Source organism: Anoplopoma fimbria, chromosome 9, assembly GCF_027596085.1.
Source record: "Anoplopoma fimbria isolate UVic2021 breed Golden Eagle Sablefish chromosome 9, Afim_UVic_2022, whole genome shotgun sequence".
In the NCBI taxonomy this organism is placed as follows: Eukaryota; Metazoa; Chordata; class Actinopteri; order Perciformes; family Anoplopomatidae; genus Anoplopoma; species Anoplopoma fimbria.
In genome coordinates, this window is record NC_072457.1 from 11,965,932 (window position 1) to 12,110,110 (window position 144,179).

Consider the following 144,179-nt stretch of genomic DNA (forward strand, 5'->3'; position numbering starts at 1 on the left):
CAGAGGCTGGGGCGAACGCTGTGAGGGACTGTTTTCTGACTGTCAGAGAGACCCTCTCCTCCTCCCTCCCCCCTTCCCTTCATCTCTCCTCCTCCAACATCGGCAGAATGTTTTAACCTCTCAGAAGACCCTGGCGTATCTGCTGTTGTGGTGGCAGGAGTGGGATTCTTCACCTCAGCAGGACCTGTGTGGGAAAAAGCCCTGCTTGGTATTTAAAAACGGAAGGGCTTTTTGCTGTAAGACAAATTGAAACGCAGGAGGCTAGAGAGGAATGTGGCTGTCAGAGTCAACAGCTGCTAGTTTTTCGCTGTGAATAATCATTGAGGTTGACCCATGGAAGCTGAGGATTGTGTAACACATTTTTCACAAAATTAAAGGTCAATGCAAACATATGGCAAAGCTTTTGCCCCATAACTTTTGACTTACTTCAAAGCTGCTTTTGTGACCTCAATTAAATTATGGAAATAGAAACTTGAGGCAGACAGAATCACTGTTGTGTTTCAGTGTTGGGTTTTTATAATACAGGTTCAATCGAAATAATGAATTAATAGATGCATTTTTCATAAACCTTCAGCAAATATGTGCGCCCCAATGCTGAAGAGTCCAAATTTGAATACGGTCTCACATGTGCACTATGTAGTCACACTGCACTTGAAATAGCTTGTGGCTCAAAACATTAGAATTTCATATTTTCTTCTTGGATGCTTCTGTGTGCATGCGGAAGAGAGAGAGAGAGAGAGAGAGTATGAGCAAGAGAGCAACAGAGTGTCCATGTCCCTGGCATCACACCAAATCTATAATTTACACTTTTACATAATTGGACTTTGCCTTTGCTGCTTATTGATTGTTCATCCTCGTCTTCTCATTTTCTCCAAGTGACAGAGCAGCATGGGTAAATATTTTCATAAAACATTTGGGGGGAAAAATTGCAAGATACTTCACAAAGAAAAGTCCCATGTCTGAGAATGAGAAACGCATTTAGAAACCGCCAGGTAATGACATACACACTGCAGAGCCCAGCCACGTGTGTCAGTGCTTTTGATTTCACACTCATTTAATTGTATTTCTTTCGAGCCAGGCCAGGACACTAAACAGAGACACAGTTTTCACCGCTGCGTCCCTGAACAGGACATTTTTTCGAACCCTCAGAAATGTAATTTTCCACAAGTTGAAAATAATCAAAAGAAGGTTTGCCTTGTTTATTATGCCTCATTATGTTGTGCTGTAAGTGGATATGATAAATTGTTCTATATACCAGGCATGCTTGCCAGGAAAATGTGATAAGAGAAATATTTACCCTGAGAGTTCTGCCAGTAAACCTCCGATGATGAATGAGCAAAGGGCAGGGCACAACATTAATTTTCCAGACGTGACATTTGTGGCCCAGGATTCAGTCAAAATTATAAATGGGTCATATATGTAATTTTTTGCTATCTCTCCACAATACTGTGTTATTCAGTTGTTTTTTCAATGAATATTATTTTAATACAATATTATTTGCATACCTCTAAAATTTTACATTTTGAATACATACAGCTACTTCAAAAATAAAATGAATATGAATTATGACCATCAGGTTTAAACACAGTGACCATCGCAGCAAAAGCAGTTTTCTTTGTTAGTGAAAACATTTGACATGCTGTCAAAAAAAAGTAGCAAGAGCCAGATTTTAAATAGTGTTGAAGTCCCTCATTTTGTTGTCTCAGCACTAAGTCATCTAAAACTCAGACAACTATGATACATCTTAGGGCCAAAGTTCCAAGATGAAATATTAATCAGAGAGCGGTAGCTTGCCAGGCCGCTGTCACTCTCCTATCATACACAGGACTTTGGACTTGTTAGCCAGGTAGCTACAGGCGAGGCCCCGTGGTTGAAAATGTACAAGGAGTTGCTGAGTGGGCAGGTGTCTTTGTGTGAAACCTCTCTGTTGTTTTCCTGGACTAACTGTTTGTATTGCTCTGCCTCTGATCATGAAGGGTAACCTTAATCGTGGTGGGTGAAGCCAATCTTTGTGAGCTGTCATTAAAACGGCCCCCAAGGGCATGGTGGTGCGCTAGTAATTTTCCACTCGGGGCTATTGAAGTCGCCATCTAAAGATTTACTCCTTTATTTTTTGCGCTTTTCAACAAGCGGGCTTCAAATCTCTCCCATCTTAATCCTCGTTTTGATTGAACATGACAGCACTGTAACTAAACTTGAAAGAGGGCTCAGAATACATGCTGCTGTTGTGACTTTTCTTTGGAAGTAGCATCAGCTACTTTTTAGGACGCTTGAGGAACCAAAATTTGCTGAAATTCTGGATGTTGAAAATACCTTCTTCTTTCTTGCACTTAATGGACACATAGAGACCAAACATGAATAAGTGTATCAAGCACAACAGAACAGCAAAGTCCACCATTTTATTTTGATTTTAGTTTTTTATTTTGTAGCTACTATTTTCATTTGGTCCGTTGTGTTTAAGGTGGTGGAGAAAACAAAAGTAGAAGCTTCAGACCAAACTGTGATGGACTTGGGGCAATTATACTTAATTGGGTCCGATTGGTTCCCTTTCAGCTTGTCCACTCACTTCCCAGTTGAGAGTGATTTGGCTGGGAGTCGGGACTGGAGTGATGCCATTGCTCCTGGCATCTGGTGAACTTTCACTGAGCACTGGCTCGCATGGTTTCTCCTTAACCAACCCCTAGACTCGCTGTGACTACCGCCTTAATGCAGCCTAGCTCGCAGTCACAGCTGCTCACCTTTGGAAAGGACCGGCTAGACTTAGAAATATGGATTGCAGCGATGTGCTGAAATCAAAACAGTTAAATTTAGAATCTATGAAGTGTCTTCCAACTTTAAGCTTCGTGTTATGATCTTACTAAAATACTGTAAATTATTTATTACATTTTCTTAACAGGATACATTTCAAATCACTCAACATGGTGAGTATAAAAGTGTGTATTAGATCAGAATAGAAACAATCCCAGCGTGCTGCTGCCTTCTAGTAATCGCCCACTACATTGTGTGTTCTCATTTAGGGTCTTCCTCCTGCTCCTCGATGCTGCTGCAGACTAATAAGCTTGTCCTGTAATCACGTTAGCCGCCCTGTCGGCCCCAGCCAGGGGACCTAATTGGGACAGAGCCTTGGACAAAGTGAAAATTAATAACTTTTGTCAAGCTCCTGGCGCATTGTCTTACGAAGCAGCGCAGGTCAATTATAAAGCGTGATACGATAAGGTCCAAGCAGCAGAGGAGAGCTGACTCAATTAGGACAGGGACTGGACTGGTGAGCCCGCAGTCAGTCAGAGAGAGAGAGAGAGAGAGAGAGAGAGAGAGAGAGAGAGAGATTTCATCCCTAAGCTGCAGGTTAATGTGCTGTAGAAATGGACTGTTAGTGGCATTTAAATGTCTTTCGTAAGCTAAAAGGACATGGCATCGTACAGATCCACTGAAGACATTTACTATCTGGGGAGATTTTTCTATCTCCACTTCAAACGAGATTTAATGTTTTTAAGCAGCTGCCCAACTCGGCTCGTATGTTTGTGTGTGCAGGCTCGTGTGTGCCTGTGATTGTAGAGAGCTTGTGTAGCTGTCACTTAGATATTGTTGTTCCCATGTAAGCAGTACAAGCCCCCGAAGCACGTATCAGTGATGCACATCAAAGGAATTGTGCGAAAGCCGTTATAGTTGTAATGGATGGGCAGACGGAGTACTGGAAAACTCTTGATCTTTTCCCTTTCCCTTTTTTATTTCTCCCCCCCTGAAAGTGATGTGTGGGACCGAGTCTAGGAAGGATGTCGGCGTATCAGTGGGCAGGCTTACTGGAATCACCAGCTTCCTTTCTGTTTAACACCACCGTCATTAACACTTTGTTTGTCGTTGGGCTTTATTACATAGAGATTTGATAGAAACATGGAAGCTTGCAAACTTGATCTGAGCATGCACGCTGCCTCTCCCGACTGCCTCCTTCCTCCCTCCTTACATGTGCTAATGATTCAGAGTATCTCAGGACTGCCACAACACATGTAATTTAATTATCAGCTTTACTTTGTGTCAATAGTGTCTGCAAAACACAAGCGGCTCAGCAGCAGCAGCCAAGAAGTGCAGGTCTGCAGATAATTTCCTCTGGAGAGGAAGACCATACTTATCTTTGATTCAACATATTGTCCCCATGTTTCCTCTCAGCTCACTACCTGCCTCCCTCGTCGCTTCCCTTTGTTCAGATACAAACCTGACCTGTTCCAATTTTCCTCTAAATGTGACACAATCCACAGCTCACATTTTATTGTGGTGTTGAAGTAATTATTATGGAAAAGAGATTCAATGTGCCTGAGGATATCTGGATCTTCAACAAATCTTAATATATCTGTGTATATCTTAAATATGTTTTGACAAAGTGGCAAGACAGAACTTAATTTTGTATGGCATTTTGTCGAATCGCTGACATTTGCACTTCTGTTTGAGATTAGTGGGGTATCATAAGAAAGACCGGAGCAGATGCGTTGTTGGAGTATTTCACAATCCAATTCCAAAACCCAGAAACTGACAGGAAGGCACTTTCTATGCCGAACCCTCCAAGCAAATGTGCAAATAGAGGAAGAGTGGGTAGGGCAAGGCCAAGTGGCCAGATTAGGACTGAGCCCACAACTCCTAGAAATGTTTTTCATTTTACTGTTTGCTTGGGAGATGAAGCTGAATTAACAAATGAATTGAACTAAATTGTGCCAAATTGAAGTGAATCCAATACAGTGACTTGACTTGAATGGTATCTTATCCTTAGCAGTGAATTAGATAATATGTTACTTAAAATGCCTGACAAAACCACTAGCTTGTTGTTGAGTAGTCCCAATGCTTGAGGCACTGCTACCGCTCCGTCTCCAGCTCCATGAAACCGATCTAATAGCCAGTACATGGTCACATAATGTGATACTGTACGCATCACGCTGTAACATGAGGCAGATGTCTCAATCTGTACTTTCCAAGTGTCCCAATTCAATCTCGGGCTTCATCTGTGTGTAACCTAGTAAGCAGTCCCTCCTGCAACCGCATTATTGTTCTCTCCCATCACTGTTCCTTCTCGTGGAAGTCTCAACTCCCTTCCATACAGGTAATGCAGACAAATGGGGCTTTAATGCTATTCACAGTCCCATCCTACATTCCCCAGCTTTGTCATCAGTTTGCCTTCTCGTTTAAACGCATTTCTCGACCTTAAGCAGCACTTTATTGTGGCGTGTTATTTTGTCCAATTGGATTAAACGGACTGTAACTAGGAATCCGTTTGAACCTGATCCTTGCTCAAGCTTTCTCAGCCAACTCCATTAACTGTCATACTTGTCCAGAAGGCCTCCTGTGCAATGGCAAATGTGTAAGTTGATTCATCATCAATAACCGTGGCGAGAGAATTGCACAGTCTTTAAAAAGTAAAACCTTATATTTTACGTCTTTCCTCTGAGGCAGCAGATCAAATCAGCAGCAGCGCAGGCCTCGCACTAATATGTTTAAACACTGATGAGACGCAACTCTAGACTCCCCTGAATGGGACCACGGCACTCTCACTCTCGGTGTCTCAGCGTAAAGTGGTCTCATCCATGAAGTTATGAGTGTAGACACAGGCACCGGTGCTAGTTTACCCACATTAGAGGCTCCTTATCGGGGCTTTCGAGACCCATCCCCTTCTCACATCTCCATCACGAAATACTTTTCTTTTTCCTATGGAGTGGTCTCCCTCGTGGAGCTTTGAGAGGGGAGAGGCAGTATTTCGGGGCGTATGAATCCCTGTGGTGAGAACTCTTTGCGCTTATTCCATGGATCTCCCCCTGCTCTCTGCTGGGACTCTTTCTTGATGCTAGAGTAAGAGGACACCAATGCCCTGAGCAGCCCCTCAGATTTATTGAAACTTCATGTCCTGTCCCGGTAGCTCATTTGTCAGGAGACCTAATTTACACTGGCCCTTAAGACTAATTGCAAATTTGCGAAAAAATGCTGATGTCGTTGGAACTGAAGAGGCTTTTTTTGCCGCTCCCCTCAGTGTCCCTTGCCATGCATTCGCTAATGCGTTTCATCTGTAGAGCATAAAATAGACAGCGTTTCTTTCCTGTGTGTGCGTGTGTGTGTGTGTGTGTATAAGGGAGAGCGCTAAGAGAGACGGAGCGGTAGAGGTGTGTGAGAGAGAAAACGCTCCAAGATAAACCCCAAATGGGACTACTAACAAACAGGAAATCGTGACAAAAACACAAACATTATTTACTGTTTAATTCAATTCTGGGAGACCAATGCCCTCCCATCTTCCCTATCAAGTTATCAAGGCCAGAAACAAACCCCAAGACACAGGGCCACATGGCACTGTCTATTCTTGGCAACCAGCAGACACCACATGACAATTAGCAGTACAATTATCCCAGCCACTGGGTAGCTCTATGTGCAGATGGCAATTGCTTCTAATGAGCGGACTTCAATAAAGCAGAATATATGCATATGGAATACAGAGGGATCTGTATTACATTGCTATTATATAGATTTTTGCATTACTGCATTTTATTTCTGCATATACATTGCAGCTGCATCCATAAATACATGGCACGATTGCATGTAGTTTTATTGAAATGTCTTAATCATGCGAGGGCAGATTCCTGAGGTTTCTACAAATGTTTCCCATAAATGCATAATGTTTCAGACAGTTAAAACAATCAGAGAAGGAGGAAAGGCTGATGTTAAAGACAGATCATGGTTTCACCCTGACCGTTAGATCACATTTCATTTATAGGTCTTCCAACAATAACGTTTATATCCTTAAGAGGGTGTGAAGTATTTTGGGCTGTATGGCAGAGCTGTGGTGGGCAGTAGATTTGAGTGCTCCGTGCAGATGTGAGTGCAGAGCACATGCTGGTTGATTTGGAGGGATAATATGCAACCACATGACTCAATCAGGAGATCTCCTCCCTTCATCACGGTTTTGACACATTCAGCATACTTTGTGGCTGTTTCACATGCAAGTATTTAGAAACTGGCAGATTCTTGTCATGGAGAACATGTTTCAGGAAACCTCCTCCCCATGTGTGCTCACTTTTCAAAGTGGAACCACGTAGAATCGTGAGCTGAGGGTTTCCAGTAATTGTTATTTTTTCTGTCTCACATCAATTCACTTGTAGTCCTTGCAAGGTTTTGAACACTGTCCTGAAAGACATTTTGCTTGAATGCAGCACACCTAAACACACATGTTAAAAAAACAAAAAACCCTCCTTCTTCTTGACATTGTTTTTTGAAGAAGCAGTTATGGAACAGTATTGCAGCAGCAGCACACATGCAGAGAGAGAGAGAGAGTGAGAGAGTGAGAGAGAGAGAGAGAGAGAGAGAAACTGTAAAGGGGGAGTTTGACTGGTAGAGCAATTATCTGATTACGAAAAACATTATATGTCAAAAAGAACAACAACATGTAATTGGCTTGGTGTGTTCGAGCTGCAGAGGGCCAGATGTAGAAACGTGTGCATGCCTGTCAATGTAATGGCTTACAGCTTGACCACATAGTCCATAAGGCCTGCACCAGGAGGGCTCAAACAGCAATAAAATCCAATGCTAGCATTTGTTAGTACTAGACACTCCAATTTGATTGGTAAAATTCACACTCTAATGGGCTTATAAAGGATTTCTTGGGCCCAGAACAATGAGCTGGAGGGCTAGAGCAGTGCCAGGTCATGGACACCCAGCGATTCACAACATCCCCCCCTTCTGGGCATGCTTAGTTTCCTCCATATCCACCAGTTACCCTCTGAAGCTCTCTTTAAAAGCCAGTCGGGATGTTCCAAAGGTATTTAATAGTAGTTGTGGTGGAGGTGGTGGTGAGGGGGGGTTGGTTCTGGACCTCCCACACACAGGTTCAACCAAAGAGCCATGGCTTTTCTCTATCACCCCACCCTATCTCTGCCTCTTTCTCTCTTTCTCTCTCTCTCTCTCTCTCTCTCTCTCTCTCTGACCATATGTGAAAGTGGAGAAAAAAGAGCTTTAACCAGAGGCACCTTTCTGATGCACCTTGCCCAGTTGCACCCCTTTTCTGGTGAAGACAACACAGAGGGATAGAAAGCCCGCACATAGGGAACACATTTAGCCAGGCAAAGGGCCAGAGCGTTACATTCCCATGGACCTGCGAGAGGAAAGAACTGCAGAGCACATTTTACACGTAAATATTCACAATTGGATGTGGCACATCCCTTTTTTTTTTTTTTTTTTTGTCCTTTTTTTCCCCCTCCTCGCTATTTCTCACATCTCATCCCCGTCCCTCAAATCAGAATTTCGATGTTTTGACTGGCCACATTTGTCACGGTGGCCAAGACAGGAGTACAAAAAAAAAGCAGAGAAGGGGTTTGGATTCATTTGATTTTGATTTGTATTGCATCAGGAATTCAAACTTACATTGTATGTCTGTTGTTCCCAAAAAACAGCCAGTGTTACCTCATGGCTTAGATATTTGGGGTTATGCAGGAGGAGAACATGTTCAACGCTCCCTCTGTGTAACCATGTGTTCTGTATGTATTTGTTCTTGTATATTTGTGTCTATCACTATCAAACTGTCATATGTGACTCAAGGCCTACAGGCTTGTTCAATTCTGACTACTGAATGTGAATGTGTACAAGCCTTGTTGCCTCCTGAGTTGTCTCCAGTTACCTTTTGCGATACTGATTTTTCACACATGTGACTGGCCCTCTCCATCAGCACTGGCATTGGCGTGTCTGTTTGTTGTCTATCAGTCTTTAGTATTTGATATATTGCTGTTTTTAATACATGCTGCAAAACCAATTGGCCACAAGGACCATTAAAGTTTAAACTTGAACTAAAGCTTTGCTGTATTTGGATGAATATGTATCTGTTTTTGTTGTAGCAATTTAGTGTTTATGTGATTTCAATTTTAGTGTGCGTTTCATTCCCAGTGGTGGTGATGGTGGCAGTGGTGGGATTATGGAGTGGGTGTTTGCTCCCTTTCAACAGTTTCTCCACATGGCCTCCTGCCTCCTTTGTCTTTTTATAGCCTCCTTCTGGGAGACGCTGCACTCTCCCCGAATGCAACACAAGCCAAAACACCTCTCAGTTCCTTCGCCAGAGCCCGTTACCCAGGGAATACTGCGATTCCTCCCCTACTTTTCTACACACACCTTCTCTCATCTCTCATCCCCCCTCCCCCCCCACCTCCAATCCCTCTCACTTCAGCCTCGGCTGGACACAGATTTTTGTTTTTAGAGCATGAGGGTGATATGTGAGTCATAGCGTTAGATTTGAAACTCAAGCCTTGGGTTTCAAGTATGACAAGTTTAACCTCCTGTGTTCCTGAATTATTATAGCCACCTTTCAGTCACATTCATTTCATCACTGTCCTTTTGCAGTGGAAAGCATATGGATCATTCTTTGAACTATGAAATCATTCGGACAACTTTGCTGATTTATTGTAAAAGTATGCTGACCAGTGTGTGCTGTATAACTAATTTAATTTAGTGTTGTCAGCTCCACGTAGTTGTCTGAGAGAAAGCTCCTCTCCAAAATCACATTGTGATTGTGTCATGATAAAACAGTTTGGTCTCAAAGTCATTTTAATGTTGAAGAAACCAGCCTTATTGCCATTGTTTTACATCAATAGTACAGTACCACTCTTACTGTCCAGGAAGACTAGTTGTTTTGAAAATCAACTTGCAGAGATTGGGATAGGTAAAAAGTGAACAGTTTGGGGTCTTCATTTTCTATTTGGCAAATCTAATTTATCTTTGTATTTAGCGTACCTGTGGAAAGATCTCTGTGTTCATTGATGCATCAACATGCAGGTATTTGAGAGAAATGTATATATATTATATATATATATATATATATATATATATATATATATATATATATATATATGTATGTATAATATAGTCGTTCCTAGAGCTAGACCAACTAATATTAGCTTAATGCAGATATGTCAGTATTGGCGTGTCGGCCAATAACAAGCTAAGAAAATTCCAGCTAGGTTTGAGGTAATTTGTAACCAGCATCCCCATTATCTAGTTTGTCCAATGGAGAGAATTGACAAAGTTTTGTTTTTGTTTTGTTTAACTCATATAAATATTGGGCCCCAGAAACCCAGTATCAGTTAAGATATATTACAAAGTTGTGAATATTAGGCTAATTCTAATACCTAGTGTTATAATGTACCTACATTAAAACACAAAACTACCTTGTAGTACTTATTTCACTTAAGTCTGTCTAAGTTTATTTGATCAACATAGCAAAATGAATTGAAACCACTAGCTTCCCAGTTTTTAATGGCTTAGGTTCCAACCGACAGGACCCTGCACAGAATAAGAGTATATAAAAATGGATGGATAGATGGCAAGTTGAAACTGACCAGAAGGTAGACAATTAATCAAAAGAAATGATGATGTGCTTTTGGAAGTGGTTACCACGCAATGATATAACACACTTTCTGTGTTAAGTTAATGGGCCATTACAAGCAAAACCAGCTCCATGGCCCGCAGACTGCACGTATTAAAGTTGTTTTTCTTTGTTTTCCACACAGGCCTCATGGATCAGATGAACCATTTCTTAGTTGTGGTATTCCATGTGTCTACAGTTTAGATAACTTATTGCCCCTTTCCCTGTCTGCTGGCTGCTTTGCACACCCCATCCATTCCTAACTGGGCCTGGCCTTCTTTCCCATCTCTGTCCCTCACCACACCCACCCTGCACCCCTGTGTGGCATCAGACATACAGGCGTGCCACTGCACTGACATGGTCGTTTGTCTTCTGACCGCCGTGGCATATGGAGAGGGCTGGCACTGCACAGATGTCCACTAAGTGCTGATGAAGGGGAGTGAGGAATGGATGGGCTGGGGCTAAGAGGATCTTTGCCGGTGCTGCTGGAGCCTGGTACTGCTCTGCCCTGCTGGTGTTATTAACTTTACTGTGCTGAGGAGGGGGAGGATGAGGCTATTCAATAAAGTATGTGTTTCCAGATATCTAGGAAAGCGAGTGAGCATGTGTTTGCCTTCTCTCTCTCTCTGTCCGTATCTCTCCACCACCATCTAAAATACTTGTATGTGTGTGCAGGCTAGTGGGTGCAGTCTGTTGGAGCTGTAGTGTAGTGAGGAGAAGGAAGGGTGTGGATTAAAGCCGTAGGTAGAGCAGAGAGAGCCTGAAAAGAATAATTTGCAGCTTAAGGGCAATAGCTTCAAAGTCATGAATCCTCATGGGTGAGCCAGCCAGGCTCTGAACCTGTCAGTGGTAACTTACTCCTCGGATAGCTCGCCAAAGACTTCAATAATGACATCACCCAGGCGTGGGGGTAGCGACTAGGAGCCGGGGTGGGGTAAGGGAGAGCCGAGAGACGGGGCCAGCTTTCAGGGGTGCGAGAGGGGCCCTTCAGCGTACTTTGGAGTCCCGCTTGACGAGGGCTTTGCAGCTGCCTGATACCGGCCTTGTTGTTCTCTGTGCGGATTGGCCACAGAAGCCACCAGGGCGGCTTATCAGATTTATTGAGGCTTAGCGGTTGACGTTCAGAGTGAGTGAGTGTGTGTGTGTGTGTGTGTGTGTGTGTGTGTGTGTGTGTGTGTGTGTGTGTGTGTGTGTGTGTGTGTGTGTGTGTGTGTGTGTGTGTGTGTGTGTGTGTGTGTGTGTGTGTGTGTGTGTGTGTGTGTGTGTGTGTGTGTGTGGAGGAGGAACTGGATGAATAGGGAAAGGGTCATCCCTCTAACAATCCACTCGTCCCAGTTAATTTAGACAGCACCCTAGGGTCTGACAGTGAAGAGGCAAGACTCTGCACCACCCCTCACTGGAGTCCTTCCTACTTGAGCCCAGCAAAGCAAAACCACAAAGCAGCTTCTCACCCGAAATCCACCTTTTTTTTTTTTTTTTTTTTTTTTTTTTGATAATGCTGTAGAGGTAATAGTCATGAGCTGAAATTAAATTTGACAGAGCTGTAGTTATCTCTCCATGTACACCTACTGTATTTCATACTATGGGCGACATGATCAAATTCTGTACTGCCTAATACCACAGTCTGTCTGCATCCAATTGGTAAGTTTACCACAAACTAATAGGATGTGGATATGTTACCTTGAGTCGTGGTGTTCTTGGAGAAGAAAAGTGTGCACCGCAATCTTGTCTCTGTCAGATTTCCCAAGCTTAGGTTTCAGACACACACTTCAAAGTCCCTCTAATGAGTGGAAAAACATTGCAGGCTCCTGCACGACATTAAAGAGTGCCATTTTTTTTCCCCTCTGTGTGTGTTGTTACTGCGTTATATTTCACAAGATTTCCCTTCCAAATGTTAGCAACTCATTTTCACCTCCAGCACAAACAAACAGTGAAGTTTCGCCCATTGTAGCCAGTATCAAAGGCAACATTTGTTTGCAATAAAACGCTGGTTTGAAATAGCTCCAACACAGATTTTTGTGCTCAAACACCGGGCCAACATTTTTTTATGCCATAGAAATCAAAAAGGGGAGCGACGGCTGGGAGAAAGAAGGCAATATATAAAGCATGTTAGGGAACTGCCAGACAAACTACACATAACATTCTTCAGTTTTATTTAATTGCTCGATTGCAAAGGCTTTGTTCTTGCTGCTGTCATCTTTTCAGATAGCATTTTTTTTTTTCATTTTGATCGGCACTGTGTTGTTTGGAGAACTTGGCCCCTATTAAAAGCATATCGAATTTGGGACGTGCTTTCCAGCCTCCGTAACAGATATGGAGAATCGATAAGAGCATTACAAGGCTGTGACAGAATGACCCCCACCAGCGCTCCTCTCATGTCTAAAAGGACGGCCGTGTGACAAAAGGGTCTCGCTCATACTCCTGAGATCCTATTCGGGACAGATCACATTATCTGTCGGGTGGCATAAGTGGCCATTAACCCTTTGGTGACACTGTGGGCAGAGCATGGCGACTGAACAGACCGCTTGATTAAAGCCTTAAACAGATCCAGCCAAAGCCTGTTTAAATACACAGAGATCTGGATGCACCGTTAGTGTTGTGTTTCCTCTACAAGCTATTTTGACAGCCAGTTTCTGGCCTCATCAGTATCTGTTTCTCCACGGTCCCAGTCGCCTGAGCCACATTTAGCTCCCTCAGCATCAGTACCAATTCCATTTAGGGGTAAAAATGTAAAAATTCTCCCTCGACTCATTCCCAGGTGGTGTTTGTGAGAGAGAGAGAGAGAGAGAGAGAGAGAGAGAGAAAGAGAGGAATAGTTCAGGGAGACATACAGAGAGACGGAGAGGATAAAAAATGAGCGGTGGGGTTTGTTCAGGTTCAAGATGCGTTGTGTCTGTTGGCAGCTTGTTGGGCCAACATTGTTTGACGTTCTACCCCTAGTGCGTTTGTGAGCCTTTGAGGGCTTTATGGCTCGGTGTGACTCTGCCGCCAATAGGTTCCAGATGCTGCCGGTGTGGGAACCGGGGAGCGGAGCGAGAGGGGGAGACAGGGAAGAAGCATAACCAGGTGTGACCCATTGCAATCTGGGATGTTCTCCATGGATATTCAGACTAACATGCATGTGTGTGTGTGCACAGAAACAGTGGGATGCAATATGTTCTCATATCTGACACCGGACGGACAAATAGACAGGTAGACAGACCTGTTGGACACACAAAAACACTTTCATACGTAATCTTTTTTGTGAACTGTGTTTCTTAGTAGCCCATGCACCCACCCTCTGCCAAGGCACGGAGTTCATGGTTTGAGTCTCGTTGTTCAGCACATTTGCTGCTGGCACCAGTGAGGTCCGACATATGGCAGCACTCTGAGCCTTCAAACCCAGCGTTGGGGGCTCTGAACAGAACCTGCCAGCTCCACAGTGGCCTACTGTAAGAGAAAATTGTCAGCAGGACCATTTAAGGTCCCAAACCACAAGCACTGATAAATGTCTGCATTCTCTACGCAATTACCTTCAATCCAGTGTCCCTTTTCCAAGGGGCCAGGAAGGAAACAACGGAGCTTAGGCCTCCGTAACTGGTAAAAAAAAAAAGAAATAATAATAATAAATTCTCTGAACGCTTGCTAAATGAAGTCTGGTTCTGCTGTGTGTGATTTTAAAAAAGAAGAAGAAAAAAAGAGATGGGGGTGGGAAGAGGTGGAGTCGAGTTCAGCCAATGTGTTTTTCATTTAATGAAAGGTAAAATATACTGTAGGGGAAATTTGCATCGGTTAAAAGTCTGCGGTCACTGAGGACAGAATAAGTTGTATGTAAATTGTCAAAGTTCATTGCAGGCTTTTTCTTTTCAATGTTTATATCAGTGTGGTCACAACGTGAAGTATAGCCCTCTAATCTAAAGACAAGATCAGTGATTTCTGTGGAATAATGAGAAGTGGACACACTTGATTTTGTTTTGCTAGTTATTTTAATTCAAAACACACCCGTGTAGATGAAATTGAGAGCAAAAAATTAAATGTGTGTGTTGTTTGACATATTGACATAATTACTGTACAGCTGTTGTAGCACATGGGTGAAATATTGTTATTAAAAGTCATGCTGCAGTACTTAAAGCATGTCCCAGGAAAATGAAACACCACCATAATGGTGTTAAATATTTATTTTTCATCACATGAAATAAAGAACAGGTTCTCAGCTTTGACCAATTTGTGTAAGTTAATTTAAAAAGGTAAACATTTAGTAGGGATTTTTGTGTGGGACAAGAAGTGTTCTTGGTCTTATTTTAGTTTTTAATTCAAATATATATATTTTTTTTCTTCTGAGGCAAAATGCTAAACAATGGTTAATGTATGATGATAGAATTAGACTAACAAATGAATATCATGAGCCTTAAACCACATGCATTTTGAAATAGCTGCAGTATGCTATCTAAAGAAAAACTTTTCCTTTTAGGCTTTTTATGGCAAAATAGTACCTGCTAGTGTTCTCACGGGGCTGTTACAGTTGTCGATAATCCCTTCCTCTTCAATCCATCATCTGCAAAATAAACACAGGCCACCCCCACCTGTTTCTGACTTGGAGAGGTGAGGGCCCGTTAACCTGCTCGCACATACCACCGGCTCGGGCTGCCAATTCCCCGCCTCTCTGTTTAGATTATTTCCACGGAGGCGGGTGACTCTCTTGTGTCACTGATAAGAGCGCAGTAGGGTGGTGGCAAGAGGGTCAAACCACAAGGGGAATAAAAAAAACTCAGGAAAACACTGGCAAAAAAAACATCTTTATCCCCTAGAAAAAGTACTTCTCCCCCCAAACTTCTCCACCATGGCGCAAGGCTATTACACTGATAGAAATTCTTCTCCCTCCTCGACAGTCTGGCCCTGAGTACGCGAGGGGCCAGAGTCTTAGCCACATCTCAAGCTAATTTACAAAGATCCCGAATTATTCTCTTATCTTGGGCTTTAAAGGTTGTAAGGTTGATTAACAAGGCTCTGTCCTGTTTATCAGTTTGGGGCTGGGTGTGGAAAATAGCCTGCGATAAGTGCACAGACCATTAAACATTCTATTTCCCCTAATATTTGTCGGCAACCATCTGCTTAACTGATCTCCCTTCACTTTAATTAAAAGGGATTCCCGTCTTGTTGGGGTCATTATGTGCTGGCGGACGCCAGGAGAGGGGTTTGTGATGAGTTCAGCGTTCCCTCTGTCCCTGGGTTGCCAGAGGGCTTTTTTCATCCTCTCTTCCACCCTCTTCGGAGTTAACCCCTTCCTATCCTGCTGCACTTCCACCTTGTTATTTAGCGGGTGAAGAAAACTAAAGAGTTAGTACGTCCAACAAATCTAAAAGAGATCCAGTGTGTGCTGGTGCAAACTTTTCTCTTCACCAGGGCAGTGTATAGATATTCACACTATCTCCCAGAACTCCAGGGCATGAGACTCCAGCTGTAATGGTTTGATTTTCCCAACACTAGTTGGATCGATGCAGCTGTTTACAGTTTCTCCCTCTCTCATCCCTTTTGTCTTTTTTCTAATTTAGTGTTCCCAAACCATGGACAGGGGTCGGAGTCTGTCTGCTGTGCTTGCATCTTCGCCCTCCTCCCCACTCTCCATCACTGTCCATTGATGTTTTTCCCCTCTCTTTCTTTTCTCCTCTTCCTCTCTCCTTCCTTGGTTGGTCTTGGAAAAAGAGCTGCATGCCTCCACACTTCTGGACAAGACTGATGGCTCGTCAATAGCATTAGCCAGCATTGCAGGCCTCACTGGTGTAGAACCAAATCAATAAGGCCCAGTAAAAAAGTCTTATATGTGTATGTGGTCCATCCTAGCCAAGGCTCATGTTACCACAGATGAGTTTTTATAAGAATTCAGGAGTGACCATGTATTTTTTTCCCTTTAACCCCACATTTCCTGAGCAATGCACTAGCATTTAATAAACGCTTCTGCTCCCAGTCATCCAGTCTCTTTTAGTATAATTATGAATTGCACCTTTCAAAAAGTTGGAAGAAATATCTTAGTTCATTGTTACATTAAATATGAATATTAAAATTTAGCAGCTCTGAGATAAAGCAGTGGAATACAAAAACCTGTACTGCTCTTCCACCTAAATTCTGATAATTTACCTTTAATTATAGTGGGTAATTACAATCAATTATTCCTAAATGAAAATTGATTTTTGCTTTCAGTGCAGTGACGATGGTGAATGGTTTGTGGGTATATGTGAGTGATTTTTCTGACGATAGATTTCACTCGTAGAAGAAACAAAATACAGAAATCTCATTTATGAATCTGAGTAAAGTGTATACAGTTAACTTACAGAATTATTTGTCTGTATTTTTATGACCTGCACAAACTCACTTTTCTGTTTTTTTAACACATACTGACCTTTTTGAGCCTTGAGAGATTTACACAGTGAAGGATTGCAGAGTGCTGCAATACTGTCTGGTTGATGTGGTCACTACTTTATACATCCCTCACTGACCGTCTACTATTGATACGGCTTATAGATTAAAACAAGTTTTTCATAAGGTGAAAAGGGTCAGAGTTTTTTTCTTTCGTTGGTTTGACAAAATATCTCACTCTCTCTCTCTCTTTTCTCCTATCTATCTATCTATCTATCTATCTATCTATCTATCTATCTATCTATCTATCTATCTATCTATCTATCTATCTATCTATCTATCTATCTATCTATCTATCTATCTATCTATCTATCTATCTATCTATCTACACACATACATATATTTACATACATACATACATAGACAATGACAGCAGCTAATTTATGAGGATTCTCATAGAATGATAAACTAATAACAAAATGATACCAATTTGCCACATTGTTACTGTACAGTGTGTCTAATTATACAGGCTTTAAGGGTGCCCTGCTTTCTCTCTTGCATGTTCTGTCTATAGTGGAGTTGGTTCTTTCTGACAGCACTGACTTCTTTTCACAGTGAAAAGACATGCAATTCTGTTGAACTGCATACGGGACAGTACATGATACGTGTAGACATTTACAGCTGAAATGCTTCGCAGGCACTATTGACTTTCATTTGAATTTTTAAGATAACCTCTGTAACATGTAGCCATGTCTCAGTTGCTTGAGTTTCACTGCTGCTTGTGGCTGGAAACGAGAGCTGTGTCCTATTTCCTGTTCTATATACTCTACTTACCCCTAAATGTGTAGGTAAATGTGAGCCAGTGATTTGTTTTTTTCTTTGGTTGGCAGAGTTTTACAATACTGGAATAACAAATGTGATATCTTATTGTAAGTCAACCATACTTAACTCGGATGTGTTATTCCAATTTCAATTTCATCATTGACTGATGCAGACTCTTTAAGGGACTGACTCTAAGGTCAGACAGACAGATGGACTGATGGACATCTTTGCCCTGTCAACCTCTCTACCCTGACCCCCCCTCCTCTGGCAGCACCCTTTCCAGTTCAGACACAACAAAGCTCGCCCTGTCTGTCTGTTGGTCTGTACGAACACACACAGCAAAGAACTCCGCTTCTCAAAGGTCAGCCGAGGGCTAGCGTGTTTGTCAGGCCAATCGATGGCCTGCCGCCGCAAGAAACATGCACAGTAGCGGGGAAGTCATCTCAGCCGCGGACAGCGCCCACCGCCTCCCTGGTGGTAGGTCGTCATCCAAGAAAGGGAGTGTGTGCGTGTGTGTTTGTGTGTGTGTTGAAGATGGGTGGCTGAGGATATCTGTGAAAAGTGGGGGGAGTATCTTTTACCAACCCTGCATATAATCAATACCATCTAGCGCTATTATTCTGAAATCTAGTGTGTGTGTTTGCGTGTGTGTTTGTGTGTGTGTGTGTGTGTGTGTGTGTGTGTTGTGTAGCTATCAACAATGACAGGATCAAGGAACTGGTGTGTGACAAAGAGCAATGGTGTCTAATTCAAGGTCAATAAGGCCTGTGTCACTCCTTCGCATTCACAGAGGGGAGGGGGGGCATTATGTTCCTGTTGGTTACCAGAGCAAACATGACATCCCTGCTGGAGCTCATATCAATTTGTAATTTGACCCCCAGTCACAGCAAATGATGTCAGCACAGGTCGCTTTTGCAAAAACTGACCCTTCATTTGTCCGTTGTCGTTGTCAATCTCTGTCTGCGGTGTCACTTTGTTCTCCCATTGTTACGCTTTTTTTTCTTTCTTTGACTGACGTTAATATTCATAGATGTTAATATTCTTCATTTCTTGTGGGGTCATAAATGAAATTATTGATGGTTTGCTAGATCTGTTTAATAAAGGGAGGAGGTTGTTCATTTCAAAAGGCATTTGTTGTTTTTAACATAATCTGGGCTTTATTTTGTTTATACCGTAAAAATGAAGCCGGTTTTAAGTACTTTTATTAAATCCCCCATAACATAGTTCCTTCACAAGGGTATTTAATTTAATTTCAGCATATGATGCCGTATGTCCTTTGTCTCCTCTGTCAGTGACCATCTTACTAATTTGCAAAGACCAGCAGCACCTTCTCCTCGTGCCAGTACATCTTTTAATAACTCTATTAATCTAATCGTCCACTAATTGGTCAAGATAGCCTTTTCCCTTGTGATTATTATCATAGAGCAATTAAGAGCCCAGTAAAACCTGCTGAAATCAGTGTCTTGTTAAAATGGCTTGATTGACACATTGTTTCGGGGCTCTGCATTTTTTTTTTCTACATTATGGAGAAGGGTGTCTTTTCAAGCTACTTTAATAAAATGAAATATAACAGAATTTGAATAAAATTGCTATGACAAAATGCCAGTGACTGATAAATCTTTAATATAAAAATTGTACAAGAATTCTGATACAAATTACAAGAGGTATTTGGACAAAATATGAATAAAATTCCATTTACATCCCAAAACCCTTATGCATTTTATGCAAAAACCATAGACAGTTATAATACAGAAACAAATACAAGAAAGGCAAAAAAGAAATAAAAGAAATAAAACAAGAGTCTTTTAAAAAGAGGACCATTTTTTCCATCCTGTCTGCAAATGGGAAACACCTGTTTAGGTACATACAGTATTCATGAGGCTTCCAAAATCACCATTTTGACCAAAGCTCCTCTGCTCTGTTCGTTCTTTGCAGTGCGATGATGTAGCCATGCAACGCTGTCGGGTGCCGGTGCCATAACACAGGCTTTTTAAGACGCAAATGCCTTGTATACACAAAAACACAAGTGAAAACATGAATCTAAATCCACTAGGTCTTTAAGCTTATTTATACTTTAAGACTGTAAAATATAATTGGCACAATGGAAAACATTAAATGAATTCATTCTCGACATTTCACAGGTTCCAGTTCAAATTAATGAGGGTATATTTTTTAGAACATTTCACATGTGACTGCAGCATCTATACAAATATGTGTATTTTTTCTTCTATCTGCATATTTCTTATGATGTCCCATCAAACATTTGAATCCCGCTTTGTTCCATGAGCTACATTAACTGGACAGTTTGCATGCGGTGTCACCTCTCGTCCGCTCCGCTTACACCTATTGTACCCACTCCATCCGTGATGTGAACAAAAACAGACAGTCATTAACAGGTCAGCCGCTTCAGCCGTTTGCCATCCACTTCTCCCACTGTGAGCGATGTAGAATTACAGAATAATTGATGCCTGACGCTCTAATCAAATATTAAAGATTCACTCCAGTGGTCTGGGCCAATGAGGTGCTCTGAGTGACGTGCTCTTGCGGATCCACAGCCCGGTCACTAGGTAGCACAATACACCTGGGCCCATGTGCTTGGAGAAGTGAAAAAGACAACGATTGGATTGGGGTTTTTTCTCAGAGGAGTGGTGGGGGGGGAAATTGGTGGTCATTTCTCAGAGGAGAGGAGAGTGTATGGGGGGGGGGTGGGGGGGGGGTGGCTCCATCGCTCTCCGTCAGGCAATCTAGAAGAAGCTGCCGATGACTCCTGGGGAGTCCTGGCCCTGCTGCTCTCTCGCTCTCTCCTCTCCCTGTGTACCTCTCTTTCTCCCCTGCCTTGTTAAGTGACTGCCGCAAGGCTCCACCCAGACCACTTTCTAAGCCCAATCCCTTTCCACAGTCTCTCCCTTCTCTCTCTCTCTCTCTCTCTCTAGCTGTCAGTCTCCCCTTTTCTCCCAGAGGTTTTGAATGTGTTTCCAGCCTTAGCAGCTCTTGAGCTCTGCTGGCATCACCAACATTATGCAGGATTCATAAGGAGCCCGAAAGAGGTGGGAGAAGGGTGCTGTAAGGTAATCTCTTCTAAGATATTTAGTTTTTTCAGCCTGGCACACACAAGTACACAGAGGTCATGCACTGCAGCTGCTGCTTGAGATTCTGAAAAACTATTCTCAAATCAAGAAGCTGAGGTTAATAGGGCAGAGCACACTTATATTAAGATGACGTTTGATACGTCAGGTACGTACAGCTCTTCTATTTCTATAGAGTCCAAATCCAATAAAGCTTGCTGGCTTTTTTATTAGGTTTTCTTAATTAAACAGTGTCCTCTTTAGGTAAAACATCTCCATAATTAACTGTTGGATGTTTAAATTAAAGTAAGAAAAATAGAAGCTTTGGACTTTCCATTCCTGACTCAGTGCTAGCTCACACCATTCACCATAATATAATATTAGCTCTCTGTGTAGTGGCAGCGGCAGCTATAATGTTAATGTAGTTTAATTTCCTGTGGAGAGAATATTTCTCTGGCCCCATCTCCTCCACCAGTCGAGGTTAACAAGTCATCTTGTTCTTGTCATCTTTCTGGCCTGTAAGTAGGAAGCATGTGTGAGTGTGTGTGCCACTCTCCTCTGTGTGTGCATGTGTGTGTATGTGTGTGTGTTTGTATGGTTGTGTGTTAGAGAGACAGCTGTCAGCAGGGTTCCTGGAGTAGCACTTTTTTTTTCTGCCAGAGCGAGGGCCGGGGGGATTGAATGAATGAATGAGGCAGCAAGCGCCTCAGTGAAACCCACTCCTGGGAGAAGGCAGGGGTTCCTGTACTCAATTTTCCCTTCACTTGGGATAAACAGGCAATTACCCATCCCTTTTTCCTATGCCATGGCCGTCCGGTGAACTTAAGCATACACTATTAGTGTGTGTCCCTGTAGGACCTGCGCTGTGGGGTGTGGAGGTGGTAAGTGAGTGGCGGGTTGAAGAAATGGGTAAGGCGGTTGTTAAATGACTGCGCTCTGACAGACAAAGAGAAAAACAGAACGAGAGAAAGGAATTGAATTGAATTATCAGTGACCCTGAATAAGAATAAGCACACATAACAAAAAAAAAGGAATAGATGAATTGGATTCAACTAAAATTAATAGGTCAAATTGAATTGTTGGGAGCACACAATATCTTTCCTTCTTTTCTCTCTTTCTGTCAGTGTCACAGTCTTGTCAGCAACCTTGGAGCCTGGCAGTGTATCGAAGTGACAAGTGAGTTATTAGACGGAAGAAGCTAGAATGGCAGGGACGCCTCCAGGTAACGGAGAAGCAGCACATTTTTAATGATCGTTGCTGTCATCCTTTCCTCCCTAGTCAGCCTTCCACCTCCGCAACCTTTCCATCAGCCTCAGCTCTCTGTCTTGCTCCCTTTATCTCTGAAGAAGAGAGGACTGAAAACTGCATGTGTCATAAAGGTAGAGTCTTAAAAAAAAATAAAGACATGAAATATTTCTCTAGAATAGGTCGTGTCTATATTGCAAAATGGATTAAGTATGAAATAAATGGAACTCAACACTGTTATGGATGTAAGGTGTTGTAAATACTGTACAGCACACCACATAACACTGCATATTTTCCCTCTCTGTGTAGCACCAGTCAAGTAAGAGAAAATCTCCTTGTATAGTAACACATGGCATTGCTAATACATTGATAAACAAGTCAAACTGAGGAACAATCTATATTTTTTGTCTTTTTTACAAAAAATATTCTTATACTGGACAAAAACATCTCCATGAAGATACATCACCCATCAATAAATACCCCTTCCCTTGGCTACTTTGCCCAGTTAATGGAAATATTTGTACCGTAAGACAGTCATGAACATGTTCAAAATGTCTGCAAACAACAGCCAGGAAAATGGAAACATTTTTCAAAGAGTACATTTGTAGCCGACACTCAGCAATGGCAACCGATACCGAAAATATTACAGCAAAAGATTTAAGACTCAAGTGCATCATATTAATCCAATGGGGCATGATTTAAGTACACGGTGTCACACTGAAAGAGCAAACACTTTTGTTTTGGTCACAGTTGAATGACTATTTTCATCTTTTTTTCTCTTTTATCGCTCTTTTTTTTCAAATCTATGGGACAGTCAAATTTCATTAAGATGCCTTTTGTGAGAACAAACAGGAGTTCTTGCATTGATAACTTTGTTTGACAATGTCACAATAATGTCATGCTTTACACAGATTTCCCCACTAAACCTCCTGAAGTAGTTATCGGGATCATAACTGGCAACCATACACAGGTTAAACAAAAAGAGGAGGAGAGACTTTATCAATACTTAACTCCTTTTGTGTTTGGGAAACAGCAGTTTATGTTCAGTCACACTTGGATTTGTTTTGAGGCAGGAGACTTTGGAGACACTTTCTGAATACGTTGTTTAGTGACGTTGGCAGATCTCAGGTTTTGTTCAGGGAGGCAAGACGTTTTCTGTTGTGAAACTGTGTTTGAAACTGAGCATGTGCAAAAAGAAACTGGCACAAGTATGTTGAAGGTATTATCATTTACCTTGGCACTGTAGCCATCAATGACCCCGAACAACACCTAAACTCACCATTGCAAAAGTCCTCATTATAATAATATTACACATCCCCTTGTATAGATGCAAAGTGCAAAAACTGAATTTGTATACTAAAGCTCATAAACATAACAGACCAAAAAAAAAAAAAAAAAATAGAAATACAGAGAATGATATCAGTGTAGGAGCCTAAAAAAGCATGCCGGCAACCTCTGAATATCTAACAAGTAGATAAAACAAGTCACATGATATTCTTTTTTTTCCTAGGACTCTAAAAACGTGTCTTTGAAGCTAACATAAATGAGTCAAGCTAGTAAGATGCTACCTCTTTCTTGCCTATAGCTGGAAGTATTGTACTGGACTGTAACATAAACCATAACGAGAGAGAAAAAAGAAGCAAACAACCATCAACACAACTCTTTTACACCAAAAGCCTCTTGGGACATTATTTACAAATGAAGCTGTCATGCTTTTGTAACGGGTTCATTTAAAAGCTATCATTACACAAATACAACAAGAAGATTTTTCTTTTTTTTTTTTCAATACTATCATTTCTGCAGGCAAAGTCACAAATAAGAGTTGAATAGATTCTTTGGAGACCGACATAAAAACATAGTGGGGAGAAGTCTGAAAGGAAAGATGGAGGAGCTTATGAAAAAAAAACAAAAAAACGACTGGAGTTTTGTTATAATGCAAACTCCATGCGCAAGAGCGTCTTCCTGTTCTTCCAAAGACGGAAAAGTCAAAGGTCACAATAATAAACTGTATTTAGAGTCGATGGATTTTATAGAGGGACATAGAAATGTCTTGCGATGACTAACAGAGGACGGGCAGGAGGCATACAGGCATTTAGCTTGTACTTGATGGCCCTGGGCAGGGATTAAAAGCTAATTTGAGGAGGAATAAGGATGAGGAATGAAGGGAGGAGTGGGCCGACTGACAGCAGGGTCGAGTAGCAAGTCATTATTTAGTCTATCATTGTAGAGAAGGGCATGTTTTTATGGAGGTTGGGGTTCTGAGAGTGTCGGTTACGGCTGCGCACAGAGCTGAACACCATGTTGCAACCGGGGATTTTGCACTTGTGCATCTCGCGCAGGTGCACAGTCTTGTAGTGCACACGCAGGGTTCCTTTGTTGCTGTACATTTTATGGCAGATGTTGCAGAGGATCCCACTGCTGCCACTGTTACTGCCCCCGGTGGACGAAAAGAGGAACGGCGAAGAGGAAGGTTCCAACCCCTCACCATGTCCATCACCCCTTAGTTCTCCAGTCTCATCCCGATGCCTTCCTTCAGCCTGCCCCTCGGCATGCTGGGAGCAGTCCTCCCCCTCACTGTTGCCCTCCTCCTCATCCTCTTCTCCCTCCTCCTCCTCCAAGTCATCCAATAGGATGCCCTCGTCGCTGCCCTCGTCTGACTCATGTGAGGAGTGGACACTGCTGCCGGACTGAACACTGGATGTGGTGCTCAGGTCCAACACCATGTAGTCGTCTGGCTGGCCCCGGGAGAAGCCGTTGGTGTGGTGGTGTTTAAGGTTATGGTTGAGAGGGTGGTGGGGATACTCACTGCTCATCAGGGAACGGGCATTGTGGTTCAGGCCGGTGGGCCGGAGGCTGGCACCTCCGATGCCCATCCCGGCATACGGGTCCAAGCCCATGTGGTGCCCGGCGTAGATCTTGGCCAGTAACTCGGCTCGCAGGTCCTTGGGCAGTGGAGGGAGTTGGGGGTCCAGGACAATGTCGTCCAGCTCTTTGGTCAGCAGTTTGCGGTGCAGGTTGATGTTGGAGCTGTGCCTGTGGGGAGACAAGGTTGTAAATCAGACTGCTCAAGTGTCTGAGGAATATATATTACCTCTCAATTACAAAAGAGCTACAGCGTTGAATTACATTTATTTGTACTTTCATATTGTCAGGTTATCTGTATTCTGTGAAATGGTACCGGGCTACTAAGATTTAATATTTAAGAACCACTACCCATTATTGTTACTTATACGTACACACAGACAGTCACACAGAAACAGAAATTCATCCTGCAGCTCTCCTCAGAAAGAGATTGCACAGAGAGAGAGAGCATCCTGCTAGTGTTTACCGCTGTCAGCATGTCTGCACTGCACAGCCCTCAAATCCAATAGACTCTGACTCAATTAAATACTCCACCATATTGAATGGGAGTTTATCAATTGATTCGAGCTGTGGTAATGTGATAATCGAGGGGAACTGGATAGCATATTAGCACTAGGCCCTGACAGCATTATCGCATTCATTCCCTATTGGAGGTGGCTTAATCGAGCACCTCAATGAACATGTCTTTATGTAGCCCTGGATTTAATTAAGATGGGGATTTTTTCCCAAACACAAGGCTAACTGTATCACACAATGTGCTACAGCTGATGAAAGAAACTAAGTAACAAGTGCCATGCTTAAGCCAAGATACAATTAGTGACGATTTCAGTTAGCAAACAAAGCCATGCTTCAAGATGCAAGGTGAAATGTGCTTGAGAGATCTGACTCGATGCCTTTTTCCCTCCAATTTCCCAGTTACCAAGTCAAAAGGGGACCCACTGCACACATGTCACAAAAAAAAAAACTGCATAACACAAAAACAAAATTTAAGCAGCTAGCTACCTGCGTCAGGTATGACATACACAAGGCCCATTCCTCTCATATCAGGTAAGCACTTACATCAAATAAGAAAATAATATGCAAACACTCAGTTCCTTTAATGTGAGGGGTTTCCATGCAGGGAGGGCACGAGTGTGTAAAAACAATAAAAAAAAATCAAAAGAAAAGAAAACGGTCATCCTTAGCAGGATGGGCAAAAATGGAGTCACAATGGATAGTAGAGCTTACCAGCAGTGGCAGGGTTGATGCAGTCAAAAAGGGTCCCTTTCCTTTAATTATTTACTTCCCTATCCGACATTGTCCTGCAAGAGGTAGAAATACATTCATTTGAGGGACCCTTTTCTGTGAACCAGGCAACCAGGAACCCGTCCACTCAAGCATCGTCAGCATTGAGGAGAGAGAGAGCGTGGCAAATCGATTGGCCGTGGCTGTCACTGCATGTGTGTGTGTGTGTTTTTGCACATGCTTTTGTCTGCGTGTGTATGTGTGAAAAAAGGGAAAATATACTACTTCCATATAACGGGACTTCGATCAAAAAGACTTTATAAATCCTTTGTTCTTTTTTTTTGTCCTTTGATAGTACAGATGGTGTAAGCTTATGGCTAAAATATGGGAGTCATGATTCAATGTCTGTGGCGCTGTATCGCTGCCTTGTCAACCACATGTGTGGACGCTTGGCTGTGAGAGGTCAGAGTGTGTATGCTGCAGTCAGTGATCAGTGTATAAGGAAATGGGAACAATTTCTGCAGGGATACCAAACAGGCTTTGACATAAAGAGGGGCCACAGATTTTGCTCAGTTAAGCCTGAAGCTCAGGATGCTGTTGATGATGCTCAGGTAGGCAGGTCCTTTGCAACATGTCTCCATCTCTATAACAACACCTTCTCACTGCTAATAAGCTCTAAGTTAACCATGTCTATCTCAGTTTTAGATATTAAAGTTAAACATGCTTAATATCATGCAGTAAGTAGTCTGCGCTTTAGCCATCTTAAATACTCTGAAATGCACACCATATTGTTATAATATTACAACAAAATCTATATTAATAATATTCACATTTTTATTCTAATGTACATAGGTATATATGAAAATAAAATAGATGGAGAATTGAAGAAAAAAAAAAGGCATTTTATGATATGTCATTTGTAACCATGTGGAAATGATTTAATCTCAGGAGATGAAGATGAGAAGAAGAGCCCAGTTTATGATCATTTGCATAAATATTATTATTTAGATCCTGTGTTGGATAATGCCCTAAAAATCTAAATAAGTCAGCTGAATCCACACACAGTGGGCATAATACACTTATCCCTTCATTTATCAGATTAAGACTTTATGCCCCATTTCCCATTCCCCTCCACCTCCATCACTCCACTTCTGCTACGCTCGATCTTTCCTCCCCCAAACCCAACTCCTGCCCCCCCGCCCTTCCATCTCTACCTCCCTGTTGGCCAATAATGTGGCTGGCAAACCAATTTGACAGTCTCATCTTTGCCCAAAAGATGGGGGAGGCCTCCAGAGAGCCCATTTTTGACTGTGCAGAGGAGGAAGAGCGAGAGTGTGTCTGTCCCAACCGGCGTTAATCATCTTTAGGTTCGTCTGATGGCCCTTGCCCTTGTTTTTGTGTCTGTGTGTGTGTGTGTGTGTGTTGTCTAAATGACTCATAATGTGTAAATGAGATGGAAAGCTGAGTGGTGTTAAACTGACACGAGAGGTTCTTTGTCTTTCCTGTCATTCGGGTGTGTTATGAGGTTTAAGGTATAAGTGGGAGGACAAGAGTTTTAGTAACATTCATCACTCTCTGTCACAGTTTTAACTGCTTTGCACTGATTCAGTGTTTCATTGTGTTCAACAGCATGGGCTGCAAAAATGATTTGAGGATCCTCAATAAATGACTGCATAGACATTAAATATGCTTTAAATATTACATGAAAACATTCTAGTACATTTCCATGTACTTGAATTTGATTAATAAAGTAATAATTCCTCTTATTCTGTAAAAAAAAAAAAAAAGACATAACAAAGAATAAGTCTTAAATTAAAGGGATGTTAAAGTATTTCCTGTATTCTAATCATCTCATATTTTGATCTGGGGTGCGTGGCTTTATTTACATATTCTCTCTATGAGCATCGTGCCCTTTGTTTATAAGAGACAAACAGAGAGCTAATTGTGAAGCAGTGGAGCCGGGCCCACATGCCGTGAGGGGGCCGAGGGAAAGGGAGGGAGACAGAGAGAGGAAGGAGAGGGGAGGAAAGAGACTCTCCAACATAATTAACCTTCACTCTCTCTGCAGCGGCCCATGCAGGGACCACGGGCCGCGCGCTGCTGCACCATGGGAATGTGGAAGAAGCTACTTGCTGTAGCGACATAGGAGCGAGTTTAAGTGTTGGAGTGAAGGTTGAAAAAAAGAAAAGCGGGACAAGCAGATAAAAGTGAGATAAGTAAGACAAGTTTTGTCAAAAAATATGATTAACGAGGCCAATAATGGTGATGATGGCTGGTACGCGCGTCTATCTAGCCGTTAATCATGCATCTTCCTCAACACTTCTGCCGACGCTGCTCGCTCCCCACAATAAATATGCAATCATTTACCGACGGGCAGCTTGGAGGCTGGGAGAAAACACCCCACCGTAAAACCACACATACCCACGTTCTCTTATTTTGGTCTCTGTTATACAATCAAAACACAACCATTACACGCTTGCTCAAGGGCACATTAAATCCTTTATCTTTCCCTGCGTTCCTCAGTGTGTGTATGCACAGTATGCATGGGACCTAATGTTTGTGTATTTGTGTGAAATCATACTAAATAGGGCAGGTATCCAAAGTGAACAAGCACTAGTGATACTTTGTTTCCGTGGCAGCACATTCACATTGTGTCCTACTCTGACAATGTCATTGGCTCATGGTTGTTTTTCTCAGTATAGATCAAATGACCTCTTTTTTGTTCTTTTTTACTTTGATACGAGAGCTTTTGAAGCTGCAGGTCTGATGGTATGTTTACGTGCCTTTGGCTTCTCACTCGGTCAGTGGACTTATCAGATATGCAGAGGTACTTGGACTTTCCTTTTGCTGGATGTCAACAGCTGTGTTTGGGAGGTACTGAGAAGAGGAAGCCAGGCAGGGTTGCATATTAAAATACTGCTTTAGCATGTATTATTCAGCTGAAAAAACAAATTCAATGTGATCATATTTTGGTCCTTTTTTGTTTTTTTAAAGAGGATTACTTTGTGTTAAGTATTAAGTGTTACATTCATCTATGACTGAGATGAACAACCGGACAGATATGCTTTTTTTTAATAATTTCTTGAGAAAAAAACAGTTGGCCAAAAAATGAAAGTCGGAAAAACAATGGAGTTTGACCTATCTAATTAAATACAAATTCTCAACATTATTTTGAGAAAATATCCTTGTTCATGCAGTGTGATCTTATGTGCGCCTATGAAAACCACTAAATTATATTCCCGTTTTATTGCCACCATTACACTCAAATATACATTATGTCATTAGAGGATTATCTAGGGATGGATTTGATGTGAGCCCCGTTTATGTATTGCTTCATCTCAAAGCTTAAGGATTCCTCTAGCTTTTTTAATGCTCTTCTTTCTGCTTTTTTGCTCCCTGTTTGAACCAGCGGCAAAGTAATATGTCCCATATGCTATCAGGAATTTATCCCCCACAGAAAAAGTATGGAAACAATAGTGTGCTTAGGTCTTACCCATCAAGAACTATATTATACACCCCCCGCCTTTAAAGATGCTTCATGTTCATGGCAGCTATTGTCCCTACAAAGTGATCTCTATCTCCCATATGTTCTGCCACTTCATATATTTCAATTGCATTTACATGCTGGTGTTTCATCATGGAGTCAAACTGTCACACACACACACACACACACACACACACACACACACACACACACACACACACACACACACACACACACACACACACACACACACACACACACACACACACACACACACACAATTCTTTATGTTATGTGGTCTAATCTCTAAACTCTCTGTGCCCGTCTAAATCACCCCACTCACCCCTGGCTTTGATACAAAAGGCCTGGCTGTATTTTAGTGAAAATGTACCTCCAGCCACCATCCTTTCCACCTATTCTTTTCTAATGATTATTTAAAATTGTTGCTGTTGTCAACTCATCACAAAAAAGCAGGGCAGCTGTGGGAATGTTACTGTCTGAATCACTGTATCCACCTTAGCACCAATACAATTTGATCAATATCTGCCGTGTAATAATGAGGCTAGATTAAGAAGATGTTTTTTCCAGTTTACAAAACTCTGAGGTGTAACTCCTATCTCCCATGGAAATATTTTCTCATGTTAAATTCCCCTATAATGTACCGTGGAGCTCTCATCTTGCTTTTTAAAATTCAGATAAGGCAATTAATAATCCAACAACTGTTTGACAGCATTAAGAGAATAATTACAAAGAGATGAGGTGTATGGAAGAGCAAATAGTTTTTCTGTTATTCGTTTGTACATGTGTCTACGTGTGCATACACATGTTGAACAGCAGGTCGATCAGGCCTCAGGCATCCTTTATTCCTAAAGCCTTGTCAAAAGAAGGGAGCTAACAAACCGGTGGCAGTACACCACACTGAGGCGGTGCACTCTATAATAACCCTTCCTGTCATCTTGCTGCTGTCGGCACAGTTGCGTCAGGTGAGCAGCAGGGCTTCACCTTCACTAACGCTACCTTGTCTCCTGCTCTGCTCCCCCTGTTCCCCTCCCACATCAATACTAATAGAGTCCCAGAATCACCTGCTTCCCTTTACATGCTGTTAATGAACAAACAGTGGTAGGAACAGATGCCAACGTTATCAAAGGCTTGGGGTAGAAAAGGAGCAGTTTGGGTGGATGATGGAGGGGGAGGGGGGGGGGGGGGGGGCAGAGATAGTGTGTGTGTGTGAGAAAAAAAACACACTAAGGAAAAATATAAATATCCCTCTGGGAAGATTTGTTTCTCAATTGGAAGCAAGCAGTATGTTGTAACTTTTCCTTTACTTAAATAAAAGTATCGCCTGTCACAGGTGTTTCAAGATAAATCTTTTTTATTTATTTATTTGTTTTCTATTGCCCTAAAGAAAGCAGATTGAGTAAGGTTCTAATATAAAACAGCTATGTTTTATTAAAAAGATGGAATTTGAGCATTAGAGGTGTTTAAAATGATAAAGGATATTATTACTGTCTATGTAAAGGATTGAGAAATTCTCCTTAATAACCATGTCTGGATGTTCGGCCAATATAACTCTTAAAAGTGCTCCCATGATGCAAAAGAAAAAACCCTAGTTGTTTGTAATCCCCTATGGAGCCTGTGCTTGCCCAGGGCAATAGTGATGTTATGTACCTCCAGCATGTGTTATGGCATCCACCTGCTGCCACTTCTGCTACAGCATATATATTCTGCAGAGTGAGTGTGTGGGACTGATATGTGCTAACAAGCCCAGGTGAATATGGCTAGCCTCACCTCCTAATGCGCTAATAAATGCAGTGGTTTGAAAAACCGCTGCCTATGTTAATATATGCACCTTCACCTCTCTATCACAAGGTGAGGTAGTGAGGGCAGGTAAACAACACACTGCAGCTGCAGGGTTGATGTGTACAGCCTAGTGCTTGTTTGAATGTGTGTTTATGTGTTTTTAATCCTGACACCCTACTCTTCTGAACTCTGACTTGACAAGGAGCAGATGTCCCTGAAACTGTTTTTTAGAGCTGAATTAGCTAACAGATGTGAAGTGATAGCCTATCCAGGTAAATGTCATACAGTACTGAAATACTGCAGCTTAATCTTGTTTTTAACATGAAATGAAAAGTAACATCGCTCACAAAAATGCTGATATCTGTTGATGACTTTTATGAAACCACTATAACCCTATAAAATAAACGTAGTCTATTTTGTAAATTTGTAAAGTGCATTAAATCATAATAGATGATACATATTGAATTAAACATTTCCATTGAACCTACCTGCGATTGCATTAAAATAAAATGGTTGCATTAGCACTAACCTGTCTCGGCTCCGCCGGGAAGGGAAGGCAGCGTTGCAGCCAGCCACAGTGCACACGTGCATCTCTTTGAGGTGCACATTCTTGTAGTGGAGTTTCATGCTATAGGAACTCTTGAAGCTCTTCTTACACACGTAGCAGATCTTGGGGTCAGGACTCGAGCATGGATCTCCCTCTGGTGATTGAGAAGAAGGGAATTTGGGTGGGCTGGCACCGTAGCCCATTGAAGAGATGAAGCTCTCATGTAGAGCAGCCATGCTTGCAGCAGCAGCAGCCGCCGCCATGCCTCCATTATAGAGGCCATACTGGCCCATGCAGAACATGTCGTAAGTAGGATCGTTGAGTTCTTCCTTGATCCTGATAGGGGGCTGATGAGGGGAGGGTGAGGGATGGCCCTTGCCTTCCATTTCCTTTCTCAATTGGGCTTCCTCACAACCCTCATCGTCTTGATCCTTGTCCAGACACCTTCCACCCCTACTGTGTTTTTGCTGTTCATCCACATCTATCAGCTCATCACGGTAGAACATCTTGGAATCAGAGGTTTCAGATTCATTCTCAAAGTCTCTTTCATGATCCTGGTCCTCAGAGGTGAAGCTGCCCATACAACGAAGCTCACCAGAGCCTTGATGATCATTTCCACCCCTGCTTTCACTACCTGTCCCTTCCCTGCATTCATCTTCACTCTGTCTCATCATCCCTCTCAGAGCTAGGCCGGGGCTCATCTCATCCATGGAAGGAGATTGCTGCCCACTACCACCACTGTGGTTTCCAGTACCACTGCCGCTGTTGTTGTTGCTGTTACAGTTACCATTCATTTTGACATTGTTGTGTAGAAGGGTTGAGTGATGGTGGTGGTTATGGTGGATGTCGTCATCATCATCATCTTTGTCATCGTATTCATCTGCCACATCAATCACTTCTTTCTCAATCTTCACTGGCATGCTCGATTTACGAGGCTTCTTTTTGGGCGTGGGATCACAGCTGCCATGGTTGAGGTCATGATTGGCACTAGGTGTATGCAAGCGGTGGGACATGGGTCCTACCTCCGACATATGAATATTATTGTGGGAAGCCCCTGCTGCAGCCAGGAGATGTTGTTGTTGGTCCATCAGGGTGGTACTGTTGGTGGTTGTGGGCAGGATGGGGCTGGTGGGCAGTGACACCGGAGGACTGCAGAGGTCCGCAGGTGACAGAAGTGTGCGGTAGAATGGGGGCACTGGCTGGACAGGCTGCACCGACTTCAGGGAGGGGAATACCAGTGGGCTATTAAGGGGTGACTGAAGCATCGGGTCCACTGGTGGGGTTGTGAAGCCCAGTGGTGGTCTTCCAGGGCTGGTGAGTGTAAAGCCACCATTCTTGCTGCTTGAGATGACAGGTGTACCAGTGGTTGAACGGATGAGGTCCTTGTCGCGGTTATTTCGCAGCATGGGCATGTGCAACCGTGGATTGGGATTGGCACTGTGGCGGTTGCGGCTGCGTAGTGAACTGAAGACCATATTGCAACCCTCAATGGTGCAACGGTGTTTGATCTTCAAGTGCACAGCGTTATAATGTATCTTAAGGGTGCCTTTATCATAAAAGGTTTTGCCACAAGAATTGCAGCACACACGACCCTTGCGTGAGGTGGATCCCATGCGACGCATGCGATGCATCTTTGAGGAAAAGGAAGCATGGCTGATGGATTTTGACTGCTCGTCCTTCACAAAATGGTGGTGGACTTGGTGGTGGACGTGGTGGTCACTCAAACTGTTGGATTGCTGAGGTTGATTTTGGGACTGCTGTTGGCCCTGCTGCTGCTGTTGGAGCTGTGTCTGCTGTTGCTGCTGTTGTTGAGACTGCTGGGTGGAAGGGGTTGGTGAGATCGGTGATGCCCTGTGGTTGGGCTCTGTCTTGGGTTCAATGTTGTTCATGGCTCCCAGGGCCCCACGACTTGGGCTCTGGCCTGTGCGGAAAGGTGACAGGGACACTTCCGACTCACTGGTGTCCACCGGTTCACCTTGGTTTGGCAGGCTGGGCTCCCGGAGCCGGAGAGCAGACTGCTCCATAGGCAGGCCATTAGGGGGCAAGCCGAGCATGGGGGCAGAGACTGGGTTGATGTATTGGAAAGGCAGGAGGAAGGCTAAGCTGTTGGGGATATTCTCAAAATGGTGAATGCTGGATGGGCTACTGCTTTCCAGATGTGTCAGGGGTCCCGGGCTGCGGGACCTGTTGTTGCTTTCAATAAATGTCCTAATCCCGGAGTCTGTTTTTGAGGAGGGAACTGTAACTGCCTGACCTTCCTTCTCTTGAATGGCCATCAGTTCTACAATGGACTTGGTCTCTCCAAAGCGCAGAAACTGCTGCAGGGTGATGATCTCCTCTTCTCGGGACATGATGGTCCAACGGTCCAGCACTTTGCCTGCAGCATCCTAGATGCCCCAAAAGAGACAGGAGAGAAGACAAAAATGCAAACCATTATTGATTGTGCATAATCAGTTTGTTCAAAGGAGAAGTTAGAGCAAGGGTTATTATGTAAGGGCAAGCTCCTCTGCACATGAAATTCAGATGCTACTGGAGCGACAAGTAACAGAGCTTTGTCGAAAATCTATTTTTTCTAGAAATCGTCCCTGAGAATGTGATCATTAATGACAAGGTGATGACAGTAGGCAAGAGTTTCAAGCAAATAAATCGAAAGCACTGAGGTTGGGTGATAACAGCTCTCTGTGACTTGTAACATTGTGGGGATATTAATCTGTGAGACTGACAAAACAGCTTTGTAAAAGATGTGAACTCTTCCTAGGACTCCCTCTGTACACAAACTGCACCTAGGGAAACACAAATTGTGTGAGCAAGAGAAGAAATGGTAGAAATAATAGCATAATTAATGCAAGCCACTAATCGCACCTTGGCTGGCAAGCATTTTTCTCAGTGTGTTCTCCATCTCTAAGGCAGTGAAATGCTTAAGGGAGGATGGGACTGCTACACTTTGTATCAGGGAATGGCTTTGGACATTCAGAGAGAAAAAACTCATGTTTATTTAAGCTTGGTTTGTTGTATGCCTTGACAGTGGCATTGAGCCTGTGTTCCTTTCATTTGGCAGGCTGCATATTTACAGTATTATGCTTGTATATTAGTGAGGTCTAAAGGATAAATATGTTTAGAAGGTTTGACAGATGCACAACCTTAAATAATGTCTTTCATTTTTTCATTTAATTTGGGACACTGTCAACTTATTATTCATTTTCAGTTGACAGTGGCTTCCTGTGAAAACGGCAAACTAGCAAACATTAACAATAGAAAGAACTTTTGGATTTTCCAGTTCCTGTATTTTGGAGGCCTAGGAATGGTGAGAAGCAAATTTCAATCGTGATAGACCAGAACTATTACAATGGGACTCTATGTTTATCTGAATAAAGCACTTGTATTAATCGCTGAAAAATAAAAAAAAACATAGACTCCTTGCAAGTGTGCACATTGTCAAACATCAAGAGATGGCAAGGGTTTCTGGGAAAAGAATATTGGCACAACCTGATAATTTAGTTTGTGGTTGAACTACAATGTAGTGTCCTCTTGTAAGAACCCACATTACTTCATGTTTTATAGGACCGATGACAGAACACTTAACAAAATTGTCCTCTTACAGTAACTGCTGCTGTTGGTATATAATATTCTATGATATCAGTGTTTGCCTGAACAAGATAGAAATCTTGAGAAAGCGAGACAGAGAGTAAATACTTAGTGTAAATACTTCACACACAGGTTCCCAGGGAACCAGGCGCAGTGGCATCAAGGGAATAAACGCATGCGATGACAATTAGTCACAGTGAAATGGTAACAATTCATATGTGCTCCTAGCTACTGGCATCTATAAAAGATAAATGGCAACTCTGGTGCGGAGTAAAAAGCTGTAAAAACCAACACCACAAAGCACAAAGGGTCTGAAAGGAGAAAACAGAAGATAAATGTTTAAAGAGAGGCAGTGAAAGAGAGATAGTACAGGAGAGACACAGAGGAAGAAGAGCAGAAAAACAGAGAAAATAAAAGTGTGAGTGTTTTCACATCATGCCCTCAGATATACTGGAGAAATAGATTCTTCTGAGACGAAGCATCAATAGTCACTGGGGTATTTGTTCTTAAATATACATTAAAAAACATTTTACACTTTCATTCTGTGTGCGCTCTGGAGTTTATGCCTGGAGGTATGACTTTAAATTCTAGCCCAGGCACTATTATTTCATACTGCATGGCCATCTGGGCATTAGTACTTCCATTTGATTTAATTGAAACAAAAAAAGTGAAAGCAGATAAGAAAGTGAATCTTTAAAAAGATCCACAACCAGACATTTCTTAAGAAAGAATCCTAATAAAAGTATTTTAATGTTTTCTAGTGACAAAAAGATTAATTTGTGAGTGAGTCAGTGTAATAGATAAAAATACTCTCTGGTAACTTACAATTACAATTCTGATTAGAGGCATGAAACATTCTAAATGCAATTTAATTGTATTATCCTAAAGAATAGTGTCTCTGTTTAGTAGTGTATAGGAATAGAGAGTACATGTGTTTTTGAGATCAATGGTAGGCCACATTTGATTAAATTAAAGCCAGTTTAAGACATCTTAATAACAAATTACTAACTGCCCCACTTTTTTGTTTGCTTTCTAATTGAGATTTTTTAAAGACCACAATCTAACAAAATGGAGGTAATTTGAATGGTGGTTCCATGAATAAATGCGAGGGATTAGTTGCAAGCTATAAGTCGGGTTCTAATTATAGTCATAAAAAAAACTTCAAAGCTTTGCAAGCTTATACACATCAACAAGATCACTTGACCAAAATCCCTCTGCAAACCCACATGCCGTTCAGTGACTGAATCAAACAGGGCTTAGACATTTACTTCATCCTCTACTAGTCCTAACCTGTGCCTCCTCTTCCCCACTCATGAAGTCAAACAAAAGCCAAAACACAGTGACACGGGCCAAACTGCAACCTATTAGTGTTAGGAAGGGCCAGCCAGCTGTCAGAACAGGTCAGCAGTTCTGCTATGCACTGGACCCTGTCTGAGAGGAGGCTATGCAAGCACTCCTCGCTCACTGGTCAATTGAGTTTTGGAGACGTTTGGCCCGGGGGTTGAGCTTTGAGCACAGAGTCGACACAAACTAAAAAAAATGGTCAAGGAAAGTATGTGAGGGGACAAACAAAAGGTTCAGTCCATTTGGAAACAATTACTGTTTTTTAAATGCCAAGAAGCCTTTCAATACATGGCTGTTTCTTAAAAAGCATGCAGTACCTCATTTATAACAGGTACTTTTTGAATGTTGAATGTTAAATTCCAGGCAAAGATGTTTAATGAAGATAACCCCAATAAAGGGTAATAAATAATCAAATATGAGAAAGCAATATGGCTGTTTTGTATTAGAACGAGTATCTAAAGTATGTGTTGACACACATTTGCAGACAAACACCCTGTAGTCCTTACTACAGTGTGTCTCACAACTTTACTTCCCTGCATTAGTGTTGTGATGCTGTGAGAGAAACAAATATGCCATTAGAAGCACTTTTACAAGTAGGCACTCATCTTCCAATTAGCTTAATGTGGCCCTCTTTCCCCTATATTTTCCAAGCGTGCCCCACCTCTTCTTGTACACTCCCTCCAGTAAAATCTCATTAATCCACCCCTCCCCCATCTCCCCCAGTGCTATGACATATTAGTCTGTCATTATGCATCCCAGAGTCCTTTAAACAATACAGCTAAACCTCTGTTTGCCAGGTTAATGACTATTAGCCAATAATTACAGCAGAGAGACGATGGAGTACCCACTTTATCTGGTGGACAGCCCGCTGCTGTTAGTTTATTTTATCTTCCTGCATCCATGTCTCTCAGAATTAATCTAGCACCGGCTGTATTTATTCATCTCTCTGCCGCTGCGATGAATTCTTAATTCATGGCAGTCTCTAATACTGTGGTGCTGGATGTTGTGTAGTGGGTGTGTGTAGTGGGGTATCGGCCTTGCAAATTGCTGACAATGAGGATGAGCAAATGATGGCCTTGTCATGGGCCAGGGCACCACTGTCAGTTAAAACAAATCAGGCAATTATGCAATTAGTACTGTGGGTTATGCGCTGGGCTGTATTAAGAGCCGGGGTGTGCAGAGTTGTTAGGTTGCATGGTGTGCATTAGGGATTAACAGCTTAACATGTATATGCTTTTCACTAATCATCACCTATCATACTCAATGATATGTATGTATGTATGTATTTAGAAATTAGTGGAGAGAAATGCCATGCTAGGCACACACTTAAAAACAAGGAAAATAATAGCTATAAATACATATACAGCAGATCAAGTGGGAGATCTCTGACCCTGGTAGAGATCTCTGACCCTGGTAGAGCTTGTGTCATATAACGCCTCTGATGTTTACATTTTCATGTTAACATATGTACAGTCTGTGTAGGGTGATGCCTCACTGGTCGCACATTAACATAAGGGCAACTCGAACGATCATAAGACAGTATCACTTGCAATAGGATGGATCGGTTCTCACAATGGCAAAGTGAACCATGGGAACCACATTGATTCACCAATCACCTTTCGGTGAATGCGATCTCCACCGAGCCTCCAGGGAATCCCCATTGATCCCCGGTCCTGCTTTCAGATCCAGTTCCTTAAAAAAACTGCTCTATCCCTGTGTTCGCCACTTCAAGGAAGGTTAAGCAGAAGTTCCTTGTGATCTGAGAAGGTCTTGAACCTTGGTGCTTCCTTTTCCATATTCTGTTTCTCTCCCCACCCCATCTCGGGCTGTATGAATAATGCAGAGGATCTAGTGGCGAGGGGTGCCATGGGGGATGGGTTCACGCAAAGCCCACTGCCTGGAGCCATCACATCAGAGGGCAACAGCTCCCAAGACACAGGCTGCTCCCCCATTGGCTCCTCAGTGGTGGGTCAGAGGTCATGTGTGAACAACCGGCTCTACTTCTTCCCCTGTGATGGACCACAGGGAAATCAGTAGCTACGTCCAGATGCGGGCGGAGGACATTTGTAAGAATCAGAGAGATTGAAATTTGCACTCTGTGATCTTGTTAAATTCCTCCTTTATGTTCTGCACATCAAAAGAATTTGTTACTTTTGGATGTGACCTTGTGTATACACCTTAGAGGTTTGATGTTTTCTGAACTGCAGAAACATTGACTTATGGCAAGATGAAAAATGTACTGTACATGGGCTGTCTGCGGTGGTACAAGATGACACTAATATATAACTAACAAGGCAACTGTACAAACATGTCATCATAGATGGACAGAGCAGTATCCCTTTGGACCGATCAGTCACAATCATGTCACCCTGTTGTTGGTTATTACAGTGAGAGGCATTTTTACAAATCTGTTCTAATGTCCCCAAAAAAGAAAAAACAGAAATCTATAGTAACTTACAATGTTGTGTGGTTCACAGCTGTTGTCCATACATCATATTGCAAAAAATAACCATATAGCAGCCAAATTTCTACATCTGCAGATGGCATTGATGCCTTCCTGATTGTGGTCTGGTTTTAATAAGTGACAATTTGCAGTTACACTTTGATGGGAAATGAGATACGGCATTCAAACAGCTCAAAATCATGTTAAAGTGTATTGTATTTTACGACCACTTATGTTCATCCTTTGTGTGCAAGCTTCAGTAAATATGTCAAATACAATTGTTTCAATCTTTAATTGTTGGGGGATAACAGTCACTAATCTCATCATTGATGGAGTAAAGTGCATCCTTTTAAAAGTAAAGCCGACATGGGGATTCAAGTCCAGAAAGGCCCCTCTGAACCAGCTCATGTTCCTGATTGAAACTTGGAACTCTTCTATTCTAGTTATATTCCTATTTTACCATTTTATTAAGAACCACACAAAGGGCATTGTCTTGGTCAATATTATGCTCATAAATGCCAGAGAGGAGAGCTTCCTTGGATCTGGTGTGAGTAAATGTAAAGAAGCCAGAGGGCTTATTTCACCGGGCCAGACACACTGATCAACCAACAGGCAGGTACCCGTCCTTCCCCTCTCAACCTGATTTAACTCATGGCTTTGGTTAAAATTTCATGACTGTGTGTTAGTTGTTGCTAAGGGCACACTAATCGACTGGAGTGAGATTTATAGTGCAGTTGCAGACTGTGAGGATAGGAAGGGGGGTCGGGGGGCTTATTATAGAGGACCACAGACGGGTGAGTCACAATCTGGCACATCCCTGGTTCCAGGTGGCCTTTAGTAAACAGTTTCCGTTTCTTTTCCCACTGACTTGTCTTTTTTCATTATCTGTTTCTGAAAACAAACCCCCGTCATATTAAAGAAAGGTCTTCTAACCTCTGATTCATCCATCCTTTTGACCCCCACAACCACCACCATCACCACCCTTTTTTAGTTTTAAAGCTGTCCCTCGGCATCTTTAAAAAGTGAAAAGGACAGTCCTTTGGCCACGGCCCAGCAGAGGTGCAGCTGGGGCGACACATGGAAGCCATTTTCAGGCCCCGGTTCGCTTCAGAGCAAAGCCGGCTGTTCTCTGAGTCCAGAACCTCTAAAGGGCCGCCTCGCAGCACTTATATCTGAGTCTGGGTCTGGACTGATGTATTGATTCCCTGTCTCTTTTCACAAAGCATACACAATAACGTTGGCTGGCCTCACCCTACTGTGCTAAGGAACCGTAGCCGTGGTCGATGTGTAAAACTCATCGGACCTAGCACTGAGCTAGAGGGGATGCCTCAGAGAAGAGGGGTGGAGTGATAGAAGCAGCGAGGGAACGCCTGATGGTTCACATTAATTGAGGATGATTCGTGTGATCTGCTGGATCTGGATGCGGCAGCCAGGTCTGTCGTGGGCCTGGGAGACAGATGTGGGGGCCGCTGTGCCCCTCCAGGGCCAATGGAGAGCAGTGAGGCGGCTGAGAAATGGTCTGGCTGTCCAGTGTGTGTGTGTGTGTGTGTGTGTGTGTGTGTGTGTGTGTGTGTGTGTGTGTGTTGGTGGATATGTGGAGGTGGCTGACAACCTGCTTTTCTTTCCCTCTTAAATCACATCTCCTTTGTCTTGATTACTATTTTGGCAGGAGACAGAGCATTAACATATGCCCACAATTTGCTTCTCCGCCTTATAGTTACTCTACATTTTTGTTGTGTCTTCACTTATAAATATTTTCTGTTCCTCTTTTGTGTTATGCCTGGACATTATCACATTATATTCCTAGGTTAGTAGTGGGTAGCAAATCACAGTATTTGTTAAGTAACTGAGCTTAAAACAAATGAAACTAGAAACCTGATAAAAGCAAAACCATGTATTTATTGCTAATGAAAACCAGAGTCCAAGCTCATAAAAAAACATGTAACACATTGCTTTAGACTATACTGTGTTTAAAGTCTTAAATAGTTGCACACCCAATTGCATTTTTTTCTCCTGCATTTTTGCATATTTTCCTCTATACTGGAACGAAGCAACAATCTCCACACAGTCAAAGTAATTCACACATTGCTCTCTTGTCTCTGTGTTAAAGGAAATAGATGTGAATGGATAATGGATTGTACCTCCCAAGTCATTTTGTTTTGGTCTGGCTGGGAACAGATAGAGGTGTCTGTAACACGCAGACACACTGCATTAGGGGAGCTTTTCGGTTTTCTCCTGTGCCTTCGCTGTGGAGCATGCAGTAGGAAAGAGAATAAGCTAATGGACTCTTTACTTAATGTGATCAGAGCCATTATTGACATGCTGCCAGGAAGATGCAAGACCATTAACTGGAGCCTCTCTCTCTCTGGTACCTGCCCTCCACCCCGCTCCTTTCCCCGACAGTATTTCACTGCCAGCCTGACTCACATACAGACGAAGGGGCCACAAGGGGTTCTGGGTGCCCCAAAGGAGTCTCTGTCTGTCATGTTAACTAGGAATCGAGGATACAGACTGTTTGGAGAATTGGCCATAATTTGTTGCTCAGGACTGTAACTGTAAATCTGTTGATATGTGTAGTGGTAGCTGTTGTATCAGAAGTTACAGGAGGAATCGGTGCTGTTATCATGCAAATTTAACATCCTGGGTTTTACATCTTATCTTTAAGTCTTGTTCTTTTACATGCTGTCAGTTCAGTTTTTTCTGTTTCTTGTTACTTTATACTGTCTTTTAAAACAGGGGTGCCTACAAACAACCAAGCTACCAAATCAGTTAATTTGTTTAAGCAAGTCACTTTTAATTTCTAGTTTCCAAAATGGTATCATAATAAATGTCAGCCACTGCAATTTAATATATAAAGGAACTTTTGTGAAAATTTGCAAAAGTATTTTTGCATGAGATTAAATGCTGCAATTCAGGTGGAAAGTAGTTACAAAAGGTATCATTATAAACTGTAGTTATAATAAAATAATGAGGCAAGTTAATTAGACATTTTAAAATGTCATTTTATGAGATTTCAATGTTTGTTGTGTTTAAAAGTGCTATGTACAGTAATAACTATATTGGAAGTGACACCTAAGGCTTGGCCAATTGGAAGTGGGCAAGAATATTGCAGTTATATCCCAGTGAAATAGTACACTGAGTGGATAAAATTGTCCCAAATTACAAACAGTGCAGTATCCCTGTTTTTAAACTGCCTCAATGGAATTGTTGCCTGGCAAGTTGGCTCATTCGTCTTGGAGGCAGAGGGTGCCAGTGTGGCTGCAGTGTAATTTACACTACCCCAACCTTTGTGCCAGAACACATCTATCCCTGTGGCCCTGGGGGCCAACATCGCCAGCAACCCGGAGGATGTTCGTGTTTATGTGTGCATGCATGAGTGTGTATGTGTGTGTCCATGATCATGCGGGTACAACAGGAAGTGGTGCTCAGGTCTCTCGGGGCATGGTTCCAGGTCCCTGGGCCTGTCTACTGTCATAAGTTCCAGAATGGTGATTACTTACTGCAAAAACAAACACCATTACCATCTGGTGCTGCCTCTTTGTACTGTAACTTATACACCAAGAAATGCTCTAGACCATCAAAACCCACAGTATTGAGAACAATAACAGAAAAGGAAAGAAATCTGCACTGTAAAATTTGATTTGTATCCCTTTTCATGTTTGTGAGCATACAACACCTTTCTTTCTGAAAGCTTAGACTGAAAGCAAAGTCATTTTTTAGAACACAGTTAGTTCAAAATAAAAACCTGTTCTATATGAGGGGGCAGATAGTGAAGAACAAAAGGTTTACTGGGACGCATGGGGAGAAATGTTGGATGATGGAGGTCATTCAAGACCGTTAAGGCCTTGCAGAGCCAGCAGATGTCTGATCCATCCACGGCACATCTGGTCCTCAACACACTCAATCCATTTCACTCGACTTCTCCTTTTTAGATTTTCATTGTTCCTCACGGTCCACTAAACTCCACATTCCCTTGCGGCCCACAAATATTCATTCACAATCGTTCATGCTGCCCACTTAGTCATTTTAACATATAGGCTTTTGTTATTTGCATGTTATAACTTGTTTTGTTTTTTATTTTAATATTTGTCCCTCATCAAACATCTGTATTTTGTTTCCTTCTTCAAATGGATTCTAAATTGCAATTTGCAAGGAACTCCAAACTCAGTGGCATGAAAGCTGTCATCCTCATTGTAGTGGGCCCTGGGAGGGTCATACAGTGCTTAACAACTTCATTGTTTCTTTTATTGTTGGAAACACAGAGGGGTGTAGACTGCACAGGTCTCTGAATTCTGGAGTGTGACGTGACGAGAGGACTGTCAACTCCCTGTAACTCTCCATGCAACTTCCTTTAATAAATGTCAACTCTGTGACCCAGCAGCAAATCCCTGGCAGGCTGGGTGGCCGTGTCAGCAGGCCGGTGGGCCGCACAATGTCTGGGCTTGGCCTCGGTGACATGGGGGAAGTGGAGCGAACCGCTGCTCTGTTTGTTCAGAGAAGGGATGTAGGGCCACCTGGAGGCTCCGGTCCAGGATCACCAGACAAAAACATAACTTTGGTGCGTGTCTTTCAGATGTTGGGGCAGATCGCACAACACAATAGAAGTGTGTTTGTATGGATTTGGTCTAAAAACAGTTTGTGTTAATGAAATGCTTGTCCTGCATTTCAGTGCATACTGAATGTGTTTGTGCTGTGTTAATAACACCCTAGTCTTGTCCTGATTTAAGCCCATGTGTAATGCAATCTCCCTGTGTTTGGGTCTGGCCTAGTCTGGCTGTGCAGTGCAATGCTATTGATCCCTATAGCCTTGTGGTCTACAGGGTTCCTGTCAGTAAACGCGATGAGCCGGAGCACCTTCCATTCCCCCTCTTTGCCCCGTGTAGCACTACAAGCTAAACAGCCATCACAGAAACTCAATACAGGCAGACCGGGCCCCGAGTCGTCAGCCGGCAGGAGTGCCCTGCAACGTCCCGCGAGGCTCCGGCTAAGTCAATTTAGTGTCAGTGTAGCATCTCACCTCGTAGAGCTGTTGCCAGCCTAATATGTCGCGCTAATATGTCTCTCCATATGAATTACAAGGCTGTGAGAGGAACCCAGATGCAATAAGTATGGATTAGCTAATGTCCAGGTTCTGTCTGAGTCGTGTTGGGATGGAAGGGGGAAGCTAACGATAGTAATAGCTTCTAACAGGGTGTCTGGCTGTGGCTTGGAGGTGAGATGGGGGCGTACAGGCTTCAGGGATTTCTAAGGAGCTCTGGGAAATAAACTTCCCTCTCTGCCGCAGAAGAAAAGAGAAAGGGGTGAAAGGGGTAACATTGAAAGAATGATTAGTGAAGAAGGAATCTAATGGAAAAGAGTGTGATGGGTTGTTAATGCTATTTTTCTGACTATTGATCTACCTGGAGGGCTAGAGGTGTTTGGGTTAAAGGTCTTGAAACCCTTACCTTGTCTGCTGTTTGTCTGTGTGTTAATGTGTTAACCCATTGATTTGTATTGTGCTTGCATAGTTGCCCTGTGTGTAGGCCAAAGCGCCTGACAGAGGAAGAGTGGGATGTTAGCAGAGCTCGAAAAGAGAAGAAAACAAAAAGGTGGGAGAAGAGGTGAGCGCGTGGTCAAACGGGGGCGTAATTAGGAACCTTGTTACCACTAAACTCTATATATCGATCAGAGATAATTCACATGCACCATATCTTCCACCTCTACCAATGTGCCTAGGTGCTTTAATAATTCATGTTGCGTTATAACTCTTGTACATTGCTGCCCAACACCCATTTACATGTACCTGTTTGTCTGATATAAAACCACTTTCAAGGATTCAGTGTTTTCCTCCTACGTCTGGTTAAACTAGTATAGAAAACATGTTTTATAAATAGGTAATAACTAGGAATAATGGGGCATGTCTCGTGCAATTCACTATCCAGCCTGCATTGTTGTCTGAAAGGAACTTCATTTTACTGTTTACGAAGAAAATTAAAAAATTAAGTAGACACGAGTATCTATGTTCTGTGTAATTCTATTTTTCGTTTAATAAATTTATTGGAATCTTGCTGACATACTGTCATATACTTAAAAATTATGTTTTTTAAGTGCTAGACTTTAGGCAAACTAAAAAGAAGTGGAAATGTTGGGGTAATTGCAGTAGACTCGCATGTTGGAAATTATAAAAAATATAAACTGTAGCCTTTTTTCTTTTACCAGTGGGACCACAACATGTCAGTGATACACTCAATGAAGAAGATATGGTATTTTTTTCTTCAAAACAAACACACACACACACACACACACACACACACACACACACACACACACACACACACACAGGGCCCGTGCTTGCCATTGGCAATCCCTGCAGGCAGATGTGAAGTGTGTGCCAACGGCCTGCTGAGTGAGAGGGCCAGTGTGCCCCTAGCTCAGTGCTGGGCACTACGCTGAGCTGCTTTGATGTATGTGTGTGTGTGTGTGTGTGTGTGTGTGTGTGTGTGTGTGTGTGTGTGTGTGTGTGTGTGTGTGTGTGTGTGTGTGTGTGTGTGTGTGTGTGTGTGTGTGTGTGTTGCAGGGGGAGGTCAGTGAAACAGCAGAGGGACTGTGTAATCCTCTGACATGCCTGTGGAAAAATACAAGGATCCCTCTGACAGTGGCTGAACTAAAGGCTCAGAGGACCAGTTAGTGTGTCCACAGGTTCATGTGTTCTGGCTGGACTGCAGGCTATGTGGCGATGCAGACACACAAACACACACCACACGTACAAGTCATGCGCTGACATGCGTCTAGACACAATTAGGAAGAATTGCATTGTTCATAGTCAGTCTCCTTAGTGAGGTTTCTGGCTTGGTGACACCAATTCTTAAAAGGCTATGTCACTGGCAAGACCGTAATGTAGCCATGTAAGGTGCAGTCCTCAACTAAAATGGCAAGCGGCATTGCTTTCGGCCTTACTCATACAGAAACAAACACACACAGACACACATACACACACAGGCTAGTCCATTAACACAAACAGTTTGGTTTTGCTGTTGGAATGCATGAGGACAGGAGAAGAGTTTTGGCTCGGCCCTCTCTATACTTTGCATAATTGTATCTTACATTTCCTTTAGTCTGAAGGGATGTTGAATTTTAAACAGTGATGGGAACCAGGTCTGATGATCATTAGGTTTTTTTGGCAGAGTAACCTGCTGCCACATGTGAGCGAGAGGTAGCAATACAAATAATGTGTGTGTATGCCTGTGCATGTGTGTGTAAATGTCTTCATCTCTACAGTATGTGGCCTCTTGAGAAAAAGAAAACAGCTTATAAAAGGACATTAAGCATATGAATTTGCCACAGGTCTAATGTGAGCTCTGTGAAACAATAAGCAAGAAAACAATAGTAGACATTTCATCTTCTTATTGTCTAATCGCCCATCTGACTGCCTGCGTATTTCCCCTCTTAACCCTTGAGATACTCGCTAATGGCCCTCACAATGGAATTATTTACTACCCATGGCAGGGGGGCAAATGGGTCAAATTGTGTGTGTGTGTGCGTGTGTGTGTGTTTGTGAGTGTGTGCACTTGTGCCCCTTGTAGTCAGAGTGAATGAAAGAGAATGATGGAATCACTGAAGCACGCAGTGACTGAGAGAAGAGGAGAAAGGAAAGGGGGACTGAAGGAGGAGTACTGAGTGGTGCCTGCTAAAGTGAAAAATCATGCCATGGTGCAAAGGGGCCTGGTTTTGTCCACTGGGAGAAGGGACTACATCTATGCTGGCACTCAAGTGCTCTTAAATACTCTCTCTTTGGCTCTCCTTCTCCCCCCCCCTTTGCCTCCCTCTATCTATACCCCCTCCTCTCCTCATCCCTCTCTTCCTTTCTTCACCAGTTCTCCCCAGGTCCAGTCCAGGTACAAATGGCTATTTGCTGTACAACTCCCACAACATGTTTGTGCTTGTCCCCAACAGCATGTAAAACAAAAAAAAAAGAAAACGGGCCCTTTTTTTTTTTTTTTTTTTTTTTAAACACAAACTGCTCGCCAGAACACAAAAGCCTCCTGAATGGAAATGTCAAAGTGCTATTAGAAATGTCTGCGCAGGAAGCAGTCCCACAGCTTTGCCGTCAATAGTCCTTTAATGCGCCATGGATCTTGGAACAGTCATTGTGTGAGTCTTTGCATGTGAAGCGATTCTACTTGGCAGTCCGTTAATCTGCATTCTAAGCGTGTCACCACAAGAGGTCAATCCTCATTAAAAGATGAAAAAATGACATTAATTATCTTGTTGTTTTTTTGTCTGATCCTATTTGAATTTCTCATTATTAATTGTTATGAAATTGTCTGTAATATAATAGCGATAGCTTTTATCATAGGTGACTGACAAGGCGAAGAAAAACCGAAATGATCAATTCACAGTTTCATATCCTGTTAAGCCCTAATTGTGTTATGTTGTTGAGACAAAATGCTCACTTCTTGATATAGCTGCGCTAAATCAAGAAGTGAGCACTGCTGACATGAGGCCTGTCTGAGAGAAAGGAATCAACGGCGCTGCTAACTGTCACCTGCTGGGGTTAACCCTGAGGTTGCCAACACATTCACAATGTAGATGAAACACAATAGCAGACAAGCCTTTCTCACACCTCCAGTTACAGAAGCCTCTCTGTCAGCTGCGCTAAAATGTGTGTGTGTGTGTGTGTGTGTTTGCACAATAGTGCATGCATCGTAGACATATTTCCCCCCTCTAATTAGCACAAGGGAGTCCTGGGGGCAATCAGAGCCGAGGTTAATGAGAGGAGGAGAGAGCGGAAGAGAAGAGGTAGGGGTGAGGCAAGTAACGTGCACCATGCTGCACTGGTGCTACAATATAATACTCCCTTCTTATCACGCTGTCACCCTGAAGGGGCACCATCCTTACGGCACCCACATTGATGTTCTGGCGTGTGACATATCACATGTAAGTGTGTGTGTGTGTGTGCAGGAGAGTGGCGGTGTGAGACTTTCCTCTCTGTGAGCCCTGATGATCCTTTCACCCATCCTTGTCTCGTATTATCTCTCCCTTTCACGTCTCTTTCTCTCTGGAAGGCCCAAATGTGACAGCATGTTTCCCATATCAGAGAGAATTGGTACACTGAGACACGGAGCTGCCACAGTGGTCTTGGCATCTGTCTGTTCTCAATTGGCGTGTGGCGGTGCTGGAAGGAGAAAAAGCGAAGTCTACCAGATGTCACTGCTGAACATTTCCCAGGCATTGTTAGCGCTGACTCGTACAGTCGGGTGTATCACCAAGACTAATCATCCTCTTGGAGGAATCACTTACGCGTGGGATGATTTTGATTTTTGCAATGAAAAACTAAAATGTTTTTTTTTTTCAGTATATCCACTGGATGTTTAATTTTTTGTATCTGTGAAAAGTTTTTATCCGGAGTATGTTTTACCTCAAATTGACAGTTAACATTCCTGCGTATATACGCCATTTTTTTAAAGGATTATTTTTGGCTTTTTTGGCTTTTTAGTTACAAGAAGAGACAAAGACAGGAGACATCATGGGGAGAGGAAGAGGGGTGCGAGATGCAACAAAGATCCCTGGTTAAACTAGGGCCGTTGCTCTGCGTACTTAAAAGTAATGTTTTCTGACACACTTTTTTTATTATTATTATTATATAATGAAAACATCGAAGATTAAAGGCCTGCTTTTTTAGAGGTCTTTAGAAATAAACTAGAAATGTGCTTTTATAAATTAAGCCTGATTGATAAGAGTGGTGTCATCCTCCGCTAAAGAAATTGCAAATCAAATCGTGGATTTGATGAATCATTACAAAATAATTGATCTTTGTCTTCAGCCTCTCCCGCCACTCCAAAAATATCTTTAATTGCTAAATTACTTCAAGTACTTCTTGGTTCGGGCTCCTCTCTCTCTCTCTCTCTCTCTCTCTCTCTCTCTCTTTCTGTGTGTCGAGGTGAACTACTGTAGACTGGGTTTAATGGGAATGGTGGCTCATGTGGCTGTCACTCCAAACATGATGTGATGGCGAGGAGGGACGGAGAAAAGAGCTTCCTGCATTATTAAAAAGAGTGCTGCCATTAGCGACATTTATACAGTAGAATGACCCGATCAAACTATAGCACAGATATACACATGGGCTGCTGTGCACACAGATGCACACACAGATGCACACACACACTCAGCCTCAACACTGTGGCCTAATAGCCTTGGCCGTTTTACATTTTTTTCCAGGAAGAAATGCCAGGGATTATAGTTGATGTTGGTAATTCTTTCTAAAAAAGCACTGTTTTCAGACATGTTCACATTTTGCTGGTCTTACTGTATTTAGGTTTAGACTTGTGTCACATTAACATTCATTTTATAGTCTCTCATCACTGCAAAACAGAACTTAAGGGCCACATTGATCCAAGCAGAACATTGCTTAAAGATTAAAGATATTAGCTTCAGATGTACTACATATGTTCAATCTGTCACTTTTTTTTATTTTACAAAGGAAACACAAGTCATTTTCCTCCATGTCTCTACGCTCAGCTACCTCTTCCCCTTTTAGTTTTCTGGCTTGTTTTTTGTATCTCTCACCCGTTAACAATAATGCTCGGGGCGGGCACAGATGTATGCAGTAACAGCTACGCTAAGAGAAGAAAAAGATGAGCGGAAAAAAAAGATAGAAGATGAGAGAAAGGGAAACAGACGGGTTACGCTGCTCACAAGCATCACTTGTCAATTTACAGCCGCTGCTCCCTGAACCGCACCGTATAAATTTCCAGTGTGACATCCGTTTCTACTGCTTCCAAGCCGACTGAGGCTCTGTCCCACCAGATCTCCTCCCTAGACACATACTTGGAAACCTTAAGTACAGACATTGTGCCAGATGTAGTCTGCCTTTACTTTTATTTATTATTTTCTTCAGGTTTTGAAATGTTGACTTTTTTTCTGTATTGGAATCACTATGTGGGGATGAGAATGGATGGCCTAATGTCTCAGGGGAGCGCTGCTTTACTGTATTTGATGTGGCCGCCGCCATGCACACAGAGCGCAAGTGATCACACGATAACTCACACGCATACATACACGCACACACAGGAGTGTAGGACAGTAAATCATGCTTGTGATGAGTGTGTGAGTGGGTTTAGGATGAAGAGATGGGCCAAAGAGCACCAGGGGATGTTGCGTATCTAACGGATAGAGAGACAGAGAAAGAAAGAGCAGTGAGAAAAGAGGGAGAGAGGAGCTTGGCACTGCTCATCTGTGAGTGATGGCAGTTCTTCAGGGTTGAGACATGGCCTCCCTTTAATCTCTCTATCCTTAGACATGAAAATGGAAGGAAAGGCAGAGAGCAGGGTGGCTGAGTGGACCAAAGCAGGAACCACTGCTGGGTCTTGTGCCAGATCGATTTTTACTTTATATCGCTTTTATTTTAAGTCAGACAATAAAACTCACCTACCTGCTAACACGCACATTGGATGGCAAAAACAGAAATGATGAGTTGTGACTCACTACGGATATGACTTTTTGTCTTTACTGGTTTGGTGCCAGCACATGAATTCCTCATCACTTTTTAAAGCATCGACTTGTAACAAGTATACCTGACCCCTAGCAAGTCCATCTTAAAATTACACCCCATATCAAAATAGCTTTAATGACTCGTACTAGGAGTCTCTAACTCATATGAAACAAGGTGTAGGTCTCCTAGCCAAGAAAGGAATCTGCAAAGAAAAACATGGCCTCGGAGGAGTATGAGCTAGAGGTGCTTGCACTAATACAAGATTGCGTTATGAGTGCAACACCTGTTTTGACTTAAAAAGTGGAGGCCAGTAGCGAGATTAGCGAAACATGCCCATAAAGGGAGAAGGTGGCTGGGCCTACGCTCTGATAACAACCGACTCCTGCATTTCTTTCAAAGAGCTGAAGGAACTGATGCGGTCATAATGCTGTGGAATTCATTCCACTGCTACACGAAGGCGAACTTCTGTCACTCAGCCAGAGAAAAGGGCCTGACGAGGTCTATTCTTAGCTCTCAAATCACACTGTGTTGAAAACAGATTGATTTTGTGTAGAATATGAACCTGTAAAAACCTCTTAAAACATTAATAAATGGCAAGTTGAATCATAGATGTCGCTACTGGCGAACTTTTAATACTCTCGCCTCAAGGTTTTTAAAGCTAATAAATAAGTAATGAGATTTCTCCTCACTCAACAGGCAAAACATATATTTTCTACCCTATAATCACTACATCTCCAAAGGTAACACTATGGGAATTTCAGTGAGTAATTACAAAGCTTCGAGACATGTTCTGCGCTCAGACCTGGGAATCTGGGAAATCAATGGAATCCGGAGAAATTCCTTTCCTGAGGGACATTGGGTGTGCAGCTCGCAGTGCTAAGGAGACTTGATCTAGGACTGATCCCAGGAATTTTAACACGGTAATTAGGTTTGTCAGCTTGGCAAAGTGGGAAAACGCTTTGTACTGTGTCACCTCAATGGGCTGGATATTTGTCAGGGATCAAGATGGAGACAGCACACCCCATACCTAAGTAGGCCCGCACTGCTTGACAAAGGTGTTATGCCATGCTTAATGTGAGACACTGCAGCTGGCAAAGCCATTGTCGAATTGTCAGGGCCCTTTGGCACATTGTTCAGTGGCTTGCTGTGATTATACTGTCAGATCACTTTTGAGCTGTGGCGGCTGGTGGCAAAGACTTTGACAGCAAGTCAGAGAGGAGTTTAACACCTCACGCTACCGGTGGCTGTTTCCCGTTAAGCATTTTGCAGTCGTTCGTTCTGCAATGTGACGCACGAAACTCTGAGCTGCTACACCAAGAGCTCTGCTCTGCAACTGGCACTACATAAACACACACACACACAGACACACACACAGAGGTACACACAGCCACGCGACTGTGGTCTCTCAGTAATAGCTTTGTACCTCCTGGGGCCTTGCGCTCACCGTTCCTGCTCTTATCTTTGTTTATGTGGAGGGTAGATCATCATGTACAACTGTGTGTGAGTGCCTGTGCACAAACTCACGCAACAAAGTTGTTTAGAGTGCACATGTGAGTAGGAATGCAAGTATGTTTGTGTGCATGTGCGTGTGTGAGTGTGTACTGGGGAGGTGATAAGGCAGTGCCTGGCACCAAAGCCAGTTGGCAATGAGCCTTAGATCCTGAAGATGAGAGCGCAAGACTTGGTTGTGTGTAAGCATACACACACACACACACACACACACACACACACACACACACACACACACACACACACACACACACACACACCGATCCAGTTAGGTGGAGACACAGAGGAGAGCATGCCACAAGTATTTACTGGTGCATGAGCCTACGCCTGAATGTGTGTGTTTGTGTGTGGTTAGCCTGCATGCATGTCTCTGAGCTCACTGAGGTCAGTCACCTGTGGCAGTCTATTGATCTTCCTTCTTCAGAAGGCCCTGTTGTCTTTGTTGATTACTGCCTTTGCCTTCCAACACAGACAGATAAAGTTAGAAAAAAAAAAACTTAAACTAGAAAAGGGCTAGAAAAGTCTGAGAAATGCCACTGGCAGGCCGAGGGCTGAGTGCTGGGAACTGATGTATCATCGAGTGTTAAGCATCATTTCTGGTGACCCTATATCATATCCTGTCTACGCCTGCGGCACCCAGCCCACAGAGAGCAGTGTGCCAGTGACAGCACGGCTCACTTGGTGGTCCCAGCACTCAGCCACTTACCCATTTTATAAGACAGTCTTAAAGAGGACGGAGCCAAACATATGCACGGTGCTGGGAGAGATTTTTCTTTTTTTCCCCCACACTTTTACAAGGGCCCTTTTTGTAAAGGCCCAGGGGCTGGCATTCACCAAGGCTGCATGTGTGTGTATGTCTTAGGTATCCATTTATTATCCATTTATTACTACTATTAGTCCCCCTTTCTCTCTCTCTCCCTCTTTCTTTCTCTCCCTCTCCCGCTCCCCTTAACCTTAGTGAAATTCTAATAAACAATCAGGGTAGCACCATGCTGAGATGCCCTATAATGGGCTCCTAATTAGCCACTCCAAACACAGAGAGCGGCTGCTTCACGCCTCGTTTTCTGCACTCATCTGAGCAAAACTGGATGAATTGATTCCATTTGCTCGCCACTTAATGCACTGATTGTTTATTGGCATGGCTGGGGATAAAAACAAACAAAAAAAACAAAAAAATGTCTTTAAGCTTGCACGCATGCTAATACTAATCAGCATTAAAAACAGGCTGACCTACGGCGGGATCCGACCGACTTTGGAGTTTCTTGGGTTGTATTCCTTCCCGCTGAGGCTTTCCTCCCCTCATCACCTACTCCTCCTCCTTAAACCCCCTTTGTCCACTGCTCCTGTCTGAGATGAAGGAAGTCAGACCAATTGGTAGACGAGAGGTGGTGTCCTACTTTAGACCCGAGGAAGGGAGAGGATGAGGATGTGCAGAGGGCGGGGCTAGTCATCACCTTCTCCTCACACCTGCATGACTTCACTTCAGTCCAAAATGAGACGCTCCATTATGTCTCAGCAAACCATCCCACATTATTTTTTACTCTGCGGTGAACTTCCACAGGTGTCTAAGCACCAGTGTTGGTTCACGGTGAGGTCAGTCAACCTTTTAACCACCGCCACATAACTTGGAGGTACAGTACCGGCTGTGTGCTTTTTGCCAACGACGCCACAGCATCGCGTAGAAACACAGGAAGTCAAACACAGCTGCGAGCCATTGGTGAAAAGCGAGACGGTGACAGACGCGGCACAACCGCAGCAGTCGCCAGTGTGTGGTTCACTAGCATGTGTGTGTCTGTGCATGTGTGTGAGGTCCTTCGGTGTGTGTCACGCTATTCTCCCCCTCCACCAGTCTGCCTAGCTCATTTCCTCCACAGGCTGCCTCCCCGCTACTTTATGAGTGAGAGCTTCTACAGCTCTCACCTCAGGACACACTTCAGTGTCTAAATGTTTCCATTTGTGGGGGAAGTGACACACATTCACTCACTCCACAGGGCACCTACCCATAACTAACTATTTTGCGCACAAGCAGCAGTGAATCATGAAAGAGGTTGGTTAAAATCTGTGCTGTGTGTGTGTGTGTGTGTGTGTGTGTATGGGTTGGTATATTTTTGAGCCTGTGAAGGTACAGTAGTGCACAACTTTGGCTTCGCAGGGGGTATTTAGAGCGTACATATACTTTCAACTGCTGTATTAAGCATCAATCATAATGTGGGCGAGCAGTGCTGGACACTCTACTGTACCTGCTTTTACTGTTTATTATCATACACCAGGTTTTTACTTGTTTTGGGAGACTTATTTTCCTTTACCAACCCCTGGGATTGACCACAGTCCCAAATCACCGCTTATACTACACTAGTGATTTCCACCACACTCCCGAACAATTTCGTGTGACAATCAATACAGGACTATAGGATCCCCCGTGCGGATCGATACAGCGGGGTTCTGCTAGACAAACCAGCGCTACACGAGATCAACACCTTCCCACACTATCATTAGTGTCGCTGACCTTGAAGTAAAATTCAATTTCCCTCTGCGGCAACAAACCCCCGTAGCCCCCTGAAAAGCCACTTCAGAATTCAGAAGCCATTTCCGTCCTTCCAGCGCAGGCGAGACAGGATATTATAACTTATGAAAAGGGATATATGGAGCGAGGGGAATGCCGACAGAAAGAGAGGGATTCTGTTTGAGGAGGTAATTATAACATGACCCCCTTTGAAAAAGGAAAGAGTGCAGTGCCTGGCAGAGGTAAATAAAAATTCCTGATAAGCAGGCTGGCAGATTTCCAGTTTCAATTAGGGTGCGTGGCTGACTATGAGAGTCTCCCATGGGGAGCTTCTGCAGCACATGGGGTGGCAGTGAGGACCTGTTGAGGGAATTCTCCCGGGGAATGGACACTGGGTAAAAAGAGAAAGGCAAATGTGCAGTGAGAGAACCAGAGATCCCATTACACTGATCAGTGTAGTGCATATAACACGGAGCAGGCGAGGAGGAGGGAGAAACAGGGTGCTCAGAGGGGATGAGGAGAAAGAGAGCACCCCATTAATACAGGGAGAATATTCCCTTTTATTCTAATTATGACATGCCAGTGGAATTTAGAGGGGAGAGGAAAAGCACTGGTGGCCGCTGTTCTGCGCTTACATTTGGAGACACCACGAGGCTGACAGAGATAGCTGCTTTACTCAGATATAGATTGAAAGTGAATAAGGTTGTGTGTCTGTATGGGGTGGAGTGGGGGCCATGGGAAGAGATGCAGCCAGAGAATCAAACCAGCATCTCGGATAAAGCTGAAGGATTGGCTGTGAGGCTTTGAAGTCAGCTTTATCGTAGGGATTTGGGAGGGAAGTGGGTAAGAAGGTGGCGTTCATATACTGTGTGTGTGTGTGTGTGTGTGTGTGTGTGTGTGTGTGTGTGTGTGTGTGTGTGTGTGTGTGTGTGTGTGTGTGTGTGTGTGTGTGTGTGTGTGTGTGTGTGTAGCCTAGCGGAGTGTAGCTTGATCAAACCCTATAGGATCCCATGGGAGCCCGAGACCTGACCATGTATGTCAAACATATCATTTTCACTTCCCATGTTTGCCCTGCTAAGCATGTTAACTCCCCAATCCGATTTTCAGAGAGTATCCCCTGCACACACACACACGCCTCTCACTCCTATACTTTTTGGCATAGAATATTCATGATCTTTAAATTTTTACCAGATATGGGGTCACCCATCATAGGTTTGAAATATACATGTGGCCACCAAGCATGTAATGGATGCATTAAAGGGATTTTTAAATGTGGTTTAATTACTTAAGTGTCTCTTGAGGAGAAATTGAAGTGTGTATTGGTTCTTCATTGGGTTTTCTGATGCAGCATCCATGATCCTAGACTGTAGCATATGAACTGCTGCTACTGGCCTGCTTACTGCATGTAATAATATTAAAGTCAAAATTTGTGTTTTTAATCAGTGAATAACATACTAGCAGGGGAAGATAATACGTGTCTTACACTGTATACCGAGTGTATATGTGTGCATGTGTGTGTGTGCAGTTAGTAAAAAGCCAGATGATACTAAACATTTATGAGGCTGACGGTAAAGTGTTGAACCACAGCGAGTTTTTTTGATTCGAGAAGAACACATCACAGTGTTGATTGTTCTAATGTAGCAATGGTGTCACTTTGTAATAGCAATTTAACATACTTCAATTCTCTGCTGAAGACAGAAAACTGACAGGTGAAAGTGGAGGCTGCAGTATAAACTGTGAGAGGATAAAAATGACAACAGATAGACAGGACACAAAATATAAAGAAGAGACTGTTGACATTAAAAACTAAAATGGTGTAAAAAATTACAAAGGCTTGTATGATTAAAATAGCGATAACGAATGACATAAGGGTATGGCACACACTTGTGTTTTGCAGATGCAAAACCTATTACCTAAATACCTTGACAGCTATCTGATAAAATAGAATCAGTCAGCAAATCTTTACCTTAGGTCACTGTATAGCCAAAGAAACAAAAATACAAAGAAAAGCAAATGCACTTCTGCTGATCAAAAGGATTAACACATGGAGATTTGGAGGAATGAAAAAATGGACCCTAAAATAATAATTTCACTTTTCTTTTTCTCAACCTCCGCTTGATAGCATGTGCAAATGTGTTATAAGCATGTCAAACCAAACTGGTTTCATTCCAATATTTTTTTCTAAATTCTAAGCTTGCAGTAGCTTGTGAGGCCTTGTACAATCTATGGTTAAATTCAGACCGCCTTCCAAATCCAATATATAAGAGGGATTATTCCCCAAATTCCGGCATACAATGTAACCTGCTCATAACCTTGCTTCTCCAGCTTGCATTCATTTGAGGCTCTGGTTCAGGATTCACAAGCGAGGGACTGAGGATTTGGCATGGGCAGGACTTTGTGTAAGGAGCTGGCTGTGAGCTTTGCAAGCTGTGAGAAAAGAAAAAGTGACCGTGCTTTGTTAGATGTTTTTTATGATATGTTACATAATATTTGTTTCTGATAAAGCAATTTAATAAAAAAAATCTATACACTCTATACAACCTATACACATAATCTGTAGATTTTATTTTTTTACATTGAACTGGTTATGTTATCAAATGGTTTTAATGCCATAACGATAATGCTCCTCTACCTCTCCTCTCTCTGACTGATCCTCTAATCTGAAATCACATTCTTTTATCTCTGGCTTACTTAGAAGTGAGCGATTGAGAATAAGAAGGGAGAAGACACCCTTAAGAGTGTTGGGAAGGGCAAGTGTGTGTATGTGTGTGTTTGTATATATATGTATGTGTGTGTGCAGGGGGGATGAGAATCACCTTGATTCAGTACACCGGCCCTCTTTGAAGTGCTTGGAGCCCAGCACGGCCAGCACAGAGCCAACCGTAAGCCTTCCAGCAAAGATGGAGCCTGACCTCCCCACCAAATCATAACCATATGAACGTAAGAATTTCCACCTTAGGAGAATGCTTTCTCCCCCGTCCATCTCCCAGGGTGAGGCATTAAGTAGTGATAACAGAAAACAGGTTCTGAGAGAAGGGGAGGCACTGGGAGGTGATGGAGGGTGGAGAGGAGGACAGGAGGAAAATAGAGGTTACAAGTGTGCCGTATGGAGGAGATTGGAGAAGGGGATTGTGTCCAAAAAATGCTGTTGCACAGAGCCTGACTACCTAAAATGGAAGTTTCTCAGGCGAGGATCAAGAGATATGGTGCCCCTTCGCAGTTGACATAGTGAGAGACAGAAAATGGAGAGGGGGAGTGCAACGAGGGGGAAGAAAAAGACAGAAATGTTGAAATGTGACTCTAGCTCAATAAATACCTTTCTAAACCACTGTAGAGAAGCCCAGTGGTACCTTTCCTAAGGCCTCAGGACCCACCTGCAACTGGAAATGGTTTCCTGTCTTACACGAATGCTGTTGCACCCTAATCCAAGTAATTACATCTCATATTCCACATGTGTAAGTACACATGTACAACATTATAGTCACACGTTTTGGTTTTTTTCAAACAAGAGTACAGCCCCCCTCCCGTGGTTCTCCAAAACTGCCACCAGTGTTCATGCTCTTTAGAGAAAACAATATATTTACCCAATAAGTAGATAACAGGAATGTAAGTAGATTATTTTACCGCGTTAATGACTTTAAACACACCCTCATGCACAGGCATCTGCCACCGAAACAAAGGCCATGTTAGACGAGCGTGATTTTGTGGCTGTGTGTGTATGCGCCTGAGTGTGTGTGCAATTAGGGTTAAGACTGTTTGTGTGTGTACAGTATGTCTGTGTGTGTGTGTGTGTGTGGTTGCGTAGCGGCGGTGGGGGTTGTTAGCGGTTCCATCTGGGTCTCCTGGAAGCCGTGTGGAGTCAGGAAAACCACATCTCATAAAAGTGGAGGCAGCCCAATGTTCTACAAGGACAGAACATTACTGAGAATGTCGCTCAGGAAAACCCAGGGCTTCGGTCCATATGTTGGCTGCAAAAGGCTGCGTCTCTCTTCCCCTTTTTCTTTCCACTCATTCTCTCTCTCTCCCTCTACTTATTTTTCACTTGGTAAGGGATAAGAAAAGAGGAAGGCAAAATAGACAGTGTGGAGTGTGGGAGACAGGCCGAGACAGAGAAGAGAGAGGAGCCAGTACTGATAGCAATTCCATCTGTCTGTATCGAACAGAGGAGTGAGCAGTGACAGGCTGTGGGATAGGGTGGAGGTGGGAGGGCATCTGGTGCACATTGGCTGTGGGTCTGTCTGGAAACAACCATGGGAGAGGAGCGAGGGAGTAGAGGGAGGGAGAGAGAGAAGGATGAAGGGCTGAGGAGTGGAGAAGGTAAAAGTCCAAAAAAGTGAAGGGCAAGGAATTCTGGCAACAAATAAATGTGTGTGTTGTTCACAATAATGCCTTGGATTGAAGTCAGGGGGACAGGGGTGAAATAGCAGACAAATAATGGAGTGAAAACAGTAGAATAAAATATGACACATTACTTTCTGTCATCACTATGAGGTGGTAACAGCTTTAATTTGGGGGAATTATTCATCTTTTTTCCCCCAGTTTTCTTTAGTTGAGATATTTCTCTGACCTCTCAGAATCACACAACCCTTTTAAAATCTTAAGATAGTGTGAAATATAAATGGTCTTAACACTTAAAGCAAGCCTGTTTTACTCCTTTTTGTTTAGTTTAGTTTTTTGTCAGATTATATAGAGCAAGATACTGAACCCCCAATTGCTCTTGAAAGCAGTGCCATCGGTGTGTGTAAATAAGAACCTGATGGAGAGCTGGCTCCTTGTATCATCAGTGTCTGCATGTGTGTGTGATTGTTGCCATGTAGTGTAAAGTGCTTTGAGTGGCCTGAAGACTAGAAAGGCACTATACAAATGCAAGTCATTTACCATATGCACAGATTAAATATAATTTAAGTATATTTTAATAAAAATGTGTATGCAGAAACTATCAAATTTGCAGTCAGATTTTGATAAAAGTTTAACACTTATATAAATTAACTTGAATAAGTTATGGAGAACTGAGATCAATTAATAAAGCTAAAGGAGCATCGGATCCCACTTTGCTAACAAAAGGGATCCAACCAACAAAACCATTTATTTTTACAAAGTAAAGTTGGCTGTGTGAGTTTTCAAAATATTTCACAGAACACAATCCAGCTACTGCCACGGTAACGGACACTGCAAAGGTCATTAAAATAACTTTTAAACTCTTGGAAATGTGATTACAGGAGGGAGTTATACTCTTCTGGCAGCAATAACTTGTTTATTAGGAACTTAGATACAGCTAGACACATTATATATTATTGTGCAGATGCGTGGTCGGGTTGAACACACAAACTTGCATGAATACATTTGTTTATGGTAATACTTCGGCAACTGACTGTATGGATATGCTGCTGTACGAGTGTGTTAATGCTATGAGAGAGCAGTTTGTGGAATGAAGGTCAGGCTTTAAACGGTTTATAGAAGGACAAAACAAGAGAGGGAGAGAAAGACAATCATTCATTTTAATGGTTATTGATGTCATGTATAATTCCTCTCCTTTACAAATCAAAATTCCAACCGCTTGATAAGCCATTGCGCTTTTGATAATATTGATTAATTTCTTCAGTTAAAGGAGCCTATTACAAAGATAAATTGCACAGTGTACGCATATTTAGTCACACCTCTACAATGTGAATGGCAGCGAGGATGGACGAGGGCAAAGTGTATCTTGGATGTTGACATAAATGAATTCCTTCTGTAAATCAAAACTAAAACCCTATGGTGACATATTTGTAGTATTTCTTTACTGTGGAGAGTTTATTCTGCAGGAAATCTAAACTGAATAATGATGATCGTTCACCAAATGCATTGGTACGCAGGGTGGTGATGAGACAGCACAGATGCTTTTGATATGAATGAATAATGTTGTACATAAACGTATACGTAAAGTACATAAGTGTTTGTTCACTCGTGCTGTCATATCCTAAATATACTTGTCTGGAAAGAATAGTTTTGGTGATCTGATTCTGCTCAACACTGTCCAGGTGGAGGAAGCGCATAACGTGGGATCCGTAGACAGAAGCACCAAAATCACTGTGTACACTAAAGAAAAAGTTGGTTTATCCGTAGCTTTGTTATTAACACTTGAGGAATATAAATGAAGATAAGAAGAAGTAGGCTGACCATTGGGAGGCGAATCAGTGGGCATTCACTTCACTAAATAATAGCACTAACAATAGAACGCTGTCATGAAGGGGGTGTAACACGCGATTTATAGCAATGAGGCCTACTCTTTCTAATATGACTACTCCGAAGGCCTGCTAGCTATTTAAATCATGCGCTGGTCTGAAGGCAGAATACTGATGCCAAGCTGCGTCTGTGTTTTCTGGGGATTTTTCTCTGTGTGATTGGTCGAATATATAAGTGTGTGTTGTTCCTTCTTCCTGCACTGCATACATTCAGGTGGTCAGGCATCAGAGGAGCTGCAGGTAAACTCTGTCAGCTCGACGTCCTGAGTTCTCTGGCGCATCACTGACACCCATACACACCGACACCCAGCAAACACAATACATCAACACACACACACACACAAACACAACACACACACACACACACACACACACACACACACACATTTCTTTCTCAATCTAAACTTATTGTGACACATTGTGACAAAGTAGCAGAGAAAATGTAGACAAATAAAGGGGGGAACAAAGAGAAAAAATGAAATGTGTGATAATTGAGGCTTGATTTGAATATAATTCAGAAATAGGGGCTATATTTGATGTATAATTATAGTGATTTACAGCATTTCGCATTACATTATAAATGCTTTTATTCAATTTGTAAATCGGTACAAGTGAGTGTTTTTTAACTGCTAAGATCACGGTAAAGTAATTCATCATCAAATGATGTCCCCTGACATCAAAATCAAAAAGACACCTTATTATCTCTCATCTGAAATTCTGTTCTACTCGTTTTATCTCTCTTTAATGCGGCATGGTCGTGGGCGACAAACCCCTGACACAAAGCGTTGCCCGGAGGCTCGAGGAAGATGATTGAATTTCATAGCTACTTACAGGCTAATAGGGCCGTACAATGACTACTCACTGTCCTTAAGTGACTGGCTGCTTCTCGCCGGCGTGCGGCCCCCTTTGAAGCCCTTCTGAGGAGATCTAGAGGATTTAGCCAGTAGCGTGACATGAGGTTGAGCAGTTGAGCAATGGTGCTCCCACCAGCTGACTATTAGAACCAGCTGATATAAACGCAGAGGCTACGACTATGAGAACCACAGCGCTCCGATGGTTGCTCAATACAAGGCCGTCTCACTCTGCAGATTTGGAGCGTTTAGTTGTGTTGAGTCTAGTTTAGTTAAGTTAAAGGGAAATTATTGAAATTCATTTTTTTGTAAGAGCAGAAACAGATAGTCGATTAAATTAAAAAGTGATCAAACAGCAACATTTTTGATTATCATTTCAGTTGTGTAATCAAGCACAAAAGGAAAATATTCTATGCAGATTTGCTGCTTGTCTGTGTTTCATATTATTCATAATTTTATATTTGGGGGTTTTAGATTCACAAGACATTTGAGGATGTCATCTTGGGTTCTCAGAAAAACATACATTTGATGGACAAAATAATTAGTCAATTAAGCAAAAAGATTCTGAACAGGTTTATTGATCATGAAAAAAACGTTTTCTTTCAATTAAGCAAAATAAGCAAATGCAATTTGAATTTAAAAATACAGCAAACTAGTTAATATTACTCAAAAATACAAAATAACTAGGGATATAATATTAAATGACATTATATTATAATTCTTTAATTTCCCAGATTTTCTGATATTCTTTATTTCTAAGGTGTATTTTTACACACTCATTTTTGTATTAATTGTAAATTGTAATCTCAAATAGAAAACCATATTATATAAATGTAGTTCCATATTAATATTGGGTTGCTATTGTTTATTTTTGTGTGTGTGTGTGTGTGTGTGTGTGTGTGTGTGTGTGTGTGTGTGTGTGTGTGTGTGTGTGTGTGTGTGTGTGTGTGTGTGTGTGTGTGTGTGTGTGTGTGTGTGTGTTCTTAAAGACTATAAGAAAAGGGACTGGGTCTGCGAGCGCTTTACTCACAGAAGCTGTTTCCACATACAAACCACCCTCTCCTCACCATGCTGTTCCACTTAGACCCTTGGAACACTAAACCATATACGCATACAGATAAGCACATGTGCACACAACAGACACACACGTATATACACGCACATACACACTAACCACATGCACATGTTCACTTGCTCTTAACTAATTCATTCAGGAACACTTTGGTTTGGGTTTCAACACCAAAAACCTCCGTACCTTTGATTGAGAAATGTGTCTGACTGCAATTATATGGGAGGGAGTGGTGGAGGGAAGGATAGATGGAGAGAGGAAACGCACTACAGTGGTTTTATAGTTTGCTGGCATGACATTTTTCTTCTCTTTCTTTTTTTTTTTTTTTTTTTTTTTTTTTTATATTCCTTTCCCTTTTCCAGCAGAGGGGCATAGTGTTTACAGGGCAGGGCAGACTGAAGTAGAAGTAACAGCAGGGGAAAATGTGAGGAAAATGGATGGGCAATGGGACTGAAGTGGCTTAGATTGTCACTATTGTGCTTGTGATCAATACCTCTCAAAATAACTGCAGTGCCGGAGAAATTTGTAGACGCACTTGGTGAGAAGTAATGGTAGTGATCACTGTGTACATTATTCCCACTTTCAAAAAACATTGCAAAATTGCCAGAAAATGAAAGCATGGGCAGGGATGTATTTGTGCCTAAGTATAGAGTGAGTACCGCTACTATTTGGTCCTGATATTTACACTAAACCTATACGATGTTTCACATGTGTTCGTGGCTGTAGCATTGCTTGTTGGTCACTGACCTGCAGTATGTAGCCCCTGACGTAGTCTCGGAGGGTCCAGCCCAGGCCGTGCAGGATGTGCAGCACCTCTTCCTGCTTCAGCACGGAGAAGAGACGGTCGAGGAGGATCTTGAGCCTGACAGGTACGGCCTGGGTGCCGTACAGCATCAGGCTGCTGATGTCGAACACCACGTTGGACTGAACGATCTCCACCTGGGTCGGGTGGTACAGGTGCTGGGTGCTGAGCTTGTCCAGAGCTGCGTGAATCACCGGGCGACAAGATGAGAAACAAAAGAAAATACACACACACTCTCAAACACTATCACACTCACACAGGCAGACAGGCACGGTCAATGACTATCAAGTTTCCTTCTCATCTCAAATCCTCCTTCCGAAGCTGCTGCGCGGTCAGCACTAGCTGATAAGAACATATCAATCAGATAAAAGCAATGACATTAATGTAATTATCTGCCATTCTTTTTATCTAATCTAATCTCTTTCACATTCATGCTGCGCTCACATCTCCCGTTTTATTCTCTTCCTCTGTCTCCATCTCCACCCCAACCTCCATTACAACCAAACTGTTTTAAATATTAGTCCTCTCTGTTTGTGGCTGGACTTGCATTTCTTGTTGCATCACTTATTTTATCCTATTTCTTTATTCCTTATCAGGTTTGTGCTGAAAAATGGTTTATGTCTTATGTCTTAAGGATGTAGGTTTGGTTTCAGAAGTGGTCGGTCGGGGCACATTGAAGTCAAAGGTTAAAAAAGCTAAATCGTGAGTTCATGTCCGTTTTAGTCATTGCCCCCTCTATCGCAACCTCAGTCACCTCTTTCTCCTCTCTGGCTGTCTGCGCGACACCTGGTCCACTCTCTCTTTCTTCCTCTCTGTCTCAATCCCTCTCTCCCCCCTACCCTCATACCGCTCGCCCTCCCTTCTCCCCCTCTCCCTGCCTGTCTGGGTGACACCTGGTTGGGTCTCTCTCTGATCCTGGGACGGCTTTTTCCTGCTGACGAGCGCTTTGCCTGACAACACAGCGCAGCCAGACACGAACATAATAAAAAATGAAGAACTACTTGTCAGAGTCCCTGCCAATGCCGACATGAAATGAAAAGTGGGGGAGAGGAGAGATGGGCGCCTGACAGTTCAGAGGGAGTGATTAAAAAGTAGTCAATGGGGTCCTGTGCTATCCGCTGAAGGGCCCATGGCTCGCTCTTGTGCAGACGCAAGCCAAACAGGTGTTTTCTTTTTTCCCCTCCTCCCTCTCTTTGTACTTTCTTGCCTCCTCTCCCTTTTTCTTACACCAGCGTGCAAAAAACATAAGGTGTGGTCTCTCGCTTCTCCATCTGTCTTGTGTTGGGATTCTTTTCTTTCTTTGTTGATTTTTTTCTTTTTTTTGCAAAAAGAGACAATGAAAGCAAAGTTTCGTCTACTATGGAAAATGAGTTAAAACATTTGTATTTGAGTAAATTCTAAAAACAGAGATAAGCTACTGTCTGCAGTAAATACAAAATGACACAAAACACATCAGAATTGTGAGATCTGTGAGATGCATGTGTCGTAACTTTCTAAAGATATGTAGTCATCATTTCTCCACAGCAAGCGGTGGTTTATTTTTAAAGACCAGTAAAAAAGGTCGTTTTTATTGAAACCATTCTCAGATAAACTTGCCACCATGAGAAAGAATTTACTCACCATGAGCTACCCAGCCGTGTTTGCACTGGTCACATGTTCGGAGGTGAATCTTCCCTGGCTGGAAACACTCACATGTGCAGTTCACCAGCGTGCAGCGAATGGCCTGCAGAGACAGAAACAAAGACAAATCCACATCAGTCACAGCTTGAGTACAGAGGAAAGATGATAAAGCGAGGACTGAGAACGAGCATTGATCAGCTTACAGTCATAAATACAAAAAAGAAGCACAGGGACGAATAATAACTTTGTCCAAACTCTTTAAAAATGGGACAATTGTCATAAAGAAACACATCAGCAGTTGCAGCCAACAAACCACCCAACAAATTTCCCAACAACCATTTCATTACCATGCGTGAATCTGCTCCTCAATACTGTAATTTCCCAGAGTTCATGAGAACCGACAAAGGAAACACAGAAATGTAACTTGTTTTGACTGAGGCTCCATTACTCAACACTGGAGCTGCACTTAGTCTGACCCCGGGAAGCTTTTAGTAGTGAGAGGTTAAGTGTCCAGATTTGACGAGGGCAACTCAGTACAGCACAATGCATCGTCTGCCTAAGCCTTCATCAAGGACTGTTAAAAACTCTAACAGAAATCCAGGTGCATTTTGCAGGTCATTTGATCCTGTAAGATGTTTCACATTCTTCAAACAATAAAGAGATTGTACAACAGGGAGAAAATGTATGACATACAAAGAAATCCACACAAATGAATACAACTCTATCATCACAAGTGCAGCAGCTGCAAGCCGTAAATTTTCTCACTGACATGGAGAAACAAGAAGACAGATTAAAAGGAGTCAATAGAGAAAAAAGGTTTTAGAAACATGAATCTTAATAAGCACTAGCAGCCCTTTGTTTATCAAACATTTTTTACATTATCAAGATGAATTGATGGATAAAGATAGTCACACTCCTGCAGCCTAAACTGCCTCAAAGGGAATCTGAAGGAGGATCTGTGCAGCAAATCTTACTTATGGAGAAAAAATAGTGGACCCGTTTCACTCTTAAACAGGTATCTGTTTTTTAAATCAAATACTGTATTTCCTTAACATAAACATGTAATGCAAGTGTGTTGGCTGCTGATGTTAGAATCATCTAACAATTAATATCTGTATAATAATCAGCAATTTCACACAATAAGGATAATGTATTTTACATTTGGCACATATGGTGTTGAGTCAGTGCCGAATGATTTATGGCTGTTAATTATTTAAACTGTAAAGGAAAAAAGAAAAACCTGTAATCATTAAAATTACAGAGCAAAAGTTTCAGGAATGCTTGAGGCAGGAAATTGGTTGTAGTGTACAAAGTGACTGCTGTGAGTGGTTGCCTATTTATTTTGACAGGAAACCCCTTACTAATCCAGTACTGAGGAAACTTGTCACATCAAAATATGTAATCTGTAAAGTTCCATGTCAAAGACACTACCTCTCAACACACGAAAGCTACTTATCAGAGCATGAAACTTTATGAATTTACAATCCCCACACTAAATATGCTATCACATATTGTCCCCGTTAGTCTTTTAAGGCAATGGTGTGACAATAATGTGACACAGACGTGCACACAAAGGGTCGTAGGTTGGAGTCCATGTCTGTGGCAGCAACCTTTATTTCACAATGTCTGAAACAGTCAATCAGCACTTCCAGATAGGAGAAGGATCCGCAGCACAGACCAGCCTTTACGTCACACAGCTGAGGTCAATGCTCGATTAGAGTTGACTGAATATTTTCTGCTCCTTCCTTATGTGCAGTAGTTTTGACCCAAGAGCACATTGGCGTTTAGCAGCAGGAAATGGCAACACCTAGTCTGTGGATTAGTACAATATCCTGTAATTCAGGATATAAAGCTCAGCTCACTAATAATCTACTAAGGGACCATAAAATCTATCAGAATCCCCCCTTTGCTCGCCCTAAAGTGTCGTAAACCAGATTAGTAACTGCAGGTGTCAAAGTCAACATGGGCTAATCCCAGATTAAACACAAAATTACACCACTTCTAACCATGTCACCTCACTGTTTGACACCGAATTAGACAGGAAACTGCGATTATTTGACTTTACACCATTTTTAAGCTCTCCAGGTGCAGGCACGGCAATCCTCACCGTGTGTGAGGATTACAGGCCATGTGTCAGTTTGAGTGTTCATACTTTACGTCCTGAGCCGACAACGTGCAATAACTGAGTTCAGCGTTAAACTCAAGGACATTTATGTAGCAGACATCTATTGACCAGGGACGGGTCCAACCTGTGACCTTTCAGATACATGATTGACTCAGAAAGCAGTTTTGTAATATTGTTCTTCACTTTCAAATGCAGTTTCCTACTTCATATGGTCACGATGTAAATTAACCCGCAAAAAAGCCTACAATCTTGTCACCAGAGCTAAATTCATGGTTATGGATGCATCTATAATGGATTTAACTTAAATGTACCTTGAATTGTCAGGAAACTGCTGTTGCACTGCTCTCTTAAAATCCCAATGTTCAATAATGTTAAGAACTAAAATAATTAGTCGATTAATTTTTCGTCATTTTGATGGAATAATGGAATCATTTTCTATGCAAAATGCAAATAGTTACTATTGGACAGTTGGTCCGACAACATGTGCAATATAAAAAGACTCTACTTTAGCTATGGAAAATGCAGTGGACTGTGTCATCATTTACTTACATTTCATAGAGGAGAAAAAGAAACATAAATTGCTGTCCTAATAATGTCTCAAACTAGCCACTTCTTTGTCCGTCACCCCTGCTTAAATTTTGTGTGCGATTCCATATCAGAAACTTTTGCAACAGAAGGTTATCCCCCTTTGTATAACTCTTCTTGAAAAAGATTTTGCAAACTCTAATTTGGAGTACCCAAATTTAGTACGGTGATGTCACACAACACAACCCCACTCTAATTACCTCTCTGTGCGTCAGCGCTAACAGCAGCAGATGGAAATAAACAATTGGAAATATCAAATGCACCTCTGCTGTTTATGAGCCGGGGTCTGACAGCTGACAAGATAGTTAAGGGGCGTCTAATATGGCAATTAGAGCGTGCCACTGTCTGCGGGGCTGCTGCTGTGACAAGGCGCCCTCTAATCACTGACTTATTACGCCGGCTAGCAGCACCTCTCATATCTGGCCCATTAAGCAGACAGCAGCATTAAGGAGCATTAAAGCAGCAAGCCCCCCTCAACTGAGGAGGCACTGACGGGAGAAAAAGGGAAGGGAGAGGACGTTCTGTGCCTGTTATTTTCTTGGGATTCATTTGCGCGTTGTTCCACGTTCAGTTAGGAACTTGTAAGAGAAGCGTAACACGGGAGATGTTTTTGATATGACGGCATCAGAATTGATCATACGCAATAAGATGAAAGATTACAGACTGATTACAGACGTTTTAAAAAAAAAAAGAGGCAGCAGACGGATGTGTCAAAAATGGCCATCAAAAGCAACATCATCGAGGCTGTGAGTTTGCCTGCATGTGTGGCTTGTCAGAGGAAACAAGCCAGACAGAAACATAAAGACTTCTTCTCATGAGTACTCATGTACTCGAAACTCTGCTTCTGTTGCCAGCTCGGATCTGGGCTGCATTTGGCCGTGGTTTAACCTGTGTCTGGCTTGGGCTGGGTCAAGGACAGACTTGGGCCCGGATCCCACCGCTACGCTCGCACATATTTGTCACAGCAGGCAGGGGGGAAGGAGGCTACGTTATCTGAGGCCTGGCCAGATACACAGCATTAGTCACTGTGCTAGCGTCTCGCCAGGGTTTCCTCTTTGGCTCACAACGAAAGAGGACGACGGTGAGGAAAAGGACAGAGGGGTGTGTGTGAACGAGTGTGTGTGACTTTCTAAATCACTCGATAAAAATGAGCAGCCAGAAAGGGAAAAGCTGTTAGCGAGGAGAAGAAAATCCCACATTGCTGTAGCAATTAGACCCAGACACCAGTCAACACTCTCTCACAGCTGCCGTGTTGCAGCTATGGTCAACAGCTTAACCTAGCTGCATTCGGGAAGCATCATTTTCGACCCCCTTATCAGGCTCAAGTGTGTGTGTGTCTCACTGCTGGATTTTGTTTAGCTGGAGGCTTGATGTTTCATGGATGTTTTGCTTGGCTCGCAGTCCCTGTCCCAGCCCAATTGTATAAACACTGACGGTCAGCGATGGCCAGCATCAGACTGGGGAGGACTCTCAATTAAAAAACTGTTAGTGGGACAGATGGACTGAAGAACTGCAGGGAAGAGGAGCTGCAGAACAAGATGGCTTCAGCCTGGACTCCTGTAGTCGGGTCCAATAAGGATTTTTAAACAGACTGGGAAAGACAGGCAAATGGCCTAGAATCAATGCCGATACATGCAAATGAGTCCCAAGCAGCATATGTAGAGGTCAACAAAGACAGAGATTATGAAACCATAGAACTGATTGTGATCCTAAACTACTATCCTGTATAACTGTTCTACTACCCTGTCATATTTTAAAGTTTGACGTTGTAACATTCAGCCACCGAAAACACCACTAAATCACCATTAGTCCCTTTCAGCCTCTCTGTATCCTCCCTTGACAGCGTGCAGAGGAAAAGCCAACAGACAGCTGCTAGATGCTGGTCGTGTATTGTTCCTCCTACTTTAATTGAAACCTTTACCATGTTCGACACACAGCCACAGACCACATCTCTTGTTTGGTGAGTTAAGCAAAGCCGAGATTTAAATGAAAACCCTGTGTGTACATGCGCATATGTGTGCGTCTTTGCAGCAGCAGCTTCAGATTTAAATTTGTTTCTGCTTAGGGTCACTGTAAAACACTGGGAGCATCTTGTCCTCTCTTCCACCCACAAGATATTATCTCATCCATGAGTTAGCTGCTGAAATGCCGTCAATTTCCTGCCAGAAATGTGCAGCCAACGTGTGTAGGAAAAGAGACACAGCAGCTTTGCGTGTCATAAAACAAGGCCCTGGCTCCGTTAGATAGATCAGGACTTCACGATGTCCATATTGGAAACAGGTGACAAATAAAACACGCCGAATAAAGAAAGTCTTTGTAGTCAGACACAGCACGCCACAAAATACAGGGGAGCAAAATACCTCATGCCATGGCTAATTTTTGCTTGTTTGATATCATACATTGGGATTTGACTTGGAACAGAGCTCTATTGCCTTACAAAGTGCTACAAAATAAACAACGATTAATCTTCAATGTAAAACTGTTGTACTGTCGACAGAAAAAAAAGCTAGCGTCTTCCCTCTGAAATCCCCACAGTGTAAGCCCGTCCTCCATGTCAGTTCTGGTTTTTCAGCCCAGCGGCTGGCAGTCACAGAGCCAGAGGTCCCTGTCCTTTGTGCAGCTGTGCGTCTGGGCTTTGACACGGGGCAGAGCGACCAGAGCTATGCTAATGGGAACCAAATGGGGCGTGAGTCCCCGGTGGATTACAGAAGGAGAAGAGAAGCATGTGTTTCCATGTATTCATGTGGAGACCTGGGACCCCTCTCTTCTCTTTTCTTCCTTTCTTTCCTCCTGTCTTTAAGCCAAACAAATGGAAGCAGCCATGTCTGTTGTTTGCACGCAGCTCTTAATTAATGCTCTTGGTGACTTGAATGTGCCTCAAATCTAATTCAATGTAGAGTTATTACAATGTTTAGATTTAGCCCTATTTAAAGGCATGTTAGTAACTCGCAGTGAATTACGTAGACTAACGTTGAAAAGGGCCAAATTTGAAAATAAAGTTTGGATATGAAGTGAGCATGGTAAAATAAACATTTAACAAAGACTGCTGAAAATTAATCTGTGGACATATTGTGTCTAAGAAAAACAAGTTTCAGATGTTTGGCAGCTCCTCTCAGATTTTGTTGTACTTCACCTGCTATTACTGCAACAGAATATTGTCTTGATGTAGCCATGTCCCACTGACCCAAAGAATAAAGGGGTCATAACTTCAAGCCTGCTCAATTGGGCAGAAGTAATAGTTTAAATGTAATAGATTACAAGATTTCTGTTAAGAGATAAAGTAACAGGTTGGCAGCACTCACTGTTTTAGTAGTTCCCAGTCCTTTTTGTGATCCCATCAGAAAAATCAAACCCCTTTCTTCTACCTTTTGGTGAACACATGCAACATGTGGGATTGTGACTGCTAGTAATGAAACTGCAATGCAGCCGTCATTGATAAGAATCACTAATCAGGAACATAAATCTGAAGTTCATAACTGGACAATCTAAACAACTGAACTGTGAGTGGTGATGATATCTGTCATTCCAGATGACGTCCAGTTTCAACTTTGACCGCAGTTCCCGTCCTGTCTTTCCTATGTTTGTCAGCCGTCAGATGTGAGTCACACTCTGCACTCCTTCACATACACAGGCACAACACCCATCTTAATACTCCACAATCTAACGAACAACATTTCTGCATTCAACATTCCTTCCTTTTTCACAGTCACAGAAAGTAAATCTCCCCACCGTGCGCACCACCCTGAAACATTTCAAATCAGATCAATGACGAAACTCTCGGCCTGACTCACTCGCATGATAAATAGCCGTGCGTGCACTTCAGGACAGTCATGCTTGTTTATGAAGTGGACGGAAAAAGGACCCAGCTGGCTTTGATATTGTGAAACCGAGAAAGGAGAAGGGGAATAATATCACAATACTGGACAGAAACACAACCCTGTGATCTCGCTATCATATGCCATGCTCTCAGTCAGTGCAGCCTGTATAGATGGAGAGCTTTACCACACTGTTAACACTGGACTACACTGTCAGTTCAAATACCCAAGGCATCAAGGGAGCAGCAGTTTCTCCCATCTTTTGTGTAGACAGCAGGTCCAGGCAGAGGCCCCCAGTCCAGGCCCCTGGCCCCTCTCGGCTCTCCTCAAAGCATTTCCCCAGCCAGAGATCAAACCATCTGCCCAGTGACAGACCTCTGGGTCCACAGACACAAGGCCAGGTTCAAAGAAGGGTGCTAGGGGAAGCAGGGAGGGGATGGAGGGAGAGAAAGAGAGAGAGAAGAAGGGAAAGTTGGCGAAAAAAAGGAAGAGAAGTGAGATGGCTAGGGAAGCAGCAGGGGGAGGGGAGGGGAGTCAGGCAAGCTGGCGTATCGGAAAGGTTGGGGGAAGAGGTGTTGCAGCAAAGGTGGAGGAGGCAGAGGTAAGCTGATGAGGGGAGGAATGGAAGCTTTAAAAAATAAATAATAATGCTGCGCAAAAGATACAACTTTTGGTACAAATACATTTTATATGATAAACTGAACTCTACGTTGGTGTTACAGTTCAAGTGAATAGCTAAATAAATTATACTGAGTGACCAATATCATTGACTTGTTTTCGCATTTTATATCAATGTCAACATATATATGTTGACCAGTAAATAACAGATTGCAGTACAGAAATTCCTAAGATAAGTTTGAGGTTTATAGTTTGTTTACCACAGAGGGCTTTAAAGTTTATTTTTCAACTATGGATTTCCTGCTCGGTACATATGTCATCATTCTTTAATCACCACATTTAAAAGTTCTTGTTCTTAGTTTGTTTCTTTGTCTACCCAAACATCTGCAAGTTCTTAGGCTTTGCATTTATCGAAGACACGCTTCCTTACCACTGTCCATTGTGTGGACAGGACAGGAAAGGAAAGGAAAGGAAAGAAAGTTAAAGAGGCCGTTGTCGTCAATACACCCTAGATCTGCTCTGACCTTCAGCCTATCTGAAGGAGCAACCTGTGACAGATAAGGACGACTCCCTCTTAGACTTGACACCTGCACTCGCTGGCCCTCTGATCGTCCCCACGCCCAATGCAAATATCTCACTGAGGACCAGCACGCTAGCTTTCTGCATGGAGACACTTGAGGGAGTGACATGACCACACAGTGTGACCAGACACATGTTTGAGAGAGGAGAGAGGGAGTAAATAAAAGGGAAGGGGACAGAAGATGGAAGGAGTGGTGGAGGGGGTCATGTTGGTGGAAATAGAGAGAGGGGAGAGAAGTTGACCAACACCGTCTGCTCTTTACTTCACTCCCCATCTACACCCTAACACAAACAGAAAGTATTAGTCAGAGCCCAGACATATTGCCGACCCCTCTCTGCGAGGGGACATCTCCATGGCGATCATTGGTTGGCGTGGGCGACGGTACACACACACACACACACACACACACAAACAGTGCAAGCTTGAAAGCAGCGTGACGACAGGAGGCCAGCACTACTGAGACTCCCCCAAATTGACATTTAGTCATCACACTAGTCTACAGGGTGGGACTCTACCTCCTGAACTACACACATACAAACGCCCACACACTCTCCCACATTCCCTCTCATGCAAACACACACACACACACACGCGCGCGCGCGTACGCTCAGTGAATTCCCCTACTCAAACTAGCTTGCAGCCAGAGAATTCTTGGAAGCGTTCCTAGATGTAATCTTGCCAATAGCTCTTTATTTTCTTTGACCATTTTTAATGTAAAAACGGCCGCACTAATTGTGTGTAAGCAATCTCCAAATTATGTATATGTGTTTTTTCAACTAAACCGAACACTACTGTAGACAGATTGGCTGGTTTTCAAGACACACGACCGGGCAATAATATTTGTTTCTTTCCTCAGAGTTTTGTTCAAACAGTGTGTCAGCATGGTGGTTTACTTGTAAACACCTGGGCCTGCAAACCCAGCAGCTGCAGAAATACAAAACTATGTATAAGCTATGCTAAACAAGGGATAATTGCTCTATTCAGATTATTTGCAACCAAGTGCTACATCCTCGACATTATAGAATATCACACAAAGTGTCAGAGCAACAACAAGAAAGAAAAATCAATGGCCAGATTGTTGTTATTTACAGAGTTGTGCAGTCATTTACCTCAGCCAGCATAGTGGGAAGACTCTTGATTCAGTTTTCGTAGTTTACTCCAATAACACTCCAGGAAAAAGCTGCAACTTTTATTAGTATTTACAGTGTCAGTCGGCAAATGACACAGAAAGAATAGGACACAAGACGGAGATACAGACAGAGAGGGGAGAGAGAGTGTTTAACCAATGGCTACATTACTGCAATGACAAGCGTGTCACTCCCAAAGCCACACAATGAGGGAGAGTAGTGAGGAGTGTCTTTGGACAACTCTGCGTGTGTGTGTGTGGGACAACGAGAGAGGGAGGGAGACGGCAAACCATCTGAGTGTCTTTATCAGTCTTACAAAGTTCACAGATAGAGGAGCCGGAGTGGAGGCTAGACGCTGTTCCAGAGTCACAGGTCACCAAGAAGACACAGAGCAGCTCAAGTCGGTGGGAGGAGGTGGGGGAAGGAAAGAAAGAAAGAAAGAAAGAAAGGAAACTTACAGTTGCGTGAGGGAAAGCAGTGCTAAGCCTTGGTGATTGCCATTCTGCAATCGACCTGACCAAATTGCAAATTCCCTCTCAGGGCCCTCTGAGTCCGCTTCATTTGGCTAAAGCCGGAATCCTCATTTCTTCAATTATAAAGCTATTGACTAATTCGACATATGTTAGCATGTCTTCCAGCGCGTGAGTGCTGGTGTGCCATCGACTCATTAACTTTGACAAATTGTGACAGACTTTTTTTTATCGCCACCCAATCATGAGAAACAAGACTGTGGCAGAGGATTTAATGAGTGGCGTGTTTCTCCTCTTCCCCCCAACCCCACCTTACACCACCACCTCGCTCTCTCGCTCCTCTCCAGCCCTTCCACTGATATTCCTGCAAACCCCTAAATCCCCCTCACCCCTCCATATTTATAATTTTACCACATCCTAACAATAACACGGCCGGTACTCAGCACATAACACGCGGGCCCCGGCCCTAATGAATCTCATGCCTTTTACCGCGGCAAAATGGCCAGTAAGTATTACCAGCTGCGACACTCTCCCCTCTTTCTCTCCCTCCTTGGCAGTGGCATTGAGCTTGGGAGCGCAGGGGTGGGTGGGTGGTAGGGGATTTGGGAGGGGGGGGGGGCCAGGCAGACACATCTGAGTGCAGCTGGACCAGGGAGAGAGAGGTGGGGGATGAGGGGGAGAAAGACCGCAAGTCTCCGTGTTTCCAGCTGCCTTTCTCAGGGGCTCGGTTTTCTCTCTCCCTCCTCTTGGTTTTTTCGCAAGGCCCTTCTGGTCCCGGCTTACTTGAAAAATCACAAACACACACACACACACACATGGACACACGCACGCACACCCTGATCCACCTCCCCTCCATCCCTCACATTCGGCCATCTTTGTTTGGACAGGGCTCAGGAGTTCCAGAAAAGCTCTCTCAGATGTGCTGAAGTAAGGGAAAAACAAAACAAACTGGCACACACACACACACACACACACACACACACACACACACACACACACACACACACACACACACACACTCACAGAGACACACACACTCCAAATTTATGTGAACGCGCAGACACCAACAAGTACTTTTTGCTCACACATAACACTGTACAGGAACAGAAGTTCACACACACTCCCACACACCATGCACACACACACACACACACACACACACACACACACACACACACACACACACACACACACACACACACACACACAAATGCACATGTGTGAAAGCCAAAATACCAGCTTCATCCAGAGAACAAATTTGCAAAGGGTTGAAAAAAGTGGCATACATTTTTTCTTCATGGAGGAAGGCAGCCTACTTTTGAAGGCATGCATTCTTTTACACAGTCTATGTGTGTGTGTTTGAGTGTGTGTGTGTGTCCCAATCCAGGATCACAGCACCAGGGCAGGCCTGAAGCATACCTCGACATGTGTTACCTCTTTGTAATATTGACTTTGTTATAGCTATACGAGTGGGAGAGTGGAGCCAAGAGCCTGGGCCTTGCAGTAGTGGGGCCCCTGGGTTCACTAGAAAACAAATACCCGAACGAGCCGTGAAAATAGAAAACACAGTACCACAATAGCAGTCTTTAAAAACAGATTCACGTAAACTATAAAACGTCCCTCACTCCTGCCTCTGACCTTTTACATTTTCACTCTCTAAATTAAGAATATTATTTGTCTGATTCCATTTCTGCAGCGTGTTGCTTACAAAGCCGTGGGATTTGGCAACTGAGTGAGTGTTGGCCTGGTCTTCTTGTCTGAGCATGTGTACTGGACCTACTGTAAAAGTAAAAAATCCTTTTTCCTTAAAGCCTCGACTTACTGTATAATTTCATTACCAATACCAAACTGCTTCTAGGCTCATGCAAACAGGCTGTCAAGATATCCAAATCTGTTATTTTTTAAATTGAATAATTAACAATTATCACTGAAACATGGCACTTAGTCAATAGATAAAAAAAAAAGCCTCTGAGTTCTTGGTGAAAAATAATGAGAATAATTATAAGAAACCTTCAGATTTCAGATGACACAAATGAATCCTAGATAAAGGGAAATCACATATGCTGTTTATTTGATTGCTTTGCAGAAATAAAAGATTGATTATCATTTTCTTGCTCCTGCGAGTGGGAATCCCATCTTGTCTCTTTCCCCAGTGATGACTTTGCTTATACATTTGAATAATGAAGGCAAGTCATTTGAATATTCCCTCTGTATTTAAAAAAAAAAGAGGTTGTTTTTACACGATGCAGCAATATTAGCCATGTTAATTGGGCTCTTTGGACTTTCCCAATAGAAAGGCTAAATTAATTACTTATGTCGACAAAATGTCAGACACGCTGATCTAATAACTACAACTGTTTCCAACTGTGTTTTTGTCTATGTGTGTGTGTGCGTGTGTGTGTGTGTGATTGTGAATGCACACTCTGAGCGTCCACTAGCCTGAGTTAGAACTAATGAACGAGAAGGGAACAAAACGCTTTGACATCCTCTCCATGTTTCATGGGTGGCTCTGGAGAGCCCTTCTCCAATATTCATCCCCTCTTCTCATACTAATCAGCCACTACAGTATTGACTGTTTGTGCTTGCAAAGTGACTCATGTTGGTGTGCAAACACACTCACACACACATTTTCTTATGCGTAAGCGTTCCAATCCACGCTCATTTTACAATAAAACATGGAAGAGAAAGTGAATTATTTCCAGGACGTTACTTGGTTGTCTGTGTGTGTAGTGTGTGATGCGTTTATTAATGTGTACCCACCACCCCTATTGGGGGCTTTGAAGTTCCTTTTTTTTTTTTTTTTTTAGCTTTTGGCTGTTTTTCCGTCTTGAAGAAAAACTGTATCAGCGCATTTTCCTCAAGTACGAATAAACATTAGACTTTAGGAGAGGAGGCGATGGGGAGACATTATGAGTATCTTTGAATGTGAGACGATCAGATGATGTGTGTGTGTGTGTGTGTGTGTGTGTGTGTGTGTGTGTGTGTGTGTGTGTGTGTGTGTGTGTGTGTGTGTGTGTGTGTGTGTGTGTTGGTGCACATGCACGCACATGCATTCGTATACACATACACGTGCAAATGCGCAGCGAGCAAGAGCTAACAGAGAGGCCTGCTGATGCCATGTTTCAGACGACCCCTTGAAGTGGAAATGAGCTTCCTCGGTCTTATAAGTAGTCCGTTCTCACAAAGTCAGCAAACTCTGCCACCCCTCCAAAGATGTGCAGACACCTCCCCACATCCCCCACCTCCCCACCCAGCCCTCCGGTCAGCATGCAGGATGAATTCCCCATCATTGAGACCTAAGAAACGGATACAGGTCCACCTTGTTTCATCCGCTTTTGTTCTTGTTCTATCAGGATGTAAGAGGTGCCGCTTTAGTGTCTTCAGGTGGCTTTTGTCCTGACTTTCAAAGCCAATCAGCTCTTAATGTCATCTGCTGTAGGTTAAACCAAATTCATGGTGTATAAGCGCAGTGAGCTCAACATGGCAAACAGAAGAACTAAAACCCGGGGCATCTTAGCAATATCTTTGTCTCCTTTTAGATGCATATTCACAATTTCTTTAAATAGAGGTTTGATTTTGAGTTGTCACAAAAATATTCTAATTTGCAGTATTATATATATATATATATATATATATATATATATATATATATATATATATAAGCATTCTTTTTTCAAATGATCTATTGATTGTTTAATTTATAAAAAAACAAAACAATATTCCAGCCACCAATCAAATTTGGATGAACTGAAAGTAATAAAATGATTATTATATCTGATCCACGGTCAAAAATCCAAAAGATTCAACAAATATTAAAGGAAAAAAAAGAGTTGGCTTTCAGAAACTGTAACCAGTATATGTTTGGTATTTTCAGTTGAATGATTACTCAAATTGTCATGGATTAATTTTCTGTTGATTGATCAATATTCAGCTAATCTTTCCATCACTGTCTCCAGCCAAACTCCCTTGACAGATTCCTCTAGACTCACTGAGTCATTACAGGAGCTGTGTCTATTTGATCCAGGCTTAAAACATGGTGTACTGTTTTGTTTATGATCATATTTATTTAAAGAACGATGGGCCTCATCTGGAAATATGTTTATGATATTGTGATCATTAGTGTGTCTGTGTATATATATTTTGTATACCTCTTCCATTATTCTTATTACCATCATTACTACGCTGTGTGAATGCATTCATCTGATGTAGTGTGCATGCACGCACGCTGCTGTTTGAACCTGTGCGAGCACCTGAGGGTCCATCCCCAGCCGTCCTCGGAGCGGAGAGCGACAGCTGTACAGTGATGCTGTAGCGATAGGCATCATCGGCTTGCTAGAGACTAATTGGTCCACAGCGCTCCTCTGAGTGGCCTCGCTAATTAATTAGAAAGGCAGTGGAGCTGAAATTTTTAATCAGGACACCAGGCTCTCCAGCTAGCAGGAAAAAAAGACACATCACCCCATCATTTCATGTAATCCACCTGACACCAATCTCCCATGTTGTCATGTGAAATGTGTTGTGTGTTTAGGTATTCATATGATCTGGCCAGGGAATAAGAAATATATTTATTACAGGGCTTGTTGGATCATTTTAATTCTGAGAATTTCAGAAAATCTGGGTGTCCTACTACAGTATGCATGTGTTGTTTTTGGTATGGAACCCAAGAGAAGGATGTAAACATGGTCTTTTCCTCTGTGTGTTTGTGTATCACATGGTCATATCATGATGTAACCGATGTAAATTATTTACTGACTAGTCCTCTAGTGTAGTGGCAAGATGTAGATAATATGCAATAGCATGTGGTGACAAAAGCGGTTACTGCTGCTCATAAAAACTGCTAAAAGGAGTGTTTTTACAAATGCACATTGGTGATGTTTTTTTCCTTTTCCCCCTTTTTTTTGTTGCTCTTTTCCTGAAAACCAGATATTATTTTCCCTTCTTGTCCCTGTCTTTACTTAACAAATCAAAGCAGTCCCTCAATCCAACATCCACTGTAAAAAAAAATCACAAGCTTGTTTAAAAAAAAAAAAGAAAAGATCCTCTGGATGTATTTCTTGCTGCAAAAAGGGAAAGATGACTCTTAGGGACGGTTCTTTCGTGCCATTTTAGAGGCACATATGTGTCCGGAAGCTGCACACAACACACCACAGTGATTTGTGGTGAAGGGCCAGAGTCTGGGAGGAATCAGCCGGAGACCCAAAGACAAGAGGCGTGCTAAAACGAAAGCTAAGCTGGTCAGCCACTTCACAGACGACAAGGGAAACAACATGTGGTCGTCATCGTACTACTGGGATGACAAACTAACTACAGTTACAGTAACAACATAGTGTATGGACATGAAACAGGAAATTCTCTTCCAACCCACAGATTACAAGTCTACTGTGGTAGAGTGAATTGGAAAATGAAAATTGGCCGACAAACTTTCCGTTGAGAGGAGAGTTCCTGAAATGCACACGCACGCACCTTCACCTCACGGTGTGACATTAGCTTTGTGTGGAGCGCTAATCAGCCAGACGCTCTTATCAGCCTGTTGCTTTGGCCAAAATAAACACACGCCGCCTTTTATTGCTTTGTTTTCACAGGTCATTAGGGGAAGGAGAGAAGACGCATTGATTAGTTTTCCAGACCACTGGATTATTGTTGTGTTATGACTATCATCATTAAGTTTCATTAAGGCTGTGGTTGTTCTTGTTTCCAGAAAATGAAGACGTTGCAGGAAGAGGCGAGTTGGTTTGAGAGCAGACGGCACGCCACACTAATCCGGAAGGTGAGGAAAGTCAGAAAGCACGGCAGTTCATTTATATGAGATGCCTGCACCAGTTTTAGGATAAAACTGAACTCTGACCCTTGTATTTGCCCCATCAAATACATTTGTTCAGGCCACTATAAAACACTAAGCTTCTGTACTACATTCCTAGTTTATTTGAGGTGCATTAAAGAAAAAATTAATGAAGCAGCATTAGTCCTCCGCCAGCTTTTGCTCTGGAGCTACACATATGCTCCCAAAGCAAGAAGGGAACCGGCTCTGTCGCCAGACTAATTAGCATGTGTTAGCTAGTTAGTGAGAGGGCGGCCCTCTGTGATGTGTACTGATGTGGAGTAAAACGCCGGGGCAAGGACTGTACTAATGGTCCACTTCCTCCCCACGGGGACCCTCCCTTGCAGCTCCGCACGTGCTGGCATCAGTGCAGCCCCGGGCGACCACGGGACCGCCACGGCGCCGGGGCCAGAGGTGGGCACACAGGAAGACGCCGGGCCTCGGTTGGGCATCATTTTCATGCAGCGCTGAACTCTCCCCGGGTGTGATGTTCGGCGACGTAACAGCAGGTGACAACGACACTCGATAATACATACATGCACAAACTGAGAGTGACGCGCAGGCTAACAGATTCATCAGCCTATGAAACAGTTCAGACAGCTGGGGCCGCGGCACTAGCTAGCTGACTGGCATTGGCGGATGCATTATTTACAGGAGGAGGCTGGAGCGTTTGCGAGCTCTTTGGCACTTGGTTAGCAGGCGTAGATGGTGAGAACCGACGGGCAAGCGAGTGTATCTCTGTCAGTGTGAGTAAACAAACAGTGGGGACATGGTGTGACAGAGCAAACGGCGTGTCACACAGACACATAGACACACATGCAAACTCATCAGGGAGCCCGGAGAGAGCGGGAGAAAAGAGGAGGGGTGTGTGGCATCCATATTTATAGGGCCTTTCTAGCATTTGTCCCCAGGCCAAATGCTGTGACTACACTCAGCTAATGTCAGAACAGCACTTAACCAGGCATTTCCAGAATGTCATGGGCAGTGGGGAATACGTGGGATAGATATAAGACCTGGGCGAAAATAAAAAAACAGAGACAAGCAAGGATGGAGATGAAAAGCAATGCAGTTTTGTTGTGTGCCGAGGCAATTATTTTTTCCAACACCAATATCTTGGTCTCTTCATTCCTTTTTCTTCCTTACTCTCTATTTTAAAGAGTCTGCTGCCTCTGAATAGGTCTTTAATGCCAGCAATACACCCAATATCATTGAATAAACATTTTTCTTTACTATTTAACAGTGCCAATTCTGGTCCCATTTAATCTTCCTCATCCTGGATTATTATCTGAAACTTCAACCCAACCCGGGATTCTTTTTTGGGGATTTTGCAGGCAGCATGTGTTCCCGTGTGGTTTACAAACTGTGATTTGCACTCAACACTACATTTGATAGCCCTTGAGAACACTCCAAATTTGATGTTGAAACGAGCACAATTAAGCTCTCTCTGAGCTAAGCAAGCAGAGAAGAACAGTAGCTGTTATATAGTCAGTATGTCCAACCTTGGTGCTCCCTCTTTTCATTGTACCTGTTGACACCAGTGAGAGTGTTGACCTGTTTTTGTTTCTTCCTGCTGGATTTATGAGAGGTGAAAGTGACATGTTGGCATGTCATTACTCGCAAACTCGTCTGGAACGCGAGGAATGGCGTGCTTCGCTTTGGTCACCTGTCCCCAAGTTTATCATGTGTCAGGCAGGGCATTCCCTTGGCTTTGAGCCCTCTGGCACCGAGGGAGGCTGAAGGGCCCACAGGCCTCACTGGCACGTCCCTTTTCACCACAGACACAAACGGCGTGATACCCCCAAAGAGGGCTGGCTAAGTGGGCAAAGTAACTCCTTTTAGCCCAATCTGTCATTATCTCAAGTGGCACGTAATCGTTTTGTGTAGCGAGATCCATTATGCATCCACTGAGAGCCGGGGCTAATTGTGGAGGATTACATTTATTCATTTGCTTTGCTGCCAGTTGTCCCGCTATATTTTTGGGGGGGTGCAATGAATGCCAATGTTTGTGTTTCTGTGTTTTTAAATAGTCAGAGCACTCGTGGTGAAGTGGTAAAAGCCACAATGTTCTTTTTGTGCTCCCAAAGGAAGCTGACAATCAACAAATGATTAAGGGGTTAACCACTACCCCAGTAATTTTTAACACTTTACTCACCAGGACAAGACATCAATAACAGACAACGTTTGACTGAAAGTTGATTAATAAGGATCCAATGTGATTTTGTATTATTATTATTTAAAGGACGTCTCCGAAAGCATGAAGTTGTACTTTTTAGAAATTGTGTTCTCAGGGCTGGAGAGGGTGAATATCGATAACGCACATGTTGAGTGAAAGAGAGAGAGAGAGAGAGAAAAAGTCCAAAAGACAGATGAAACAGATTCATTAAGTTTGTGCAGTATGTGTGTGTGTGTGTATGTGTGTCTTTGCACGGACCAAAAGAGAGTATACGCTGTTAATCTCGATCAAAGGTTCTTTCTGTCTTTCGGTGAGTTAAGATAATACTGGTAAAGCCAAAGCCCTTGGATTTAACACACTGAGATCATGAAAGCCAGTGTAATTAGCAATTATATCTGACCAAATTAAAGCAGACTAACAGAAGCACCAAATCAGCATCAAGGCTACCAAACAGTATTACAGCCAAAGGTGCGCTTAGTGTGTTTTCACCCTTGAAGACATAAAAAAATAAGAGGATTGTGAGCAGCCAAAGATGGGCGGACGATGAGGAAGGTTGCTTGTTCTTATCTATGAAACAATAATTCAGTATCTCTATTTTTTTTAATCTAATGACACCCTTTCTACTGCTTGTGAATATTTTTTAATCACACCTATTTCCCTTTTTGTGCTTCATAAATAAACAATGCGTCCGTACCGTTGACAAGGCTTTAGCCACCAGGTTAACAAACGACTGTCTGTCCCAGGCTTGGCAATTTAGGCGAGAGAGCAACTTAAACCCCCTTGCACACATATTATTAGCATTACCATATCTGGGCCTAACTGCAGCTGAGGGGAATAATGTGTGTCAGGAGAGTGTAAAATTAGAACCAAAACCAACACTGCTCTTTAAATCCACTTCCCAAGTCCCCACTTCCTCACTTATAGCCAAGCTTTTGATGTCAAACACTAATAAGCCAGCTAATTCAATAAGGACTCCACTTCTTTGAGATTTCCCGCAAAAAAAAAAAAAAAAAAAAAGAGACTTGCTGAATAGCTCACAACTCTACACAGAAGTCTTCATGATGAAAAAGTGGCCTTTATTCAGAAGCTTCAGTTTACAACAGAGGGGAACTTGCCGCGGAGCTTGTTAGCAAAACACCCTGATCTGAGGCGAGAGCCGTGTGACTAAAGCTGGGTTTCTTAAGTGTCTGTCACCCTTGTCTAACCCTGAGGAGAGCTCTTTGTAGGCTGTGTTCTGTGCGTCTGTCTCGCTGCGCTGTGCTCCGGAGTGACTGGGGATCAGCCCCGACGTGTTGCTGCAGGTGACAGGGAGCCCTTTTTTGTTGTCAAATCCTGATGGAGCTTCCACATGAAAAACATTTCACTTGAGCTGCTGCCGCTGCTGCCTTCTCTCTCTCTCTTCCTTCCTCTCTGTCTCTCTCTGTAGACGTCAAAGGGCTACAACTGCACCAGTGATACAGAGGCAGAAGGAGTCAATCTCTTACCCCCCCCCCCCCCCCCCCCCCTCACTTTTCTTTTTGTCAGCCCTTTTTTCTCAGACTGTTTCATACCTCCTGTCGCTCTTCTATCGTCTCCTTTCCTGACCAGCCTTTTTTCTTTTCTCCGCTCCTCTAACCCCCCCCTCCCTCTGGCTTATAGATCTGAGTTGGGTCTCGGGAGAAAAATACAAGTCAAGCCATTGTCATTTCAAACGGCGTGATAACCAGACACTGGGCTGCCCACTGACAACTCAGGGGAACTGGCCCTGGCTTTGACTGTTATCTCCTCTCTCTCTCTCTTTCTTGCTTCCTGCTTTTATTCTGAAAGCTCTCTCTTTTTTCTTCCTCTCTTCCTCACCTTCTCTCTCTTTTTCTCACCCCCCCTTGACAGGAGGCTCGGTAGCTCGTTGTTGTTTGTTGCGTGGCGCTGCTGTGTGTTGCGTCCGCTCCTCTCTTCCCTCCTCTCCGTGCCGTGGGGGGCCGGGGGGAATAGTTGTCTTAGTGTGTGCACCAAGGTCAGTGCTCTCCACATGACAGTTCTCTGCCTCTCGACAAGGCGGGAAATCAATACTTTCGGACTTGTGGCGCTGCCCTCGGTGTAACAACAACCCTGGCCAGTGCAGAGCGCCGCTCAGGCACCTGACACATCCCCAGCCGTCCCCGCAGGCCCTCGCCAGGGAGCCCCTTCCACTCTTATTCTGACCCTTTCATATTTCCACCGAGGCCCTCTGTTTAACTTTACTACACCTTTTCTTTCACTATACTGTTTTCTCTCCGGGGCCTCCAACCTGCTGTATATCAGATTCCCTGTGTTTTTTTATATTATGCAATGCATGTTTCTATCATGCCTCCGGATGGACCATGGCTCTGTTGCTACTGTGCATGTGTCTTGGAGAGAGTTTTTTATCTGCTTTGAGAGTTTGAGCTATGCAAAGACCAGACAGTTGATCAGAGAGGACGACAGAGGAGCTGCTGAATGAGAGACGTGCTAATTACAGAGCAGCAGAGGATACATACTGTGACGTACACAGACTGGACCTACAAAGATCAGATGGTGGGGCAAAGCAGTTTTCGGGTATTTGTCTGGACCCAATAGAGGAGCAGGTATGTGGGCTTACCAGGGTGGTGAAGATGAAGAAGAACGCTGGGCTTCCATCTGCTGTCGCTGTTTCCATGGCGAGCCCAAACATGGAAACTGCATTGCCAAAACTGTTCAGCGTTCAAGTTTATAAGCAAAGTTCAGGAAAGATCAGAAACTTTGCATAAGTCCATCAATTGACACTCAAGCCATCTTTATATTCCTACAGATCCACAGGTGTTTTCACTTCCCCCTGTCTCACACACAAACCCCCTCATCCAGTCCATCCAATGAATGAAAAGCAACCTAAGTAAGTGTGAGCAGGGGCCTATAAACTGTAAGATCTCTACCCCTTACTGGTGCTAAGGGAGAATGTCTTGCTCGGTCACAACACACACAAAGCGGAGCCATGGGCGACATTTTTAATACAGCTCTAAAGCCTAACATGCCTCCTTATGCCTTTTCACTGCCAGATAGACGCTCAGAGAGAAAGAGAAAGCACTGGCAGTGCGCCCCACACCGATTGTTAAGCCTCTCTCTTGGCCTGCCTCTAATGACGAGAGAGAGAGAGTGTGTGCAAGGCCAATTACAGCTCCCGTCCTTCAGCAGTCAAACAGAGTAAAACTCCCTCTCTCAGTCGCCGTGGAGAGGAGCCACAATCGACCGGAGCCCCCGAGTCCCTCCGAGGGACACGAGCAGGCACACACACTCTCTGATCACTTTGTGTGTGCAACTGGACGTCCATCAAAAGGGTCCATCTCCCCCTCATCCCTTGGCTTTCTCCCTTGATTCAGCTGGAGTAAGGAAAATGCTTCAAATAAAACAGCCACTTTAATGAATTAGATATTGAGCTGTTCATTTAAAAAAAAAAAAAAATCAAATTCCCTGAAGTCAGCCCCCTGCTGACAGTGCCGGAGTGTAACCTGGGGATGAATGCGACTTGTTCAGAGGAGCCATAAAACACAGGGATCTGATGACTTTACTAAATGTTCGCCAGAAACGACTAATGCTCGGGAATTAGGTAAATAACAAACAATGCTTTTTTTTTTCAATCACGGCAGGGTAGATTTTCCTTCTCCTCACATCCCTCTCCTCTATCACCTCTCATATAAACAGCTTGTTGTACTCCTACTTTCTGGTGGCAAGAGGTTAAACAAATGAAGTATCTTGTAGCATAAACACAAAGATCTGTGGTTGGAAACTCTGCGGATAAAAGCAAAAGGGCTGGGTGACTTCTCAGCTTTATGTGAAGAAAGTCCCTTGCAAGAGTGAACGCATATATCTGTACATACATTTTTTTATTGGCTGATAGAACAGGTAGTACTTACAAAACCCTTTCAGCAGCTTTTCTCAACACTTCTGACTTCTGTTTCTACATGGACTTCAAAGTCGAGGAACATACTCCTGCCCTCCAAATTTCCGGATAAAGAAAAATGAAATCTCTATCACATTCAAATATTTAGGGGTTAGTCAATGGAAGACCAATCACACAAATAGCTGCATAGACCGCTGATAACGGTGGAAACAAAGGATCTATTTTTTCTCCAGTGTTTTAATTTCATTTTATCTCTGGCAAGCCACCATCAGCCTTTCCCACACTTGATGGAGAGATTTAAAGGAAGCTGTCCTCACTCTCTCCTCCTCCATCTCTGCTTCTCCCTGGATGAATGTGATCTAAACAGCCAATTCTCCCCGCTGTTTTTTCACAGTGACAGCCTTTCTCATGAATTAAAAGAGGAACCTATTGATTTTCCCATTGCTTAAATTTGCAACTTAATCCCCCAGATATGTCGAGAATGTACTGGTCTGTCAATAGACGGCACCGCCACTGACGAAAGGCAGCACTGATGCTCACTGGAGAGAAGGGGAAGAAACGGATGACAAGACAAAGGAGAGGCAGAGAGGCTAGCTTAGTGGTGAGCACGGTGGTTTCTGGCTGTTGGTTCAAATTCTACATTATGCCATAAAATAAAATATATGTTTGCTATTAACACTGATTCAGATGAATAACCGCACACATAACACATCATCTAACTGAGCCACCAGGAGAATAAGAAAAAGGCACAACCCGGCCATCTTGCAGTTACTTTAGTAACACACCACATCATTATTTCTTTTTATGGATAATAAACCAATCACCATTGTACATCTGTATAGTGTAACCAGCCATGCAGCATGGCCTCGCAACGATTAAATACCATTATATAAGGAAAAGCCAACACACTGGATGTATAAGTTGTCTGGGACTGAGATGGAAAAAGCACACTTGTACCCTCTGAGTGAGGGGTTCGAGGAAGTAACGGGATATCACAACCCCTCCCCAGGAGCAAACAAGGCAGAGAGCCCATGCCCTAATTCACAATAAGCACCGTAATGTTCTCGTCTAACTCCTAATGTATGCTATAAATCTCTGGTACACTGCTCTACCTCAATGTAATACCGAGTATTAATATCTTGGTTTGTACATGGAGTGAGGAGCAGCCTAAAGACCGAGCGTTGCCTTTTATCTCCACATGTTCAACATCATTATTAAGAAATGTGAGAAATAAGGAATTCTAGGAAGGCATCTGACAGTTTTCTGAGGAATAACTGGACACTATATTCAGTAAAACAAAAGGTGACCCGTACAGATTTCACCCTCCTTCATTTCGTCTCTGGTTGTAAACCCTATCCCATAAGCCTCTGGGGTGGTATGGCTCCTTGCCAGTAGCTGTGCTGTTGTTGGCAATGGATTTCCTTTGTGGCCTCAGTACTTGTGTAGGCCATAACATGATACACACAAAGGCCGACAAGAGTACACCAGTGTGTGCGTACACACTCACACACACCCACGATCAGCACATGCTGCGCAGTGCGCACGCACATCAACACACGTAATTATGCACAAAATCGCTATTCTCACCACTCATCCAGAGAAGACCCGCAGCCTCGTAGGAAACAAGGAAGGGAAAAAAAGCGCAATGTATCCTTGACAGGGTTCATCTGTTTCCAGTTTGGTGCAGATGCTCAGGTTTTATTGCTGCAGTCTAGTATTTCATGGCAGATTTAGCCAGTGGTTTGGTTCTCCTCTCGCTACAGCTCTAATGATGGCACATCCCTTGTAAATAGTGGCACACCAGTAATACAGTTTGTTGCTTGATTGTATCATACAGAGACATACAGCACACAGCTTATGCTCCTCTCACCGTGGAAACAAAAAGAAGTACTCTCTGATATTATGCGCAAACAGTGGAGGGCATGGAGTTAATGTACAGGTAGTGCTTGGATGAGATAATTGTCCAAACTGTTTCAGCAGAGGCTGGAACTTGATATAAAAAGGACCACATCTAATGTTCTACTCATTTAGTGGTGAGCTCATAATGTTTTTCAGCCCTCCCGGTCCTCATGTCAACATAATGGGTCTCCATTTAACCAACATACACAGTTTTTAGCAAAAGAAAACACCACAAGGTTTAAGAGCTGTGGCGTAGACCAAATAAACGTAAACAATGTGTTCTGAATGTGAACTTTAGGGATGGTTGAGTTTGAACTGTGTAAGTCATTATTGGTATTATCATCTATGTTTCTCTTCATCTTCTTCTGCTTTTACAATTATCTTTCTATTGCCTAATGTTTTCAGCCATTCATGGTGACCAGATGTTGCCACAACAGTTGAACTTAAAGTCATGGCTTGTGCAGTACTTACATCTTTTATGACAATAAATTTGATACCTAGAATCTGTATTCAAAATACAGACACATTACTCTACTTAGTTTCTCTAACTCAATAATTCAAATTCAAGACATTACAGAAATTTAAAATTATTTCGATAGTGGCACAATTTTAATCCGATAAAAAGCAGCGGGAACAACCCTCATATAGAATCCGGTTGCGTTCATAAAAAAAAAGCTTAGAAAAAAAAAGCTTAGAAAAAAACATAGATAATGTATTTCTAGACCCTGTCAGCTTCCACACACACACACACACACATCTGTTTTCCTTCTCTGTGTGTCGATGCCAGCAGCGCGCACGGGCGATGCCTCTCCGTCTCAAGACAGAAGTGTAGCGTTGAGTGTCTCTTAACTGGCTCGTTTAGTCCTGATGGCTTAAATGATTTCATCACTATTAATGACAGGGACCGTGGCTACCCGTGACGTGTTGCCAGATGCTCGGGGACCGCTGAGCTTCCCGCTCTCATCCCCTCACACCTAGCAGCCTCTCCGCATCCCTCCTCCTGTGCAGTCTAATGATTGTCCTCTACATGCCCCCTACCATCCTATTCTTCCCACTTTCCTTGGCCGCTGTGGCCTCCTTTGGATTCTAAAACATGGTGTAGAGACACAGAGCTGGCACTCACATTGCAGGAGTGCTGGGTTAGAGGGCTGCAGGGCTGCAACACTGTTAAAAAGTAATCTTACCAGCAAGTAATTGTCATGAATATCTATACAAAGTACTGAGAAGTTCAGTAAAAACAAAATGTCCAAGTGCACACACAAACAAACGCTTTCCCTCTCTCTTTTTCTGGGCTATCGGGCGAGCCAACAAATCAGCTATCAGCCCAGTTCCCGAGCCGCTACGGGGGTGAGAGGTCAGATAAAGAAGGTCAGCTGGCACCAGACCAGACTGCCCTCAGAGGTCTCTCCTCCAAATGGAATCAAAAGCCTTTTGACGGCTGCGAACTATCGCCACACTGAACCCCCGCCTTCATTAGCTTCCGCACATAATTGGTGAACTAATTTTGAGACAGATGCACGGCCTTGTCTTGATGCATGGATGTGATTTTCATTCATTTGGATAATGAAAGAATTAAGTACCATTTTGGTCTCTCTTTTTTCTCCCATTCCCCGTCTCCTCTGTCTTGTTGAGCTCCTCCGATCCAGCTAAGTAATGGCATTTTAATTCTAAATGTGAGAGTGTGTGCACAGGAAACTGCAGCTCTTTGGTGAATGCAAAAAAGAGCATTCGTCTTTTCCTGGCATTGTAACCAATAAGCTTGGTAAGGGTTACATGCGCACAAATTGCACAACCCAAAATAAATGATCCCTCAGAACTAAAAGAAAAAAAAGGTCTGCTACATAATCTGAGAGTGAATTCTCAAAGTGTACAGTTTGTGCACTGGAGCATATTACAGTAAAATTAGAAATCACTCCTTCAACATGTGTTTTCACTATGTAGAGTGCAGGTACAGTTTCCCCTCGTATTTGGCCCTTGGATTTAATACAGTGACTGATTGCTACTTTTAAGAACTGCCAAATGTCATGCACAGATTTTTGTTGCACACAGAAGTATAATGAATCAGTTGCTTTCCCCTTAAATAGAAGAATAATAAAACCAATTTAATACCATTTATTGTCACAGATTGTCACTTTGTGCGATCAAATAAAAGCCCAATCTCTTTTGCAGCAGGGGCTGGCATACCGGATAGAATAAAACAGTGTTCATGTATGTATGTGTGTGTGTTGTCTTAGATATAACCACGTGTTTTTGCGTGTGTGTGAGTCCATACATGTGCGTGTGTGTATGCCATATTAATTTCCCAGAGCCTAAACCTTCATTGATTCCGTTGCTCTTGTCTTCTCAAGAAACAGGGAGAGGATTATGCCTTTAAAACGAGCTTTCTCATTGCAGATATTAGGTCATTAATTTCACAGGCTTACATATGAAAATATTGACTCTTCCCAGACACCCCACTATATCCTCCGTTCCAGCCGCGGCCTTGCATAAATAAATCTTTTCAAGTATGCAACATTGATACGCCATTGATTTATTCGTTTGAGGGGCTAATAAATAAGCAAATGTATTGGATTATAGTTTAATTATTAAAGTTCTTGATTGATTTGTATGGGAAAATGTGAGGGTTGTATGTGCCATATAGCAGAAAATCCCACTATAAACTACAAAATCTTAGATGGCAAAACAAAAAATCTGATTTTGAAACGTTTCCAAACTTTTGGTGTTAAAAAAAACACAAGCCATTGAATTTGAACGTGACTCCACTTCTCCACATTTTCTTTCATTCTCGATGTCATTTCTTGTAACAGTTCCCCTTCCTAGTTCCACTGAAATGAATAATGTGTCTCAGTGAAACATAGAAGCAACTGTATGACACAGTTATTCTTGGTTTCCATGCTGACTTATCATTCCAGTAAATGGAATAAATCTCTGATTCACTGCGTAAAAATGGGGGACCCTGAGGAGCAAGCTCCGTCTCCACATGTACCCTAAAATAGTCCAAGTCACACAGACCGACACAAAAGAGGAGTCATCCAGTGGGAAGGGGTGGGAAAAGGGTGCAGCTTTATGTCCCCACATAGCGGACAAGGGATAGGCGGGCTTCTGGGAAACAAAGAGCGGGAGAGAGAGAGAGAGTGCAAAGGTTGTCACAGACTAGTCACAGCACAGGAGGATGGGAAGGGGAGAGGTGGAGCGGAGGGTACGTTCCAAACCCTCACATCTGTTATTCGTTTGTCCCGAGCTGGGAAGAAAATAGCAGGAAGCGTTCTAGTGGTGGCGGAAGATGAAAAGACAAGAAGATTGAATAAAAAAACATGTGTCGCACATGCACTGCGGCTGATTGGATGTGTCCCATGGATTATTCCCGGGAGGAGCTGCCAGCTTGGAAAACACACGGCAGCCTTGTACACACACACACACACACACACACACACACACACACACACACACACACACACACACACACACACACGTAAGCAAGAAGAAGAATCCCCTCACTCATAAAGCAGCTTGGCATACACACCCTTTACGCAGCACAGTGCCGAAGTCAGATCTACGCCTGTGGCCTCAACACACTGCTGTCTAACCAAACCTCCCAGTTTTGTTTTGGCCATCATTACACTTACCGCTGCTTCGGCTCCCATTACACAGCCGACATCAACCCACATCTGGGTTTCTGTGCTAAAACACGCTTTACTCAAAAAGCAAAAGCTTGTTTCATTTGTCAGACTAAGTGGCAGCCTTTTGCTCTGTTCATTACGGACACACCAGGTGTGTACAACAGACGCAAAAATAGAAACAGATGCAACAGTCATCGAAAACGCGACATGACAATGCCGAGTGGCGGCCATTAAAAGCTCGTCACTAGCCCACACGGTGGGACCACCCGCCGCTAACGAGCTGAAATGTGGCGGGACACAGACAGGTAGGAGTGATGCCTCCACAATTATGCAAAGGGCGCAAGTCTGCATATGTACGCACATGCATGCGTTTGTGTGTGTGTGTGTCCGCACCGTGCCACTTAGGGCCCATCCCACAGCTCATTAACAGTAATAAGTGACTGCCGCCACTTCTTTGTTTGTCAGTGGGGATGCAAGCCAATCAATAGGGTCATTTCACATCATAACGGCTTACCAGAGCACATTATGGCACTTGTTCATGGCTGGGAATGGCTGCCATTAGTGGCATAGCCAGATTAGATAAGGGCTGGGTGGGTGATGGGCGGGAGGGATGGGGGCAGATGGAGAGAGAATTAAAGAGGGAAGTGGATCAATATATGGATAGTTATGGAGATAACATCACAATAGGGTGTCTGGGAGAGATAGCATATTACAGACTCTTGATTTTTTTTTTTCTTGTGGAAATGAAGTAAAGAGTGTGTGTGTGTGTGTGTGTGTGTGTGTGTGTGTGTGTGTGTGTGTGTGTGTGTGTGTGTGTGTGTGTGTGTGTGTGTGTGTGTGCGTGTGTGAGTGTGTGGGAGTAGAGAATGTGTGTTTACCTAAGATTTGATGTGTATGGGGACTTGTCTATGAATGAGTCCATTGAATGTGTGTGTACAAATTTGAGCATGTGTTATGAGAGAGTATGAATTACAGCGATCTACTCACAAATCTGCACCTCCCTCTCTGTGTGTGTGTGTGTGTGTGTGTGTGTGTGTGTGTGTGTGTGTGTGTGTCTGGGGGCATGGAGGTGTGTTTGAGCGTGCTTTACTTTGGCATATGCGTGTGCAATCCTGTTTAATTACAGATCAGGCTTTGAGGCAGAGGCAAACAGTGCTATAATTACAGGAAACACCTTCTTTAATATTTTATGGAAATCTACTCTGTGTGAGAGAAAGTTGTAAGTTGCACGTATTTATTTAGCGTGAGAGAGGAACAGAAGAAGAAAACAGAGAGAGAGAGAGAGAGAGAGAGAGAGATGTATACGGAGGGTTTGTTCTGAAGGATTTCTGCTTCTTGCACCCGTCCTGTCTTCCCTCCTTTACTCTTCGCAGTCTCTCATTTCAGATTTGTGTTTCCAAATGGCTTCGCTAAACGCCCCCTTTTTTCCCCACTTTTGAACCTCTTGCCTCTCAAATATTTATACTCCCTTTTACACGGCCAAGAGACAGAGGGGTGAAGAAAGAGGGAAGAGACTCAAATCTATCCATTAAAGATGAGCAGCATCTCAAATGCATAAAGAGGGGGTGATGAACACACTTGCTCGGGGATGGCAAGGTGTAAGCCGTGGCTTAATGCTCAATGACACACCATGAAGAAGGTTTACTTTTTGATTTACTACAAGAGAGGGGAAGCAGAGAAAACAGGATGTGTTTTGAATCAGAGAATAAAACATCAGATTGGAGTTATAGAGCAAAAAAAACTAAAAAGCTTTTACTGTTTACTTTCTGCAAATATTATATTAATTCTACATCTTTTTTACTCCATATCCTAACCTTGGTCATCTTTATATTTTCCAGTCCCCCCAAAATAAAATAAAAAAATGCGTATGAGCAGCACCGGGAGACAACAACAGCTAGAAGGGTTTATATCACAACCACAAAAAAGATCACAATGTCATGTCATCGAGTGGATGCTAATTTATTTATTTGTGTTGCATTTTTTTTCCTTTTGAGGAGGCCAGGCAGAGGCCAAACTGAACACATGTTCCTTCATAGCCTGCAGTGACACAATTGAACACACACACACACGAACACACAATGGCAATATGCTAACACTAACACTAAGCCAGTGCCCCCTACAGTGCCTGACACACTGGGGGAGTGGGAGCATGCTTCTGCTGGTAGCATGCTTTACTACTCTTTGATATGCACCAGTCATTAAAAATAGATGGTGAGCAATCATTACAGGCATCGGAATTAATCTAATTAGCCTAGCGCACTACGCCTCTCTGGTATGGGATAGGGTGGAGGGGGGGATTCTGCAAACAGAGCCACCCGGCCGCAGTGTAAGCAGAGAGGGCTCGGACGCTACGGGGGCTGTGGTAGAGGGGGGCGGGGAGAATAATCCGCCTTGACTTATTAATACGCGCAAACAAGATTTAGCTCCTCAAAGCAAACAAATGAAGCAAGTGCTAAGAGGAACGGGGGGGGGCAACAGAGAGCGACATAGGGGAGAGAGTGCAACATGGAGGGAGAGCGAGAGTTTATTAATAATTTAGACCTGCATGGTGTGTACGGAGAGCTGCAGCTACCAGTGGTAAAAATGGACTTAGACCCAGAAAGAGGTGTGCTCTTCAGTCCATGGTTGCGCCATTGTTAACAAATGTGTTTTTATGGTGTTTAGATTGTAAAGACCGCAAAGAGATCTGACTTTACTTCACCTCTTTGAGAGAAGCTTCAACAAGTCACAACAAGGACCACGATGTGCTGACTCGTAATCGCCTCTCAAACACCAGCAACATACAAATGCGCATTGCTCTTTTGCTTAAATAGATCACTTTAAGGGTCATTGTGGACAGACATGAGCCCTTTATTGACTCTGTAGCCGATGGAGTGCTTAGCCCACGACCCTTCTTGACCCCTGTCATGGTTAATGACTGCTGCAAGGGGGTATGGGTTATAGGCACTAAGAAGTGGGACGCTGCCCTTCTTTTTTAAACCTACGACCAGGACGTGGGTTCAGCTAAGCAGGGCTGGGACTAAACTACAGTAATATAACATAAACATAACTACTTGTACAACATTTGGGATCGTCTACCATCTTTTTAAATGCTTAAGAATGCTTTAAGCAGGGGCTCAGACCAAAAATAGCACAGTGTTAAAAAAAAAAAAGGGCAAGGCAGGCTGTGTTAGCGTGGACGTGTTGCTATGGATACTGGTGAGAAAATTAAATACAATCCAGGGAGCGCAGTTTGACTCTGAAGGCTTATCATGTGACTATAGTTCTAACTGCTGTTGGGCTATTGACCATATTTGTTTGGCCACGAAGGATGAAGTAGCAGTAAAAGGTGGGTTGGACCTGTGCTGCGCCATAACAGGGGTCTCATTGAAATGAATGAGGGGGATTTATTTTTGACAGGTTGTTTTTTTGGTCTGAACACAACAACAAAATGTTTTTGGGGCCTGAGCAAAGATCTCCCTGAAAGCATTCAGCAATATTTTTTGACTCTCCCCTAACCTATTCAAATTTTACTCTGGACCTTTCACTTTTAAATTGTTTTGAAAGTGAAATCCGTCAACATTTAATCTCACTCATTAATCCCCCTGGATACGACAGGAATATGGCAGCGTTGGTTACGTGCTCAGGCTCGACACAGCGCCAAACTCTCCTCTCTCCGTGGGTTTGTTGGCCATTCTTTCATCCCAGCTTCTCTAATGCTAGCAGACGGTCATTACCATCTCTTTGATAGTCGGGGTCCCAGCTGTGTTGAGGGGTCTAATACCCCTCAACCTCTGTCCCAGTGTGCCCCTCTCTTCCTACTTTCCTCCATCCATCCCCTCTGTCACTCCCTCACACAGCCAGTCTGGAGGTGCATCTGAATGTAATTCACAGGAGAGAGGTGTGGAGGGAAGGATGGAGAGAGAGAGAGAGAGAGAGAGAGAGAGAGAGAGAGAGAGAGAGAGAGAGAGAGAAAAGAAGAGAGCTAATACCAAATCTCAGATGACCAAACCAAACGAAAGTCTATCAAAAGCCAGCTCAGCAAACACAACAGCCATACTGATGAGGAGGGAGCGGAGCAGGGAGGACTAGATCTTAGTTCACGCATTACTTCAGGGAAAACTCTGTCTTTGCTGCTGCAGTATCATTATCTTCAATATATCTTCATCCGTATCTAAAAAATGAAATATCTTGCAGACGCAAATGGCGACTAACACTACAGGTATTTAATATGTGACACAAAGTGCTATATTTTATTCAAAATCTTAAGAATCTGCAGGCCTTGTACCTGCTAATAAAGCTGACAGATCCCAGAGATAAAACTACCATATGCAAGTGATCCTAAATACACAAAATGCCTGTAATAAGGCCTGTAAAAGAAACACAGTGTCTGGTAGATTTAAATTAGCCTGAGTTTTATGAGTGACACATGGGCTCTTTGTGTAACATTGTTCAGTTGTGCGTTTGGCTGTGAAACATGCCAGGAAACAATAACATTAAGGAGACATAAAAAACTGAAAAGGAAAAGTAGAGACAGAGGGAGAGTGGCACTATCTATCTGTTTATGTTTGAATAGATGGTATCACAGAGCGGTCAAGTGTAGTATATTTTTCAAAATGAAAGCTCTTTTTGCTGTCGTCATTATTTATCGCACTGTGCTCGCACAAATACACACATACAGACAGACTCAAATGGAAAGAGAATTAAGAGAACAGTAGGTGAGCTGTAACTGTAGGTGCCACGCTTAAAAAGACACAAACCAGAGAAAAAAACGAGCAACCATTTCACCAGCACCTCACTCGCACGAAGGACATAATAGCGCTGAAAGCAAAACGACTCAATGAAACAGGAAAAGTGTATTTCTTGGAATCCACTTACACTCAAATTGCAGTGACATTCTTGGCAGAGCTTACAGCAGCAGCACACAAACATACCATGTACTGTAGCAAGAAGGACTCTTATCAGGACTATGACACGAAAGACCAAACTATTAACATGCAAAAATGTAAAAAAAAAAATCACAGGAAGGAATAAAATCAACCCAAGATTAGAAAAAGGAAAGTAGGGCATGTTTCTTGGCAGCATCTAAATCAAACTTTTATTTTTTTTGATCTTTCTTCCTCTCCCTCCTTCCCTCCGTCACCAGGTTAAGTTACAGACATGAGGCGCAGGAATGAGGGAGGCAGAGTGGTAACATACGGTACCATGAGGAGCGAGACGCCGAAAACCCTCCCTGACATGGAGCGCACGAGCAAGAGCCCCTCCCTGGCCCCCACAGGCAAGCACACACACACACACACACGGTATTTGGTGTGCACATATACAGACCAATCTGCCAAATACAAGCAGATATGATTCTGTTCTCCTGAGTGTACACGCACATGTACACCCACAGCCTTCGCCTCATTCCCCCCCCTCGCTTCACTTCCTCCCTCCCTCGGCGGCTCACTCTGCATGTGTCCTGTCATATCTCCTTCAGCCCATAATTGTCCCAACTTATGGCGCTTCTTCCTGCAAGCCACAGTTTAGGGGAAGTGAAATCCTTCTAAGTGACTGTCACAATGCATCAGCCTCAGGCGAGGGACACACATCCTAGCGCTCACCCTCCCTTCCTCCTCCTCCTCCTCCTCCTCCCTACTTCAGTCCCCCGGCTGTGTCCCCCCCCAACCATCTCCGCATACTATCCCTCACTTTAAGTGTTTTTCTTGCTGAGATGCTTCACTTGTGCTTTCGCTCTGTTTCTCTCCGTCCCTCGGTCTCCCAACACACTCCACTTCCTCCTTCTTTCACTCTCTCTTTTTTTCCTCTCTGTCCCCTCCCTGCGTTTAAACTGAAGGGAGAGCTGTAGTCACACATTCACACTACCATTAGGCCCTGCCTGTGACCTGCTCTCCGCTCAATCCTTGTTCCCCCAACTACACTGCCCAGGAGAAGCAGAGGTGGAGTTTTTTTTGTTCTACTTCCCGTTTCCTTTGAAGGGACGGTCACTTCTTGACACACATTCACACACAACTACACGCACGCATCAAGAGAGGAGCTGAAGGAGATGAGTGTGTGTCCTCCGGACAGCCAGCATGACCTTTGTAGTGACCCCGGCATGTCACAACCCTGTGATGCATGTGTCACTTCTTCTCTGCCTCTGACCTTGGTGCTCACGTCTCTGTCACCCAGGCAGGGTAGACACACACACCCTTGTTTCTCTTGTTGAGCCTCACTACACACAAAAACAACTGGTATCTCCAATCAACCACCTATGCTTCATATTCCAAGTTTGTTTTTGAAGGCCACTATATTGGATATGTGGACTAGGGCTGCAAAAATCTATTATTTCTTCAATGGAATAATCTTGAGATTACTTTCTCAATTCAGCAATAAATCATTTGATCTATAAAAATGCCGACCAACTGTTCAAACCAAAAGATACTGAGAAACTGTGTTAATGCAGAGACTTTTTAACATAAAAAATGACTTAGATAATTAATCCGCCATCAAAATAGTTGCCGATTAATTTCATACCCACCGTTTAAGATATATTTATATATTAATATAATACATATAACTTAGATTTATTTTGATTAAATAGAATGAAATAAAAGCACTAGATGTCACGCTGACTGTAGCAGTAGGTGGCCTTATTAAATCAACCAAACACAAAAAAACTGAAAATCAGCAATGTGGTTTAAACTAGCGAGGAGATATGTGCTTATTTTTGGCCACAATTATCTGTGTATGTGTGCACCCGTGTGTGCTGTATGTGTGTTTAGGTACTTTTTCCTCCTAGGTGTTTTTCTATTAGCCCTGTCAGGGCCGGGGTCGGCGCTTTATTGAGCATTTTATTGGAGCCGTGGACAGATCAGTCGCCCATCAACCTTTCATCGACCAATCATGTGCAGTGAGGGGAGGGACCTGGGAGGTCTGGCAGAGACGGACACTCTGCAGGGGAGTCGGGTGGTCACTCACTCATCACTTGGACGCAGTCCGGCACTCAGTGTGTATATGTCTGTGTGTGTATGTGTGTGTGTGTGTGTATGTGACAAGAAAAAGGGTCAGTCACTGGTCACCAGATGGTAACTGTTTGGGCTGGACCACAGCAAGCCAGAAAGAGGGGGACAGTCTCTTTACTCTCCTTCCTCCCTCTCTCTCTCTCTTCCTCATACGCTCACACACATACAACAAACCATGAGAGTGATGGGTGATAATGGAGCAGACACTAACAAATCTGCACCTCTTGGCTAGGGGCCTTGACTCGGACTCAGAGAGCCAGACAGTCGGTCCAAGTCACAAGCCCAAGTACAACACACCACTACATGCTCGGCAGACAGAGGCACCAGTGACCCTTTCTCTACGCTGCTCAGTCTCCAGAAGCACTTTTTTAACATGACATTTACACCATTGGAATTCATTGTGGTTAGCTTGTAGATGTATAAACCATTGCTTTGCACTACAGGAGTCGGGTGAGTTTTAAATACAGCGAGCCATGCAGGAGCTTGTCACTGTGTGTGGCCTTACAATGTGCAGGCTACTGCTGCTCTGGATATTAGTTCTTCTGTATGTCTGGCTATTAAATACCAATCCCCAGCCACACACACACACACACACACACACACACACACACACACACACACACACACACACATACCACTTCCTTTCCAGTCTCAAAGTCAGGGACATAACAGTTTTGGCTGGCAGTATTGTGTGGGCCACGAGAAGAAGGAGAGAAAAAACAACTGTTCTTTTCGGGTGAAACTTCCAGCTGGAGACTGGAGAGGGGGGGGGGATAGAAACCAAGGAGAGCAAAGCTGCTTGAAGGAGCGCTTGTGACCGAGCAAAAGGTGTGTTGTTGGGTAAATGAGTGAGTCAATCATACAGAGAGACGGAGGCAAGGAAGTGCTAGAGAACACGATGAAGTAGAAAGAGAGGACAAATCAGCACTTCGCAAATAGAATGAAGCAACAACGAGGGAGTGAAAGAGTGAGAGGAGGAGAAGCTAAGAGAGAGAAATTGTAAAATACTGAAGAAAAAAAAGGAAAGAAAGAAAAAAAAAGTACAGAAGCGCGAGCAGCTGGACTTCTGCTAATTCAGCACTTTAACAAATCAATGCCACTTGAGGAGTACAATCCGCACCCTGAGCTCAGCTAGACGCATCAGTGAGACTGTAGGCGTGTGTGTGTGTGTGTGTGTGCCTGGAGGGTTGACGATGTTGGTGTGGGGTCATCCACAGTAGTCGACATTAAGGTCCAGTAATGTGTTAATTTATAACTCTATCACCCCAGACGCCTGCATTATCCATCTGTGTCACACGCTAGGCCTACCATATCTATCATCCAGAGGGGAGAAAACGGCCAGTCCAGAGAGATTAAGCCACCGGTCGCACAATTACTCCTTTTTTCCCCTTCTTTCTTCTCCCTTTAGTCTTATCTATTGCATCCTTTCCACACCCCTCTCCTTTTATCCTCAGCTCCCCAGGTTAGGGTGATCAATTAGGGCTTGACAGACTTCTCAGTCGTGGCTGACCACTGGAGCTCCAGAGGCCCCGCAGACATCACTATCTACCCAGAGACGAAGCACTTATACTGGGCTGTAACACCCTCTTTCTCCCCCGCCCCCCCCCGGCCCTTGAGGCCTGTACGGGTGGCTCTTTTGATATCAGTGATCAGAGATTGGATTACACTTCACCATGACCTCTGTGAACTCCAAACGTGTCATCACTTACAGCAGATTGACAAAAAACACAGTGTGATAATAAAGAACGTAAATTTGTGTGTAAGCCGAGTGGACTCAAATTGTCTCTATTTGAAAAGCCCCTTGACGCGTATAAGTCAGTGACACATTACCCAGTTTGTCATAACACTGCAGGAGCTGTAGTTTTACAGGTTTCCAACACCACCACCTCTGGGCAATAATGTTGAAATTTCCATAAAATATTATGTCCCAGGAAAGAATGCTTTTCTCCTGTTGAAGCAATATATTATGCTTGTCAAAACATGCAAACAACGTACTGTTTTTCTTGAGTAAACATGGCTCTGTGTGTGTGTGTGTGTGTGTGTGTGTGTGTGTGTGTGTGTGTGTGTGTGTGTGTGTGTGTGTGTGTGTGTGTGTGTGTGTGTGTGTGTGTGTGTGTGTGTGTGTGATTGCTTGTGTATGTGAGATCGCACGTATGTGTTTATCAGTTTGTGTTTGTGCGGGTGGCTCATGCTCTCTTTGTCAGTAGCAGCAGGCACTAATAACACACAGGGGGAAATGATCAATACTCACCCTCTCTATTCAATTTCACAACATCACTGCTATCACCAGACACACACAAACACGCACACACAGACTCGGGCACACATGTCGAGGGTACAACACAGCGGCGTGGATGTAAAACAAAGAGCCTTTTGACTAACAGATGTAGCCAGAGGGCTGGCTAAAGCAGGAGGATTGGCTTTGGTGTGAGTGCGAGCAATGCATTAATATTTATTTTGTTAAAAAATACTCCCCTCTATCCTCGGAGAGAGCTAGTGAACATGAGATACAGAGGCTAAAGGATGGAGTGGTGGTGTATGTGTGTGTGTGTGTGTGTGTTGGGGGGGTTGATAGGAAAGACAATCAGGCAGTTCCACCTTTAAAGAGTGCAACAGTCATCACAAGAGGAGAAAGGGAATCTGCCCATTAAGACTAAGTGGATGTCTATTAGATCATGGAGGTAAGGAGGTGGGCATTTACCATCAGTCCGACTCGCAAACAACCTTGTCTGCCCCTTGGATCATGCCAACGGCCGTGAGTGTAATGCAAGGGCCGTCGAGTTGACATCATTTAAAGTTTCTCTTAAAGTTAATAGAGCTTCTTTTTTGTCTCTCTCTTTGAATAACCGTCTCTCTAAACTCTAAAGTAAATTTACTCATTCTCTATTTAAAACTATTTACCCTGCGAGCGTCTGCCAGGGACATCACCTCTGTGAAAATGAAGGCAATTAAAAGACTATCAAAGTCACCGCCCAGTCCTGTGAGATCAAACAAACCCCGTGCCCTCTTCCCACTTCTCTCCCTGCCTGTCCCCTTTACTCCCCCCCCCACCACCTCTCCCCCTACTTCCCCAGTGTAAACCCCCCATTCTTATCACTGCGGTACAGTTAATCCTCCCTTTCTCCTCCTCCTCCTCCTCCTACCATCGCGGCGTCCCTTGGGGGTGGGGTGGGGGGTTGGGGGGGTACGCGGGAGGCTAAAAGGAGGGAGCACATTTGCCACTTGCCTGCGACACATAATACGGAGGCAGGCAATCAACTTTGGCTTGACATGTATTTGCTCATCTCTGGGACACACACACACACACACACGCACACTCTCACTCCCCGCCACCACCGGCACTGCTGGGAAATTGAAGGGTGAGGGTGGGGGTTGGAGGGAGGTGGAGGGGGAGCCTAAATTAACACTTGACATTCAATACGGTCAGGTCCTTAATTGGCCGGGGCCTTCCTGAGAAGGCAATTTTCTATTCCCCAAACTGCCCCCGCACTGCACCATGTGCCAGTGTCATCTGTGTATGTACGTCTACGTGTCTCTCTGTGTGTGTGTGTGTGTGTGTGTGTGTGTGTGTGTGTGTGTGTGTGTGTGTGTGTGTGTGTGTGTGTGTGTGTGTGTGTGTGTGTGTGTGTGAGTGTGTGTGTGTGAGAGGGAAAGAGAGAATTGCATCTGTGTGTAAGTATGTGCCAGGGTAAAAACTGAGACAATGAGTGTATGCATGTATCTGTGTGTGTGTGTGTGTGTGTGTGTGTGTTAGAGACCGGGCCCCGTCCTAAGAGAGGCCCTCTGGTCCCTTCCTCTCTCTAATGAGGCTGGATGAATTAGCGCTACGTGACATGATTTGAACAGCGGTGCCCCCCCCCCACCCCACCCACCCCCTTTTGCCTCCCCTCCCTCCTCTTTGTCCTCATCTCCTGTTCTTTTATTTTTTTACATTTTTTTTCTTAAAGCAGTGACAGGCATCTGGTGGCCGGAAAAAATGCCAGGAGCAACCCTGCGGCTCTCGCCTTTGCTCCGTACCGCGCATAAACACACAAACACACCTAGACGTTACACACACACACACATACACACACACCATGAAACGCTTTCGTCTTCCTCCCGTTCCTTTTCCACTCACGCAGACTCGCTTGCACTTCCCCGCGGATCCAGTTACAGTTGATGTTATTACAGCTTTCAACCTGAGAGGTATTAGGCTTCCTTTAACAGATCTGACAGCATTTACAACACAGGCAAGTCGACGCCTCTAATCGCCTCTGTGACTTCAGCCTATTACCAATTGATCTCAAAGAGAACCTCCTCCTCACCTTCTGACTGATGCACAAGCTGCCGGCTCCTTTTGCTCTTCTTTGTCATAATGCGCTATCTTTGTCTGCTGCTACATCCTGTAAACCTGGCTGCTCTTTAAGTGCTCTCATTTCACCTTTTTACTGCGATAAATCTCGCCCGCCATTTGCTTATGATGCTTGTATTATTTATGTTATTGAGTTATATCTGGTGGCCCATTGATTGGGCTTAAAGGATCACCTTTGCCCTCATGAGGCCCCGTTTTAGCCACAGTCAAGACGCTAAATTTATCAGCTTTATGGTCGTGCAGAAAAATAGCTATAAATCTGGGTGATAAATCCCACGTTGCCAGCCTTTACAAATCTAAACTGATCAACAAGCTGTGAAGTAATGGCCTGGATAAGGGAAACAAAAGCTCCAGATTTTTTATTTTTTTTTGTATTTGGAGGAAACATATCAAATGGATTAAATGCCATGAAATATTAAATGCCAGTCAGAGTCACACACATCATGCTGCGAACGGTGCTCCAACAAAGCACTTATCGCTGAGTGCGTTTCCCGACAATGGAAGAAGCAGCTCAGGCCATTTACAAGGAAAACATCAACATAGAGAAAGCAAGTATATACATGTGTGTGTAAGAGAGTGTGTGTGTGTGTCAGTGTCAACAACACGAGACACAACTTTGAGAGTGTCTTACGAGACACACTGAAAAAACAGAGCTTTTTTTCTCTACAAGAATTCTCACTTCGTCCCCGTTCTGAAAGACCGAAGCCGTCACTTCAATCGCACAATGAGTGTCACGAGAGGTGGACAGCCAACAATGTGTGGTGCCAGAGGTCATGCATGGTAGCTTCCCCCTTCGGCTGGTTGCCACGGATACAGGGTCAGACCAATTGATGTGAATCACAGTAGGCTAATTAGATCATTTGTGACTTAATTGACATTATAGATTGTTAGAAAAGTGAAGCGCAATGCTCAATATGTGATCAGCTCACATGCAGAGAGGTTGGATTCAGCAGTGTGAACAGGTATGCTCAGTGACAACACACACAATGCCTCTCCCATCCAGCCCACACACACTGAGGTATTTCATTGCACTGCGTATATACACACACACACACACACACACACAGCCACACACACACACACACACAAACAAAAAGCCACCCAGAGTCTCAGTTTGCCAGAAAAACACGAGCTGTGGGATGCCAAGGCAGCTGCATTTAACAGTGGCCATTAAATGTTATTAATCCAACAGCGCAAACATCTTTACAAAGTCAGCAGAGAGCACAAACAAACGCTTACACATGTTGCTTTAACACTTTGCTCACAACAAAAAGTAGCTAATGAGTTTGGACCCAAGCTTTTTTCATGGGGTTAAAAAGACAGCATAGGGAGGAAGCAATTTATACTTAAATAAGTATAAAGAAAAAGACATAATAGGAGTGGGTGAACGCAGGTAACTAAGTCTGTAGGACTGAATGTGTTGTGTATGTGTGTATGTTCGTTGGCAACAAGCCTACCACAGCCTGTACCACGAGCCTCCCTTCTCCAGAACCTCCCTAAAATCCTCCCTGGGCCTCTAGCAATCAAATCTCCATGGTAAGCTGGAGACAGAACAGAACAGAGAGTAGTACAGAGAACGAAACAGGAAATAGTGGGGAGAAAAGCCTCTCTCGCCCTCACACACAAAAAAACACATAAGCCACGGAGTTCAACCTATGCATTAAGAGATGTAACACATTTATTCTTGCCTGTGTGCACACAAGTTCGCCTCATCTCACATGTGAACCGCAGACATGAAAATCATTGAAAATGGGTTTCTCTGCACAACAACTTTGGTAATTTGCCAGCACATCGAAAATGTACAGTACAAAAAAACAAACACACAAAAACTCGTCGGATTATCAGCGGAAAGAGATGGAGTCAACTGTGAGCCCTGAACAAAATTACCATAATTATCCATAACCATAAATAAGCCTGATGATGATGATGATGGTTTTAACAATAATAATAGCAATTCACCCTGAGTGCTTTTTCAAATAACAGTGACAGCATTAGCCACACTGCCAACAGAAGAATGAAAGGCTCAGTGCCTTGAGAGCTCTTCCTCGCTGCCACTGCTGATGGGGCAAATTGGCAGGCAGAGCGAGCAGACAGGGGTCCTTAAGACGGATGTAAAAATAGTAGGCTGTCGATTTTGCCCGTTGCGCTGGCGCGGCTCCAAGGCAAACAAAATAACAGGAGTTGAGGAATAACAGGAAAAGGGAGAAGCCGCGGTGAAAGTATGCCCAAGTTCCTGTCACTTAGCACAGGTCACACCTAATGTCACCTTCCTCTGGACACAGGACGGGAAAGAACACAACAATGTCTCTGCCATCTGGCCATGTTTTAAAATACTACAGTAATATATATATATATATATACATGTTTCCTCTGACTCCTTCTCCTTTCACTTGAGTCAATATGTGTGATGATCCTTGCTGCCGGTGGCCATCTCTGGACTACCAAAACCGTCATGCGCCCCTCCCAGATCTCAACACCTCTGTGACCCCTGGTACTGCCACTTTACACTCCCATACACACACACCACACACACACACACACACACACACACACACACACACACACACACACACACACACACACACACACACACACACACACACAGAAGGCACAATTATACTTCAACCTTTTTCATAACTGCCTGGACCTTGGTGACAGCTGCTGCATTCTTGCCGTGTCAGAGTGTGTGTGTGTGTGTGTGTGTGTGTGTGTGTGTGTGTGTGTGTGTGTGTGTGTGTGTGTGTGTGTGTGTGTGTGTGTGTGTGTGTGTGTGTGTTTCCCTGGCCCTGTGCTTCTGTCCCCCTCATTAGCCAGAGGCGGGTGGTGACATCCTGAGCGACTGGCCCTTCAAACACACACACTTCCTCTTCACACCGGCGACTTCTCCCCACTGCAGGAAACTACCCAAAGACAAATATCCAACAGCCCACTTTTGAAAGGAGAAATGTAGAAAATGAAAAAAGAAAAAAACAGAGTGAAAAGGGTTGCGTTCAGTTGCTTAAACAGCCATCAGCAGGGAAAAGGGAAAAAAAGTAGTGGGAGAAAAATATATCAACCTAAATATATCCAATGATTCTACAAAAACACAAAGATGTGCAATTTTTTAAAATAATTTTTTAACGTTTTCCATACAATTAGCGTGTATTTCTTGTATTTGTAAGATTAAACATTAACATTCAGTGGACAACAGACGAACATCCTTCAGTGCAGAGAGGGTCTAATCACATGCCATACACATGGCTGAGTTTATTAAACCCCATATGCAACTGCCACACTGAACACTATATTCAACACGATGTTCACTGCCTTATATACCACATGAATCTCCTTAATGTTACATGTTAAGATTTCTATTCACATTACCGCTACTTTATTGATTATTTTGTAAAAGCAGCTCACATAATGACAGTAAATAAAGAACAACAATATTGTATTCCTCTCCTTTTACATGCACATGCCCACATGGGACTAAAACAAGTTCCCTGGGAAAGACTCATCCATAGTGCATTTCACTACTCAGCCTTCTGATAAGAGCACAGCCGATGGCTTTGCATTTCTATTGCTCCTAAACACTCGCAGACACACACACACACACACACACGGGCCAGACATATGATAAAGAAATGCTTTTGACATCCGTGATAGTGTCTTTACATTCTGTATTCAGGCATTCACCATGGTGGTGAGGCGGCCGTCTCCTCAGGAGAAAACAGGAAACAGCTGACATAGAACCCCGTGAGTGATGCTCACATGATGCTTATTGATCGCTGGTTGCCCCGGGTCTCGCACACAGAGTCAGGGTCGGTGCTTACCCATAACGCTTGTCCTGCAGGGCATTACTGCGCGGCTACAGAGGTTACAGTATGACCCGGGACACACATGATCACGGCCATGTGCGAGGCCGATTTCTTTTTTTTGGCAAGATCAATGCATGTACTTAAGAGCTAAAAGAGTTTAAAATGTTTTTGTTTTATATGAGGCTATGATAGTAAAGATGGTGAGGCTAAGAAAGGAAAACGGGGGTGTCTGCATGAGGAGTCGTATTGACGGATTTTCCTTAACAGTCTGACAAAAACATATGGAAATAAAATCATAGATATTGATTTTTATCCACTGCAAAATATACTGTATATGCAGAAAAATGTTTATCAAACGGCGTAACAGGAAAACAAATTATATATATATGTATTTTCTGTTTTTTGATACAAATGAAAGGACATGTTTAGTAATGCAAGCAAAACATAAATACATAAATAAAAAAGCCAGTTGAATCAAGTTAAAAGTAAAAATGTTGCGGACGTCATATCTCCCTGGTTGGTGCCTGGGTAAATATAGTGGGGACCACAGCATGAATGGGACCTTGTACATCCTCCTACTCCGTCAAACTAGATGGCTTCTTAATAGTACACACACACACACACACACACACACACACACACACACACACACACACACACACACACACACATACAGTAAATATACAAGTAGCTGCAGCCACCTTCCCACTCAATCTTACTCTCCCATTCCTGTGCTCTCTCTTGTAGAAGTAATGCTGCCTTCAGGAAACACTCACATCATCATTGCTGCATATGCACAAAGACAGAGAGATGCCACAGTGGCCTTTTCTCAGCGCTGCTTATGTTATCTGGAAAAATGCCAGTAGCAGTGCAATAAATGCATTAAACAATGTAAGAGCCACCATAACTTTACAGTGAGGGACAAGTGCTATCGGTTGGAAATGTTCTGGTAAAGAAGTAGCTTCAACCCTTCTCCAATCAGGCTGATGGAGAGGCACACCCAGCCACTTCCTCTTATTGAAAAAAAACATTGTGCGCCTTCTGACACTTGTCCTTGCGTCTTATTATAAGCGGTAATCCTGGCCCTTTGTTACACACGTTCAATGTCAAGAGCCCCTTCTAATAAAACACCATGATTTAGCATGTGGAGGACTAATGGTGGAGATATTTAGGCAGGAAAGATAGACGGGAAAAAGAGGTGGTAAGGTGTGGGGAGTAAAGCGAGTGAGAGAAGAAGAAGAGGCTGTGAGACACATAGACATAGTAGAAGAAGAAGAAAAAGAAAAAGTAGTAATGGGGGAAGTGGTGCGTGTCTTTTCTGCAAATCTCCTCTTTCACCTCTGCTCTCCTCCAGCTCTCCAGCCAAGGCCAGCCAAGAGACACTTCACCTCGCACCCACACACACATGGAGCCGCAGCCAACACACAGAAACACACACATACAAAACTCTCTCTCTCTCTCTCTCTCTCACTCTCTCCCGCACGCACACACTCACACAACTGGCATATGAGCATTTAGCCACCCACTCAGAAAAATAAATGGCAAAAGCACAGACACACACACACGCCTAATGCACACATGCACATACATAACTCCAGTATCAGAGCACACACATGCACGTTTGACACCAGATACATGTACGTATAGGCATCCATATGCTCTGTGTGCAACGACCCATCAAAGACAGACATGGAAATAATAACAGTGTAACGACACACACACACACACACACACACACACACGGTCACTGACTGTGGATAATTCTACACATATGTATCAAATCACTGCTTCTCAGTCACACACAATGGCAAGAAGCAATGCATATGCACCACATATGCAACACGCCTGTATCCCACTGCGTAAAACAACCGCTGCACACACACACACACACACACACACACACATGCACACACTCACCACGTAAGTGTATCAGTGTGTTAATAGGCAGATTAGCGCGTTCTGTGATCTGCTCTGAAGAGGATAATATCAACCTCATTTCTTCAGTCAGACAAAACAAAGCAGAGCATGTTATTCCACTAATACGTCTGTCATCATGTCCTGAGAGCTAACAGCATGCAGAGGTTTTTACACACACAGACAGGTTTGTATTGGCTGCACTGCATTAACGAAATAATAAATCAACCAGTATAAATGTAAAAATTGCTCCAAAACAAAAAGTTTAAATATAAGACATAACATGAATACACAAGAAAATATAGAAGAAAGATGAACATGGAAAAACCGAAGCCAGAAATTCAGCGAAGATATTTAGGGTAGTTTTTTTGTAAAACCAATAGCTAGCATATTTACAGATGCCAACAATTTGTTTCTTTAATAGAAATAAGCATTTTTAACCAATCGCAGCACTGTTTTTTTTTTTTAGTAAGATTGGGGAAAAAAATACATTACCAATAGAAATATAGAAATATGAATTTCACTACAATCCTTTACAGCTTTTTAGTTTAAGTTTATTACTAAGTTGTTTTTTTTAGGATCTTAAATTTGCAAATGCAAAATGTGAGGGTAAGGACAACAATGCAGGCTTGTGGGACCGGGTTTGATTTCCAATTTAAAGGACAAAAAAAATAGAAATTTAAAGAATGCAAAAACTTAAAATAAAAAAAAATATAACAAATTCTTCATTATTATTATTTCTATTATTATTTTTAATATAATTATCATTTAAAATTCTGCATTTATTTCTTATTACTATTTCCACACTGTAAACCCTGGTATTGGTAAGTGGAGACAGTGTCTCCGTGTGAGAAGGAGCAGGCAGAAGCAGGCTGCAATGCCACTGTACCTCTTCCAGGTCTCGGCCCATGGTCGACCTGTCGCACTTCAAAGGAAGCCGCGTTACAGCACCCTTGTAAAAAGAAAAGGAAAAGTCTATTTTAGAGATAGTTTTAGATGGTAGAGATTCCCTCTCTCTCTCTCTCTCTCTCTCTCTCTCTCTCTCTCTCTTGCTGTGAGCCTGGCTGGCAGCATCAGATCCTCAGGTGGAGGTTAAGGTACATTTTTTTTTACGAGCTTTTCTAATCTTTGAGTTGTTCCTTCGTTCCTCCGACTTGAAGTGGAGAAGAAACTATAAATGTAAAAGGCGACGGGGCCTACGGCTGCTGTATTGTGGAGGAATTATCCCTGATGAACCAATTAGGCTGGTAGTATCACTTAACTCCGGGCTTTTTTAACTTGCAAGGGTCGATATTCATAGCCACGCATGTACAGCAGCGGGTCAATTAAGGCTCCAAATATTATCACTCCGTAATGCCTGGGAAATGATTCAACTCCTAATATATGTTTGTATTTTTTTTTTCTTTCTCCATAAAAACAATTATGAATGTTGTTCTGTAAAATGTGCACCGATTTCTGAAACATTAGGAAGCTGAGAAAACATGCAGTATTTATCGAATCAATGCCATTGATTTCATTTAAATTGCTTGCTGTTCGTGTTGTTTCCTGTTGACACTCGCGTGGATTATGACGGCTGAGAATCTCCTGCTATGTGTTTTTTAGGAAAGACTAGATTAAAAAGCCTATTAAGGCCTCTTATGAAAGGTGTAAATGATTCGCTTGCAGTCGTGCCTAAATCGCCCACTGTCGTTAATTGTGTTAGTTTAGAGAAACACGCAATAATAAAATAGCGATTGCATGTAGGTTTAATATCAATATGCAATCTTAAATAAATAAAACATAATAAAAAATGATTTAATTTCGCCTTTATTTTTTTATCTGTTTCCCCAATTTGTAACAGTATCCCCTCTAGCAAAACAGGCTGTTTGGGAAATGTTTCATTGTCTTGAAAATACAAGTGAATATGGAAACACGTTTATTTATTAAATCTGAAATAGTTCGAAATCACGACTTAAATATAAAAGACATGAACATGAAGGCAGGAAGCAATTAAAAAGGAAATCAATACATTCTGAGCTGATATTCGTTCTCAAATCGACATGTATTTTAGTTTTATATTTTTGTTTACGCTGGAGGAGACAGGTGCTGCTTTTTTTTTTTTACTTCTGATTGACTGTGTCATCAGACACCTCGAAGAGGTAAAGAAACAAAACATCACATCTCCTGATTAACAATTTGATAATTAGAATATTTGTTCTACTTTCTTCACTTTCATCGCTCACTGATGTTTATGCACCGATGTGTTCAGACACCTGCCGTAAACCATGACCCTATTTACGTCACTTCAACCGAGGGAGCAAAATACCTGCATTCGTGTTAGAGTGCTATTTTTTACCATTTTCTAAAGTCTCGCCTTGTGTGTGTGTGTGTGTGTGTGTGTGTGTGTGTGTGTGTGTGTGTGTGTGTGTGTGTGTGTGTGTGTGTGTGTGCGTGTGTGTGTGTGTGTGTGTTTTACAAGAAATGTCCAAAGTATTGCCAAATGTGTGTGCTTGTTGCTGCCCTGCTCCTCTCAGCTGCCGCGTCTCTCCCAAACGCACTGCGCACAGCTGTTTCGCGTCTCCATCGATCAGATGGAGAATATAATTTGGCCTAACAACGATAAAATAGCGTGTATCCCTGGTGTCACCTCGTTGCTCTTTAAGGGAGAGAGAGAGTGGAGAATTTGAAACACAAGCCCCACATACCGCATTTCTCTCCTCCCAACACCCCAGGGTGCGCCAACCTCGGCAAACACAAAGTCATTATCGGTTAGATTCCGAGAAGGCGAGTCTGTCAAGGAACGGGCTTCCTTCGGAGGATTTATGTCATGCCTACTAAACATGGGAAGATGTCTTCTAAGTGGTGCGAGGAAGGATAAATAACAGCGAGTCCCTCAGCTGATTATATTGAAACAACGGCGCGCATTTGTAAAAAAGGATTGGGGATGCAAACGTGGGGTCCCAGCAGATGATGAGCGCAGGGGCCCATCCACCTGCTTCACACCGGGAGAACCAGAGAGACAGAGAGACAGAGAGAGAGAGAGAGAGAGAGAGAGAGAGAGAGAGAGAGAGACAGGAGCACTCTCATCTCTGTACGGCTCTTTCACTTCACTTATCAATACTTTCTTTAGGATAATTTAAGCACATGGATTTGTAAAAAAAAAAATAAAAAAAAATAATGATTTGAATGAAAAGTGCAGGGGTGCGATTCATTGAAAGAAATGTAATGTCCGTTTCATTAAGAAACAACAGAAGAAAATCGTCAAAAAAAAAAAAAAAAAAAAAAGATGCTTTGAGAAATGTGATATCTGATAACTGTGAAGGGATATGTTAATGTCAACGCTGCGGTTTCACCTTCACGGTTGCACCTCTGGGATTTCAAAAAAAAAAAAACAAAAAAAACAACAAAACAAAACAAAACAAAACCAAAGGTGACAGAATAAGTTTCTCATCATTAAAAGCACAGAGCCGCGGCTGTTGCGCAAGAGCCGCTGTGGTGTGAGCGTGTAACAGCACGTGCACGGTACGGAGAGCCTGCAGGTCCGCGATGATTAACTGCAACCGAACAGCCATCCTCTATCTTTACTGTCTCCCCCCCCACACACACACACACACACACACACACACACACACACACACACACACACACACACACACACACACACACACACACACACACACACTTGCACAAACTCCTCTTCCCTCTCCTTACCTGACATTTATCCCTCCCGTCCTTTAAAAATAAATCTCTAACTTAGGGGGCTGCTCGAAAATAATAATAATAATAATAATAATAATAATAATTTAAAAAAAGCTAATAAACAAGAGAGAAATTCAGTGTAACATCCACGGTAACTGTCGGGAGGAATTGTGGACTTTCCTCAGCCGGGGGAGGCGATCCGTTATCATCATTACTTTTCCAGACGAGCCTGTTTTCATTCGCGGCTCCTCCGCTGTTCTGCAGCCGCGCAAGGGGCTTCCTGCCTCGGCCACATGAAGTCAATTAGCCGGTCCCAGAGGGGTGCCCCTTCCCGAGTCTTTATCGGCACTGAGGTTACCAAAACACTGCTATTGCTTGCTTTAAAACTCCACACACCGCTCGCAGACCAATTACGGAGACTTAAGCATGTATGTAACGAATCCGGACAAGGGATAATCCATCAAATGCTGAAATAAATGAATTAGGCCTATTTGATATTTTTGCATTAAAATGTGTGTTTTTACAAATACACAAAATATGCAATTTTAGTTGTTTTTTTTATGGGACAGAAAATGACTCTTGCATTGAATTAGTAAAAAATAATAGCAAAACACACACACACACACACACACACACACACACACACACACACACACACACACACACACAGAGATCATACATTGATGTAAACACTGTGTGTTAAACAACAACATTAAGACACACACACAACATCAAATCTGATGTATTCCAAAAGTGGGAAAAAGTTGCAAAAATGCAATTGCGTGTAAGGATTCTTATTTTTAAATATCAAATAACGAAACATTGCCCACAACAATCCCCCCCCCCCCTTAACCCACAATATCACACACACACACACACACACACACACACACACACACACACACACACTGACACACAAACACACACTCTCTTCTTAACTCACACACCAGGTAAGAAACACAACAGCCAACCTCTGAACATACACCAAAAGCAGAAACATAAAAGTTTGGAACTTGGCTGAAAATGTGGAGCGAGTGAACAGCAGAGAGTGAGAGGATGAAGGGGGTGAGGCTGAGCTGACATACCTGCTGGGACATTCTGTAGAGGAGGTTGCTGTCAGTGCTCTGCTGCTGCCATGTCCCCATGAAGCCCGGCTGCTCAGCACTAGGCGGTCTGGTGCTGAACTGCATGGAGCTTTCGCCTGCTCCCTCAGCGCTGCTGCTAATGATGCTAATGCCACCCAGACCACTTCTGCTGCTGCTGCTGCTGCTGCTGCTGCTGCTACTACTGTGGCTACTGGAGGGGATGCTCGTGCAAACGCCAGCGGTGGCGGCGGGTCCGTTAGCCTTAGCTGGAGACGGCCTGGGCGGCTCCGGGTCTGTGCTGGGCTCTTGTGGGACTGTGTCGTCGCACTCGCTGCCTCTCACATCCAACTCTGCCTCCTTGGACTTAGACAGAGAGAGGGAGAGACAGAGAGGGAGGGCAGGAGGGATGAGGGAATGTGAAGGAGGAGAGAAGAAGAGAAAAAAAAGTCAGTGAAGGTGGGTTCTTTGGGGTCGTGTTGCCTTTTTTTCTTTTCTTTTGGTCTTGTGCTGGTCCTGCTTCAAGAGAAGGATAACAGTGAGAAGAGAGTTGAGGGAGTAGATGTGTGTGTGTGTGTGTGTGTGTGTGTGTGTGTGTGTGTGTGTGTGTGTGTGTGTGTGTGTGTGTGTGTGTGTGTGTGTGTGTGAGAGGTTTCTTGGCTGAGGAGTGTGTGTGGAGTTAATTCTCAAGAAGAGAGAGAGAAAAAGGAGGGCTTGCAGTGAATTTCCTTGGGGGCCTCGTCTTGGACAGGGCAAGATGTGCGGAGAACTGGAGGTGAGGAGGGATGAAGAGAAGGATGGAGGTGAGGAGGGGGGCAGATGACAAGGAGAGCAAGAATGGAGTAAAAGAAAAAAGAGGGGGGGGGTTTAGGGAATTAGATGTCGCCCGTGACCTCAGTTTTTTTGCTTTAATCCATCTGTCAGTCATTTTGTACTTGAACATGGACTCAACGCAAATGCAAACACCTACATGCAAACACACACAGTCGAACACATTGACCTGCAAGCATGCATGCATGCACACACACATTAAGACCAATAATATTAAAGACATTTCAAAAAAAAAAGTAGGGTAGAAAAAGTTGAACAACCTGAGAGCCGCAACACATGAGGATAAAAACACAATTCTGTGTAATCCATGTATTTGTATTTCCCCCCTCATAAATGAGGTTTAAATATAACATATACTATATTGAAACATAAAAACAGCAACTAAATGTGAAATATAAATAAACAATTTCACCAAAAAAAATATCGGTTTTTAAAAATGTAAAAAAAAAATAAAAAAATAAAAAAAAAGTAAACAAAAAAAAATTCTAAATACAAAAAAAAGTCCCATGAAAAAGCGCCATAAGGCTAAAAAGCAGTTGAGCCCGTAAAATGCATGAATGTCTCTTACCATCAATTCTGTGCCTGTCCCAGCAAAGTGGAGATGAGGTGTGGGAGTGAGCCACCAGCTATCCAGCTCTCCCTGCCTCCCTTCTCTCTCTCTCTCTCTCTCTCTCTCTCTCTGAGATCGTGTCCCTATCTCGACGTCCGCGCCGCCTGTCCTCTCTCTTTTCCTCTCTCCCTGCTTCTCTCTCTCTCTCTCTCTCTCTCTCTCTGATTCCTCTGTACTCCACCGCAGCCGCTGAGGAACTGGACTGAGCGCGACTATGTATGTGTGCGCGAGAGAGCGAGAGCATGTAAGAGCGAGCGTGTGTTAGAGAGTGAGAGTGAGAGTGAGAGAGAGTGTGTGTGAGTGTGTGTGTGTGTGTGTGTGTGTCTCGGGCCGGTGTGCAGGCTCAACTGAGTCAACTGTGCCGCTCCACTCTGAGATGCTCAGTGACATCGCGCTGCACGCTTCCTCACACACACACACACACACACACACACACACACACACACACACACACACACACACACACACACACACACACCCCTCCTCTGCTAGGGGGAGGAAGGTGGGGGCAAGCGCCATCGCAGAGCAGGAGGAGGAGGAGGAGGAGGTGGGGTGGGGGGAGCGTTTGTCCCCCTGCCTTATTACCATTTGCGCTGCGAGCGGCCGGCACGTCTCAGTGCAACTTACTTCCCCTGAGGGACCATCCCGCCACACACACACACACACACACACACACACACACACACACACACACACACACACACACACACACACACACACACACACAAAAACACACACTGTTCTTAGCAGCGAAAGAGCTTTTTACCTTAGAAAAATACATCTTGAGGAAGAGCATCACCGTTGCAGATCGTTATCAAGTACTTGTTTTTTCTTTGTTAAAATTTCAGAGTGTTCTTTAATAACCAGTGAAAAAGGCTCGACAGCAATAAAAAAAATAAACAAACAAACACAATAAACAAGAAAATATCAATAGACTTGTTATATCTCAACAAAAAAAAAAATCTGGTGCCTTTGTTTGATTTTCTCCCACTCTAATGAAAGACTAATGGAACGCAGGCAATCTGCCACCAGCATGCATAGAACACACACACACACACACACACACACACACACACACACACACACACACACACACACACACACACACACACACACACACACACACACACCCCCCGCGGAGGCTCTCAGATTTTAATTAAGAAAAAAATGAGGAAGAGGTTCCATTTTAGCCAAATTGGTCCCCACAGCCGCAAAGGTAAGGGAATAAAATGAGCGATGGAGGAGTAAAGGGAGGTAGACATGGAGAAAAAGACACACAGGAGGATAAAACTAAAAAAGAAAAAAAAAGAGGAAGTAGATCTATGCTTCCTTTGACACAGCATAGGACGTGTCTCAAACAATGAAGACATCCCCCCCCCTTACACCTCCTTTCCTCTGCTTCCCTTTTAAATCTCCCATCTCCTCCTCTCCACCCGAGTCTCTTCAGCCCACCATCATTAGAGAAATGACAGACCAGGTGCCTCCGTCCGCGGCGAGAGGGAGATGTCACTGTGATCCCTCCACCGCCGAGGAAACAAAAGAGAGAGCGACAGAGAGAGAACTTCTCGCCCCGGCTACATTAAATGGCTTCTGATGTATTAAGTCACTTCACATTTTGTGGTAAATTGCTGAAGACAGGTGCTTGGCTGGTCTGTTAAAAGCCTTTTGTACGGCGTACTAATGGCGGTATACTGTTAACCTTTGCTGAGATTATCACGCCGGTACTGTGATGTTCCAGGGGATTTCTGAGAGAAAAGTATACAGCGTGTGTGTCTCACCACTTTGAACATCTGCAATTGGGTCTTTGTCTCAAGCTCAATTTACATCTCCCCCCCAAACCCCCCTGCCTACATCTTATTCCTTTTGCTTTTGTCTCCTGTGATGTTTTTCTCCACTTCTAGGTCTCTTTACCTTTGCTGTCTCTCTTTTCCTCCCCTCCCTCCCTCCTTTTCTATTCTGTTCTTCATTTATATTTTGCATAGTGGCCTGCGCCTTGTCAGAAGACACGAGCAGCCTTGTCGGAAAAGGCGTAATGTGTCACCTCCTGTCCATGTAGCGCATGTGACGCTCTCAGCAACTTATTGAAAAGGTAATGCATGAGGCTTAGACTAATTATATTAAGTGACAATTTAGCGGCTGAGGTTCCTTTTTGTTTCCCAGCTCCCGCTTCCCTCCCTCCGATTCTCCCTCTCTCTCTCTCTCTCGCTCTCGCTTCCTCCCTCTCGTCTGTAAATGTGCGAGTCTGTGGGTTTCTTCGAGTGGCACTCAGCGTTTCAAGTCAAGCTGGTGGCTCAGCTTCTGACCTGGCTGGTTAATGGCTGTTATTTGTGGGAGGGAGGAATGGACTCTGCCAATATTCCTCAGTCTCCCCTTTTTTTCTTCCCTCTCCCTTCCTCCCCCATTGCCTCTGCTGATGGTAATGGCCGTGATGACAGAGGAAACGAGAAAAGAGACACAGAAGTAAAAAATACCTAGATGGAGAAATTTAAAAGGGAAACAGGGAGGAAAAAGGAAATAGAAAAGATGAAAACTGCTGGGGTGCAGGAAGAGTGTAGGGGAAAAAAAGGGGGATGCAGGAGATTCGCAGGCTCCTTTATTAAAACTATTATTGTGCAGGACTTGAGAATTCCCCCCGGGGCAGGGGTCCATGTCGAGGCCCATATAATTAACTAGAGGCTCAGCTACGGATCAATTACCAGACAAGCAAGTGATAGCCAAATCAATGGAAGATCATCAGGCTCGTTATCAGTGTTGCAACTCATTAGAGGAAAAGTGAGGTAGAGAAGAGAGGGAAAGGAAAAAAGGGGTGGGGGGGGGGGGGGTGGCGGAGGGAGGGTGGTTGGGGGAGGTCAGGGTTGGTGGCGGTGTGTTAGCCCCAGAGGCTGTAGGGTGTGGGTCCGGATGCTGGGATACTGGTGTGTTGAAGTCCTCCTTAGCAGCCTGTGACCAGTGAAAGGGTGGGGTGGTGGTGGTGGTGGTGGTGGTGGTGGTGGTGGTGGACAGAGTGCAGCCCGCTCTGTAGCAACAGTCACTGAGGCTTGTATGGATCAATACAAGTGTGTGCATGAGGTTAAAGCTCTGCCACAGCAACCTTATTCCCCGGACGCTCACACGCTCAGTCTGGGGTACAATCCTACAATCCCAGCAGTCAGAAGGGGATTGTCGAGATTGAGGAGTTGCAGAGCAAAGCTTAAATTTACAGAGTCAGAAATGTAGGAAAATATGTTTCCTAAATGTATAAATTACCCCAATCTGTGAAATACTAATATCTGTGAGATTAGTCCATGCTTCTGAAGAGAACAGATGTGTTAAAGGAGATATCTATTTCAACTGTGAGTCAGTTTATTTCATTTCATTCTGTTAAAGACATACGCACTACACATTTGTCCAAATATTCACATGACATGAAAGAAGAAAAAAGGACAAATCTTTTCAATAAGGGAATAAAAAACTGAGAATTGTGCGGTGTAATGCACAGCAAACCTGCAGCATGATCGAGCTCTCAGATGTCCAGTACTCCACGCTTTGACAAAAGCATGCCTACAGTATGTTGAATAATCAATTCTGCACAGAAGGACTACTTGAGATTTCACATATTTTTTAAAAGAAATATAAATGTTGGTTTTTTTAAAATTATTTTTATTAAAATAATCTCTATTGATCCTCTGAAATGACCACCACTATATTCTTTGTGAAAGAATGAACTTAAAATATCTTTCACCTCGCATTCAGGGAATTACTACATATAGGAGTTAATGAGTGAGTCCTTTCTTCCCTCCTTGCTTCCTTCCTTCCCTTCATATATTATGGTTCTTTCCTTGACAATGTTTCTTCTGTTTGTTTTCTCCTGTTCTGACTTTTTTAAAAGTATTTTTTTAAAAGTATTTTTTTAAAAGTATTCTGTTTGTGAACAGAAAACCCACAGGACAGCAAACTTGGTTGTACAACAACATGAGGTCTGTATACTGAGGACAGTTTGAGAGCAACTTCTTCTCTGTGCATATAATGATAAACCTTTAAACTTTCACTCTCAACAAACTTAATAATGTAATAAATACTATATAAATATGTGCAATCCACTGTGCAATACAATAATTATACTCTCTGTATATATAATATTTTTAAGTTTTTGTGGATTTTTAGCTTTTTTTACTTATTTAATATTCTTTACTGTGTGATTACTTATTTACTTATTTATAATACTTGTTTTGATCTTACTATGTCTCTTGTTTGCACTATCCACTCTGCTGCTGTAATCCTGCAAATGTCCTCGCTGCAGGACTAATGAAGGATTATTATCTTATCTTAAATAATATTTATTGTTTAATTCAAGTGAATGGATTTAATATGCGTCACTTAAAGGAATAGCCTACTTCATCCCTAAAATGACCATTTGTATATCAATTACTTACTGTCTGTTTCCTTGAATTCTTTAAGAACCGTCTCATGCCCGGACTCGCTGCACGCTTGAGACGGTTCTTCAAAAATAGTGGCGTCAGTGTTTAAAATAGTATTATTTTCGCTAAAATGCATGTGTATGGAAAGACACGACTCGATAATATGACTTGGATCATTCTGCACGAGCTGTGATGGAGTTTGTTAACACATTTTGATATAATTTTGTTATTGCTAAACCTGGACCTCATTTATTTCAATTCATCAAGGATTTATTACGTTTTCAATATTTTTTCCTTCGTGGAGGCCGCAAGAAAAACAAAGTTTTCTTCAAGATATAAGGCAACATACATACAGATACAGATTAATGTGCAAAGAGATGTAGCACTTATTTTGCTGTAAGCTACAAGTGTGTTTCAGAGGGCACCCTCCGTCACTTAGCCGACATTATTCTGCCCATCAAACCTCTTAGCACTGCCTGTTTGTTTCCCAAACTTTGACATCTAATGGGTCAAATAGCCCAGAAATTAGGTGCGACCGCTCTGAGTTGTTTGTCTGTTCTCAAGAGAACCAATTCCCCTCTTTACACGCTCTTAAGTCTTGAGAGGTAAAGTACCTTGCTTTTCATTTTCTATGTAAAGTGAGAAAACCAATTCAAGCAAACTACAGTGAGTACTAAACAGATGCAAACGTCATCAAAAAGTAAAAACTAAGATGCTTGACTTCTGTGTTTCTTTGGTTTTTTTCACAGTTGAGGTGGGGTAATTTTTCATGGAATGAAATCACAACTGAGCAAAATTCAACTGAAATTGGCCTTTTACACACTAAAACAAGGGCACATGGAGGACAGAAGCAGATGGCAAAGAGAGAGGAGAGTGGAACAACATAATTTGCGCAGTGATGGTGATTATGTGCCGCAGAAACAAATGATTAAGGCCAGTAGAAAAAGGTTGAGCGAGTGTCTCTCTGCTCTGAGGAGGATGCTTCTCGAAACGCAGACAGAGAACACTGGTTCACTCTGGGTTGCAACGCAAAAGGAACATCTAGAGTTCACAGCTTGCATGTGACAAGGAATGGCGTGTCGATCAGATGGCGCAGGGATAGAACTGTCACTGTTCTGCTCCCACTGAAGGGCCACAAGACATCATATGACACAGACAGGAACAGCCCTCCACTTGTGATAACAGCAGAGAGAGACAGGGAGAAAAGACGTAGAGAGACACAGTCGGGGGCACCGAAAGGTCTATGAGGAACGATAGAGAGCCACATGATTGTCTGTGTCACTGATCACTGCAATCTGGCCTACATTAATAAGTGCACCTTTGTGAGAAAACAAGAGAAAAACTGTTATTTCCTCAAGTCTTATGAGTTATTTACAAATTTCAACTGTATCTGTGGTAACAAAGGTTAAAGGCTGGGAGCATAATCTGCTTATTCCTATTTGGCAAATCATGACCTAATGACACATGTTGTGTAGAAAGTGCTCCACGTGCTTTTTTTTTTTTTTAAAGAGAGGGGAAGACTCCACTCATGAGGTCAGGAGACAAAAGTACAGTTTTATCAACGCAGACACTGTATAGCCATGCACACACACACACACACACACACACACACACACACACACACACACACACACACACACACACACACACACACACACACACACACACACACACACAGATACAAACCCACACATCCAGTACACATCTGCACCTCTGACCCTGCAGGCACCTAGCTGACCACATCTTTGTTCTTCTCACCAAATTACAGCAAATCCTACAGAAACCTGTCAGCCTCCCTTACTTTACCTTTTCTGCAGTCCATTTTCAGCCCACATGCACACACACATTCACACCTAATTTAGTGGAGTATCACAAAAATGCAGCAGCCTCTCTCCGTTATCCCCTCAAAATAACCTGTGCTGTAACAAATATAATGTGAACCTTCCAGACACATGAATCCGGCTGCAACTGATTATTTTTCTCAAATATTTAAACAATCGGTTCTTTTACAAAATGTCAGAAAATGATGAAAGATCACATCACACAAGAACCCAGAGCTCAAGGTTTTGTCCGACCGCCAGTCCAAAACCCAAAGACATTCAATTTACTATTGTAAAAATATTAAGGCCAGCAAATAATTCACATTTGAGAAGCTGGAGACAGTGAATACTTGGAATTTTTTGCTTAAAAAATGACTTCAACATTTATTCAACTTAAATGTTCACCTCAAGAAAGAAGCTTTTCAATTTACAGGCTGCAAGAAACCAAAAGCATTTGCAGCTTATTGTAAGTACCCATGAAATTAATTTTTGCCTTTTAGTGATTTCTTTTTACTGGCAGCATTTACAGTATGAAGCAAAATATATAGACATCACCGAAGATATTTTTGACCACAAACTGACCTCTACTCACCAAAACTTTAAAGACATCTCCACTATGGAAGCCTGATTCTCCTGCAAAAGTTTCATGCTAAAATTTCATGCTAAAGTTTGACAAAATTTAACTTTAACCCAAATACCCTGACTCCCACAATCGTATTCTCACATCAATAGGAGATGGACATTACGATGGAGACAATTTTTACTGCACGGTAGAATGGTGTAAAAGTTCATTTGTGCATCTCCGAATTTCTGTAACTCGACTCCAGATCCCACCAGGACTTGAGAGGAAGATCTTAAACATGGCAGAAAACACAGAGAAGAGGAGATTAATGTTGGGATTGTTTACAGTCTGTAGAATCCTTACATGCTGCTCTTCATTCTACGCTCTACTTCGCTCAAAGTTATCGTGTGAGATGGTTACATTCTGTATGAGCCAGGAGCTGTAGGGATATTGTGTGAGAAGAGGAAGACGTAGAAGAAGAGGTTGAGTTCAGTCACTGGTCTTTTGCTTTTTCTCCCTCTCCTCTCCTCCTCTAACTCTATTCTCATCCACACTCACACTTGGATAATTCCCTTCTAATCATCTCTAGTTCTTCTACTCTCCCTCCCTCGTTTACTTCCCTCATGTCTCCCTCCCCCCTTCTGCTCTCCCCTCTCTCCTCACCTCATCAGACAGGCCTCCACCTCACCCCTGCGCTGCCTCCATCCCCTCGCTCCTGTCCTCTCTCACTGACCCGTGCTCCCCCCCAGTCACAGGGCGTTGTGTCTCTACCTGCCAGGCTCCCTGACAGCCCCACGTCCCCCCTCACCCCCTGAGAGGAGACCGCCTGCCCATCCGGAACGCTGCTGTGGCAACCCTGCCAGCGCCCCCATTGTAAAGCCCCCACCCACTACCACCACCACCACCACCACCACCAACCCGATCTCCGCCGAACTCAGCACAGAGAGTTTGACAAAGTCCTTCCCCTCTCTTTGCTAACTTCCCATCTCTTCGTCTCTCATTATTCTGTTTTTTACTCTTCGTGTCTCATGGCCCTCAGAATTTGTCTCCCCCCTTCTGACCTCACTAATAGATCTTTACCTCTTTTAGCTTTCTGCTCTCTTTGACACTCACTGAAACACTTTCTTCTCTCACTGAGGCCGAGATGTAAAAAAAAAAGAGTGTAACGTCAGTGGTTGTTGTGGTGACCTTTATCACTGTTTGCTTGTGGATTGCTGTTTGTTGTGGTGGTCACAAAATACTGACATGAAATCCAGCACCAGGAAAATCTACCGTAGCGGCTCAAAAAGCAGACATTTTTTTTGTGTGGAAATTACATTTGAAAATGTAGGGGTTGTATTATATTTGAGGACAGAGAGTGCTGCATTATGGGTTGTTTGAAGCTTTAATGTTGCTAGGTAAACAAGTTACTTCTGGTCCCTACTCTGTCTTTTAGGATTAGTCCACCCTAAAGTGTTGATGTGGCCTGATTTCAACTATGGGAGCTTCTGATGGCCAAACCTCTCGTTTAAAAATTACATTTAAATATTACAAAATTGGTTTTACCAGTTACATTCTGGTGACTTAGGTAGATGATGCCTGGATTATGTTCAGAGGCAAAAGGTTGTTTGTTTCACTATGGTTGGAGGGGGTCTTTGGCCGGCGTGCAAAGAGCAGGACTTTGTCTCCAGTGAGTCTTGGCTGTGGCTTGGTTTAGGCAACGAATACACTTTGGCTAAGTAAAGGAAAAGTTGTGGTTTTGGTTTAATGTTAAGTCGCTGCACACATTTCTGTATTGAACCGAGACATGATCTTTTCCTGACCTCACTCAAGTGCTGCTAGTGCCAAAATATAAGAATAAAAAAGCTATAGTTGCTACAAGCAGAAATTGTATTGCAAACCAGATATTTGGCAGAAAACTAACGAAATATGTTGTCATTGAACATTTTAATGATAAATACGTATCAATATTTTGTCAATAAAATTTTCTCACCATGCTATTAAAAAATGTAAACTGGCTGGCATTACGTTTCCTTCAAAACATATTTGCTGTTGCTGTATTGCTGTAATTCCTAGGAGACAGGGTTGTGTTGGCTTACGTAACTTGTTGTGTTGCCAAGTAGGAAACAAATTCCTGACGAATGAAAGCCTGGGACCAAACTGGGACCAAATCATCTATCATGCAGCCAAAAGTTACTTGTGTCACACAATTTAAGCTCAAAAGGACAGTCTTAAGAAAATAAAAGATACACCATTTGTATTTAGTTTTTTTTTTTTTTTTTAAGTAGAACATGCTTTACATTTACAAGAGAAAAAGACAATTAGAACGAGGACTCTCTTCTCCTAGTAGTATGTCACTGAAACATTCCCAATAGGAAGAGCCTTTTTCCAAAACCAGATGTTGGAAAAAGGGGAGTCGTGTAATGGTCAGGGTCATCCTACATTTGTTCCAATATGTGAAATTACTCATTTATGTTGAATTGAGACAAAAATCTAACCAAACAGGGATTTATCAGTCTGATACTCATGTCTGGGTATGACTGTGCATCCAAATGTTCAGAGGGAGGTCATCAGTAACCAGCTGTGCCTCTGCTAAGTGGTGAGGTAGTAATGTAATAGGAATCACACGTTAGCCTTTGTGAGTAACAAGGAAGTCCACGACTGCTTTTGATCAAAAAAATAAATAAATTGAATGACATCACAAAAGTTGATAGGCGTGTGTACCATCTGAATCCTCCCCGAAAACAAATGCTGGGCTGAGGAGGAGTCGGGAACAACAATAAAAAACAAAACATGTGGGTTACATTAGCCAGGGGAGTCTTTTATTTATGGCACACAGATGACAAGAAGCATAACCGCTAACAACACGACAAACACACAAACACTTGTGACTCTCCCCTGCCAAACAAAACTCCCAAATAAATGTCACACAAATCATCCTATGGTGGTAAAAGCACTAAGCGAACACGAAACAAACATTCTGTTTTGGGACTTCACTTGCAAAAAAGGAGGATTTTTATCACCAAAAACGTTTCAGTACTCACTCTCTGCATATGTCTTCATCTTCTTTTCAACTGTTTGTATGAAGTAGGAAGTGCAGCTTTAAACGTGATGTATTTTTAAATCCTTAACTTCTGCATGCACCAAATCTAAAAAAGTCAAAAAGTCATATTAGCTTCTTTTCCAGTGAGCCCATGGAGAGGCTGTAAGAGCAATGCCCTCCTCCAAACCTCGTGTAATGAACACTATCCAACAGCACAGGCAAAAATCTGCTTAGTGAATGCAGAAAGCAGGAAAAAAAAAAATATGAAGAAATGATTATTATTCCACCATCAGGTTTCAATTACAAGGAAGAGGGGGGGTTAAGTGAACATCAAGTCATATTAAAGTATATAGGAGGCCACTGGCATTGAGAGACTTTGTTGAAAGCTCTCGTGTATTAACACACATTCTTACACGTGGCCAAGTTACATTATTTGATTATTACAGCCGTAGCCACAGGTTTGGCGTGCAGGCTTTGAGTTCCCCCGCTCGCCTTAGAACCACTTCCACAGAGAACAAGAACCTATTAGTCTGAAAACTGTGATGAGAGAGAAAAAAAGAAATGTCTACATCTGGCATGCATAGAGGCCAGAAACCCAGCTGTGTCTGTGTGTGTGTGTGTGTGTGCGTGTGCATGGCATTGCTTTAATACATGAGACAGATTTCATGACAGAACGTGAGGTTCTGTGTAATGAACCAGCATTGTAAAAAAAATTGGATTAAAAAATCTGTTGTTTCATTATCTTCCAGTCACTCATAAATCACCTCATGTTCTTTTAATTCTCGTCCGTTTCCAAGCGCTTTACGTTCACTTCGCTGTCCGCCTCTCCTTCTCTCGCAGTCAGTCGCTCTCACTTTGTCCTTACACACCACCACACCGGATTCTGTCACCTGTCTCTGCTCGTTCTATCACTCCCCGAGAGGCAGCGAGATGGCCGCCGCATTCCCAGAGGCAAGACATAAAGGGCTGTGAATGGATGGATGGATGGCGAGGGGGACGAAACCAACAACTAAATTATTAAGTGACATTTCGCTTCGCTTTGAGACACACAGACACACTCGGAAGGCAAGCGGGTAAACGCATTAGAACAGTTAGCCCCCTGAATGCACCCGACAACTCGACTACACGCTAATTCACGTCAAAATCATCAAACCAGGGCCCGGGGCTCTTAAAATTTTTACGCTACCGCTTGAAGGGACGTCGTGGAGCCTGGGAGGCTTTATGATAGTGAGTGGCCCTGTCATCGCAGCCATCGCTGCCAATAAATAAGTAAGTAAGGGAGTGGAGTGGCTAAGTAGCGTTGCCACAGAGTTGACAGAACCCATTCACTGTGAGTTTGTGCCCCTGTGTGAACATCAGCGAGGAGGTATTCGCACCTTAGCGTGTTTGTGTCCTTTCCCAACCTCTGACCAGCTCCGGGGGGGGGGGGGGCTTGTTCTTGCCACCATCTCCCCAGCTAGAATGTGCCAAAGTGGGGCTTCATTCACTTAAGTTCCAACTGGCCTTGATTTCCTGGAGACAAGCCCGGAGCACACTGGGACAGTTTGGTCTAATTTGGTACATAAGAAGACAGGATGATGGGCCATTTGGCCACCATGGACCCAGACTCTATGTTCAGGTCTAACAGGGAGAGGAGCACAGCCACTCACTTCTTAGTTTAAGGGGATTGCAGCAGAATTACACAGCTGAGTTTCTGTATCGAGCTGTATCAGGTTCACTCTCTAAGTGTAATTGTCCTTCTATGCACACATGTGATACAAGACATGGGATGAACTTTAACGTTTTTGTATTCGGTCAGAGCAAGTCACATAGAACAAGGAGCGGAGTTCAGAGCAGGTGACATGGTTGTAGTATTTTGAGTGACCGTTATTGAATGTTGTGTGGTATTTAGTATAACAAGCGAGACGGTCCACTGAGGGCAGATGGGAGGCTGGTGGACACTCTTCAGGTCCTGTTTGAAACCAACAGTAAACCTTGAATTTATACTTGTTACATAACATATTTTACGCTGTTATGCTTTTTATGTAACATTATGTAAGGGCAGTTGTTATTTATTCACGGTATTTACGTTGTTACAGTTGTTACGTTATATTATTGCGTAATTAATTACATAAATACGACTGATGACCTTTTTTCTAACCTTAACCAAGTAATTTTTTTGCATAAACCTAACCAATGGTTTCACAACGTTAACCACGTGGCATTGTGCATTTCTGCGAGCGTGATAAGAAGCTAATATGAAACTTTTTCGTTCAGAAACTTTGACATTCAATGTATCTGTCGTTTGCAGAAACGTACAATGTTAACATTTTTTCATGTGAGTGGAATAGCATTGATCGCTGTCAAACTGTCAAAAGTTCAAAGCAACTATTTTGTACAGTATAAAGTAGCTCAAACAAATAAATACCCTCTATTGTTTTGGAGGTGTGATGGATATCTAAACCCCTGGACAAATAAAACCAAACCTCTGCAATATACACAAATAATTGTTTTAGGGTTTTTTAATCTTTATATTTGGGTAAACCTATCCTTTAAGAAGTAAATAAGGCAGACCCATGTATAAGTACACAATTTTTTTTTAACTTGAAGCAAGAAAATTCTGTTTTATCATCTGTTTTTCAGAAAATAAACCATTAATAGAACAAATAAATATATATATATATATTTGCAGCATTCAATCTTCATTTGTCGCATTTTACGTCCTTGACAGCCACCACTACAGACAGTGCAGGCAGTCAGACCTAACATCCAAATGCACCGGCACAGTGATACTTAAGCAACTGTAAAGAGTGTTTGCGGGCCCATAAATGTGCTCACAGTTTGAATGTATCTGTTTCAGTGTGTGTTTGTGTATGTGTGTGCATGTATGTGTCTATCTGCGGGTACGCTCATTGTAAAGCCTGCTAATTGCAGTTGAGACTCCTTTAATTAACACAAAGAGAGGTCTCTGGGGTACGTATGGGCACTGTGAGTGTGTCACGAGTTTATATCTAGCCAACCTGTGGGACACAACAGCCTAATCAGAGCCTTTTAAGTTCTGCCATGCTCACACTGGAGGATTAACTGAAGACACACTTTAGTCGTGGAAAATGAGACAACCGAGGATCGCGTTGGTCTGGCTGACAAAACAAGCAAGCATAAAAAAAAAGAAATACCCCAAATGTGCTTATAAAACTACGCTTTGAACTAAGTACACAGTACTGCTGACAATAAGAAGTGCTGTATTTTAAGGTAGTAATGGCTTTATTTAGCTTGGGACTCTTGCTCAACTGTAAACAAAATGTTGTTTGCAGATTGATGGTTTGTGTATGGCAAAGGACGCCACCAGAGATATGACACAGGATATGCCTCAATCTTTCTCGCTTCCCTTTGTCCACCCACCTCCGTCTTCATTTGCTCACTCGTTTCTCCCCTCTCTTTAAAAATAACTTCCTCTCTTTTTATTATTCCTGCCAATTTGGACAGGCGCCCTGGTCAAAGACAGATTACACTAAGTCGCATATCAAACCTAATCAATCTTCAGCCCCTGGAAGGCCTCACTCTCCCAATGAATAATTACAGCAATCCAGTTATGAGCTGCCACTGCCAAAATGTTGCCACCGCCATCTTTTAGGATGCCGGACCCCCCCACGGCTGATTAACCAATGAACTTTTAAGGGGGAAGTTTGTGAGTGAGTGTGGTCCAAGGACAGAAAAGTGCAGAGGAAAGACGAGGCGAACATCCGGTCATGACGAGTGCGACTGTGTTTTCTTTTGAGAATGAATCAAGTCAGGTGAACTACATTAAGTGCAAGTGGCACCTTGGGTATGCAGAGGTTGGAGAGTTGATATGTGTGGAGAATGAGAGTGATCACGAGTGTGTTTTCATCCAGGTTTTAGTCTGGCAGGCTAGCTATAGTCAAACTAAGGCCAAACTCAATTTGGCTTCCATATGTCTTTCCTACAGCTGTCTTACAATACACTTCTGTTGCTAACACTCACACGGGCACATAAACGCACACAACAAGATAAAGATGATTAAAAGGCGAGGAAAGGATGCGGTGTGAAGAGGGAGAAAAAGATTAAAAGACAGGTAGAGAGAGCGAAAGGGGGGAGAGGAATGAATGATGAATGAACGACTCATCCTGATGGTGAGGGCGCTGCTAACAGCGGGGAGAAGATGCTCCAGTCGTACGCTGTCAGTCAGTCATTCAGCCGGTAAAATGTGATGTATGAAAGTGTATGTGTGTCAGACAAGACGCGAGTTCTTTCATCAAGAGGCATGTTGAGTGGAACACGTTGAGGGAAAATTGAGAAGAAACTGCTTTTCTTTCACTTGAGGGAGGGAGCTGCTGTGCTGTGCATGAGAGGAAGTGGTGGAGGGAGGAGTGAGTGCGTAACTGCAGGGCAGCTGTATTGAGCGGAGGAGGGTGTCATTTAGAAAGTGGCTGGCTCAGCAATGGCCATTAGTAGCGCTGTGACACAGTGGACCGTCAAGCAAACAGATAGACAGGCGGAGGAACAGGCATGGATGTGGGCAGACATGGAGGCAGGAGAACTGATGAGCAGGTTAACAGATTGAAATTAAACTAGAGATTGGTTTCATTAATTATTATTTTATCTAATTATAGATTAATCATTACGTCTATGTAAGAAAAACAGTCAAAAAAGCTCACCAGAGCACAACATGATGGCTATTAACAATAATATAAAGCAGAGAAAGTGTCAAATCAGTTTTAGGATTTTTTTAACTTTGATAATTGACCTAAAACATTCATTCAATCTCAATACTGATGATAATTTATTTTCTGGTTACATCCACAAATTGATTTATTAACTAATCCGCCCTAAAATAAAAACCTGTTAAACCAGGTAAAATGATCAGATAAACAGATTACAAGCTGATTTAGAAATATTGCGTATATTCAGAAAAAAATGATTTTTGTAACCAGGGACGTTGGAATTATTTTCTGGGAGTGATTATTGTTAATATGGTGTGTAAAAATATAGATATTTAAGGTAAAATTAAATTATCATTTTGTTAGCTTCTTTGAGGCAATTGCATATTCATCCTGGCGCCGGGCTCCAGGACTGTACACCGCAAGAGAGCTGGCTAGTGAGCTGTTCAGCCGCTCGTTTCCACCGGTGGCAATTCGGTGGCACTTATTGCGGCCATCAGAGTGCAAGTGATTTCACCTGATGCGCCGATGCGTTGCTGTGCGTTACAGAAGCGCTCGCTCTGCTCCGCTCCAATTAAAATATGCATCTAGTCTATTTTTTTTACAGCCGCAACGCTCTGCACAAAGCATACTAAGCCGGGAAATACGGCTTACAGACAAACAGAAATCAGTAGCCTACTGACTTAGCTACTCATGACCACAAAATCAGCAAGTCAACAAAATTGGGAAAGGCAAAATGATCAGCAACTGAAACGCTCCCAGTTTGTTTAGGACAGAATGTAGCAGTGTCAAGTAAAAACCATGGTAGTATTTTGCTGTTATAGGCAGGATTAAGCCCTTCTTGTTATAATGTTGAATTACATTCTTTTGCAGTTTTATAGAGTGATAGAGAAAGTGGGTACATCTTATGGCACATTGATTATGGCATACTATCCTGTTGATAGGCATTAGGGCCTCTACTTCCAAGGTCTATGCTTGTGACATGATTCACATAAAACAGTAAACCAACCATTTAGCATTGCACTCTTACAGTACCACTGACAGACAGAGAAAATCAGCTCTGCAGAACTAGAGCTATCCCCTTTCTTTCCTTCTTCATTGTCAAAACCTGGCATCTACATTACCCACAATGAAAACCACCAATAGCTTGATTCCTATGCTAGTAGTAGCTAATGTGGCCTTGAGCCTCAGGCGGCGCTGAGGTTAACTGGAACTGAACTCCACAACCCCAGATTGTTTTTTTTTTCACTTTCAGACTTGTAGTGTTCAGACCCAGTCAATGTTTATCAGACACAGTTTACTTTGCACAGCTCCCCCTGGAGCCACAAAAGGCTTTATTCAAATTATTTCACATATGTAGTTTTACTCCCAAGGACCGGTAAACGGACTCTGATGTGTTAAATCAGCGCAGTTCTCCTTTAAATAAAGCAACGTTATACAATAGATTATCAAAGCTCCAAACAGAAACCTATTGAAATGTGACCTTGAACAATACTGCGACGACACTAATATTTAGACTATTTTAGGTTATCTGATATTTTAATCCAAGGAAACCTCTTATGACATTATGGTGAAATACAAGTTGCCTAATACTGGAATAATACAGCCGCTCTGAAAACCACAAACTATCCAGCACCGCACCACAAATAGCTATGATTTATAGACAAAATTGAGTGAAAGAGGGTGAAGGAGTATAAAGAAAGTAAGAGACAAGGAGACAAAACTAAAAATTATTTAGGCCTGTGAAATTCCTCAGACAGCAGAACTAGCAGTGAAGGCTAAACACTCCAGAGTCTGGGTGTTGGCAGACACAAAACACCGCCACGGCAAGAAATCAGAGGCTTCCAAACGCACCAATCGCAACCCCGGGTAGGACTTGAATCACCAATGACAAGTCTCGGTTCAACTTTAAACAACAATCCTAAACAGCATCATATAGTAAGGAGATATGTGCTGATCTGATAAGATAAACTTGACCTGTAATTACACATATCTAAAACTGTTACATACTATTGACCTGGCAGCGGGTTATTGATAACAGACACACTCCAGTTCTCCATTTTCTGTCCAGCAAACTCACTAAAGGACTCTTAGGTGAAACGCTACAATCATGCTTTATTTATTTGCCTGAAAGACAATCTGAGCTTTCGCTTTACTTTCCCACCGGTCCGTCCTGCTGCCCCCTGCCAGAGAGCTTTTTGCCGGGGACAGTGTGGTCCTACTGGATCGGCAGGAATTCACAAACAGAGGGGGCAAACCAAGGTTACTGAGACGGAGGGCCCAGGCACGCTCCCAAACGAGGCAGGCGGCGACGCAGCCAGCACAATCTGGGGTCCTTCTGCTGACTAGCCATGCTAGGACTCATGGGAAGGGAATGCAAGACCCTGTCACGGGCCAAGTTTGAGTGTAGAGTGAGAGACACTCTGTTTGAAGAGGACGAGTTTAGCGCACGAGAGCGCTGCGTGTGTGCGTGTGTAAAAACCTTGACGCGTAAACTCTGGCTGCCGTCACTCGTCACTTCTTTGTGTTGGAAAAGTCCGCCTTGCCACACCCCGCGGTATAACCCGAACAGGCCAAGTCTTCTCCCATTCCAACGAGGAGACATTAAGGGAAGAATAATCACTTTGGACGCAAGCTGCCAATTTACTCTGAACTTATTTATCTCATTTAGAGTCAGTTTGGAGGGATATACACATGGCAAATGCCGACTTCTCAGTTCCCACAGACGGTAGAGGAGAGACCGCTGGCAGGGCTGACAATGTTTCCTCCATTGAGCTTTTCTTTACTGTAACAAGAGAGGGGGTGACAGGGGTTTGCCAAACCCTGACAACTGCAATCCTGTCACTGCTTGCTGCCAGTTTATCTGTGGGTTTTCTCTTTTTCAGTGGATTCTTTACCGCTAATTCAATTTCTTCTGGTGTTTCAAGCATTAAATTCTTAATCAGGACGTCCTAAAAAAAAGCAAGCTTACCTTATCAAACAAAGTCTCACACACACATTTATACACACACAGTAGATGTGGGGAACAGCGGCCACCGTAGTAGCTCGCCTCCCCACAAACCACATGATGCAAGGACCCCCCAAAAACTCATATCCTACATGGCTCTGGCTACGCATACTAAATAGCCAGCGCAGCACCCAAAGGGGGTACAGTAATGCAACTGGAGATGGCCTCTCTTTTCATGAGTGCATGCACACATGTTAGCACACACACACGCATACACACTAGGTTTAGTCTAATTAGCGCTGGTATTTTCAGGGCTTGTTTGCGCAAATTGGAAATGTGTGATGTGAATTAAAATATGGCCGGGGTTTTTGTTCCCAATAAAAAATAGTAAGGGGTTTCACCTTGCCCCTTTGTTGGGGCTCATACGAAAGTAATTTAGTCCAGAGAGAGGTAGTAAAAAAGACAGAGGGAGAAGGAGAGACATGGAGAGACAGAAAGGGAAAGGGGGAAAAGGAGGAGGGAGATACATTCCGCTTGGCCCAGAGTGAGAGGCACTGTGGGTGTCTGAGGGCCCTCGCTGCCAGTAATTGCTTCCATATAGGACCCGTCCATGGTCACACACGTACACACATATGCACGCATGCACAGTCCAAAATGTAAAAGCAGACACTTATCTGTAATAATCCGACAATCGAAAAAAAAAGAATAAAACTGTAATTTACGAAATGTGAAAGTACACTGAAAGTTTGCATTTATCTAACCACTGAACCCTGTTTTCATAAAATGAGTCGTAAAATGAAGCGGAGGCCACAGAGCTACTGCATGAGGTGATGAGGCCCAGTCACAGGTTACCAGTATGACAGGATACAATAGAGCACCAAGTAGTCTTAAACAGTGGGTTAATCTGGTGAACAAACAGAGATTATTAATAAATATATAACACAAAGAAAACTTTATCTTGCTTTACATCCTTGGCTATAGTTGCTGTGTATTCCTGTGATCTTTGGTTTAATGCCTGCCTGTTAATCAAATTTCACCCTGGATGATAATAATAAAGTTGAAGATTACCATTTTCTAAGTCCTTTCTCAAAACCATAACAGCATTCCCTACATATAACTTTTTTTTATTATTTTCTAACTGCAACAAATCTACCAGTGGATCAAAATTGAGCAGAGTCATCAGGTGCTCACACTGAACAAAACATGACCCACAGTGATGTTCTTGTCTTTCTGGGATGTAAGACAGAAGTTGAACTTTTCCCTGTCTCCTCTGCCCGTCTTAAATCCTCTCCAACATCTGTCTTTTCAGTGCTTTTGTGTCTTCTGTTGCTTACAGCAGCTGTTTCTATGGCAACAGTTAAACTCAGCAGGTGTAGATTAATGTATTTATGTAATATATAAAATAGTTCATTAATAGGATACTAAATAATAGAAGCAGAATGAAAAAAATCATACAAATCCATGTCTTTATGAAGGCCTATTCAAGAGATTCTCAGCCATTGAACAGAGAAATTTCAAATGTGTTTACTGGCATAGAGCAGTGCAGTAGCTCAGTTACAGATCTGTTTTCTTATTCCCTGTCCTCTTGTATCACTGCGAATGTGTATATTTCAGTACATTGACAGTGTAGGCTCTAGTTTGATGTATTTACAGTGAGTATTACGCACACTCTCTCTCAGTAACACACCCACAGACACGTACACTCATGATTAATAGGAGTGGGTCTGAAAGGGGCAACAATAGTCATCCTCTGCTCCAATGCCAAAAGAAAGCACACAGCATTAGGCATATGTTACCACATGTGGTTGTGGCTACGTTAGACTTTTCATGCACTACCTCTCATGTCAAAAACAAAGAAAAAAATCTATTTTTCCCATTTCTCAATACATATCATAAATCGACTTGCATCATTTAATATACAAACAGAGAAGAGAGCATGAAGGAGACAGGCAGGAAGTCAGAAAAGAAAGAAGACGGAAATACAATATAACAATAATTCAATAGGACGGTTGAGATGGAAGAAGCAGGTAATCAGAGAGGGAGATATTTTCAATCTGAGTAATTCAAAGAGGAAATCAGTTTTGCCATTTAAACCAGTTACAGACACTTAACCAGGTGCAAAAAGCCCATAGCAGTGTAGAGGCTTTGAACTTGGACAGCAAAAGAGCCAACTACATAAAAAATGAATCTTAACTTTACTGGGTTCTACTGGAGTTTAAATAGCAGATGGAATGTGTGTGTGTGTGTGTGTGTGTGTGTGTGTGTGTGTGTGTGTGTGTGTGTGTGTGTGTGTGTGTGTGTGTGTGTGTGTGTGTGTGTGTGTGTGTGTGTGTGTGTGTGTGTGTGTTTGAGGCTCATAGCGTTAATGTGACTAAGACCACTTGGGAGTGTTAGCATGGCAAAGTGAACAGGTGTGGGCTAAACTTTCAGCCTCTTTAATGAATGAAGTCACCAACCTGCCTTACGTACTCAAAGACACACACGCAGACACACACGCACACACACACACACACACACACACACACACACACACACACACACACACACACACACATCCAGTAATCTTAAATGACTGTGAGCCTGTGTGACTGAATTGAATGAGGTCACAAATCAAAGGCACGTGGGGTTAGTTGAAGATTTACAATGAAGTGGCAGAACATAAGTCTGCATGTATTTATGCTGTGCAGGTGTGTGTGTGTGTGTGTGTGTGTGTGTGTGTGTGTGTGTGTGTGTGTGTGTGTGTGTGTGTGTGTGTGTGTGTGTGTGTGTGTGTGTGTGTGTGTGTGCACTGTATGCGTGTGGGTGTAAATTACAAAACCGAGAGGCTTGACTGCCCTCTCCTGACTTGATCGCATCTTTCTGGAAACTCAAATGTGACATAATGTTTCGTTATCTGAGCACAAACATTAAACATTAGAGCAGATTTGATATCATAAATAACTATTCTCCTATCATCCCTCTGCCACCACACACACTGCAGACTGCAGCCTCAATGAAGAGGACCCACAGGGAAAACTGCCATAGATTGGTGAGGGGGTGTGTGTGTGTGTGTGTGTGTGTGTGTGTGTGTGTGTGTGTGTGTGTGTGTGTGTGTGTGTGTGTGTGTGTGTGTGTGTGTGTGTGTGTGTGTGTGTGTGTGTGTGTGTGTGTGTGTGTGTGTGTCCTGGAGGAGTGGCTGTCACTGTATCAGTTGCCACAGTAGATAAGGCAGTGTGGTGCTGGTAATGATGCTGGGACCACTGAGACAAGTGTAGGGGAGGTGTCTCTGCTGCTTCTTGCTGATCTCATCACATCACACACTTTTTTCACTCAACAACAACTTCCTCACACACATCCCCAAAAAGAAAGAAGCGCGTGTGCCGACAAAAGTGGCAATTTTCATTTCTCTAATGCTTCTCTTTTTTCTGCTCCTGTCATCTCGTTTGAGTCGTCTGCTTTTTTCACCTTCACTGCAGAAAATCCTCTTTTACGAACAAGCTGAATACTCTGTAATTAAAAGTAATTTGATAGAATCAAATAAGAAGAATTTCAATGGAAGTAAGCAAAGAGTTCTTAAACCGACCGTACAACTCAGGCCACAATTAATCAATATATAAGAAAAGATAACATAACTGAGTAAACATAAAATAAAGGTTGCTTAAATTTGATTATTTGCATTCTGAGGTGCCAGAGGAGCTTTGTCAAGTTTGTCAAGAGAATTTAACCCTCATGATATCATCATAATTATCTCAGCTTGGACTTGAGACAGAAAAAAGAAAGCCTGTGGCATTATGGGAAGTGTTGGATACCACCTTGACCTATATGGACTAACAGTCAGGATCATTCACCCTCTGTTGCTTCAGCTTTGACCATTTCCCTTTTTTGCTGTCCAGTACCCCAACTTCATTGAAGAAAAAAACATCTAATTTTCTTTTACTGTTCATGTCTGGCACACTAATGTAACATTGCAATATACTTTTCAGTAGTTTTTTTTTTGTTTTTTTTTTTATTTAAAAAAAGATTTTATTTTTATTTAAAAAAAGATTTTAGTTTTATTTAAAAAAAGATTTTAGTTTTATTTAAAAAAATTAGATGTAGTAAATGTGGCAACTCTTTTAGTATTTTTAAATTCAGGGTTAAACTACCGCATGAACAGTATTTTTTTTATTATTACTAATAAAATAATAATAAATATTAATAATATAATCCATTAGTTAACATATTATTTGTTTTCCTTCACCATCAGAGATGATTAAGTGGGGAAATTCACAGCTATGATTGCCTGCTGAGAGAAAATAAGGAGACCACACTGACTTTATGGATAAGATTATTATTTTCCTTTTCTCCACTATAAAAACATAGAGCATGCATCAGATGTCAGCTCTTTATTTCTGATAGCTGGTATTAGGGTGCCCTAGTTGGCTGGACTTCAGTGTTTGGCAGTCGTTAGCACCTCTAAGGAATCAAACGAAGAATCTGGTTCAAAACCTGCACGTATATAAGACAAGCTTTTATTTGATCTGTTTATGGTGCAACATGAAAACAAAAGAAAAATTTGAGGAGAAATGAAATGTGTGTGATAGAAAACATCTACAACAAGAGTTAAACAGTTAATAGACACAAAAAGCATGTATTATTCAACTCGGAATTACTCATTCTCCACCAAAGGTCAGATCATTTTGCTTTGGTCAAAGTCACAGAGTCACACAGAGGATGTGGTTAAAGGTTGGTAAAACCCTACGACAGAACCCTTCACTGTCCTATGCATAACCCTAAAACCACTGGTGTTTCCGCATGTAGTGTTAGAGAGGTTTGTGGTACAAATCGGTCATGATCGAGCAGGAACAAGGCTGGAGAGGACATCAGAACGCACTTACTAATCCAAACAGCATTTCCTACCTTGGGCCGTTGCTACACAAAGCAAGCCAAAACCACATAGTGTGTGTGTGTGTGTGTGTGTGTGTGTGTGTGTGTGTGTGTGTGTGTGTGTGTGTGTGTGTGTGTGTGTGTGTGTGTGTGTGTGTGTGTGTGTGTGTGTGTGTGTGTGTGTGTGTGTGTGTGTGTGTATATATATACTGTGAGGTTGTGAAGATGGCTGGGTCAACCTCAATCAAGGGGAGAACGACAAGAAAACAAGCACAAGCTCAGCTAAACAAATGGGGTTGGGGTGAGGAAGGGGATTCACAGACGAGTGACAGAACCCAAACAAACTATAAGATTTATATAGATGAAGATTAGTGCAGGATGGGGTGGGGGGTGGGGGAGAGGAGGTCCTTCATGTATGTGACATAACCAAACAAGCACACACACACTCAAATTAAACCCTTTCCCCCCACAGGTCATGAGTAGTCCTAGCTAGCGGCCGCCAACAAAGCCTAAACAGTGGGATTATCTGAACACAACACTGACGCTTTGGCCTGTGTCTGCATGAGAGGGAGAGAAGGCACTGTAAATTGTTTACAGGGGAACGCAGGGTTACTGCTCCGTGTGTGTGTGTGTGTGTGTGTGTGTGTGTGTGTGTGTGTGTGTGTGTGTGTGTGTGTGTGTGTGTGTGTGTGTGTGTGTGTGTGTTTGTGTGTGTGTGTGTGTGTGTGTTTACAACGCAATGCTGTGGCTTTTATGACGGGTCAACTCTTCTCTGATTGAGACAGGATCAACAAAGAGACAGTGGCATGTGTCCATACACAAATATACACGCTGCTTACAGTTAGGGAGCCTGACACTGAAGCACACAAAAACTGTATTCAACATAAACATCTGCAAAGAGCTGTAGCCGTTGGGTAACTTGTGCGTCATGTGTCCTTTCACAGATCTTTTCTTTCATCAGTTTAAAAAAGTGGAACTGAAACTTAAAATAAGGTAAGATAATCCTTTATTAGTCCCAAAGCGGGGACTTTAACATATTAATCTATTAGCTTTCAAGAAAAGCTATCCTCAGAAAACCTATTTTAGTGTCATCTTTCCTATTTTTTCTTGTTGTTATCACTGCTGTCTAATAGCACGTACACTACCCTTTCATGGCCCATCACGGGGCCCCTGAAGCATTAATCAGCTGATGGGCTCCGTTAATCCCCCATTCCTCCCACCGTCCACTCTGTCCTCATACTGGAACACTACCTGGCCCCAGGTTTGCTGTGTGGTAATTGGATTAAACACAGCAGGAAGACAAGGACAAGATAGGGCCTCAAGATAAGAAAATAAAGCCAACCAAAAGGCGCTCTTCACATCAGCTGATATTTTGCTTTTGTGGCGCATAATCAATTTTTTCCCCCAGTAATCAAATTAACACAAACCAGCAGACATACAGTTGTTTTTGTTTTCCTAACAGGGTCTCTAGGGTTCTGGGGTCCTATAGGGCAGGTGCACAATTTGCCTGGGCTGGTAATCCAGCTTTGCTCATTGCTCGTAACTCAACTGGGCTCAGTCTGTCAAGATGGTGACAGTTAACTCACAACGTAAGTCGCTTTGGATAAAAGCGTCTGCTAAATGACTGTAATGTAATGTAATGTAATGTAACGTTCTTGAGCTTGTGGCAAATGAGGTTCATTATAGGCTGCTAAACGCATTAATACTAAACAAACAACGGCATTATATGACATTTGATTTACCATACCTTTCTGGACAAATGGAGTGAACTAGTTATTTAATGACACTGACCATGCAAATGAAATGTTTGCAGCTTGAGTCTGACTGTGAGTTTTTGTTTCATGTCATCTCTCCTCTCTCTCACCTCATTTCCTGTCACCTCTCTATTGTTGCCATCAAATAAGGGTGATAAATAATGCTTCTATGCCCACCAAAAAATGTTTCACATGATTTTGAATTACATTTTCTTGCAGAACCTTTTGGAGGTCTTAGTTCTATTGTAGCTTTATACAGTCAAACACTGCTTCAATGCCTTGCAGATATATTTAAATACACATGTGGCAAACACAAATAGACTGGATATGACATTCCACCTCTCTGTGCCTTCAGCAATCAAGCCACTGTGGGAGGATAGCATGCATCTCTTTCAAAAGAATCACCCTTTTTTTTGTTGCACCTTTTGCTCAGTGGCACAAATATAGACAAACAAAACTGTCCAAAATTTTCCACAGCAAACAACTGTTAGGCTCTTTTAAGTGTGCCTCAATGTTTGATGCTGCCATTTGCCTTCGAGCAAATTTAGCAGGCAAATCTATGTCACTGCAGCATTTGTTTCTTATCTTTTTTTCAGAAGAAAAACAGTGCGTTGGGCCACATTTGCTGCTTGATATGAAAGCTTTTTCAGGTTCAGGAAGCTGAAAAAAAAGGCTGCTGAGCAGAACAAAAGAGAAAGCGGGGAGACTTGAGTCAGGCCTGCTAGCTGAACAGTTTCTGACTCATCTCAGTAAAATGACCCCTAGTGTTCCTTAGTGCTTAAAAATAAAAGTGGCAGCTACATGCTAAATAAATTAGCCTCTCCTGCACAGTCTTATGAGCATCTTGTACAGATGTTCCTAAACATGTAGGGAAGGTTGAAGAATATGGCACAAATATATGCTGTGTGTTTGTGTGTGTCTGAGTGCATGACAAAGTGCCTCCCTCAGAGAGAGAGAGGCTCTGATTGTACAGACAGAGTGGCTATGTGTGATAATGGTTTCCATTAACCTGGGCTGAGTTGGAGGACCTGTGAGACTCTCCGTTCATCCCTCTCGCTCTCTCTCTCTCGTTCTCTCTTCCTGTCTTTCTCTCTCTCTCTCACACACACACACACACACACACACACACACACACACATCACATAAGTATAAGGACCCTTGTAGTGACACAAGCTGCTAGAGGAGTAGGGTATTTCATTGTGTGACGACGGGCAAAAGGGTCAGAACTTTATGAAGAAACCCGAAGCAAAAACATTTAGCATATCCAAACCATTAGGTTCACCTGTGTGGAGAAGACATGGGAAATGTGGCCCTTAACACGCTGAGAGCCTCTAACTTTCTCCATCAATACAGCTTGCAGCCGAGAGAGTAGAGGAGAGGGTAAAGAGAGAGCTGAGTAAATGCTGTAGAGGGCAGGAAAGAGACTGAGGCAGCAAAAAAAAAAAAAAATCCCTTTCTTTTCAGAGTCCCATCTTTACCTGGACCCTCTCTTTTAGAGCAATCCTTGTAAAGCACAATGCTCCTTGGAGATGCTTTGACCAGAACTAGCATGTGGACATGTACAGCAGTGGTTCCAGCAAAAGCATGTCACGGAGTGCTGAATAGGAACAGAAGAGGTAGTGTAGCAATTATTGCCGAGAAGCCATTAAGGGCCAGGGGTGGCTTCTTTAGACTATCACAGCAGCTGACTAATGGACAACCCTGTTTCCTCGCTCGCTCACATACTGAATTTATCTCTACCAGCTCTCAAGAATTCAATATACTGAGCAGAGTTTTTACAAAGCAAAAACATGGTTTTATTCCTTTAATGGCATGTGTGTGTGTGTGTGTGTGTGTGTGTGTGTGTGTGTGTGTGTGTGTGTGTGTGTGTGTGTGTGTGTGTGTGTGTGTGTGTGTGTGTGTGTGTGTGTGTAGTTGTTTCAGTTGTTTCCTCCATCTAGTGCTGGTTTGGCCCCAGGGCAATGTGTCCCCAACGCCGCCCCCGTTCTTTTCCTCCCTGCAACATTTCCCCAGGACACAAGACATGTAGTTTATTTATTGCTAAAAGTGTGCTAGTACACTAATGAACAAGGTCGACCTTACAGGGCCGTGTCATGGCCAACAGCACGAGGCTTAAGCCACACACTGGTGACAGCGTTTTGTCTAAGACAACACTGCCTAATAATAATGAAATAAGTCATTTTGGAATAGAAATCTGTTTGTATAAGTCTCCAAAAAAGAAAATCAGGAACTGTAAACATCCAAAATAAGTAAGGTCTAAAATACAGATATTGTTTAGAGAGTGGATTCACCCTCTAACGCAGAAAACACACCACAATGTTTATGTGTTCCAGTTGGGAGGAAATTCTTTGTTACATATAGATAAACATGTCACAGGAGTCACAGGACTGTGTTTAGTGATTGGTTGCAGGTACTCTCTGGCTGCACTTTGCCGCTAAAATTTAAACGAACGATTAGTTTGGCCACAGTTTGCCGCACATATAATTATTTTTGTTAATTTAGTTAATAAATAAGGCTGGTGCAGATAGTGGTAACCTTAACCCTAACATTCTGGCTCTGAGGTTGCAGTTAATTGCATTTGGATGTGTCTACATCCAAAAAATCTGTGTACATGAACTGACAATTAATATTATCGTCTTGTTTATAATCCATAAAAATTAACTGTATTAGTTTAGGATTAATTCATTTAGTTTCTGGTAATGCCTGTACGAAATTTATTACATTTTTATTAGCCCTACTAATACATCGGTCAGTTACTATCGGGTCAGGCTTCACTTCGACTGTACCACTATTGCATTAAAAAAAAGTGACGCTTCACGTTCTACTTTTGCCAGATATGTTGGAAAGAGGTTGGTGAAGCATGAAGCTTCATCTCCTCCTCACTCCGCTAACCTGCTGTTTTTGGATGAAGACGTGGACAGAGGATATGTGGGGAGAGGTGGTCTTGAGGAAGTTCACTGATGTAGAACTGAGAGAGAAGGTTTAATTGTCTTTAGCATTTTCATGTCCGGTACTAAAATGTCTCCAGCCCTCCTAATGACTGACAGCGTATCAGCTGGGAAACTGTGCACTTCTCTGCAAAATTTGCTGTTCCCTACTGTATTGCAGGTGATGCACAGATGAGGCGGAAAACTACAATTAAGGCGCCTGGTTATATACCTCCGCTAATAAGTCACGTTGCAGTTTACATCCATGTCTGTTCAAAATGCCATCACTTTATCATTTTATCCTCATAGACATTTGTGTTGAATTATCATAAATACATATGATCTTGAGTTGAGGCCAAGTACCTGTTTTGTACCTTGCCCTTTGTCCCCCAAAATCTGATCAGTTAACCCTTGACAAGTTGACGTTTGTGCCAAATTTGGAGAAGATATTTTATTGTACTTACAGAATGACACTTAGATAATAAACAACCCCATGCAGATGCACACACACGAACGCATTCACATGCCTGTGCATGCACACACCTACACAAAACACTTTTGTGAATTGTGTGTGGTGAAATGACACAGCACTGATTAGCATTTCATTGCCATGGGTGCCTCTGCTGTTTGCCCTGGGCATTGCTGATGGCACAATCCAACGTCACAGACATAAATGAAGGGGGTTGGGGAAAAAAGAAAAAAAAACAGAGAGAAAGAGTGGTGGGGAATTAGAGAGATAGAAAGACTTGAAGCTCTGAATTAAACATGCTTTGATTGTGACTGGAGATGGTTGTGTGTATGGCGCATAAGTGAACATGCATTTTGCTCCTTTTAGCCGTGCTAAACCTAGCATGATAGCTAACAGTGGAGGGCTCTGAGGCTGGGTCTGTTGAGAGAACAAAAAACGATAAAGAAACTTACCTTTGTAAAGGAGAGACAGCGGCAGTTGCACATAGAAAAAAAAGAAAACAAAGAAGTTAGACTTTTATTTTAACTGATTCATTGTTAACAAAACAAACAATAGTTCCATAATTTGTCTGTCATTTCTGTGAAAAATTGGATGTCTGTTCTTCATTAAAGCCTAAACCATAAACACACAAACACACACTGTCCCCTCCACCATGCAGCCTGTGCTTGCAGGAGGCTATGTAAAGCTAGCGAAGGGTTAACTTGGAGGTACATATTTCGGAGACAACCTCGCTTCAGATGAGCTGTGCGGCTGCTCTTGTGGCGGTAATGGGAAAATTGCACCGAGAGGAAGGACACACGCAATTAGAATCTGGCAAGTCGGTCGGCGGTGGGTGGCGGGAGGTGGGGAGGGAGATACAGGAGAAGCGAAGAAAAAAGGGAGAGAGGGACGAGGTGGCAGGGCCCACCGGACAAGAAGTGATTTAGTTGAAAGCTGGCTTTTTGTGCAACTGGGTAAACGGCGCTCGCTGTCTGCTGTCTGGGGCCTGTCCTTGCCCGCCTCGGTGACAGCAGCCCAGATGTCAATCAAATTAGTGCCCATTTACTGCTGATTTGCCCGTGTCATTCGCAATATCCCCTTTCCGCCTCTGATGTGGGGTGACGCAGAGAGGAGGGAGTGATAGAGGAAGAGAAAAAGGGGGAAAGTAAGAGATGGAGGGAGAGTCACTTTATTGCAGTCTTCCTCCGTGAATGTCATCCGCCCACTTATCACGCATTCCAGTGGGACGGAGTGAAGGAGGAGAGGAGGAAGAGAGGAGATCCTTTGTTCCGTGGAGTGGCTCACTAGCACATGCAAATAGGGCGGCAGCGTCAGGGGAGCGGCTGGCGCGGGTTTTAATGGAGTTGGGGCAAACTCATTTTACAGCACAGAGCCACAGAAGAGGTGGATAATAATATCACTCCGTGTGTGTGTGTGTGTGTGTGTGTGTGTGTGTGTGTGTGTGTGTGTGTGTGTCTGCAGGATGGTGTTTATAAGACATTGGACCGACAAAATACTTGAAATAAAATAGTGCCGCCTGCAATCTGACTTAGATGAACGAACACTAATTCAAAGCATCAGCAGGCTTGAAAAAATATGCAATCGTGCTTCCTACTGGTGCTGTTTATAAACCGTAGCTGACTGCTTAGAGACACCAAACACAGGCAAAAAAAAAAGA

At 43.0% G+C, this 144,179-nt stretch overlaps 1 protein-coding gene across 1 annotated transcript; it reads right to left on the reverse strand.

The window, feature by feature from the left end:
- Window positions 1-23,936: 23,936 nt before the first annotated feature.
- Window positions 23,937-113,816, reverse strand: bnc2 (basonuclin 2). The gene is made up of 5 exons (XM_054604829.1): window positions 113,684-113,816; window positions 65,175-65,277; window positions 63,500-63,735; window positions 31,737-34,141; window positions 23,937-24,870 (listed from the first exon to the last, which is right to left on the reverse strand). The coding sequence occupies exons 1-5, from the start codon at window positions 113,786-113,788 to the stop codon at window positions 24,048-24,050; spliced, it is 3,672 nt and encodes a 1,223-aa protein (XP_054460804.1). The 5' UTR covers window positions 113,789-113,816; the 3' UTR covers window positions 23,937-24,047.
- Between the last annotated feature and the right edge of the window lie 30,363 nt (window positions 113,817-144,179).

Bases quoted from the DNA above. Each gene is read 5' to 3' on its own strand.
- bnc2 (XM_054604829.1), bottom strand. From the start codon at position 113,788: ATGCAGTTCAGCACCAGACCGCCTAGTGCTGAGCAGCCGGGCTTCATG. The intron at 65,278-113,683 runs GTATGTCAGCTC...CTGTCTCTGCAG, and splicing joins TCTACAGAATGTCCCAGCAG to GCCATTCGCTGCACGCTGGT. The intron at 63,736-65,174 runs GTGAGTAAATTC...TGATTCACGCAG, and splicing joins ACACGGCTGGGTAGCTCATG to CTCTGGACAAGCTCAGCACC.